The sequence below is a fragment of the Triticum aestivum genome, chromosome 1D, assembly GCF_018294505.1.
Source record: "Triticum aestivum cultivar Chinese Spring chromosome 1D, IWGSC CS RefSeq v2.1, whole genome shotgun sequence".
NCBI classification, from domain to species: domain Eukaryota; kingdom Viridiplantae; phylum Streptophyta; class Magnoliopsida; order Poales; family Poaceae; genus Triticum; species Triticum aestivum.
This window is the reverse complement of record NC_057796.1, coordinates 11,786,087-11,892,943: the sequence shown is the minus strand read 5'-3', so window position 1 is coordinate 11,892,943 and position 106,857 is coordinate 11,786,087. Positions and strand designations below refer to the sequence as shown.

At 45.1% G+C, this 106,857-nt stretch overlaps 2 protein-coding genes, 2 long non-coding RNA genes and 1 pseudogene across 6 annotated transcripts; 1 reads left to right on the top strand and 4 right to left on the bottom strand.

The window, feature by feature from the left end:
• Positions 1–31,929: 31,929 nt before the first annotated feature.
• Positions 31,930–39,853, bottom strand: LOC123179921 (disease resistance protein RGA5). 3 transcript variants are annotated; one of them, XM_044591826.1, is made up of 13 exons: positions 39,600–39,853; positions 39,262–39,488; positions 39,026–39,173; positions 38,727–38,933; positions 38,542–38,613; positions 38,331–38,452; positions 38,097–38,185; positions 37,760–37,918; positions 37,470–37,593; positions 36,517–37,367; positions 33,462–35,464; positions 33,237–33,327; positions 31,930–32,354 (listed from the first exon to the last, which is right to left on the bottom strand). In XM_044591826.1, the coding sequence occupies exons 10-12, from the start codon at positions 37,335–37,337 to the stop codon at positions 33,284–33,286; spliced, it is 2,868 nt and encodes a 955-aa protein (XP_044447761.1). In that variant the 5' UTR covers positions 37,338–37,367; positions 37,470–37,593; positions 37,760–37,918; positions 38,097–38,185; positions 38,331–38,452; positions 38,542–38,613; positions 38,727–38,933; positions 39,026–39,173; positions 39,262–39,488; positions 39,600–39,853; the 3' UTR covers positions 31,930–32,354; positions 33,237–33,283. The 3 variants fall into 3 exon arrangements, with proteins under 3 accessions (XP_044447761.1, XP_044447762.1, XP_044447763.1); XM_044591827.1 differs by having other exon boundaries at positions 36,517–37,369; positions 37,473–37,593; XM_044591828.1 differs by having other exon boundaries at positions 37,470–37,528.
• Positions 39,854–67,842: 27,989 nt separating this feature from the next.
• On the bottom strand, positions 67,843–69,894 carry LOC123179927 (uncharacterized). The gene is made up of 3 exons (XR_006490613.1): positions 69,550–69,894; positions 69,321–69,375; positions 67,843–68,978 (listed from the first exon to the last, which is right to left on the bottom strand). It is a non-coding gene; the product is annotated as an uncharacterized lncRNA (long non-coding RNA).
• A 5,329-nt stretch (positions 69,895–75,223) lies between these two features.
• On the bottom strand, positions 75,224–81,426 carry LOC123179917 (disease resistance protein RGA5-like; annotated as a pseudogene).
• Positions 81,427–88,508: 7,082 nt separating this feature from the next.
• LOC123179918 (disease resistance protein RGA4) lies at positions 88,509–92,175 on the top strand. Its single transcript, XM_044591824.1, has 2 exons — positions 88,509–89,449; positions 89,817–92,175. The coding sequence occupies exons 1-2, from the start codon at positions 88,611–88,613 to the stop codon at positions 91,999–92,001; spliced, it is 3,024 nt and encodes a 1,007-aa protein (XP_044447759.1). The 5' UTR covers positions 88,509–88,610; the 3' UTR covers positions 92,002–92,175.
• On the bottom strand, positions 90,091–93,116 carry LOC123179928 (uncharacterized). The gene is made up of 3 exons (XR_006490614.1): positions 92,679–93,116; positions 92,383–92,566; positions 90,091–90,329 (listed from the first exon to the last, which is right to left on the bottom strand). It is a non-coding gene; the product is annotated as an uncharacterized lncRNA (long non-coding RNA).
• Between the last annotated feature and the right edge of the window lie 13,741 nt (positions 93,117–106,857).

Here is a 106,857-nt window from a genome sequence, read left to right as displayed (position 1 = left end):
TAATTTGGAAAATGTTAAATGTGTATAGAAAAAATGTTGACCATGTTTTTCTTAAAATGATAACATTGTATTTGAAAAATGTTAAATCTGTATAGAAAATGGTGACCATGTATTAAAACAAAGTTATTTTTGTATTTCAAATATTTTAATCAAGCATTTGAAAAAATGTTAAATTTTATTAAAAATGATAAATTTTATTTGAGATGTTAAATGTGTACTAGAAAATGTATTAGATATATACCAAAAATGTACAATATATCCGGAAAAATTAGATATCAGAAAATAAAAATTTCAAAAAATAATCATCATGTATTTAAAAATATTCAAAATTTATATAAAAATGTTCCTAATGTATATCAAAATGTTGAATGTGTACCGATTGGTCACCTGGGCGTCCCCATGCACCTCGACCTGGGCCAGACCCACCCGATTGTCACCTGGGTGTCGCTCTGGGCCTCATACCCATCACTACCTAAGCCCAATTCCGAATCAGCTGTTGCTGGCCCACCTAGGCCCAACAAGTGCTTACCTTGGGAAGAGGACCAATCCAGGGCTTGATCTTCGTCGCAGATGATGCGACTGCCCTTGGCCCGAAGACCTTCCTGTCCCTGGGCCTCTCTCCAAGTGCATCATGCGCCGATGACGTACCGACGGGAAGCGACATCTCCGGCCGTAGCCCTAGCAACACCTCCTTGCATCCAGGCATCGGTTGGTCATCCGCGTCGTCGTCGTCATCACCTTTGGCTAGGACCCAAAACCTGCCCCCAAACCGTGGCTCCGACTTCGAGGGTTCAGGTTCCGACGTGAGATCCACGATCTCGATCTGATCCTCCAAATTACACAAACCCTGCACACAATCAACAACACAAACCTCGAAAACATCAATCGTCAAACGCGTACCTTCGATGATCCGCTCGCCGCCGTCCAGATACCGGCCGACAAGGATGTCCCTCTCTGGGTCTCTCACCGTCGTCCATCTCGATGCAGAATGCGAATAGAGAAATCCCTCTCGCCGTCGTCCGGCTGCCCGAACGTCCTCGAAATGAATTCACCATCTCGCCGGTGAGAGATATTCCGCGATCCGATCCCGATCTCAATCTGTCGCCACGGGAAATCCGCATGGGGTCGCTCGTGATGCCCGCGCCTGCGCCGCCGGCGTGGTCATGAGCCCCTGTGCCGCCGGCAACATCAATAGATGTTGCTAGGGGCTGGTTCGGGCGGTGGCGGCAGGCTCGCCGCCCCTTCGCCCTCTCCTTCATGCCCTCTCATCCAGGTTTCTCTTTAAAAATTACAAGCATATCGGTTTGTGTTCTTTGCTTCATCCTCTCACACCTGCATTTAGAGCTCCTTTCTCTAGTTCTAATCAATGATTTTTTTAATCATACTTTGGGCCGAAGAGTTTAAGGTGTTTCTGCTCTGTTTTACATTTTACACCAAATACATGTTAGTCTAAAATATGTTATTTAGTGTTGATGGGAAATGTTTATATTTTACAGAAAAAACATGTGTTCGTTGACAATCGCCTTCTTCTTGCAGCGACTTGGGAAGGAGGAGCGCGATCGTGTTTGCGGGTTAAAAGGCTGAAGTGACAATCCCACAGGGACAACTCCTCGGTGCATACGACTTCCATGGTGGCACTGGCAGTTCCAATGCCCACTTGAGTTCCTTTTGGTTCATCCATTCATTATAAGCTTGATTGTTTGACACAAATGGATCCTTAAATATGCATGCCATCATGATCAAGTCACAACATTTGTTTTCACTTGGGATCTTGAAACCTTAAAAGTAATTCTCAGGTTTAAGAATGTGGAAACCAATGGCGGAGCCGGAACTATGTTGATTTCGGGGGGGGGGGGGGGGGGGGGGGGGGGGGGGGAGGGGGGCGGCGCCCCCCCTGCCCCCAACTTTGAAATATTTGTGAAGATTCTTTTTTTTGTGAGGAGGCGTAGATTCATAGAAAAATAGTTGTTGGAGATCATCCCATGAGTTATTAGAGATGGGGCTGTAGTTTTGAAATGTATAGGGAAAGGCACTAGCTTGGGACTGGTTACTGCAGTTTTTAGTTAGGCTCTGTATAGTGATTACCGCAACTGATGCAATAACAGCTATAACCTCTTGATGTGTAATTGCACATTGTGTTCTTTGCTATAATTTGTTCTGATTTCCAAGTTTTGGGTTATTCCATCTACTCCCTCCGTTCGGAATTACTTGTCACGGAAATGGATGTATCTAGACATATTTTAGTTCTAGATACATCCATTTCCGAGACAAGTAATTCCGAACGGAGGGAGTATATCTGAATATCCTTGATGTATATTCCATGATTTCTTAGTATCAGGGGCCAAAATATTAAACCTCAAGTATCTCTTCCTCCATACAATATCATTTTACCTCACCTTGCTGCACCATTTTTAGAATTTCTCATAATGGTTCTGTCCTTGCTGGTTGCCACTGATTTTTTTAGTATCAATGCTCATATGATTTATTAATGTTCAAAACTATATATATTTATAAGCACTCTTTGATAGAGTACTGACTAATACACCAGTGTCTCCCACAAAGTAAAAACTGAATTATTTATTATATCTGTGCGTATGCATTGGATGCAAGCATGTATTGTTGTTGTCTCTTTTGAAATACCAAAAGCTGGATCAACGCCTGGGACAGGTACCGCGCGCGCCAAGGCATGAATTGTTTCTTTCTGGCTATGTTGAGCATTAAATTATTTTTGACCTGAGCGCTGGACCATGGGTCTTTCAATCCAACAGCACTGTGTGAACTCAACGAAAGACTATTGAGGAATTAATTTCTCACTAGTTCTTTGAACATATCATCTTTGTCGGATTGATGCAATTCACCATACTACAACTCTTCTAGTTTAATTTAGTAGATAGATGTTTTTTAGCATATCCACTCTTGCTTTGTACTTTCTCATAGATATTAGTTCCTGGTTTTTCTTTCATCGGTTTTTTATGGCGTTGTGTATTTGATGAATATTTTCTACGCGCGCCAAGCCATGATGCGTGCATGTTTGTGGTTTTTTTTCAGCCTTTTTGTCCCGGATCCTTCATGTTTTTGCTTTTTTTCCTTGAAGGCAAAGGCACAAAGGCCATTCATTAATTCGTTCAGAAAAGCATTGAAGAACATGACATATTCAGAGGCATTCGGTATAGTTACAGATAGAACGAAGAGAGAATGTTGAAAGTATAACTATTACATTGCAAGATATCGAGTGTGAGAGCTAGAGAGCTGTTCCATCACAGGTGCTGCCTTAGCTAAAGCATCTGCCATGGCATTTTTGCTTCTCTGACCAGAAGCGATCTTGGCCCGTAGTTCCAAAATATCTTAAATCTCCATAATAATAATAGGTCATGAAAATCACCAGCGAGCTGACATATCCCTGATCATATACCCACCACATGGACTGATGGACATACAACTTGACTAACCAGGTTATGCGTTATTGAGCAGAATGTTGAATTACTCCCTCCCTTCCTAGATGTAAGTATTTTTAGGATTTCAATATAGACTACATACGGAATAAAATGAGTGAATCTACACTCCAAATTACGTCTATATACATCCGTATTAGTTTATATTGAAATCTCTAAAAGGACTTATATTTAGGAACGGAGGGAGTAGATGCGAAGCTAGTCACAGACGTTGTGGTGCTCCCTTGACTCCTAATCAAACTTCAAAGCATTAGTTAACCATGCCCTTGAAATGTCAAAGGTAAGTTGTGACAATGAAATTACATGTGTATATATATACTCAATCGGTGACAGCGTGAGTATTTACATGGGATGTAATAAGCAATATCATACATATTACACACAGATAACATACATGGACAAGCAGACACACATGCAACTTTCACACTCGAAGATAATACATATATAAGGGCATCTTTCAACCGGTTATTGAATTGAGTACTTCGGTAGGGATACTGGTTCGGCAGTTAATTAACGCAGGTGGATTGGCAGTAGCTTAAGCAAGAGTTCATGCATCTCTGGCAGTTGGCGCACTCGAAGGTCGGGGTGGCGCAGGTCCTGCTGCATCTCACGCTGCTGCTGGAGCCGTCACACGAAGAGTTGCAGTCTTGGGTGCACCCGCTGCACTGCATCTGTGCCGCCGCCTGCAACGGGGAAGAAGACAGCACGACCAGCACCAGCATGGCAGCGATAGCAACCACCTTGACGGAGGCCATTGTAGTTAGCTATATGTTGGCTTTGATGGATGGTGTCTTGGATCTGAAGCCTGTGTTTGTGTGGCTGTGCGGTGGGCATATATTTATACAGGTAGAGATTGCACCTATGGCTTGGCCACTACCTTGCATGCACCGTCATGGTACATATTGACTTTCAAAAGGATGATATACATAACTTGTTCCTCACTCCTGTTTGAAGTCAGAGCTTCTGATTGAGTAGAAGCTCAAATATATACGTCGGCAATGACGTTACTGTTGGTCCATATTAGCCACATACAGTATATCATTATTTTGCGGCCAATGCTTACCAGACTGGATAGCAGGATAATGGTTCAATCGTATAAAAATGCCCAGTTGCAAACTATCCCAAGTGATTACAAGAAGCCAACTCCTCTATACTTGATAAACTATTCAGGGCGTATGGGTAGCACATGCAAAACCAATTAAGAGCATCTACAGCCGGACTCCTCAAATCGACTGGGCGGGCGCGGGGACCATTGACAGGACAGGAAAGAGAAGCAAAAAGTGATAAAAATTTAAACCAACCGGACCCCTCATATCATCCCTATACGCCCGGGCTGTCCTCGAACCCTCATATCCATCTAAAATATGGGGAGAATATGAGGGCTCGCGGATGCCCCCGGGCAGTCGGCCACATAGGACGTGTCCCCACCCCGGACCATCTTTTCTCTTTCGTTATTCATTCATTCTTTCTCTCTCTTCATCTATACCAATCGCATGCACGCGTGACTGGACATATGAGAAAGAAAATGAGGAATGTGGCTGTGCGGATGGATAAATAGAGGCTCAAAACAGACACGACCGGGCGCATCCGCGGTCCTTTAAGGGCTCGAATTAGAGGTACGTGGCTTAAGATGCTCTAATAAACCTGCCAGCTATTCCTATGTACCAAATGACAATCCAGAAAGACTAAAGAAGAGTGTATATATATGCCAGGTGCTGGTTGTCGCCCAGTCTTGACTTTTGATTGGTTATTCCCCTCAATCATCGGTTGAATTGTCTTTCATACTCGTTGCTTCAATTCGAAGCATCTTTCAATAGAGAAGACGTCACACGAAACCCAGGTCTTCCTTTCTCTATGTTCGAGGTTCTACAGGTTGGATCTTAGTAATTTACACTCTCTACATGGGCGGCGATTGTTGTTATGGTGTGTTGGTCCCGGTTGCAGAACCGGGACTAAAGGCCCTCTGGAACCGAGACTGATGCCCTGTTTTCTACTAGTGGTAGCAAATAAGAGAACCTGACATGTGCTTGTTCACGTGGGGTGCGTCTAGTTTCCGTATGAAATCCTGATACTTTGAAACCGATTGTCCGTTTTGTACACGAAGTGCATCCAGTTTTTGCCGTAACCCTCTCAACTTTCTTGCACATGCTATGTGGATGAAATGATCATACCATGCCAACTTTCAACCTTTTCAGAGTTCATTTGAAATGCTTTTCAATTTTAGGGTCTTATACCTCAAAATAATTAGTAAATGCATGAAAAATAACAAATGAAGTCAGAAAGGATTGAAAAACAATGATGTGGCTCTGAATGGTGCATTTTGAACACACAAAAAGTCAGGAGTTCAAATAAGTTTTAAAAACAAAATCCCTTTGTAACAGACGAGTTTCCGTATGAGATCGTGATATTTTGAAAGAGATTGTTCGTTTTGTACATGAAGTGCATCCAGTTTTTGCCGGGACCCTCTCAACTTTCTTGCACATGCTATGTGGATGAAATGATGATACCATGCCAACTTTCAACCTTTTCAGAATTCATTTGAAATGCTTTTCAATTTTAGGGTCTTATAGCTCAAAATAATTAGTAAATGCATGAAAAATAAAAAATGAAGTCAGAAAGGATTGAAAAATGATGATGTGGCTTTGAATGGTGCATTTTGAACACAAAATTAGTCAGGAGTTCAAATAAGTTTAAAAAAATGAAATCCCTTTGTAACAGACGAGTTTCCGTATGACATCCCGATACTTTGAAAGAGATTGTCCGTTTTGTACACGAAGTGCATCCAGTTTTTGCCGGGACCCTCTCAACTTTCTTGCACATGCTATGTGGATGAAATGATGATACCATGCCAACTTTCAACCTTTTCAGAGTTTATTTGAAATGCTTTTCAATTTTAGGGTATTATAGCTCAAAATAATTAGTAAATGCATGAAAAATAACAAATGAAGTCAGAAAGGATTGAAAAATGATGATGTGGCTTTGAATGGTGCATTTTGAACACACAAAAAGTTAGGAGTTCAAATAAGTTTAAAAAAATGAAATCCCTTTGTAACAGACGAGTTTCCGCCGTATGAAATCCTGATACTTTGAAAGATATTGTCCGTTTTGTACACGAACTGCATCCAGTTTTTGCCGGGACCCTCTCAACTTTGTTGCACATGCGATGTGGATGAAATGATGATACCATGCCAACTTTCAACCTTTTCAGAGTTCATTTGAAATGCTTTTCGCTTTTAGGGTCTTATAGCTCAAAATAATTAGTAAATGCATGAAAAATAACGAATGAAGTCAGAAAGGATTGAAAAATGATGATGTGGCTTTGAATGGTGCATTTTGAACACACAAAAAGTCTGGAGTTCAAATAAGTTTTAAAAAATGAAATCCCTTTGTAACAGACGAGTTTCCGTATGAAATCCCTTTGTAACAGACGAGTTTCCGTATGAAATCGTGATACTTTGAAAGAGATTGTCCGTTTTGTACACGAAGTGTCCAGTTTTTGCCGTAACCCTCTCAACTTTCTTGCACATGCTATGTGGATGAAATGATAATACCATGCTAACTTTCAACCTTTTCAGAGTTCATTTGAAATGCTTTTCAATTTTAGGGTCTTATAGCTCAAAATAATTAGTAAATGCATGAAAAATGGTGCATGAAAAATAACAAATAAAATAAATAAGTAATTAGAAACAAAATAATATAAACTCTATTAAAATATATAAGTAGAAACAAAATAAAATAAACTTTAATAAAATTTATGAAACTAAAATTAACAAAGTATTTTCTGTTCAAAACATTATAAGAAACCTCTAGTATTATTGAAACTAAAATCATATAAAATTGATGCAACTAAAATTATCGAAGTATTTTCTGTTCAAAATCATTAAAAGCAAAAAGAATTTTCATAAAGAACTTTTTTTGATAGAAACTTTAATAGCAAAAAGAATTATCGTAAAGTAAAATAAATAAGTAATTAGAAACAAAATAAAATAAAATAAATAAGTATTTTGTTGTAAGTAGAAACAAAATAAAATAAATAAAGCAAAAAAACAAAAAAATGGGAAAAAATATTTAAAAAATGCCACCTACTGGGCCACCACGGCCTGAATACGACTAGAAACCCATCCATGGGCCAGGATTCAGGCCCGCAGAAGGCTCAGCAGGCCCACAGGCATAGTAGTGCAAGATTAGGCCCAGAGGCCAGCAGTTCAGAGGAGTTCAATGGAGATGGCGGGGCAGGGCTTATAAACAGGTCCTGCCGCTACTCGGCTAGCGAGGTGGGACTAAACATCCCACCGCACCGCGGCTTTGGCAGGCGCAGGACATTGGTCCCGGTTGGTGCCATGAACCGGGACCAATGCACACCTTTGGTCCCGGTTTGTGGCACCAACCGGAACCAATGCCCCCCTTTAGTCTCGGTTGGTGCCACCAACCGGGACCAGAGGCCACCGCTTCCCGCCCTTTGGGCTGCTGAAAAGAGGTACCAACCGGGACCAAAGAGGGGCATTTGTCCCGGTCCGTCACAAGAACCGGGACTAAAGCTTCATGTATATAAGGCACACTTGTGAAAATTTTGGTTTGCATCTTGCAGTTCGCCCCTGACAACGCGCGCGGAGAGGACGCCGCCAGGCTGCCGGACGCCGTCACCATCGCCCCCGCCTCAGAGCCCACGCCGACGCCGTGGCCGTCCGCCGCCCCCGCCGTCGCCGTCGTCCCCGCCCCGGAGCCCACGCCGACGCCGTCCGCCGCCCACGCCGTCGCCGTCCGCCGCCAACGCCGTCGCCGTCGCCCATGCCCTGCTCCGCGCGCCCGCCCGGATCCTCTGCACGCCTACGCCGTCCGCCGCCCCCACCGTCGCCGTCGCCGCCCCCGCCGTCGCCCTAGCCGGCCGGCCCCGCTGTGAGCCGCCGCCCCGAATCCTTTTTTTTCATTTTTTTTGTATTTGTATTTTTTCCATGTATATATACTAGTAAGTGTTTAATAAAATTAAAAAAAATTAAAAAAATTGTGTTGAACTAGTTAAATATAATAGAACTAGTTAAACAAGTTTATTTTTAGTAAGTGCTTAGTAGTTGAACTAGTTGATTTAATAAAACTACTTTATTTTACTATAGAAGTTTGGGATATGCATGTGGTAGTTTATTTGATTTATATGCAATTTGAGCTCAAATTAACTTCTTAGTTTGCATGTGTAGGTGTGGTTAACTTAGTGCCTTCCTGTCCCCGTCCTAACCACTGTCGATCGCCCTCACCGTCTCGTCGCCGACACCACCTTGGTGGGCCCCTTGTTCTTAAGCTTTTTGTAAATAAAAAATCTTATTTGTATGATTTAGATAGTTACTTGTATAAATTTCTTACCCGTACGTTATTTGTCATATATAGTGCCATGGTTTTGAAATCCATCCCCGTCGGCCCTCGTTCGTCTTATGATTCGGATGTGGTATATTATCTTTTATAACTATTTAATTTGTTTCATTTCGTGTTTATGACAATGAATTATGCCCATCAAGTTGACATAGATATTTTTATCTAGGAGGTATGTGAACGGGAAATTACAACCGACCCTCTCACTACTGGAATCAGCAGATTTGCCGTCTGCCGACTCTTTGCCGTCAGCCAGCGGACGACAAAGGAAGGCTTTGCCATCAGCCACCAGAAAGCGGACGGCAAAGAGGCAGCGGACGGCAAAGATAGGGTTTGCCATCAGCTGTATCTTTGCCGTCTGCTAGCGGACGACAAAGAAGCTTTGCCGTCTGCTAGCTGACGACAAAGAGGGTGGGTGGCGGGCTTACGAGGACAACCTAATGGCCAGTTTCTTTGCCGTCTGCTGGCGGACGGCAAAGAGAAAGCACACCATGCGGATCGATCATACGGATCGATGACATGGCATGATCTGTTCCACACATGCATCTCCACAACGCAAAACTGATGCGGCCCATCCCACGCCCCCACCACCCACTCTCTCTCTCCCTTATCCTCCTGAGAGCCACCCCCACCATGATCTGTCTCCCTTCCCCTCTCGTACGCCTCTGCTCCCCGCCTCTCGTCACCCCAGCCGGCCGCCGTCACCGGATCCCGTCGCCCCCTTCCGGCCACCACCTTGCCCGCCAGCACGGCCCCTTCTCTATTCTCCCCCGACGCTGTCGTGCCCGGCCCCGTCCCCGTTTGTCCCCGCTGGCCCCGGCCCCCATCGCCCCCTTCCAGCCACCACCTCGCCCGCCGGCGCAGGCCCCTTCTCTCTTCGCCCCCGACGCCGTCGTGCCTGGCCCCGTCCCCTTTTGCCCCCGCCGGCCCCGGCCCCCATTGCCCCTTCCGGCCACCACCTCGGCGCCGGCCCCTTCTCTCTTCGCCCTCGACACCGCCGTGCCTGGCCCGGTCCCCGTTTGCCCCTGCCGGCCTGATACCTCGACGCCGCACCACCTCCCACCTCGAGCAGCGGCGGCCTGCGGCAGCTCTGCCCGCAACCAAGGGTGTTGGGTGCTGGCCCTCATCGAAGGGAGGGGTCGCAACCGGATCCAGCGCCCGGATGAGCGTGGTGAGCTCCGGCACAGCCGCGAGTGGATTGGAGCTCCTTGTTAAATCAAATCTCTTGTATTTTGTTCGTGTATATTGTAGTGTTTGTGGGTAATGTATTGTGAAATTCATTCGTCGATTCTTGGAGCAAGTGTTGATGGTACTGTAGTGTTTATCGTCGTCCATTCATTCCTCTCGTCGGTTTGTATTGTTGGAGTACTGCTCGCCGGGCACCGGACACGCCAAACGCAGGACGCCGGACAGGCTACTCACTGAACGTTTTTTTATATTTACGAAGTTCTTTGCCGTCCGTGATTTTACGAGGCTGACGGCAAGGATTGCGTTTGGCAGACGGCAAAGGGAGGGCATCTTTGCCGTCCGCCGCTGATGGCAAAGGCCCCTTTGCCGTCCGCTTCAAAAAGCAGACGGCAAAGAAGCTCTTTGCCGATGCCTACTTTGCCGGAGCCTTTTGCCGTCCGCCATCCTTGCCTTTGCCTTCTGCCGTGGCAGACGGCAAAGTAGCTGATTCCTGTAGTGTCTTGTCGAGAAGTTAAATTTAGTTGAAAAATAAAATGAGTATTTGAATTTTTTTGAAAAGAATTGAAAAAGAGAAGATGACACCGGAGTTCTATGTTGCCGATGTCGTCGATGATCACAAGATCAAGGTGGATGCAATGCGCTTGAAAATTAAAAAATTTAGAAAATATGCCATTGCTAGTGAGGCTTGGTATCACTATGCTGTTGGATCAATTGTTACCTTAGTTGCGATCTTGATCGCATTTGTTGTTGCATTTAAATGCTTTAGCTAGAGTTTTGTATGTTGTTTTATGAGAACAAGTGTGTATGAACTTTATGCATGAACTTGTATTAATTTGGTCTTTTCGGTGTTGTGTAATGAAGATGAACCGGCAATGGATGTACGATGACCGATGCTCTCCCCAGTTCATTACTGGCGTGGGTACTTTTCTGGACGCGGCTAAGGCAAACAAGCGGGCGGATGGTTTTATCTATTGTCCATGTGCTGGCTGTAAGAATGATCGAAATTACTCTAACTCAAGAACCATTCACGTCCACCTATTTGAGTTCGGTTTCATGCCACACTATAATGTTTGGACCAAGCACGGAGAAAGAGGGGTCCTAATGGAAGAGAATGAAGAAGAAGAGGATGAAGACATCTATCCTGGCCATGGGTTCCCCGAATACGATGGTACAACAACAATGGGGGAAGAAGCTGAGCCGGCAATGCGGGAAGAAGCTGAAGAAGAGGCATCAGCTGAGCCCGCTGATGATTTTGGTCGGGCCATTGCTGGTGCAACGAGAAACTGTGCAAGTGAAAAGGAGAAGCAGAAGTTGAAGGGCATGTTTGAGGATCACAATAAATTGCTGTACCCAAATTGCGAAGATGGCAAGAAAAAACTGGGCACCACACTGCAATGGAAGGCAGAGAATGGTATACCTGACAAGGCATTTGAAAAGTTGCTGATAATGTTAAAGAAGATGCTTCCAAAGGACAACGAATTGCCCGACAGTACATACGAAGCAAAGAAGGCTGTGTGCCCTCTAGGATTAGAGGTGCAGAAGATACATGCATGCCCTAATGACTGCATCCTCTACCGCGGTGAGTACGAGGAACGGAATGCATGCCCGGTATGCGGTGCATTGCGCTATAAGATCAGATGCGGTGACCCTGGTGATGTTGAGGGCGAGCGCCCCAGGAAGAAGATTCCTGTCAAGGTGATGTGGTATGCTCCTATAATACCACGGTTGAAACGTTTGTTCCAAAACAAAGAGCATGCCAAGAATATGCGATGGCAGAAAGAAGACCATAAAAAAAGACGGGAAGCTGAGAGGACTCGCCGACGGGTCGCAGTGGAGAAAAATCGAGAGAATTTGGAAGGACTTTGCAGTTGATGCAAGGAACGTATGGTTTGGTCTAAGTGCAGATGGCATTAATCCTTTTGGGGAGCAGAGCAGCAATCATAGCACCTGGCCAGTGACTCTATGTATGTATAACCTTCCTCCTTGGTTGTGCATGAAGCGGAAGTTCATTATGATGCCAGTGCTCATCCAAGGCCCTAAGCAACCCGGCAATGACATTGATGTGTACCTAAGGCCATTAGTTGAAGAACTCTTACAGCTGTGGAATGGAAAAGGTGTACGTGCGTGGGATGAGCACACAGGGGAGGAATTTGACCTACATGCATTGTTGTTTATAACCATCAATGATTGGCCTGCTCTCAGTAACCTTTCTGAACAGACAAACAAGGGATACCAGACATGCACGCACTGTTTAGATGACACCGACAGTATATATTTGGATAACTGCAAGAAGAATGTGTACCTGGGACATCCTTGATTTCTTCCGAGAAGGCATGCCGTAAGAAAGAAAGGCAAGCATTTCAAAGGTGAGGCAGATGACCGGAAGAAGCCTCGCCACCGTACTGGTGATGATATACTTGATATGGTCAAGGATTTAAAAGTAATCTTTGGTAAGGGTCCTGGCGGACAATCTGTTCCGAATGACGCTCACGGACGCGCACCCATGTGGATGAAGAAATCTATATTTTGGGACCTACCCTATTGGAAAGACTTAGAGGTCCGCTCTGCAATCGACGTGATGCACGTAACGAAGAATCTTTGCGTGAACCTGCTAGGCTTCTTGGGAGTGTATGGGAAGACAAAAGATACACCAGAGGCATGGGAGGACCATCAACGTATGCACGGAGAAGACATCATGCATTAGGGTCGTGCCAGCTATGCTCTTACCAAAGAGAGAAGGAAATCTTCTTTGAATGCCTGCTCAGTATGAAGGTCCCGTCTGGCTTCTCGTCGAATATAAAGAGAATAATAAATATGGTAGAGAAAAAGTTCCAGAACCTAAAGTCTCATGACTGCCACGTCATTATGATGCAACTGCTTCCGGTTGCATTGAGGAGGCTTCTACCAAAAATGTTCGATTAGCCATTGTGAAGCTATGTGCATTCCTCAATGCAATCTCTCATAAGGTAATCGATCCATAAAGCCTGCCAAGGTTAGAGAATGATTTGGTGCAATGTCTTGTCAGTTTTGAGTTGGTGTTCCCACCATCCTTCTTCAATATCATGACGCACGTCCTAGTTCACCAGGTCGAAGAGATTGCCATTCTGGGTCCTGTATCTCTACACAATATGTTCCCCTTTGAGAGGTTCATGGGAGTCTTAAAGAAATATGTTCATAACCGTGCTAGGCCAGAAGGAAGCATCTCCAAGGGCCATGAAAATGAGGAGGTCATTGAGTTTTGTGTTGACTTTATTCCCGACCTTAAGCCGATTGGTCTTCCTGAATCGCGGCATGAGGGAAGACTGCGTGGAAAAGGCACGCTAGGGCCGAAAGCAATAATATCTATGGATGGGAGTTCTTGGGCGCAAGCACACTACACAGTTCTACAAAATTCCTCCTTGGTGGCTCCGTATATGGAGGAACACAAGAATATTATACGCTCCAAACACCCGGAGCAGTCTGAAGACTGGATTACACGTGAACAAAAGGGGACTTTCCCCGGTTGGTTGCAGACACGTCTCATGCATGACGACGCTGTTGAAGATGATCTGTACTTGCTGTCCTAGTCACCATCTTCGAATATAATGACTTTCAAAGGGTACGAGATAAATGGGAATACATTTTACACGATCGCCCAAGATAAAAAGAGCACCAACCAAAACAGTGGTGTCTGTTATGATGCAACCAACTTTCAGGACACATATTATGGTTACATAGAGGAGATATGGGAACTTGACTATGGACCTGATGCAAATGGGTCAATATGACTGGAGGCGGGGTACAGGTGGACCCACAGTACGGAATGACAACAGTGGATCTCAACAATCTTGGGTACACAGACGACTCATTCGTCCTAGCCAATGATGTGGCTCAAGTTTTCTATGTGAAGGACATGTCTAGCAAACCTAGAAAAAGAAAAGATAAGGATGCGAATACATCATATGATGAGCCAAAGCGCCACATAGTTCTTTCAGGGAAAAGAAACATCGTGGGAGTGGAGGACAAGACAGACATGTCAGAAGATTATGAAAAGTTCCATGAAATCCCTCGCTTCACAGTGAAGACTGACCCAAGCATCCTGTTAAATTATGAAGATTCTCCATGGTTACGGCACAAAGGGACACACTCGAAGAAAAAGATTTATACCCAAAGATCCCACTCTAGGATGTGACCGGCCTTCACTGTCATCACTTCCTTCTCTAGTGAGAAATTTTGTAGAATTTTGTAGAGATAACCGGTACACAGATTCTTTGGTATCTTCAATTATGCAATACTTTCTGTAATGGATATCTGAACTATTATTTCTATTATGTCCCTGTTTAAGTATGGTTTGTGTGTAAGAATATTTAGTATGATGTGAGCAAGCTTTCTGAAGCATTGTGATGTATGTGATGAAGATTGTCCATGGGCACTAAACATGAAGATCTGATCCCCAAACGGCATGTAGCAGATGTCGCATCGCAATGCCTCCACCTCAATGGTGTAAGCCCCAGCGGATTCTTCTTCTTCCTCAATGGTGTAGGCCGGTAAACGAGCCCTGGGAGGAAGAAGAATAAGGATCCGCTGGGGCTTACACCATTGAGGCGGAGGCATTGCGATGCGACATCTGCTACAGGCCGTTTGGGGATCAGATCTTCATGGTTAGTGCCCATTGGGAGCATCTCCTACGAACATGCAGGTGAGAGGAGCTCGAGTGGTTAGCTGCATCGGGGCTTATAAACCTCTCCGAGCCCCTCTCAACTAGCGAGGTGGGACTAAACTTCCTACGCCCCTCGCCGTGCCAGCGTTTAATCCTGGTTCGTGGCTCAAACCGGGATTAAAGGACCCCCTTTAATCCTGGTTGGAGCCACCAACCGAGACGAAAGGTCTCTGCTTCCCGCCCTGTCGGCTGCTGAAAAAGACCTTTCGTCCCGGTTGGTGGTTACACCGCAATAAGCAAGAATTATAATATTAACTCATCTATTACAAAGGGATTTTATTTTTTTAAACTTATTTCAACTCCAGACTTTTTGTGCGTTCAGTATGCACCATTCAAAGCCAGGTCATCAATTTTCAACCCTTTCTGACTTCATTTGCTATTTTCCATGCATTTACTGATTTGTTTGAGCTAAATGACCCTTAAATTGAAAAGCACTACAAATGAACTCTGAAAAGGTTGAAAGTTGGCATGGTATCATCATTTCACCCACATAGCATGTGCTAAAAAGTTGAGAGGGTCACGGCAAAAACTGGATGCACTTCGTGTACAAAATGGACAATCTCTTTCGAAGTATCAGGGTTTCGGACCAAAACTCATCTATTACAAAGGGATTTCCTTTTTTAAAATTTATTTCAACTCCAGACTTTTTGTGCGTTCAGTATGCACCATTCGAAGCCACGTCATCAATTTTCAACCCTTTCTTACTTCATTTGCTATTTTCCATGCATTTACTGATTTGTTTGAGCTAAATGACCCTTAAATTGAAAAGCACTACAAATGAACTCTGAAAAGGTTGAACGTTGGCATGGTATCATCATTTCACCCACATAGCATGTGCTAAAAAGTTGAGAGGGTTACGGCAAAAACTGGATGCACTTCGTGTACAAAATGGACAATCTCTTTCGAAGTATCAGGGTTTCGGACCAAAACTCATCTATTACAAAGGGATTTCCTTTTTTAAAAACTTATTTCAACTCCAGACTTTTTGTGCGTTCAGTATGCACCATTCGAAGCCACGTCATCAATTTTCAACCCTTTCTTACTTCATTTGCTATTTTCCATGCATTTACTGATTTGTTTGAGCTAAATGACCCTTAAATTGAAAAGCACTACAAATGAACTCTGAAAAGGTTGAAAGTTGGCATGCTATCATCATTTCACCCACATAACATGTGCTAAAAAGTTGAGAGGGTTACGGTAAAAACTGGATGCACTTCGTGTACAAAATGGACAATCTCTTTCGAAGTATCAGGGTTTCGGACCAAAACTCATCTGTTACAAAAGGATTTCATTTTTTAAAATAAACTAAGAACTACCAAATTGAATATAATGATAAAACACACTAATATTAAACAGTAGAAAAAAGAATCACTGAAAAATCTATTTTTAAAGTAAAGTTATTCACAAATTAGTGATTCACACAAATTTCCAATAATTCAAATTTAAACTATTCAAATTTGAAAACTACTGGCACTAACAGAAAGTTTATAATTTATTTTAACTAAAGCAAAAAGATTCACAAAGAAACTCTAAATAAAGCAAAAAACAACTCAGAAACAAAAGAAAATAAATAAAGCAGAAATAAATAAATTAAAAAAATGCCCGCCTATTGGGCCATCATGGCCTGCATACGACTAGAAACCCAACTTCTAGTTGGGCCAGGACGCAGGCCCGCACGGCCCACTTGGCAAGACAGTTTGTTAGGCCCAGACAGGCCTACTATAGAGAGGAGCTCGACAGGGTAGCCGCGCCGGGGCTTATAAACTGCTGCAAGCTCCTCTCAACTAGCGAGGTCGGACTAAACTTTTGGCACGGGAAGCCAGACCTTTAGTCCCGGTTGGTGGCTCCAACTGCGACTAAAGGCCACCAACCGGGACTAAAGGTCTGTGCTTCCCGCCCTTTGGGCTGGTGAAAACAGACCTTTAGTCCCGGTTGGTGGCACCAACCGGGACTAAAGGGGGGCCTTTAGTCCCGGTTGGTGCCACCAACCGGGACTAAAGGGCGTAGTATATAAGCAAGACTTGGAAAAATTTCCTCAATCTTCTTCCTCCCCAGTCTTCTTTCTCTCTCGCTCCTCTGCCCCGACGCCGAACCACCGCACGCCGCCGCGAAGCCCTGGCCCGAGCCGTCCCCGAGCATCGCTGACCGTCACCGGACCTCCTCGCCGTCCTCCCCGAGCATCGCCGCCCCCGAGCCCGCTCCTCGTCGATCGCCGCCCCCGATCAAGCCCTCCTTGTTGTCGCCGCCCCACGGTGAGCACCTCCTCCCCCTCTTCTTCAAATGGATAGATGGATGGATGGATGGATGAATTCATGGCATGCATGAACCCTAGCTATATAGTTCATCACTTTGTTTGAAATTTTGTATATATGGATGAATACATTGTGTGAATATGTGTTGATGAATGTATGGCAGAAATTAATAGAGGTGTGTTGATGAATGTATAGATAGATTGTATGGATATGTTGTAGTTAATCTTTTAAATTTGTATGGATATGTTGGACTTGGTTTTTTCTCAATGTATATTGCAATTAGTGGATGAATGCATATGTATGGATATATATAGAATGCATAATGTTGATTTTCTGTTTTAATGGATGTATAGAAGTATGCTTAATTAATTAGTGTTTCTCTTTTTCTGTTTTTTAATTTAATTTATATAATGTTGTATATCATAGTATAGAAAAAATTGCATATAAAAAAGTTGCATAGGAAAAAGTTGACCATCGTCGGGCGAGTCCCCGATGGTCGCCAGACGAGTCCCAGACAGTCGCCGAGCGAGTCCCCGACGAACGTCGGGCGAGTCGTCAACGATCGTCGGGCGAGTCCCCGACGGTCAACTAAGAGAATCTCTGTTATGATTAAGTGTAGAGACAATGTGACTAAGTGTTATTAAATTTGTTTTCATAATTAAGCATTTGTTCTCGACGCCGACGATGCCTGGCATGCATCCTCGACGTCGACTCGAGCTCGGCGGATCAGGAGGCCTGCTTGGTCGGAGGGTCGGCCATGTCCGGGATTGGGCTCCGCCGGGCTGGTACTGGAAGGTGCTACCTTCCGGGGGGTGCAGCTTAGTGAGGAGCCAGCCCGTCGTCAACCCGGAGCTCCTTTTGTGGCGGTCGCGTGGGCCACTGTCGATGCCGAGGCTTGAGTCCCCCGCGGAGGTAGTACATCAGCGTGTCATTAAGGAGAACGCGCACGTCCGTCGCTATATGGTTGCGTTGGAGGACAAGTTGGACAATACCTGGAAGGTTCTTCAAGGATCTCACATTAGCGATGATCCTATGATGGTTCCTTCTCTTTGGGTGTCCACCACCCGCGCCGAGACCCGTCGTTCGCTAGGGTTCTAGGTGATGATTATTAGCTAGTGTTGGTGGTAATGACTATATGATTATGTATTCGAGACGATGTATTCGGGACGATGTATTCGATATTATATTATTAATCGATAATATTCGAGACGATATTATTAATCAATATTAATTAATTATCTGGATTATCTACTATTGAATACTAAATTGTTTTATCTTTCTTATGGATTAGTAAAATAAAAGCTATGGACAATACCGGCAGAGACGGAGAAGAGACTCTGTTTGACATCATACGCTCATCACCGCGCCCAGATGAGAATGAAGAAGATGACGGCTCGCAATATCTGAACAATACCGGTGACAGTACGATATTTGATGAAAACGAAGAAAGAGATGAAGACGATGATGACGAAGGAAATGTTGATCTTCAAATATCAAAGACCGGTGAGGTATATATTTATATAAGGCATCTGGTGATCATCACATTTTTGAATTGATTTGTATATATATTAACGAATTGATCTTTCTTCTTTTAGCCCTCCGGATCTTCTACAAGCGACAGGCAAGTTTGAGGCCCGGCCAAAAAGTTGCTGTCTGGCGCAAAGTACAACATTGACACCATCGACACAAATGGCAAACCGCTTCAACCTAGGGAGAATGCGCTCAAATTCATTCGTCAATGCGGAGTTCTTGTCAGGGACGCACTCCCGATCTCCGCTCAATTATGGAAAAAGCCAGCAAAGGTTGAACCAGGAGTTACTTGGGTCGACGAAAGAGCAAAAGAGAACCTTTGGGGAGAGCTCATATCACATTTCACCCTACCAGATCATTTCACAGAGCAACAGAGGGAGAAAGTCAAGAAGCATGCTCTACAGAAGATGGCAACAGCATTCAACAACCACAAGAAAAATATATGGGCCGATTACGTCGACAATGACAAGAAGATTCCAGAATTCAAGGGAACACTGGAGAAGCAAAGACCACACTGGGATGATTTCGTGACGTTCAAGGAATCGGAAAAATTTAAGGAACGGTCGAGGAAAAACAAGTTGAATGCTGAGAAGAAGTGGCACCATCGTCTGGGGCCAGGTGGCTACCAGGCGGCATTGCCGAAGTGGGATAAGGCTGAGCAAGAGATGCTTGTTGTAGGGGTGGAACCATGTACATTGAGCTGGCCCGACAGGTGCAGGAGTTTCTTTTTTGTGCACGGGGGGAAGTTGGACCCATCGACAGGGGATGTAATGGAGCGGGCAAGTCTTAAAGATGCCCCCAAGGAGTTACTGGACGCTATAAAGGATGCAATAGAAGAAGCTCGAACGGGGGCGTTCACGCCCAATAGAGAGAACGATGAGCTTACGCGCGCCCCGAAGAATCCTGAACACCCAGGAAGAACACGAGGCAAAGACGTTGTTCCATGGATTGAGGGGTTTGTGGACTGGAACGCCGACTACAGAAGTCGTGCGAGAAAGAAGACGCAGGAGGAGCAGAAGAAGAGGGATGATGCACGCCGCCTGGATGAGTTGGAACACGCTATGAAGCGGGCGCAGGAGCAGATCAACACACTTAGCCAGGAAAGGGCGTCTCAGCAGCGGCAGCAGGAGTAGATCGATCCAGCATTGGATAGCACCGTCCCATCTATGCCGTGAAGCAGCGTGGGTTCCGCCCCGGCCGATGATGCAGTCCACCCTGTGGATGATATCGAAGATAGTACTACTTGTGAGCTGCACATCAAAGTGAAGAACGTATCCATAAAGGTGGCGGACGGCTATGCTTTACCAAATCCCCCTGACGCAACATTCCATTGCAGTTCGATTCCAGCTGGCTATGCTCGTGTAGGGGTTGATGATGTGTTGTCAACATATTACAACCTAGAGCTTGACATTCCTGGAGGTGACGACGAGCGCACACTGGGAGAGGCCAAACATCGTCACATTCTATGGAGAAAGGATTGCATCGTCTTTCCAAGGCCATCGACTCCTGCTCAAATAAGTCAGCCACCATGTCAGCCGACTCCTCCTCCTCCAAGTTCGACACCGTGTCAGCCGACTCCTCCTCCTCCAAGTCTGCCACCGCGTCAGCAGACTCCTCCTCCACCAACTCCGGCACCGCGTGAGCCGACTCCTCTTCCTCCATGTCCGGCACCGCCTCAGCCGACTCGTTCTCCATGCCCGGCACCACGTCAGTGGTCTCCGCCTCGACAACAGTGGAAGAGAGGTGCCACATCTACGGCGGCTAGCGGTACAAAAGGGAAGAAATCCAGAAATGAATTTGGTCCTCCCCTCACGCCTCTTCCGATTTTGCCTTACCACCGCACTGATGCTGAAGGGGACGCCATATCGGATGCCCAAGTGAAGGCCCAGTTTAGACCAAAACCGCCCCCGCCGCCAAAGGAGAAAGTACCCGAGGCTGTCGTAAAACACTTTGTTGATAATGCTCAACCGCCGGCTGTAAAGGAAAGAGACTCAGGCTATGTGCGCAGTATCAAGCAGTCATGCCGTGCACGAAGTGAGAAGTAGCAGTCGAGCTCAAGCTCGAGCCAAGCACTTGGCCAAAAAAAGAGGAAAACTGTTCCCCAGCTGGGAGAACAGGTAGTGCAATCGGTCCCCCCGCTCATTGTACAACAAACACATCCGCGCATCGATGAAAAGCTGATAACCGCCGATCTTATAAGGCAGTCTAAAGAGTCCGGTGTTAGTATCGAAGCACTCCTAGGCTTCGAGGAATTCCTCGTGCTTAAAGAGGAGGAACTACATTGGAAATATGTCCGCGACAAACCTCTAGTCAAGCCAGAGCAGATCCCGCTTCTACCAACGAACATGTACAAGTTGCATGACTGGTACACGAGAGTAACAAAAGAGCACCATCGAGAGTCCCTCATGGTGAACGTCAAGCCAGAGCATTACTTCCATGGAAAAGCTCTGTTTGTTGAATATACGGAATTTTATCATGTCTTCAATAGAGACACACTCGACATAAGTATCCTCAGTTCCTATTGTCTGTAAGTGATTTCTTTCTGTAATTTAAGTCTCTAGCTAGCTATGCTCATTCATTGCCTGCAATTAATTATCCTCACTATATTCTTTTCTGTGGTATTATGCAGAATGAAGATGCTCGAAATGAAAAAAGTTGGATGCTATGGCGTTGGGTTCATTGACCCAAATACCGTTAATGAAGAGATATGGCAACGTCATAGAAAAGAAACAGAGGAAAACTTGCTAAAGTTTTTGGTGGAGCAAAATACCGAACCAGAAATACTGTTTCCTTACATCTACGGGTGAGTGTTACTATATATCTTGTAATACAAATTCTATTTATGCTTACTAGATGTTAATAAGTGTAGTTGATGAGTTATATATGCACATGCCCACTTAATTATACAAACGTGTGCGCCTGCATGCAGTTGCCATTGGATCTTGCTAGTCATTGAACTTGACGAGGGAAAAGTTACAGTACTGCACTCAATGAAGGGTACAGATCCAAAATACTACTTGAACGTTAGGGGGATGCTCGACAGGTAATTTCAATCATTATCGCACTATATGTCAGCCACTTTAGTTCATTTCCTGATATCAGCTAGTTAATAACTTCTTCATTCATTTTCTTTGCCGGCGGGCAGGGCTTTTGGAAAGTTCAAGGAAAAGGTGAAAGGCCCTTGGAAAGAAGAGCTGACATTTGTGCGACCCAGGGTAATAATTAATTATGTACTACTATCTAGCTACGTCTGCACATCTCTCTTTAATTCTACTTTGATCACAATACCATTATCATGCTTGATTAATTATTATCCGATTGAATTCTATTCTCGTAAAGTGCATAAGGCAAGCGGAGGGGACTAATTTATGTGGCTACGTAGTTTGCGAGCACATGCGCATGAAGACGTCCGAAAGGACCCTAACGGACAGAAACCTTTGGGTACGTTTGCCAGAACACAATTCACAAATCTTTTTTTCATGATCTAATATATATACACACAACTAATTCATATATCCATATTGATCTCCTTTTTTAATAAAGTTGCTCCAGATGCGGGATCAGCTCCTAGAAGATGACGCGTGAAAGCAATTCAAGAGGAAATAGCGGAATTTTTTCTCGAGCAGGTCATAGATCCCAATAGAGAATACTATTACCCGCTGTAATGCATGCATTGTAATGGTCTGCAAATTGTAGGAGAATTTTTTTGTACCAAGTTGTATATATATACGTTTGTGTGTATGTGAATGCATGCATGGTCGAATTCGATGATATATATATTTGATCAGTTCTACGAGAAATTCTATATATATATATATATATATATATATATATATATATATATATATATATATATTATGCATAACGTGTGCAGTACGTAGTACCGTCAAATATGTTTGAAATGAAAAATAATTAAATGAAAAACACAAAATTAATTGAAAAATAATTAAACCATAATTCATAAAACAAAAAATTAAATGGAAAACTAATAACCTTTTAGTCTCGGTTGGTGTTACCAACCGGGACTAAAGGGTCCCCAGCCCACGGCGCCGGCTCGTGCCATGTGGCTGGCCTTTAGTGCCGGTTCGTGCTGAACCGGGACTAAAGGGGGGGGGGGGCTTTAGTCGCGACACGTTAGTTCCGGTTTTGGAACCGGCACTAAAGGCCCTTACAAACCGGGACTACAGCCCGATTCTGCACTAGTGCACTGTCGCGCAGCCACCCCCCACCAGTAGACCACCACGATAGGGGGCGGTCATCCTCGGCCAAGGCCGCCCTCGGCCCGCACCGCCAGGTGGTCAGATCAGGACACACTGCCGCCGACTTGCTACAAACGCCGTCCCCAAGCACCACGCATGCACCTCCAGCCCGCCGACTATTGCGCAGCCACCACATGCCAGTCGCATCCCTACGCCAGCACGCAGCCGCGCAGCAACGCCCAGTGCCAAGCGCTGCTCCCAAATCGGTTGCCCTGTCCCGCGCAAAGGTCGCCGCATGTGGCGACGCACCAATCCCCGCCGCCGTCTCCACCAAGGAGGGGGATGAGAGGAAGAGGGGGTCCCGACGGTGACGGCTAGGGTTCCCCCTCGGTCGTACACCAATTTCTCTATTTTTACTGAATTTCGGTCTATGTTTCTAAGATTCCCCTGATATATAACAAGGAAGGAAGAAAATAACTAGGTGTTCTCTAGATGTACTCCAGTTTGGTATACTATTTGTTTTAAGAAATTTTTTTTGCGAGAAATATTTTTTTTAAGAATTTGTATACCCTTTTTGTGGAAAGCCATCTCTTCGATACAACAAGATAGCCGATTCTAATTGTTGTTGTTGTTGTTGTTGTTGTTGTTGTTGTTTTCATGCTACATTGTTGCTACTGTTCCTAAATGTATCCTACGAAAAACAAGTTGATCACCATTGCCTTTTTCCAGGTTAACTTTGATAGCTCGAGACATTTTCTTTGACTTACTATTTGGGAAGCTATTTTAGGAAAGTGTCAATGCTACCTCGGAGGTTTATTTAACATCTGATGGGTATCAACAAAAATTATGACATAACAACGATGTCTAGAACAGGAAGTGTGCTTAGCACTCAATGGTATATTTTATATGTTTGCTGGATTATAGTAGATTCAAACCGTGTTTTAAGAGCTCCAACATTTTAAGATTTGTGAGGGAATTCAACCACACATTCTAAATAGCGCAACCTGGCTGGAATTCCGATATATCTAGATGACAACGTATATTTCCGGTTAGTATTCCAACGAGCGCGGACAGGTATATTTATATATTTCATTATCGTAACATTCAAGATACAAACAATTTGTATGATTATATTCAAGATAATATTAATTTAGATAATTGCAGGGATGTGTCTCGCTATTCTTTTTTACTTCATGCTTTCGCGGAACAGTCAAGAATTTGTTCATCCGGGCGGCACGGTTAGTATTTTCCATTGCATATTTTTGGACCTTTCACGTGAATTTATGCTAACTACATCTATTGCAGATAAAGAATGGTTATGAATTGAGGAAGCAGTTTTTATTATACTTGCTCAGATATCTTGCGAATGAAGCTAAAGAAAACATTCCTGATATTGTGCGAGAATATCTTAAACACATCAAATAGATCTTAACTGGTAAAAAATTATTAGTTGGATTATCGCTCTCTATATACTCCCGTGTTGCTCCCCGCGAGCGGCCCGGTAGCAACCCTGGCCGCTGCTAGCCAGCCACCACCACCTCGATTCCCCTCGCTGCCGCCGGCGCGCGCCGCCAGGCAAAGCTCACGCAGCGTCGGCGGCGGCGGTGTCCTTTCTTCCTCTCGCGAGGCACGGCGGCACAGGGTTGCACAGCTGGGCAGAGGAGCGAGGACCGGCGAGTCGTCTTCGGGTTCGCGGCGATGAGTGGTAGCAAGGTCGCGCTTGAGGCTGGCGGAGGCGCATGGGCTCGGCGCTAGGCTGGTGAGTTGGGTGGTGCACGGATCTGGCGCGGTCACCGCTGACTCGCCGGTTTGCTGCTCGGGCCTTGGTGCAGACTAGGGGCGGCACCTTTGCTCGTGGGCGTGGGCAGCGACTTCCCTGCGGAGGTTGTTGGGGCGTGCTCTGGCCTTGGCGTGCAGGTGCGCCGCAGATTTGGAGGGGGAGTGGGAGATGCGGAGGTGGTCAAGTGGCTAGGTGTGCAACAAGCAGGCGGGCCATGCAGAGGTGAAGTCTCCAAGGGGGTTGACGCGAGGCCGGGCCCAGATGTGGTGGTGCTCGTTGGCCAACATGGGAAGTTCCAGCATCAATGTCTGCCTGCGGTGGCAGTAGCCGTGGGTAGGCTTCTGTGGCTTGTGGCCTCTGCTAAGGGTTGTTGGAGGTGGACCACGCAGTGGCCCGGCGAGAAGGTGGTGAGATCCATCCGGATTTGGCTCTGGCGGATCGATGGAGGACTTGCTGATGCATGCTGCGTGGGGTCGAGAGGCTGACCCGGGTGAAAGCCTGTCTCCGGCATGTTCGGAGCCGGCGATGTCGACACCTTCGAGCGCCGTTTCCATTGGCATCGCCGAGGTACTCTTAGCCCAACATTTGCAGCTTCGGGGGAAACCCTAGATCCGTGTGATCGGATGGTGATGGTGCCTTGGCATCGTATCCCCTCTTGAGGGCTTCGTCTTTGGATCTAGGCATCGGCAAGCGGGACCAATGGAAGATGGCGGTGTTGGCGCCAGGGCTCTTGTGGCAACGATAATGGGAGTACGCAGTGTCGGAGGCGCGGCAATGGTTGCATTAGTCGCCTCTCCTCCGGCGTGTTCGTGGGATTACCTCGGGTCATCTTGTTGCGGTGAAGTCGGAGCTGCGGCGGAGGAGCCTCGGTGCCAATGATGACATACAACCCAAAACGTCATATGTAGGTCGTGTGTGTTTTGGGCGTTGCCGCATGTGGCATCTTAAATTATGCTGAATATGTAAGACAATTTTTAACGGTTGCCATTGTAAATTTGCCTCAACGGCGAGCAGAGCACGCGCAGGGAGAGCGCGCCGCGGCCACCTCAACGGCGAGCAACCACACTTGCATATTACAATTCCGTATGCCATCCGTGTTCAGCGAGGAGAACGCGGGCCCACGTACGCCATCCCGGAACCTTTTCGGGCTTCGAGCCCAAAACAATTCATAAATTTTTGGCTTGTTGCCCGTCACATTCCAGATTACCACGCAACAAGTAATTGCAAATATGTACACACCGATCAAACCTAAACATGTTCCCACTTAGCACTGGGCTATAAAAACTACCTACTCGAAAATTACTGCACATTCCTCTCCTCATCACCAAAAAAGGTCCTTCCTGTCAAGTCGTTCCGCCATGACCGGTAGGAGGAGTTTCATCAGGTCGACATATAACCAGGGAGCAAAGACCAAGGCCGCAGAAGCACTAGAGAGGTCCCGCTGCTACGCGGCAGCCGCAGCAGAGATGTCCTGGCGCGCCGCGGAGCCCTCGAACGAGCTCTCGCGACGAGCTGGCGGTGCTGAAGTCCTTGGCCAGCGACGACGACATTCTCGCTGGCCTAATTAAGCAGCAGGAGCTGGTCGATGGTACGTCCATTTTGCATCATGTTTCCCAACTGTTATGTATACTGTTTTATGCATAATAATGCTTTATGGAGTGATTCTAATGCCTTTTCTCTCATAATATGCAAGGTTTACACAAAGAGGGAGAATACTCAGAGCTGGAATTCTGGACCTGAAAAAGCTACGTCAGAGATACCTATTCTGCACATCTCCAAATGAGCTAAAATTTTACGGAGAATTATTTTGGAATATATAATAAATATTGGAGCAAATAACCACCAGAGGGGGCTGCCTGGTGCCCACAAGACACTAGGGCGCCCCAGGCCCCCCTCGGCGTGCCCTGGTGGGTGGTGGGCAGCCCAGCCCACCTCCGGTACCCATCTTCTGGTATATAAGGTCTTTTGACCCAGAAAAAATAAGGAGAGGACTTTCGGGATGGAACGCCGCCGTCTCGAGGCGGAACTTGGGCAGGAGCACTTTTGCCCTCCAGCGGAGCGATTCCGTGGGGGGGACTTCCCTCCTAGAGGGGGAATCGAAGGCATCGTCATCACCAACAACCCTCACATCTTTGCGAGGCCAATCTTCATGAACATCTTCAACAACACCACCTCCTCTCAAACCCTAGTTCATCTATTGCGTTCAATCTTTGTACCGGAACCTCAGATTGGTACCTGTGGGTGACTAGTAGTGTTGAATACATCTTGTAGTTGATTACTATATGGTTTATTTGGTGGAAGATTATATGTTCAGATCCATTATGCTATTTAGTACTCCTATGATCTTGAGCATGAATATCATTTGTGAGTAATTACCTTTGTTCTTGAGGCCATGGAAGAAATCATGTTGCAAGTAATCATGTGAATTTGATATGTGTTCGATATTTTGATGATATGTATGTTGGATTCCCTTAGTGGTGTCATGTGAACATTGACTACATGACACTTCAGCATCTTTAGGCCTTAGGGAATGCATTGTGGAGTAGTTATTAGATGATGGGCTGCTAGAGTGACAGAAGCTTAAACCCTAGTTTATGCGCTACTTCGTAAGGGACTGATTTGGATCCATATGTTTAATGCTATGGTTAGATTTTATCTTCATACTTTTCTCGTAGTTGCGGATGCTTCTGAGGGGGTTAATTATAAGTGGGAGGTTTGTTCAAGTAAGAACAGCACCCAAGCATCGGTCCACCCACATATCAAATTATCAAAATAGCCAACGCGATTCAAACCAACATGATGAAAGTGGCTAGATGAAATTCCCGTGTGCCCTCGAGAACGCTTTGCTATTTATAAGAGACCGCCTTGGCCTGTCCTTTGCCACAAAAGGATTGGGCTACCTTGCTACACTTTATTTACTGTTACCGTTACTTGCTCGTTACAAAGTACCTTGCTATCAAACTATCTATTATCGATAATTTCAGTGCTTGCAGACATTACCTTGCTGAAAACCGCTTGTCATTTCCTTCTGCTCCTCGTTGGTTCGACACTCTTAGTTATCGAAAGAACTACGATTGATCCCCTATACTTGTGGGTCATCAAGGCTCTTTTCTGGCACCATTGCCGGGGAGTGAAGCGCTCTTGGCAAGTGGAAATCGGTAAGGAAAAACTTATATTACTTGCTGAAATTTATTGTCACTTGTTACTATGGAAAACATTCCTTTAAGGGGTTTGTTTCGGGTATCTTCACCTCGACCGGAAGCACAATTAGTTACCCCTCAACCTACTGCACCTACTGAAAATATTGGTTATGAAATTACTCCGGTTATGATAGAACAACTGCTAGCTAATCCTTATGCAGGAGACAGAACATAACATCCTAATATGCACTTGATACATGTAGATGAAATTTGTGGATTATTTAAGCTTGCAGGTCTACCCGGAGTAAAACGCGCATTAACTCATCATGACGACAGCACGGTACGCCAGCTTGTTACTGGGCCGGTCCATTTCTAGATCCAGCAGGCGGGGCGGAACGAACAACAGTTTGTCTCGAAAAAACAAATGTGCCGCCCGCAACGAGCTTTGGCCCGCGGCTCGCCTGAAGATGTCATATTATTTTTTTATTTTTTGTTCAAATTTTGTTTCCCCTTTCTTCGCTTATCATACACTTTGTCTATATTTAGAAATATTATAAATCAATAAATACAAAATTAATTATATATTTTTCTAAAAATGTTAATCTTGTATTAAGAAATGTTAAACATGCATAGAAAAATGTTTTTATGTAAACAAAAAATTGACAAAATGAATAAAAAAGGAGAAACATATTAATCATGTGTACGAAAAATGATTATACATTGTAAAAAAAAATCGCATAATTAGAAAAATGTATGTTACAATAAACAAATGTTCACCTATTTAAAAAATGTGTTTGGAACATTTTCAAAAAATGTTTATACAATGTAAAAAATGTATGCATAGTTGAGGAAAGATGGTTTTATCATTAAAATAGTGTTCAATTGTATTTAAAAAATGTTTTACAAGTATTTAAAAAATGATCAAACCATGTTTTTTGTAAAAATGTTAAAAATATATTTGACAAATTTCAAAAGATTAAAAAATGTTTATATGTATACGAAAAATGCAAAACATGTATGAAAAAAGTAGACATCAAAACGTATATTAAAAAAATGTTTATTAGACATTTGGAAAGTGTTAAATGTGTGTAAAAAATGTTCCTAATGTGTAAGAATTTTTGAACAATACATGTGAAATTTTTTTAATGTGATGAATAAAAATAAAAAGAAAAACAAACCAAAAAAAGAAAATCCAACAAAGAAACAAAAGAAAAACAAAAAACCGGAGAAAATGAAGAAAAAAACCCCGAAGATAACAAACAAGGTAGAAAAAACAAATGTAATTAATTAAGAAAGGAAAACCAATGAGAAAACAAAGAAAATATGAGTAAAAATGAAGAAATAAAGAAATTGAGGAAACCCAATGAGAAAACAATGAAAAACGAACAAAGAAAGAATAACCGAGAAAAAGTAATGGGAAAACAGAAAAACCAAAGTATAAATTTAAAAATCCATGAAAACATATAAAACAACTGAAAATACAACAAAGAAACAAAAAAAATGTTCGATTGATAGATAGGAGCAGCAACGACTACCACTAAATGGGCCAGCCCGCTCCTGTGTCGCCGGTAGGCAATACCTATTAGGAATCAGTACGGGCGACACATAGCTGTCGCGACGAACTTCCGTTGCACCCATCTATGCCGTCTTCGGGTTGGCTCCTCTTGCAACCCAGCGCCGCCTAGTCCCCCTGCCAATCTCCATCGCGACTGGCTGGCTTCTCTTGCACCCCTGCGCCGCCTAGCCCCCCGCCAATCTCCATCACGGTGGGCTGCCATTTTCGCCCACTATGCCGCCGTTGGGCTGCCTTCTCCTGCATCATGACTAATTTTCAGCAATATATATGTTTTGATGTCTAACTTTTTCATAGGGTTGTGTACATTTCCCTATAAATATGAGACATTTTCTATACATGTTTGATATTTTTAAATAAATTATTTGCATTTTTTCAAATATATGTTTTGATGTCTACTTTCTTTTAGATATTGTACATTACTGTATACACTTGAAACATTTTTGTATACATATTTATGAATTTTCAAATATATGATCGAAAAAATTCAAATATATGTTTTCGAACATTGTTTTACATACATGTTAATTCTTTCCCAAATCCACGTTGATTTTTTTTGATACAAAACAAAATTTTAAAACTATACAAATATTTTATGCATTCTACAAACATTTTTGAAAATGTCGCAATTATTTTTGAAACTCGTGAACATTTTATTAAATATAGTGTACATTAGTTATTGGGATGTAACATTTTTATGAATTATATTAATATTGTTTTACATTGTATAATTTTTTAATGTCATGTACATTCTTTTAAGCGCATGAACATTTAAAAGTCTCATCTACTTTTTCAATGGTACTAACATTTTGTTAAAGTTGAGTGAACAGTTTTTGACACTACATTTACATTTTTTTAATGTGTGTTGAAGACTTGTAAAAATATTACCAAATTTATTTTTCCATAACATATGTATTAGTGCTTTTGAAAATGTAAGAAAAAGTAAAAAGAAAATAACACACGCGTGACAGTAGCATGATGTAGTAGGCCGGCCCATTGTCGTAGGCGCTTCCGGTGAGACCTATTTTGGTCTCGAAATAAGCGACACATAGTCACTACCTGCCCAGCGCCTTTAGCGCCAGTTAGTGTACTTGGCCCTGCTCGGGAGAAAGCATCCGATCAGATCTAGGGACCTTGATGAGTTTCTTAATTTTTCGGCGGTGTTTGTACTACTGGCTTGATTAACAGATGTGAGGCTGTTTTCCAAAAAAAAGGGGTTGTGTAATACTAGGCGACGTCGGTTACGCCGAGCTACTCAATGCGTCCATCACTTGTGAAATCTTCACGTCTCCGTTGGCTCCCGCGTTGCGTCTACCACGAACCCCCTGCTTCTGCTAGATCAGTTATTTAGTCTAAAAGTGACTTAGGTGATGCGCTATGAGTTCATTTACAAATATTTACTCTCTCTTCTCGTAACTAGATGCTAGTTTAGACATAGACACGTGGCAGTTAGTAAACATTGACCATTATCTTTACACAAATAAACTCACAAAAACATGCAAAATTGTGATGTCATGGACAAAATCATTACAAATTTGATAATACTAGGTATGTTTTGATATAATACGAGTCAAATTAGGATATGCCCTTTATACATAAAAGGGGTATTTTCTATGTTATAGATTTTCGATTTGAATTCAGTGCAGTATTTGCAATATGGAACACGTTGAATTGAAAAAAAAAATCAGAAACAACGTTGCTTAGTACTACTATATATGGACATTTTTTGTATCTTTTTTTAGAAGTAACTTTTTTTTGAGAAACAGAAATAAAATTTATTGTATCTATAAACACTGACGGAGCTACAGCAAGGCCAGCCTGTGGGTCGCAGCCTGCCCGGTGTTGGAGCAAGAAATAAATTTACGTTGAGCCCAGCCCACAACTGCTGACCGGCATTGAGCAAGTACAACGCACACCTCAGCCCAGCGAAGCTCACATCAAAGTCGCAGCACTGTGATTATCCAGCACTGTTTCTCAGAGAAAACAACGAAGGCACGTAACGCAACATTGAGAAGCGGAGCAGCCGCGACACAGGCACACAGCAGCCGCCGGCCATCGCGGTGGCCGGCTTCCGGCACACCGGCACAGTTGCACAGATCACCCGCCAAGTGCTCCCACCATGACTCCGCGAGGCGACGTAGCTAGCAGCGGCGAGCCAACCTGATGAGGTCCTTCTCTGAATCTGCATGCACCCCCTGCAAGCTGTATAGGTAAATTTCTCTGAATCTTCCCAATTTTCTTCCCCTAAATTTCACTTACGTCATCATCTATGGACTTTAGCATAAATAATCCACACCGAAATCTTGTTGTTTTATAGTTTGTACCATGGAAAGCCATTGTTCTTTGCATTTTACTGGTTCACAACAAAGGCCACTTTTACGGTTTATACAAGTTCAGAACAAAGGCGTTGTTGCTAGCTCACGGTTTAACAATAGTTTCCAATTTGGTAGCATAATAAATATATAATTCACTCAAGAGTACATATGGTTCAGAATTTGAAGTTTTTGTGCTCTCCATCTTTTCTTTGTAGCTCTGCCACTTTCTGTACAAACATATATGGCCCTTTTCGTTCTAGGCCCTTTCCTCCACTGTCGAATTTAGGCTTCAATTGGCTTTGCGACGACACTTTCAAAAATACGAAAATAATTTGCGACAGTGCGGTACACATGCTTCTTAGTTGGAAGCACGCTTTCCATTTGTCTGTAACAGAGACATGTTGGTAGAACTTGTAAATATTTTTCAAGTAACAAATCCCAACAGTGAACCGCAGTTTTTATTCAAATTAAGGAGCTCAGGTGAGCCCCCCATTTCATTCATCAGGAAACTGATAATACACCCACAGGTTTGTCCGTCTCAGCTTAAAAAACAAAAAACACCAGCATGTCATGGGCTAGCCCTCCCATGTAACAACATGCAAAACAGAGCAGCAACGATGGCCCTCAACTGAAGCAAAGCAAAGCTATCCTTGTCAGGATCAATTCACCCCAACACCCTTACTTATTCGTTACAAAACCAAGGAATATCTCTTTCTGCAAGCTGAGTGCCATTTAAAAGAAGCTCATCACACAACCTCCAGAATGTTTGAAACCTTTGCACGGCGAGCGCCCACCCAAAATGTTTGGGAAACATTCATCTCCGTTGCCACCAGCAGTAACCCCCACCGTCCCAGGCCCCTGCTACCTGCATATCGTGCAATTCTTCTCTGTAAGATAGCCCAATAAAACATCTAATATCGATAGGGAAAATATTTTTCAAGCAATTATGATTCCTCAGTTTCCATATAGACCAAATAATAGCCACTACCCTAGCAGAAACCATATTCCTACCTTTACCCTGAAATTCATCACTCAAGCACAAAGTCCCTCCATGCTAATCTGAAGCGTCGAGGTAGTGTGGTATAAAAAAGACACTTTCCTATACCACACTACCTCGACGCTTCAGATTAACTGTGCTGATACTATTTCTGAAAGCTAACCACAAAAATACTATGATCTTGCTCATTTCTGAATCAACAGTAATAGTGCTGAATGCTGACCACAACATTCTTCTCTAAAAGCCATTTACATTCACCTTTTTTTATGGGATCATCTACATGAATCTTGCTCATTCCACAAGACTAAAACCATCACGATCAGAAAGCAATCAATGTGATAGCTCAGCAGTTTCACCATATAGATCCCCTCTAAATTTTAGAGCAGTGAAATTAGCGTGTAGCACTCTAGCTACAGAGATATGCTTACATAAAGATAAACTGTATAATCTGGAGTACTTGTCACCTAAAACAGCACCCCCTGTCCATAAATCTTCCCAAAATCTAGTTCTATCCCCTAGTCCCCATTACTAACTATCCTTCTACAAATTGGCATACAATAATTCTTATCTTTCACCACCCCTTGCCAGAAAAGAGATCGGGCAAGTTCAGTTTTCTGGTCAGATACTTATGTCTAGCAATTTTTGTAAATACATTAATCTGTTTCTAATTTCCATACAGCCGTTATAGCAGGCAAACATAACAGGCAAATAAAAGATGGAAAACATAACAGGCAAATATCTGTTACATACCCGAGAGCACATCTGATGCAATATTGTGAGTCGCTCTGGATCAGAAATCAGTTCTCCTCCTCGTCCTCACACAAATCGTCATCATGAGCATCTTGGTAAATTCAGAGATCAAAATCAATGCAGAGAGTAATAAGGTCAGTCCATCATTTCGAAAAAAACATATACGTAATCGGGGATGATTGGGATGGGAGTTGAGCCGTGAGTAGTTAGGTGCAGCATGCGTACCTTCTGCTATACTCGGGCGCATAGAAATAGAAATCCTGGGATGGTTGGGATGGGCATCGAGGGCGTGCCTCACCGCAGCCTCCGCTTCTTTTGCCTCCCCAACCCTCGCTCCACCACAACACATCCAAACGCAGACACGCCGCCGAAGGGAGAGCAGGTTCCCCTGCAGGCCCAAGTCGAAACCACGGTTACCATCCTCTTTCGCCATGCGCACGCCCAGGCTGAAGCAAACTTCTTCCGCCCTCGGCAAAGCTCCTGATTCAAACATTATCTGCGTTGCGGATCCACAATACAACTCAAAGTCTACCATACAGCGGAACCCATCTGCACCGATGACTAGCAGCCGCTGTGTTTGGTGGGTGCTCGTTATCCAGAGACGTCGAAGGGACTGCAACCCCCCAATGATTTCCACGTCCTCCTGCTGCACTTCCTTCACTGACGTGAGGATTAACTCGGAGAGGTTCGAGAGATGCGAAGGGTCTCTCTTTATCCACCCTCGCAGTGCAGAGAGTTGGCTGGGCATGTATGACGCAAATTCGCGGAGATGTACAGGAGGCACCCATTGTTCTCCCAAGAGATCCATCAGTTCAAAAGATGTTTCTCCAGAATTGCAACTAACAATTAGGCTTTCGATGTGATGTAGGTTGCACAGAGACTTCACGAAACCTTCATACAAATCCAAACTACCATCCTTGAAGCGAATCTGAAGCTCCCTCAGCCTTGCTAGGTTTCCAAGCTCTTGTGCAATAATGTTCAGAGAGACCAATATCCCCCTCAACACTTCAATGGATGTCAGATTCTGCAACACACCAGGAGTTGGAACCACCTTATAGAACCAAACATTTAGGTAGATTAACCTTCTCAATTTAAAAAGAGTGGACGGCAATTCATCTAGCTCATAATTCCTTACAAGATCCAACACCTCCAAAAATTGCAGGTTTCCTATCTCAGTCGGGAGTTCACTAATTTGAGTACCTGCTAGACCTAGGTACCTTAGGTGAATTAAGTGTCCAACACCCTTGAGGTTAGGCTGCAGGCTGCTACTTTCCCCAAGGTTACAGTCCGACAAATCAAGTGCACGCAAAACTTCAAACCTTGACAGGGCTGGCATGATATTAATAGCAGATGTAAAGATAGTAATTGACCTCACTCGTGATATACCCGTGAAATTTCTGAGAGGTGTGCCTTGATCATCTTTATTTCTATCTTGAAGGGACAAACGACGAACATTGCCATGTAAAGACATGCTATCCCCAGTACCATCCAATAACTTCGCAAACTTTGCTTCATGTGACAAGTTGCAGATAAGGTCCAGAACCATATCATGTACACGGCAAGCATGTACCTGGCCTAGATCATCATATATTGGCTGGATCATACTTCTATTAATGAGCTGGTTGAAGTAGTTTAATCCGACCAAAAACAGGCTGGTCCCTTGATCTCCATGGTGGACAAATCCTTCAGCCACCCACTTCCATATCAGTCTATCTCTATAAATCTCGCTATCTTCTGGATATAGACATAGGTATAGTAGACAAGTTTTCAGATGAGACGGTAGATTATAATAGCTGAAAGATAGTATTCTCCGCATCTCAACCAAACTGTTATCTTTTGTTACTCCGGAGCCAAGGGACTGGAGTAGAATATCCCACTCATGCTTTGGTTTCACTTGCTGGCCACTAGCCAAAGCACTAGCAATAGTAATGATGGCTAGTGGTACCCCACCACATTTCTTCAATATATCTTTAGACACTTGTTCAAATTCCTTTGGGCATCCACTATCCGAGAATATTCTTGTATAGAAGAGCTTGCTGGAGTCATCTATGGAAAGAGGTTCAATTTCATAAACCGGATCATCAGCCGATGAGCAACATGACTCGGAGACACCAAAAATGCGGGTTGTGATGATTAGCCGACTGCCTAGATTGTTCCTGTTGGAGAAAGCAAGGTTGATGTCTTTCCACAAACCTTCATCCCATACATCATCAATTATGACAAGGTACCTACGTCAGTTGAGAGTATTAGTGTAAGGTGTGTTGATATGGCAAAGCTATGGGACATGTGAATATATATGTGGAACTATGCATCTAGATTGTGCATGTTCACAAACAAACTAATAAGTAGCACACGTATGAATCTGGGCAATATGATCTTTTAAGAAGCATGCGTTATGAACTGCCAATTAGATAATGAACAAAATGAATACAAATTTAAGATTCAAAGGGTAAAATACAAATAGAAAATTGGTAGATCGATGGCCATACATAGAAGAAGAATTAATTAGCTATAACGATTAGGTAGATCTATTTGAAAGACGAGTACCAATTTGGAAGACATTTCAAATATTACAATGGTTAGGTGCATCTACTGGAAAGACCCGGGTATAGATCGGCCCACCAATTTACTAAATGGCCGCTAATAAACCTCCTGGAGACTCTTATTGCATTGCATTATCATTCCGTGCACATTATGCAGGTAGTAAGTTTCCAAAGAGGCATAAAGGAAAAGTAGAATTTGACAGTGAAGAGCAAATTAAAATTTTGTTTGGCCATTCAGGAAAATTACTGGCTAGCCTTTGGTGCAAGATAAGCACTTTAAAGTCTTTATTTTAGAACGCGGTGGGTTAAGAGAAAGAAAGAAATTTGAAGTAAAATATTGTAAAGTTTTATTAGGTGCATGTATTGGTGTATTATTTGCTACAATTGACATCATGCTTATCATTTTGTGTCTTTGGTGCATGTATTGTACGATATGTTGAGGTGGATTTCTTAAAAATATGGCAATAAATTTCAGCCACTGTAACGATTGCAGCAAGAAGTAGTTACAATAATCTATTTACATAAAGGAGAGGAGGTTCAGAGACTTGCTTATATAGTCTTAAAATTTAGCACCTACAAATATTAATAGTTTAGTGCAAAACTACGGATGTTAGCAAAGGTGAACTTAATGAAAAAAATGATTCCAGACCGTTTGACGCGAGGTACTAAGGTTACAAGATATTGATACATAGGAAAAACATATGATAAGTGGCATTTTCATTGTAAGTGATGCATACCTCTTGTTCTCGAGAAATTTATGAAGTTTGTTGATAAGCTGCCTTTCATCCAATAATGCAAGATCTGAGTTAGAGTTGCTGAGATCCATGAGGATATCCCTAAAAACCTTCTTCTTGTTAGGGTTCTGCCCGACAGGAACAAATGCGTGACAATCAAAATCACCTTTAATCTTCTCGTATACTGCTTTGGCAAGAGTGGTCTTGCCCAACCCTCCAAATCCAACAATGGAGACCTTCTTCAGTTTCTTGGTAGAGGCATCATCGCCCTCCAAGGAGAGTAAACTCATGAGCTCCTGATCCCTCTTCCCATAGATGCCAACTAGCTCTGCCGCTTCTATGTATAGAGCACGGAGACGAGGATCAATTGCTTCAGTAGGAATAGAAGCAATACCATCGAACTTGTTCCTGTCACGCCTAGCAGCCACCTCCTGGAGTTCCTTCTTGATGTCCTTGATCGTGTGAGCTATTCCATGCTTATCCACGACTTTCTTCAACAACTTGGTGGTCCTCTTCATGAGCCCCTTGAATCCGTTGGTGTTGTCGTCGGGCTCAACGCCATGGACCCGTACGAGGAACTTGTCCACCGCATCCTCAATGACGTAGGAGAGCTCTCTGACCTCATCGGCCCAAAGCTTGTCTTGGCTGTCGAGCTGGTCCGGCGGCACCTCACCAATCTTGATGAGCGCAGCGTTCATGGTCTTGAGCTCTTTTAGGAGGTCCTCGATATTTTTCTTGACGCCCTTGTGCAGCTTGTACTCCCCCACAAGCAGTTCTCCCAGCTTGGGGATCAGCTTGGCAATGGCACCCGTGACAATATCCATGAGAGCTCTCTTGATCAATCGGCTGGAAACCTGCAAATCGATGAATGTAGCGATGTGTAACACAATCCAAGCTCTGGTGGAACTGAGTTGGCAAGCCAAATCGATGAATGTGGGGATCTGGACCAAGCCCACCTTTTGATGCTTCAGAGGAGAGCAGAACACAACGGCGGCGTCTTCGTCGGATGGTCGCGCTGTGCGGACAACGAAGCGGGTCAGTGGATTAAACGCTTTGCTCGATGGGGACAACACGGCGGCCCTGTAATAAAAACTTATAAGAACTTATAGCCGGGTCAGCGCCTTGGATGCATGGTGCTCTGAATAATGACTGGGCAAATCAATAAGACTCGTCAAGCAGGAGAAGCAATGACTTTTTAGACCCAAGCATTGCTAGTTTACTGGAAACAAATCGACAAGAAACATACCCGGAGGTTGGATGAGATTAGCAACAAGGTGGATGGATCTGTTCAAGGCAGCACAATGGAAGCGGGGACAGAGAAAGTCCAACAGCAGTCAAGAGAGTAAATTGCTTGGAATACAGTGGTACTCCGTACTAGATAGATACAGAGCCCCACGACCCCACCCTGGATTCAATCAACACAAATCGGTCAGAATCTCAAGCAGGAGAAGTAATAACTTTTAGATCCAAGCATTGCTACTTTAACTAGAAACAATTCGAGAGGAAATATACCCAAGAACAGTTGGCAGAATAGTGAAACATTTCAGTAGAGCAGAATAGTAAGAAAGATGAGTTAAATTTACCAGGCAGCTAGACGGGTCAGTGAATTTGAGGCATGGTGCTCTGAATGACAGGAAACTCCACGGTTCTTGCTTGCTGTTCCACTGACACCCTGGAATCAGGCAACACAAATCAGACTTTCAAGCATGAGAACTCCCTTTTTATATCCAATAACTGGTAAAAAAACAGCAGCTCCACGGCCACGGGTGTCAAGGTCGGAGCGCCGTCAGTGGAGAAAGAGCAGAGGAAGACCCCACCTTTTGTGCTTCACGGCAGAGCAGAACACAGCGGCGGTGGCCTCGTCGGACAACGAAGCGAAAGCGGCGGCTGGGCACCAGAGGCCAGATCCGTGAGGGGACAAGACGGCGCTTCACTCAATCTGGAAGTATAATCTGGGAAATCAGCAGATGAACAAGGAAGGTGGGGATGTGGAAGATTTCAGTAGCAAGAAAGATGAGACAAAGTTACCAGGTCAGTGGATTCCATGCGTGGTGCTCTGAATAATGATTGGAAACTCCATGATTCTTGCTAGCTGCTCCACTGCCACCCCAAATGATTCAACCAACACAAATCGATCAGACTCCCAAGCAAGCAGTGAAGCAGGAGACGTAAGTTTTTAGATCCAAGCGTACTTCAGCTGGAAAGAAATATACCTCCACTCCACAGGTGTCAGGGGCGAGCTCGGAGGTTGGACGAGCTCACCAAACAAGAAGCCGGATCGACCAGGAGATGAGGACTGAGATGAGAGGAAGGGAGCACTCTGTCGGATCCGTGAGCGTGTGGGCACCAGAGGCCAGATCCGTGAGCGTGTGGAGGTCAGTGGATTCGATGCATGGTGCAAAATAGATGAATATGGGGAGCTGTAATCCAATCAAAACTGTGTGAAGCTTTAATTTCAACGAGCTATAGAACAGAGTTGCCAATCCAAACTGTGATATCCATCCAAACCCACCTTTGATACTTCACGGCAGAGGAGAACACAGCCGCGGCGTCAACACCGGATGGCCGTCACCGTTGATGCTTCACCGGCAGAGGAGGACAGAGCAGAACACAGCGGCGTCGTAGGGGACAAGACGGCGGCGGATGTCGCTTCACTCGATCTGGAAGAATAAGTAAGAACTTACCATCAAGCAAATCAGCAGATTAATAAGAAGAGAATAGCAAGAAAGATGGGAGGGAAATTTTTACCAGGCCACTAGTATGGTGCTCTGAATAGTCACTGGAAACTGCCACCCGAAATCTCCACGGAGGATGGATGAGATCAGCAACAAGGCGGATCGATCTGTTCCAGGCAGCGCAATGGAGGAGACTGAGAGGAAGCGGAGACGAGGAGCAGAGGAAGACCAACAGCACTCAAGAGAGTAAATTGCTTGGAATCTCCATCCTAGATAGATACAGAGCCCCACGATCCCACCCTGAGTTCAATCAACACAAATGGATCAGAATCTGAAGCAGGAGAAGTAATAAGTTTTAGATCCAAGCATTGCTACTTTAAGTGGAAACAAATCGACAGGAAATATATATACCCAAAAAGTCCACGGTCACCAATAGAGCAGTCAGTTGGCAGGGGCGAGGCCAATAGGAGGCGAGATGAGATCAGCAACAAGGGCGGATCTATCTTATTCGAGGGAGGAGGAGAGGACTGAGATGAGAATGAGGAGAGGAAGGGAGTACTCAGTGGAGGGAGACGAGGAGCATCAAGAGAGGATACTACTTTAGCACGCTCCTCGAATACTAGTACGTATTACAGGGAGGGATACCCTCTGCCTTTGGGCTGATATGTTTATTCAGTGGGTACCTATGGTCAGTCCACCAGCCATGCTTCACCAAATATTATCCCTAAATAGCCCTTTTGAAATTTAAGTAAGCACAATCCTTCAAACACTTATCTCTAAATAGCCCTTTTAAAATTTGACATCTTGAAGTTATGCTAAACCGGGGTTATCCTCCTTTTTGAAAGAATTTTTTTACATGTAGTGATGCTAAACCAAACATCAAACGGTTTAGCATCGATACCTAAGGCCAGATTTCGAAATAAGTTTTTGCAGAACCAGTGAAACAAATAAGTTTAGAAAGAGCCATTTAGAGCAAACACCACGTGCTTCACTGCATTAAGGGCAATGCATCTCCAACGCGGCGCACCAAATTGCCCATAGATGTTCAGACGGTACAGTACGAACAATTTTAGTCTCCTAACGTAGACGCCCATTTTGGATGGACCGGTCCGAACAAATGAAATACCCAAGGTGGCCCCAAATAGAGAGGGGCGGGGTTGTCCAGAGGTCCACTACATCGGACTACGTCACACTAGTGCCACCTAAAACCCTGGCTGGCTCATTAACCGTCGCCACATTCACACCAGCTATGCGTCTACCCAAATTGAAGCCTGACCACTCCTCTTACTTCATTTATCATTGTCGGGTAGGCGGCAAGCCGCTTGAGGAGCCTACTCCAGCTAGTAAATGTCGGCCGACGGCCGTCGGCCCCCAAACTTTTGTCTCTCATTTCTCCACCTGTCCACGCCGGCGACGCCCATAGTAGAGCCCCCCCCCTCACACCCACCTCCCCATCGGACGCCGAAGGTTGTCGCTAAGGGCCGCCACAAGATCACTTGGTACAAACAGCTGACATAGAAGCGCCACACCAAAATAACAGCGGAGGTCTATGAGGCGAATGATTGGAGCCATGCGTGCATTTAGGCGGGCCAACCTTCGAGCTCCCCATGGCCGAGATCGGAGGGGGAGGAGGAGGAGGATGGCGACCTCAAGGTGATGGTAGAGGTCTAAGAGGAAGATGTGCTCAGAAGGAGGAGGCGTAGGCAATGACTATTGAGGCTGTGACTCTGGCCGTCGAGATGGATGGGGTCTTGTCCATGGCAGGGGTAGAAAAGCAAGTCTGCCTCATACTCTTGGAGGAGTACGCTGTGGCCGTGGCGCAACTCGTGGCAGAGCACATAGATGACACAGGCGTTGTTGCGCTTCTCAAGGACCCAGAGATCATCCACGACAACCAGGCAGTGCTCAAGAATCATGAGGGCGAGGAGGCGGAGATGCACGACAATGATGCAAAAGTGGCACACGTCGGTGGCTCCGGCGGGTTTAAGAAAGCGACCAATGATGACGAGGTTTGCAGCTCCGGCGTGAAGGGGGGGGGGGGGGAGGAGGGGGTGTGTTCATTAACCTCACCACCAGCATGGAGGACTAGGATATTTAACTTTTACTTTTTGGCAAATTTTAATATACTCCCTCTTGCCCCAACTTTTTACATGTGAGGTAGGAAGGCAAGAGTTAATCAGACCACTAATTAGTGAGAGGAACGGCTCAAATCTATTATATACTCTTACCTGTCATATGAAAAGAGGAGGTAAGAGGGAGCATGTTAAAGCTGCTCCTTTACTTTTTATTATCGGTCTTTTGAGTTGTAAAATGGCTCAGAGTCCACCTTGTTTAAGGCATAGGGTTGTATGGCCAGCGCCTGGCTGACATTTTGGGGGTGTATGTGTGACTAACATCGTTTGAGATGCCCTTACCCCTGCCAGTTGGGTTGGTGAGTCACCTGCCAGACTTACTGCATCTACCCCTCTCTCGTCCATCCAGACATTGGGTAGATGGTAAAGTACTCCTATGCAGTACAAAAGCAATGAATACTCTCTGCCAAATCGAAATATTCAAACTGGACGGAGGGGCTCAATTCATTACCAGTTACAAAGAGGAAAGCCAATTAGTTACTATAGTGTCATTAACTCATAAATGTGATTAAACCTGCATTAGTCCTAAATCTTCACCAATGACCTTTTTCCAGTAGTGAATCATCACAGGTCACTAATATTCTCTTACTAACTATGTTTTGCATTCAAAATATGAAATTACTTTTAACTAGTCCATCTCCTTAAATATATTTTCACATGGACACCGAGATAACTTCATAGAGAAAACTAACAAAAATATACTCATATTCCACTACGCTAAGAGCATCTTGAATAGCAGACCCAAAAAATGAGTCCAATATCGAAAAACTGAAATTTTAGAATTTTTGGCCCCAAAACGACTCCAATAGCAGACCTAAAATTGCATGGAGACTAAATTTTCTTGGTAGTAACCTAATTTTTGCTACGGCCATCATCCATGTGAACACTCCTCTAACTATGCACCTCCCCACACCCATCATCCATGTCAGCATGCCTCGTTTGCCACTTTGTTGGCATGACACTGGACATTATGTTGGATTAGTTGTGTTTTTTTGGGTTCAATTCATTGGGTTTTAAGTTCCAGCAAATTTCCGCTCTACATCCATGGCATAGCTGATGCACGCCATGTGGTGCATCTTGGGACGTACAGTACGTTGTTCAAAAGATGCGCGTTGGATGCCTTCTCAGGCGTCATAAAATAAACTAGTTGTGTTTGCATGCGCGTCGCTAGTCACATAGCCCCGAGGTCAGATGTAAAACCCAGCTAGCAATTGAGTTCCCACGGGCCCTCCCATGCTCCATGTGAACTCGTAGTCTTGGCCTCTCACAACGCTCCATGCATGTCCTGTTGGTTCTTGGGCTGATGCGTAGGTTTAGTTAAAGCGTACATTGTTAGTTGTTGTCATCCAACTTTTAGCGTAGTTGTGTTGTTTGTCGATTCCGCGTTTTTGGTGCAATTTTTGTTTTCCGGTTATCCCGTGACCTCATTTGTAAGAGTGTTTTCTCACTACCTTGATCATTCGGCCGTGTACTGTGGGTTGTGCTTTAGAAATAAAATGGTGTGAAAGCTTATTTCAAGTGCTTGACTTGTTTGTCCAGCTCGTGCCAGGGCACCTCACCAACCGTGACCAGGGCAACGTGCATTGTCTCAAGCTCCGTCCGGAGAAACTCAACATATTTCTTGATGCGCTTTTGCGGGTTGCACTCCTCCATGAGCAGCTCGCCCAGGATGGGGAGCATGTTTCCATGGCACCAGCCACCACTTCCATTGCCATGAGCAGCCAGCTTCCTTGCTTGATCGATGTGTGGAGTTGGTTCCTTGTGGGCAGTGCTCAGATTATTGGGAAGGTGGCGATAACGTGCTTCCATGGCATGACCAGTCCGCGCGCATGTGGTGCATCTTGGGACATACTTGGATGCCGCCTCAGGCGTCATAAACTTAACTCGTTGTGTTTGCATGCGCGTGGCTTGTCAGATCTAAACTCATTTAGCAGTTGAGTGCTCCATGCATGCATTTGTCTGCTGTGCCCTTGGGCTGATGTGGAGGTTTAGTTAAAGCGGAGATTGTCAGCTTTTGTCACCCGGCTCTTAGCGCTTATCTAGCTACCTACTTGATTATGCCATATACCTAGCTAACAACAGCGTAGGCGACACTGCGTGTGCCCTTGGGCTTATGTGGAGGTTTGGTTAAAGCGGAGATTGTCAGTTTTTATCACCCGACTCTTAGTGCTCATCTAGCTACGTACTTGATTATGCCCTATACCTAGCTAACAGCAGCGTAGGCGACACCGCGTGTCTCGAGCCAATGCGAAGTGAATATAGCTAGCGTGCACATTTCCACCGAAATATTCAAACTGGATGTAGGGGCCAGTTGCAAAGAGGAAAGATAATTAGTTACTATAGTGTCATTAACTGATAAATGTGATTAAACATGCATTATTCCTAACTCTTCACCAATCAACTTTTTTCAGCGAATCGTCACCGGTCACTAATATTCTCTTACTACATGAGTTTTGCATTCAAAATATGAAATTACTCTTAACTAGTCCATCTCCTTGAATATATTTTCACATGGACGCCGAGATAACTTCTTAGAGCAAAATAACAGAAAATATACACATATTCCACTGCACTAAGAACATCTTCAGCAACAAGCAAAAAAATTAAAAAAATGAGTCCAATATCTATAAACTGAAATTTTAGATTTTTTGGCCTGAAAAAACGGCTCCAACAGTAACCTAATTTTTGCTACGCCCATCATCCATGTCAAGACTCCTCTAACTACACACCTCCACACACCCATCATCCATGTCAGCATGCCTCGTTTGCCTCTTTGTTGGTATGGACCTGGACTTTTGATTTGATTAATCGTGTTTTGCCGTTTGATTCATTGGGTTTTGAGTTCCAGCAAACTTTCTCACTTTGCATCCATGGCATGGCCGGCTGATGAGTGGTGGGGACTTGCATATAATATAAGCTGTATCAGAAAACTTGCTTAAGCAATACCCCATCTGTCGTTTATGTAAGATTCCTCCTTGATTGGCGCATGAAAGCGCCACCCAGTGCTAGCAGCTGCTTTTCTTCACGCATATTGGTGGAAATGTGTACACTACACTCACTGTTTGCATTGAGTCGAGACACGCAGTGTCGAGTACTAGTCAGTCGACTGACAATATACGCTTTAACTAAAGCGATCCACACCAGCCCAAGGAGCATGGAGCACTGCCAGAGGCCAAGACTAGGAGTTCACAAGGAGCATGTGACATGTGCCGCCCTTGGCACAGCGCAACGCAGGTTAATGGCTTCTTTGCTTGTGCCCAAACAACTCATGGACGACACGACTATGCATCATACATGCATACACTGCGGTAGGAGTACTAACCCTCCGTCTCACAATATTGGGGGACGGAGAGGGTAGTTTGTTGGGGAGAGTACGCGTGCCAAATAAGATACTCGCATAAAATATTCTGTAGATTTTTTAACTTAAAGTCCGTTTATGTCATCTAAAAAGATGTTCGTGTATATCCAATAATGTGTTCGTGCAACTTTGAAAAGTACTTTTGGCACAAAAATATTTGATTCATGAAGTTTTATTTCAAATGTATTCAAGGCAAATAACTTGAGCACTGAACAGCCAACAATCGCCTCCATGTCTTTCTTTCCCCCTTTCGCAAGATGACCATAGGGCAAAGCCTTCCTGCCTCCGATCTCCATCGGTGAGTGTGTGGATACACTTCCCCTCTACTCGTCGGCGAGCTGGTGGAGGGTCTAACAGAGGCGGACCACGAAAAAAATTAAGGTGTGGCGAAGTCTCACTAACATTCTTCTTTATGTGAATCAAAGGAGTCAATACACACTCACAATGCACACTACAAACGAATAACCAAGTACAATAAAATTGTAGACATGTTTCAATAGGAAAACAACCTAAAACATACCGATAATGAAGCATTTATGGCATCTAGAAGACCCAGGCAATGGCAGCGGCCTACCCTCCTTCTGAAAATCTTCCTTAATTTTACCGAGATCAATACTTTTGAAGATCTCTCGCTCAATGTAACACACCATCAAGTCATTATGCCATCTATCAGACATCTTATTGCGCAACTCAGTCTTGATGATTTTCATTGATGAAAAGGCTCTTTCAACTGTTGCCGTCGCTACCGGTAGTAGCAATGCCAACTCAATGAGGCGATAAACAACAGGAAACATGACAAGCCTTTCAAGTTCAACCATCTTTTTAGCTAGACTTGCAATATCATGACAAGATCTAAAGTCTTCAATTCTTCTCATATGGATAATGAATAGCTCTAGGTTATCAACTATATGTTCACGTTCATAATCTGAGAAATCCTCATGATAAATCTCTGCGAGTCTAGCAAGCTTGTTCACATTGAACCTAGAAAAGGAGTTTCTTGGGTCAAGACAAGAGAAGTTCTGGAGCATCTCTGAAGACACCTCATTAAAACGATGATCAAACTCTATGGTGATGGAGTCTATGGCAGCATAGAAGGTGTCCAAGCGGAAAAAATGATCAGCCGTGACATTGTTTCGTCCACCTTTTCTTGATTTTCCCCACTTTGTAAAGATGTCATCCATATTTGGTATCGGAATATCGTTTTTGGTGCAAAAGTCTTTGACATCTTCCAAGAGTGGCTCCCAACCATACTTCAGTTGATCAAACGTGTTCTCACATCCGTAACCACACTACTAGAAAAACAGCTATAGCCAATATGGACACTAATGGCGCATGGCGCACCATGTGTAGGTGCGCCATTAGTAACCAAAACAGTAATGGCGCACCAGGTGAAAAGTGCGCCATTACTAAGTTTGACCAAGGTTTGACCCAGTCATACACATAGTAATGGCGCACTTTGTATAGGTGCGCCATTACTAAGTTGACATAGTAATGGCGCACCTTTACAAAGTGTGTCATAACTATGTGTATGACTGGGTCAAACTTAGTAATGACGCACTTTGCATAGGTGCGCCATTACTATGTCAACTTAGTAATGGCGCACCTATACAAAGTGCGCCATTACTAACTTTGACCAAGGTTTGACTAAGTCATACACATAGTAATGGCGCACTTTGTGAAGGTGCGCCATTACTAAATGCACCCCCGGACCGCCTTTTCAGTTTAAAAAAATAAAAGAAAATGATCGAAATGTCAAAAAAAAAAGAAAATAAGTTTCCCATGTGATATGTGGTCTATTTGTTGGGAAAATTTACAAATATGAATTTCGACTTTATTTGCAAAATCTCTCTGGAATTTAGTAAAATGGGCATAACTTTTGCATACGAACTCGGATTAAAAAGTTTTTATATGAAAAATCATCTACTCGAAAAGTTACATCAGAATTCAACCAGGGGAACCCCGTTGAAGATTTTTAGAATCCCCAAAAACCTAACAGAATAAAAGATACGGGGCTTTTAAGATCTAAGGGGGGAAAATGGAAAAAAAATTCAAACTTAGTAAAATGGCGCACCATTTGCTAGGTGTGCCACTAGTAACAGAAAAAAAGTTGGTTTCGAATTTTTTTTGGAAAAAATGTTCGAAATATGATACGTAATATGACCGGGAAGTTTGAAATATTTTTTCAAAATTTCATCACTCATGAACATGAACAAAGTCCTAGACATCAACAAGGTTTAATAGGATTGATATGATAGATATATCAACAAGTGTCTGTTAAGTGAGCTGGTGCTGGGGTTGGATAGAACTGAGAAGTTAAGCGTGCTTGGGCTGGAGTAGTGTGAGGATGGGTGACCTTTCGGAATGTTTGACCACGGAGTGCGATTTGACTTGAGATTAAGCTATAGTGACCCGAGATTAAGAAAAAACGAAAAAAAAATCTGAAAAAAATTTGAAAAAAAATTTCTTATTTTTTTTTGAAAAAAAATGTTAGTAATGGCGCACTTCTATGTGGTGCGCCATTACTAAGTCAGATAGTAATGGCGCACTATGTGGTGCGCCACTATTATCTGGGATACTAATGGCGCACCAGAGGTGCGCCATTACTATTTGTTACTAGTGGCGTGTTAATAGTGGCGCACCTATAGTGCGCCATTAATAGCAAAAACTGGTGCGCCACTAACAACCTTTTTTCTAGTAGTGCCAATGACATTGCCTGAAATGAGATAATTACAATTTTAGATGCATGCATGTTTACATGAACAAAATATATCGAGCAGACTAGATACATATAGCATGCGAAGAGACAAATCATTTGTCATGCGAAGGATTTTTAGCATCATTTTCAGGATGAACACAAAGCTAAAAGTCTCCATTTGATGAACCAAACCTCCTACCCTACATGGAACACGCACATCATCCTCAACAATGCCCAAAACCTCTATGACTGCATCCCACATTGATTCAATGGGAGATAAGGTTGTGTGATGAGAGCCCCATCTTGTATCTCCAGGTCTGACCAAGGACGTTTCTTGATTTTTCCCTCTTCCCGTCGGCATCTCACCACTCACTAGTAGAAAACAGGGCATTGGTTCGGCCCTCGTAATACCATTAATCCCGGTTTGCTCACGAACCGGGACCAAAGGAGGCAACTGTCCCGGTTCGTGAGCCCAGGGGGCCGGCCGGGCCACGTGGGCCATTGGTCCCGGTTCGTTTGGACCTTTTGGTCCCGGTTCCACGCACGAACCGAGACCAATGTGCCTCGCCCCTGGCCCATGACCATTAGTCCCGGTTTGTGCCACAAACCGGGACTAAAGGGTTGGTCCTCGTTGCGGTCAGAGTTTAGTCCCACCTCGCCAACCGAAGGGCGCTTACACCGGTTTATAAGCCCGTCCCTCTCTGCCTTGCTGAGCTCCTCTCAAAGTGAAAATAGATGCCCTTATATAGGGAATTTGACCTAAATTCAGAGTAAATTTCTTTGAAATTCATAGAAATTTATTATGAATTTAGGTTGAATTCTCTCTATAGGCGCATCTATGCTCATTTTTTTATGTTGGGGTTAGCGATCTTTACAGACTTTTTGTGTGTTGAATATGCACCATTCAAAATCAGTCTCTGCTTTGAATGGTTCATTTTGAACACACAAAAAGTCTGGAGTTCAAATAAGTTCAAGAAAATGAAATCCCTTTGTAACAGATGAATTTTCGTCCGAAACCCTGATACTTCGAAAGAGATTTTCCATTTTGTTCACGAAGTGCATCCAGCTTTTGCTGTAACCCTCTCAACTTTTTAGCACATGCTATGTGGGTGAAATGATGATACCATGCCAACTTTCAACCTTTTCAGATCTCATTTGTATGGCTTTTCAATTTCAGGGTCATTTAGCTCAAAACAATCCGTCACTGCATGAAAAATAACAAATGAATTCAGAAAGGGTTGAAAATTGATGATGTGGCTTTGAATGGTGCATTTTGAACACACAAAAAGTCTGGAGTTCAAATAAGTTCAAGAAAATGAAATCCCTTTGTAACAGATGAGTTTTCCTCCGAAACCCTGATACTTCGAAAGAGATTGTCCATTTTGTTCACGAAGTGCATCCAGCTTTTGCCGTAACCCTCTCAACTTTTTAGCACATGCTATGTGGGTGAAATGATGATACCATGCCAACTTTCAACCTTTTCAGAGCTCATTTGTAGGGCTTTTCAATTTCAGGGTCATTTAGCTCAAAACAATCCGTCCTGCATGAAAAATAACAAATGAAGTCAGAAAGGGTTGAAAATTGATGATGTGGCTTTGAATGGTGCATTTTGAACACACAAAAAGTCTAGAGTTCAAATAAGTTCAAGAAAATGAAATCCTTTGTAACAGATGAGTTTTCCTCCGAAACCCTGATACTTCGAAAGAGATTGTCCATTTTGTTCACGAAGTGCATCCAGCTTTTGCCGGGACCCTCTCAACTTTTTAGCACATGCTATGTGGGTGAAATGATGATACCATGCCAACTTCAACCTTTCAGAGTTCATTTGTAGGGTTTTTCAATTTCAGGTTCATTTGAAATGCTTTTCAATTTTAGGGTCTTATAGCTCAAAATAATTAGTAAATGCATGAAATAACAAATGAATTCAGAAAGGATTGAAAAATGATGATGTGGCTTTGAATGGTGCATTTTGAACACACAAAAAGTCAGGAGTTCAAATAAGTTATAAAAAATGAAATCCCTTTGTAACAGACGAGTCTCCGTATGAAATCCTGATACTTTGAAAGAGATTGTCCGTTTTGTATACGAAGTGCATCCAGTTTTTGCCGTAACCCTCTCAACTTTCTTGCACATGCTATGTGGATGAAATGATGATACCATGCCAACTTTCAACCTTTTCAGAGTTCATTTGAAATGCTTTTCAATTTTAGGATCTTATAGCTCAAAATAATTAGTAAATGCATGAAAAATGGTGCATGAAAAATAACAACTAAAATAAAATAAGTAATTAGAAACAAAATAATATAAACTTTATTAAAATATATAAGTAGAAACAAAATAAAATAAACTTTAAAAAAATTATGAAACTAAAATTAACAAAGTATTTTCTGTTCAAAACATTATAAGAAACCTCTAGTATTATTGAAACTAAAATTATATAAAATTGATGCAACTAAAATTATCGAAGTATTTTCTGTTCAAAATCATTAAAAGCAATTTTCATAAAGAACTTTGTTTGTTAGAAACTTTAATAGCAAAAAGAATTATGATAAAGTAAAATAAATAAGTAATTAGAAACAAAATAAAATAAATGAATAAGTTTTTTGTTGTAAGTAGAAACAAAACAAAAAAGAAAACAAAAGACATGCAAAAAATAAAAAATATGCCACCTACTGGGCCACCACGGCCTGAATACGACTAGAAACCCATCGATGGGCAAGGATTCAGGCCCGCAGAAGGCCCAGTAAGCCCATCAGGCATAGCAGTGACAATTAGGCCCGTAAGCCTGCAATGGAGAGGAGCTCGAGAGGGGTGCGGTAGTGGGGCTTATAAACCACTGCGCGCCCTTCTCAACTAGCGAGGTGGGACTAAACTTTCGACACGGGCGCAGGAGCACAAGGCCTTTGGTCCCGGTTGATGGCACCAACCGAGACTAAAGGTGTGCATTGGTACCGGTTCGTGGCACTAACCGGTACCAATGCCCCCCCTTTAGTCCCGGTTGGTGCCACCAACCGGGACCAAAGGCCGCCGCCTTTGGTCCCGGTTGGTGGCACCAACCGGGACTAAAGGTCGCATTCGCCCCGGTTGCTGTCAGGAACCGGGACCAATGCTTCGTCTATATAACTAGCACTTGTGAAAATTTTCATTCAGTTCGCGTATTCCCCGCCCCGACGACGCCGCCAGGCTGCCCCTCTGCGCCTCGCCGTCGCCGTCATCGCCCCTGCCTCCGACGCCGTCCCGCGCCACCCAGACGCCGTCCCGCGCCGCCCAGACGCCGTCGCCGCCCCGCGCCCCCCTGCCTCCTCGTCGCCCGTCGCCGCGCCCCTCACCTCCGTCCCCTGCCTCCTCGTCACCCGTCGCCGCGCCCCTCATCGTCGCCGTCGCCGCCCCCTGCCTCCTCGTTGCCCATGGCCGCGCCCCTCACCGTCGCCCCCGTGCCCTGCCTCCTCGTCGATCGCCGCCCCCTTAGTGAGCTCATATGAATTTTCCTAATTTAGATGTGTAGTTAATTGAGTTGTTGTAATTTGTTCATAAATGAATATGCAAAAGTTAGAATTTTTTTTCTGTTCATAGATTTTTTTGTGATATTATTGTTGAATATGCAAATGTTTGTGTGTTCATATATATGCAAAGAATATGTCAATTTTTTTTATAGAATTTTTATAATTTTTTTCTGTTGTAATTTTGTTCATAGAATTTTTATCTTGTTCATAGAATTTTTATGATTTTTTTCTGTTGTAATTTTGTTCATAGAATAAGAAGAGAAAGTGTTTAATAGAATTAGTTAGAAAAATAAGAGAACTAGTTAAACTAGTTTATTTTTAGTAAGTACTACTTTATTCTATTTATAGTAAGTGCTTAGTAGTTGAACTAGTTGATTTAATAAAACTAGTTTATTTTACTATAGAAGTAGTTTATTTTTAGCAAGAAAATTAATAGAACTAGTTTATTTTTTTAGTTAAAGCAATTATTCCCGCATCGACGTCGACGATGCCAATCCCGCATCCTCGTCGTCGACTCGGCAGAGGAGGCCGGCTTGATCAGAGGGGCCATGTCCGGGACAGGGCTCCGCCGAGCTGGTTTTGGGAGGTGCTACCTTCCGGGGGGCGTAGGTTGGTGAGGAGCCAGCCCGTCATTGACCGATCCTTGTTTGGTGGCGGTCGCGTGGGCCAGTGATGGTGCCGAGGCTTCCGGACACCGCGGAGGTGGTACGTCACCGTGTCAGCGAGGAGGACGAGCACGTCCGTCGCTACATGGTTGCGTTGGAGTGCAGGTTCGACAATACCTGGCAGGTTCTTCAGGGATCTCACTGGAGCTATGATCCTGTGATGGTTCCTTCTCTTTGGGTATCCACCGCCCGCGCCGATACCCGTTGGGCGCTACGGTTCTAGCTATACTAGCGATGCTATATGTATGATAGTATTCGAGGTGTATTAGTGATAATATTCGACGATGTACGGACGCATGGAGATGATGTAGTTTTGCTTATAATTGAATGCATCCTAATTTGAATACTACTTTATTTTGTGATTTGATTTTGCTTATTGAATGCTCAAATTGGAAAACTACTCCTACTTTGAATGCTAAAATTGGAGAGCACTATGCAAGGCATATGCATATGATTAGTTGATAGCTTATAGGGTTTTTGTTTTCGCAGAAATCTAGGAGCCCCCATCCATCATCCCCGCCGTCGTCCCCGTCACCGACCCCCTCCGACCTCGAGGTGGGACCAGCCACGAACCGGTTTTAAAGATAATTAAACGATATTTCGGGTTGACTTTAAGTCTATTGAGTCTCCACCATATATGAGAGGACGAAGAATCCCGACTGTTGTCGTGGGGGTAGCTTCTCCTTCGTTCCCGTGTGCTATACAATTTGGTGTAATGCACTCGGGAACGAAAGGAAGGAGCTACCATCACCGACGGTCGCAAATGTCTGAGAGGAATCAGTGAGGGAGAGTTCCACCATATATATATGAGAGGACGGAGAATCCCGACTGTTGTTGTGGGGGTCGCTTCTCCTTCGTTCCCGTGTGCTAGACATTTTGGTGTAATGCACTCGGGGACAAATGAGGAGCGACCATCACCAACAGTCGAATGTATACACCACGTGAGCTGAGAGTTTTCAAGAAAAGACTCGACAAACCGATAGTCAACCCGTGATGGATAATAATGATCTAACTTAGGTTTTTTAGTACATATATTTAATTGTAGACGTTTAATATTTGAATTATGAACATAGGAAATGTCGTACTCGGACGACGAAAGTCTCCTGTGGGAGTGCGACTGGTGCCACGACGACCGAGGTCTGTGCGACAGGCCTCACCTGGACGAAGATCGGCGCTTCAGTATTAAGCTGGAGGAGACCTTCGATGTTGAAATGGTACGCAACGACGACAAGTGTTATTTTTTCGTAATTAAGCACGACTTCAACTATTTCAACGTGTACTTTTCATCTTCTACAATTCGACTAGCTTATCCCATGCCATGCAAGACGCTACATCTTGGAGAGGATGGGTTTTGAAGACCATGAAAGTATGGAAACAAAGAAAATTCACCTAAGGACCCATCATGATATAGATTTTGAAGTAAATCTGTATAATTCTGAGAGCGTAACCCATTTTGGTTGCAAAAATTGGGAAGCATTTTGCAAGATGTATGGTTTTGATGAGGGTATGCTTGTCACCATGGATCTTGGTGATCCTGACATCGAGCAAGACAATATGGACATTTGGGTCCTTGTTGATACGCCTCCAATTCTACCGCTATGTGAGTTTCTCAAACATAGTTATTAGCTAATTTATATTGTTCATTTCAAAATAGTTGACAACTTATTTTCATTGACAGCTTATTTTGATTGTTCAAACAATGTGCGGAACATGGTAGACAGAACCTACTACACCGATGGCTCTGAGTTAACTTATAAGGAGAAAACTCATATGGTCGGATTTTGTACTGATCTTGAGAATTACAATATCTATTGTAAAACTCCTCCACATTATGGTCAATACGTGCCACTAGTGCACGTGTTGAACTACGGTAACTACTATGGAGATACCCTGGTAAGATTTCTTACTATTACGACATCCGTGCATCTTTTGCATACTTCTAAAACTAGTACATCATTGCTAACTATGAAGTTATTACTATGTTTTTCAACAGATAATCCCAGAGGATTGTGTGCCTCATTTGATGTATCAGAATGGTAGCCTTGATGTTTTGAACATACAACCAGGTCATCCTACGAATCTCAACTGTCCATACCGGATTTCTAAAAGAAGTGGAGACATGAAAATCAAAGAATGGAAAAAATGTATGGACAGTCGCAAGGAGGTTCTTGGAAGCAAAAGGAAGCGAAGCGCAAAAATTGGAGACAGGATGATCTCCATTCTCCATAATGGAGAGTCGGGGTCTATATTGTTTTATGCTATTTTACCTTAAAGAGGGTATTTAGGTCCTACCTAATACTGATGATCATGTGCTAAGAACAATTAAGTAGGGTTGGTTCGATGACTATGAGGATGATGATCGTATGACTTGTTATTAATAACGAGTAGAAGTTGTATGATGATGATTAGTAGGACTTGTTATTATGATGATGCATGATGCGGGCATGAAGAGTTATTATATATCAGTGGGTGAAATGAACATGGATTGGAATGAAGTGAAGGCAACAAGCATGTGGTGCATGTCGAAAGTAGTACTAATCCAAACTTGATCAAGTTAGGATTAATATTACTTTCGACATGCACCACATGTTGCCTTCACTTTAATCTAAGCCATGTTTAGGCATAGCAGTAGTGTTGGTAAATCAAGCATGGAAATAAGAGAGGACAGTTCTCTCTGTTAGCTAGCTTACACACCCTAAATTACCCCCTAAACCCTCCCCCCTTTCAAAAAAAAACAAAAACCCCAGCCACTGAAATGCTGACGCGTGGATGCCTTTTGGTCCCGGTTGGTGTCACCAACCAGGACCAAAGGCCCTCATGCCTGGGCTGGCCGCAGCGGCCACGTGGAGGCCCATCTGTCCCGGTTCGTGTAAGAACCGGGACTAAAGGGCTAGGGCATTAGTAACGACCCTTTAGTCCCGGTTCAACAACCGGGACAAAAGGCCCTTACCAACCGGGACAGATGACCCTTTTTCTACTAGTGACTCTTAATCTTATCCAAAAGAACCTCTTTTTGCTTGTCAAGTAATTTATCCTTCCTCTTGCAAGATGAAGTACTGAGATTAGCAATCATGGTCACATATTCAAAAAAAAAATTCCTCAACGCCCTTGCAGCATTTCGAAACAGCAACAACTACGAACTGCAGTGCGTGGGCAAATCAATGGATATAGAAAGCATATGGTTTTTCATCTCGAATTAAATTCTGAAGGCCATTGAATTCTCCTCTCATATTAGATGCCCCATCATACCCTTGCCCTCGTAGTCGTGCAACAACTAGACCGTGTTTAGCAAAAACCTCCAACAATGCCTTCTTTAAAGAAGTAGATATTGTGTCTGGAACATGCTTAATACCTAAAAAGCGTTCAATAGTCTCTCCTTGTTTGCTCAAATACCTACAGAAAGTCATATAGTTAGTTGACCACTCTACATAGAACAAAATGATCAAAAAGCACATAGACACTTCAAAAACTTAAACATGTACCTGATTACCACGGCCATTTGTTCTTTCACAGATATACCTTCAACTCCTTGCTTCAAGAGAATCCGTAGTTTGTTCTTCCACTTATTCAGTTTGCACCAAATTTTCATGCTCTACTTCCACCGAACTCACTTGATTTTGATGAGTGGCATGTGCCGAAACATTGACACTTTCACGGGTACTTGGGTTCGATTTTGAGCTGCTGCCACTACCAAGCACTTCAAAATATCTTTTCAAATCTGCAATTCAGAACCAGAGTGTTCACAACATTAATATGTCACTACAATCTGCTTGGATTTGAGGCTTCAAGCTACTGTTAAAATTTGCTACAAAATTTCAGGAAATTTGAGAAATCACCTCCTCCCCTTTCCTTTGGATTTCCTACTTCGGGCAATCTGGCCGTGACTGCGCCGGCCAGACTCATAAGTGGCCGGACGGCCGGACGATCGGACTGCTGTTGCTACTGCTAGGCGCCTAGGCCCCGGCTGGAGACGCCGCTTGCTGCCGCGGTGCCACCGCCCTCTACCCCTACCCCCACCCCACCCCCGACAACCGCCGCCGTTGCCTGCCCTGCCGCTGACTGCCCCACCGTTGCCTGCCCCTCCCACTCCTGGCGACCTGGCCAGCCGCTGCCGCCGCCGGTGCTAGCTTACACTAGTAGAAAAAGGGTCATCTGTCCCGGTTGGTAAGGGCCTTTTGTCCCGGTTTTTGAACCGGGACTAAAGGGTCGTTACCAATGCCCTAGCCCTTTAGTCCCGGTTCTTACACGAACCGGGACAGATGGGCCTCCACGTGGCCAGTGCGGCGAGCCCAGGCAGGAGGGCCTTTGGTCCCGGTTGGTGGCACTAACCGGGACCAATAGGCATCCAGGCGTCAGCATTTCAGGGGCTGGGGTTTTTGTTTTTTTTGAAAGGGGGGGGGTGGGGGTTTTGGAGGGTTAATTTAGGTGTTTCATATATTGTGTTAGCTAGCTAATTAATAGAGAGAAGTGTCCTCTCTTATCTCCGTGCTTGGTCGACGCTACGTACTATATACGTATAGAGAGGACTAGACACACTAGCTAGTAAGAAAATGAAGAAAATAGAAGATCGTCATGAACATATGCATACAGAGAGAAGTGATATCGACCACCTCTCCTTCTCCGAGAGATTTGTCGAACAACAAGTTCTCGTATATCTATCCGACACTACTGGCTACATATATACAATAATTATCTCTTACAATATAATCTCCTAATTATATACGAAGTCAAGGTCCACATGGTATTCTCCGTCTTCAACGATCACGTGGTCAAGGAAGAATGCCGCCAATTCCTTTTGAATTGCTCGCATACGATCTGGTGCTAGGAGTTCATCTCGCATCTGAAAGATCTAATTTGAAGAAGGGGGTCAATACATATATATATGAATAAATGAAACTCAACACAAATGATGGTAATAAAATAAAATTGTGAATATTATTGCTTACGTACTTCATATTGTTCGTCAGAGTAGCCCCGCTCACAGGTCGTGTGGCGGATGGACTCGCAAACGTAGTATCCACAGAAATCATTCCCTTGTTCCTGCCACAACCACTTTACAAGAAATAGAGGTCAATCAAACTGATAAGCAAGCATGCTAAATGGTATTGATGAAACTAGCGCTTGAATCACTAGGAGATGCGCGGAACATGCTACTATAGTACTTACTTTCGGGTGTCTAAATTGCAGCTTCTTCGGCAGTCCCGGAGCTTTTTTGGTTAATTTTCTCCAAACCCTGCCAGACAAAGAAAACAATTACTTGATATCAGGAAATGAACAAAGTTGCTGATATGGTCGATAATGATCGATTTAACTTACTTCTCAAGCATTTGAGTCATGTCCGCATAGTCCTGGGGATCTTTTCGTCTCGAGTCTAAGACGGTTATTACTCCCTGCTCAAGCTTAATCTCTAGGAGAATATAGTGGAAGCTGCGCACGCATGCATAAGTCATCAATTACATTACTATAACCTGGACTAATAAGGGAAACCGAAAATGCACAAGACAGTAACACTCACTTGAAGTTGTAAGGAAAGAGTATTATCTTTGTTTTCATTTATTACCAACGATCGTAGCAAGTTGGCCTCGGTATTTTCGGCATGATATTTAACCTCAGTTGCATCTATGAGATTTGTGTTAATGAATCCAATATCACCGATTTGTCTTTTCTTCAATTCGGCGATCTTCAATCTGCATAATATAGTGAGGATAATTATAAATACATGCAATGAAAGAGCTGACCTATATAGAGAGACTTAATGACAGAAGTAGTACTACTTACAGACAGTAGCAAGTGACCGTTGATTTATCGAGGGCCTTTTGATTGAAAAACTGGAAGAACTCCTCAAATGGAACATTCAACAGTTCAATTCCAACGAGGTCATGCTCCTCTTTAACTCTCAGCATCAAAGTATCTCTCCCCCGAGACTCTGCAGGTTTTCATGTACCAATCATGTAATCTTCACATCATCGTTGTTAGAGATCTTTCATCTTTGACGAGAGGCTTCCCGTAATGGTATTTGTGTTCGTCCACCTCCAAGAAATCATAATGTACATCTTCGGGCAGGTAATCTCCAAGATTGCTATAACCGGCCACCATTTTCGGATCATTAGCGACGATGTCGCTAGACACCTTGAGCGGGGGGCACGATTGGTTCGCTTGTTCGCCGAGCTGGGCAATTTTTTTCCCAGCTCGTCGTTCTTTTAACCTTTGATCACTTACAGTACTTCCTGACCGCTCTGCTTCGGCAAATGTCTTTCCAATAATGCGCTCATAGTTGCCTTTCGGCGAAGACTTTGGCGGTTTTGTCAGGGAAGCCAGAGTGCGCTTCGCTTTCACCGGATCTACCTTCTCCTCTGGAGGTGGATGTTTCTTTGCTTTCACCCCTTCAAAGAAGTTCGTCACTTCGGCTCACACGATCTTCGTGGTTTCCTCCTCAGTCCTCTCGTATGGTAACTTCTCCGGAGTCTTCAGAGAAGGACCGAATCTGTATTACCTCCCGCCTCTGGCTGTACTGCTAGACGCCCGCAGAGCAGACGGAGCGGCTGCGGCTGTCTTCTTTCCTTGCTTACGAAGCGGAGGAGAAGGACTACGATGCGCCAGAGCAGCCGGAGCGGCGGCGGGTCTCTTCCGCCCTTGCTGACGAGGCGGAGAAGGAGGAGGCTGGCTGCTCCGGCGCGCCGGCGCAGGCGGAGAAGGAGGCGGAGTGCCGCCATGCGCCGGAGAAGGAGGCTGAGTGCCCTGATCACTCGCCGGAGGAGGAGGCAGAGGAGGAGGCGGAGTGCCGCCACACGCCGGAGAAGGAGGCTGAGTGCCCTGATCACTCGCCGGAGGAGGAGGCGGAGGAGGAGGCGGAGGAGGAGGCGGAGTGCCCTTACTCGCCGGAGGCGTCCAGTTCGGAAGGTTGATGAGCTCCTTCCGCCATAGGCATGGAGTCTTTAGAGCAGAACCCAGCGGAGTCTCCCCTTCACCGGTAGGGTGGTCAAGCTGGAGGTCCTCAAATCCCTCCGTTATTTCATCCACCGTCACCCTAGCATATCCTTCTGGAATCGGTCGACAGTGAAAAGTTGCGCCGGGTTCAGCAGGTCGAACAGAGCCGACAGCCGCCTTGACTTTGAAGTTCTCCCATCGCGTCATAAGGTGGCAATGTTGAGACTCCGTGATAGCATCCACGGGGTAGCTAGCAGGAGCCGTCAAGACATGCTCCGGCTGAAGCAGCTCGGTGGAAGCCACGCTGCTTCTCCGCTGAGATGGCGGGGTAGCTTCGGGGGTAGTTTCGGCAGGCCGATCGCAGCGAGCTACATCTCGTTCCTCTAGCGCTTGAACCCTTTCGTGCAGCTTCTGAATTTGGGTCTGCTCCACTTTTTTCCTCCTCTCCTGGCATTTGTAACCGCCTGCGTCCGAAAAACCAGCCTTCCACGGAACGGAGCCTGGCGTGCCTCGTGTCTGTCCAGGTTGCTCAGGATTCCCGAGGGCCATTGTGAGCTCGTCGTTCTCTCTGTCTGGAACAAACGTCCCTTGGTGCGCTGCATCGATATAGTGCTGAAGCCTCTTGACTGGTATTCTCATTTGCTCGTCCGTCCAAACGCACTTCCCTGATATAGGGTCCAAGGTTCCGCCAGCCCCGAAGAACCAAGTCCGGCAACGGTCTGGCCAGTTCATTGTCTCTGGTTCGATCCCTTTATGAAGCAGATCATTCTCAGCCTTGGCGCACTTAGGCCGGGCTTTGAGGTAGCCACCTGACCCCGTGCGATGGTGAAGCTTCTTCTTCGCAGCATTTTTCTTGTTTGTCGCTGACAACTTCTTACTCTTTTCCGATGTCTTGTGGGCCACAAATGCGGGCCAGTGATCTCTGATCTTCTCATATTTGCCGATGAATTCTGGTGTCTCTTCTTTGCCGACAAACGTTTTCAGCTCATTCTTCCACCTCCTGAATAGGTCTGCCATCTTCTTAAGAGCATGAGACTTGATTAATTGCTCTTTAACTGGCTTCTCCGGATCCTCCTCTCGCGGTAGGGTGAAATTTGCCTTCAGCTCAGTCCAAAGATCATCTTTCTGCATATCATTGACATAAGACACCTCAGGGTCTTCCTTCTTAGGCTTATACCATTGGTGGATGCTGATCGGGATCTTGTCCCTAACAAGAACCCCGCACTGAGCAGCAAATGCTTCCTTTGTCCGGATGGGTTCAATCGGTTGGCCGTCGCGCGCGATTGCTGTGATCTCAAACATTTCATCTGAGCGCAACTTTCTCTTCAGGCCTCGTCTCTTTATCGAAGTTGTGCTCGATCCGGAGGGCTAGAAAAAAGAAGAAATACGAGAGTTAATTAATATGTGTACATACCAAAACAATGAATGCATCAATTAGCTAGTCAGCACAGGCTTAACTAATATATTTACCTGGCCGGACTCTGTTCGGTCACCGGAGCCGTCACCACGGGCTCCTTCTTGCACCAGCATTGGGTCACCGGAGCCATCATAATCATGTCTTTCCTTCTCCACTCTTCGATCACCGTAGCCTGCTTCTTCACCCTGTTCTTCCAGACCATCGTTGTCGTTAAGATACAACAAGACATCACCTCCGGCTAAGATTATATCCCCCAACACCTCTTCTGCTTCCTCATCTCGTCCGTGCTCCATTGTTTCTGCAAATATTACAACATGGCAATTATTACACAAACATGACAGCAGGTGGATATATTAGTGCAAACGTAGACCTAGCTTATTCCGGGTTTGGGGTGGCCTCGGCAACGCTTCAAGGGTAGGGGCGCGGCGGGAGGGGGTAAGAGACCGACATCTTTTTTTTCTAGGGTCTGGGTGTCCTCGAGAGTTTTGGTCGAGCGAGAGGGCCGGGGGGTGCTCTCGTGGTATAATTTATCACGGTCGAACTTATCCGGGAGGGGGTTATATCGACAACGACGACATACATACATGGGAAAATAATGTTATCGGGGAGGGGGTAGGTCGAACCCCCCCTCGTGTTGAAGTTATCGGGAGACGGGGTATATCGACAACGACATATCCGATAAAAAATAAGAAGACGAAGAAGAAATAAAAAGAGGAGAAGAAGATATTAATAGAGGAGAAGATTAAAGAAAAAAAAGAAGAAGAAAAAAGAGGATTCTATTTTCTCTTCTTCTCCTCTATTCCTTTCTTCTTCTCCTCTTCTTTTTCTTCTTTTTTCTTCTTCTTATTTTCCCTTTTCCTCTCCTTCTTTTTCTTCTTCTTCATTATCTTCCTAGCTAGATATATAATACTTTTCTAAAAATGTAACTTTTGCGTATATAAAACTTTTTCTTCTTCTTCCTTCTTCATTCTCTTTCTTCTTTTCCTAAATATATAAAACTTTTCTAAAAATGAAACTAACCTAAAATGTACCCAAATGTACTAAAAATCTAACTTTTATATGCACAGAGAACATACATACATATATACATTTTTATAAAAATGCAAAAAACAAATCATCATATATATGAAGAAAAAATCTGAAAAAAATATCATATATATGAAAAAAACACAGAGGAAGGCCGGCGGCCGGACCGAACGTGGCGGCGTCGGGACCGGTACCAATGCACCCCCTTTAGTCCCGGTTGGTGCCACCAACCGGGACCAAAGGCCTTGTGCTGCTGCGCCTGCGTCAAAAGTTTAGTCCCACCTCGCTAATTGAGAGGGGCGCGCAGTGGTTTATAAGCCCCACTGCCGCTCCCCTCTCAAGCTCATCTCCATTGCAGGCTTACGGGCCTAATTGTCACTCCTATGCCTGATGGGCCTACTGGGCCTTCTGCGGGCCTGAATCCTGGCTCATCGATGGGTTTCTAGTCGTATTCAGGCCGTGGTGGCCCAGTAGGTGGCATATTTTTTTTCCTGTTTTTTTGTTTTCTTTTTTGGTTTATTTATTTTGTTTTGTTTCTACTTACAACAAAAAACTTATTTATTTTATTTTATTTTGTTTCTAATTACTTATTTATTTTACTCTATGATAACTCTTTTTGCTATTAAAGTTTCTAACAAAAAAAGTCCTTTATGAAAATTCTTTTTGCTTTCAATGAATTTGAACAGAAAATACTTCGATAATTTTATTTGCATCAATTTTATATAATTTTAGTTTCAATAATACTAGAGGTTGCTTATAATGTTTTGAACAGAAAATACATTGATAATTTTAGTTTCATAAATTTTATTTATGTTATTAATGTTTATTTTATTTTGTTTGTACTTATATATTTTATTAAAGTTTATATTATTTTATTTCTAATTACTTATTTATTTTATTTGTTATTTTTCATGCACCATTTTTCATGCATTTACTGATTATTTTGAGCTATAACACCCTAAAATTGAAAAGCATTTCAAATGAACTCTGAAAAGGTTGAAAGTCGGCATGGTATCATTATTTCATCCACATAGCATGTGCAACAAAGTTGAGAGGGTTACGGCAAAAACTGGATGCACTTCGTGTACAAAACGGACAATCTCTTTCGAAGTATCAGGATTTCATACGGAAACTCGTATGTTACAAAGGTATTTTATTTTTTAAAACTTATTTGAACTCCTGACTTTTTGTGTGTTCAAAATGCACCATTCAAAGTCTACCTGTACCCCGCCTCCTGACAGATTGACCCATTTGCACTTAAACAAAGGGACCTTAAAATCATGTCCGTAGTCAAGTTCCCATATGTCCACTATGTAACCATAATATGTGTCCTTTCCCCTCTCGGTTGCTGCATCAAATCGGACACCGCTGTTTTGGTTGGTGCTGTTTTGATCTTGGGCGATCGTGTAAAATGTATTCCCATTTATCTCGTATCCTTTGTATGTCAATACAGTCAAAGATGGTCCCCTGGACAACGAGTACAGCTCATCAAAAACAGTGTTGTCACCTCTGAGACGTGTTTCCAACCAACTGCTGAAAGTCTTGATGTGTTCACATGTAATCCAGTCGTCACACTGCTCCGGGTGTTTGGAGCGCAGACTGTTCTTGTGTTCATCGACATACGGGGTCACCAAGGTAGAGTTCTGTAGAACTGTGTAGTGTGCTTGAGACCAAGAATGCCCGTCCCTGCATATTATTGAGTCCGCTCCTAGCGTGCCTTTTCCAGTCAGTCTCCCCTCATACCGCGATTTAGGGAGACCTATCTTCTTAAGTCCAGGAATGAAGTCAACACAAAACCCAATGACATCCTCTGTTTGATGGCCCATGGAGATGCTTCCTTCTGGCCTAGCGCGGTTACGGACATATTTCTTTAGGACTCCCATGAACCTCTCAAAGGGGAACATATTGTGTAGAAATACGGGCCCCAGAATGACAATCTCGTCGACTAGATGAACTAGGACGCGCGTCATGATATTGAAGAAGGATGGTGGGAACACAAGCTCGAAACTGACAAGACATTGCGCCACATCACTAGCCTTGGTATGATTTCTGGATCGATCACCTTCTGAGAGATTGCATTGAGGAATGCACATAGCTTCGCAATGGCTAATCGGACGTTTTCCGGTAGAAGCCCCCTCAATGCAACCGGAAGCAGTTGCTTCATAATGACGTGGCAGTCATGAGACTTTAGGTTCTGGAACTTTTTCTCTGGCATATTTATTATTCCCTTTATATTCGACGAGAAGCCAGTCGGGACCTTCATACTGAGCAGGCATTCAAAGAAGACTTCTTTCTCTTCTTTCGTAAGAGCATAGCTGGCAGGACCTTCATACTGCTTCGGAGGCATGCCGTCTTTTTCGTGCAAACGTTGCAGGTCCTCCCGTGCCTCAGGTGTATCTTTTGTCTTCCCATACACGCCCAAGAAGCCTAGCAGGTTCACGCAAAGGTTCTTCGTCACGTGCATCACGTCGATTGAAGAGCGGACCTCCAGGTCTTTCCAGTAGGGTAGGTCCAAAATATAGATTTCTTCTTTCACATGGGTGCGTGTCCCTCAGCGTCATTCAGAACAGCTAGTCCGCCAGGACCCTTTCCAAAGATTACGTGTAAATCATTGACCATAGCAAGTACATGATCACCGGTACGCATGGCGGGCTTCCTCCGGTGATCTGCCTCGCCTTTGAAATGCTTGCCTTTCTTTCGACATTGATGGTTGGTCGGAAGAAATCGACGATGGCCCAGGTACACATTCTTCCTGCATTTGTCCAGGTATATACTTTCAGTGTCATCTAAACAGTGCGTGCATGCGTGGTATCTGTTGTTTGTCTGTCCTGAAAGGTTACTGAGAGCGGGCCAATCGTTGATGGTTACAAACAGCAACGCGTGCAGGTTAAATTCCTCCTGTTTGTGCTCATCCCACGTACGTACACCATTTCCATTCCACAGCTGTAAAAGTTCTTCAACTAATGGCCTTAGGTACACATCAATGTCGTTGCCGGGTTGCTTAGGGCCTTGGATGAGAACTGGCATCATAATGAACTTCCGCTTCATGCACATCCAAGGAGGAAGGTTATACATACATAGAGTCACGGGCCAGGTGCTCTGATTGTTGCTCTGCTCCCCGAAAGGATTAATGCCATCCGTGCTTAAACCAAACCATACGTTCCTTGGGTCAGCTGCAAACTTAGCCCAGTACTTTCTCTCAATTTTTCTCCACTACGACCCGTCAGCGGGTGCTCTCAACTTCCCGTCTTTCTTACGGTCCTCACCGTGCCATCGCATCAACTTGGCATGCTCTTCGTTTCTGAACAGACGTTTCAATCGTGGTATTATAGGTGCATACCACATCACCTTCGCAGGAACCCTCTTCCTGGGGGGCTCGCCGTCAACATCACCAGGGTCATCTCGTCTGATCTTATACCGTAATGCACCGCATACGGGGCATGCGTTCAGATCCTTGTACGCACCGCGGTAGAGGATGCAGTCATTAGGGCATGCATGTATCTTCTGCACCTCCAATCCTAGAGGGCATACGACCTTCTTTGCTGCGTATGTACTATCGGGCAATTCATTATCCTTTGGAAGCTTCTTCTTCAATATTTTCAATAGCTTCTCAAATCCTTTGTCAGGCACAGCATTCTCTGCCTTCCACTGCAGCAATTCTAGTACGGTGCCGAGCTTTGTGTTGCCATCTTCGCAAGTGGGGTACAACCCTTTTTTGTGATCCTCTAACATGCGATCGAACTTCAGCTTCTCCTTTTGACTTTCGCATTGCGTCCTTGCATCGACAATGACCCGGCGGAGATCATCATCATCGGGCACTGGTTCCTCTTGATCTTCAGCAGCTTCCCCCGTTGCAGCATCATTGGGCACATCGTCTGGTTCCTCTTGATCTTCAGCAGCTTCCCCCGTTGCAGCATCACCGTATTCAGGGGGCACATAGTTGTCATCGTCCTCTTCTTCTTCGCCGTCTTCCATCATAACCCCTATTTCTCCGTACCTCGTCCAAACATTATAGTGTGGCATGAAAACCTTGTAAAGCAGGTGGGTGTGAAGGATTTTTCGGTCAGAGTAAGACTTCGTATTCCCACATTTAGAGCATGGACAACACATAAAACCATTCTGCTTGTTTGCCTCAGCCAGTTCGAGAAAATCATGCACGCCCTTAATGTACTCGGAGGTGTGTCTGTCACCGTACATCCATTGCCGGTTCATCTGCGTGCATTATATATAATTAAGTGTGTCAAAAACCATTAGAGAACATCATTAATAGATAATTAAGTGACCAAATTAATAGAAGTTCATCATCACATTAAAACCAAAGTACATACATAGTACTCATCTAACAACATATAGCTCTCCAGAGCATCTAATTAATTAAACCATACATTGAAACTATGTAAAACATTTCAATGCGAAAACAAATGCGATCATAATCGCAACCAAGGTAACAATTGATCCAACGACATAATGATACCAAGCCTCGGTATGAATGGCATATTTTCTAATCTTTCTAATCTTCAAGCGCATTGCATCCATCTTGATCTTGTGATCATCGACGACATCCGCAACATGCAACTCCAATATCATCTTCTCCTCCTCAATTTTTTTATTTTTCCTTCAAGAAATTGTTTTCTTCTTCAACTAAATTTAACCTCTCGACAATAGGGTCGGTTGGACTTTCCAGTTCACATACCTCCTAGATAAATAAAATCTATGTCACGTTGGTCGGCATAATTTTCATAAACAATAAATGAACCAATAGTTATAAAGATAATATATACCACATCCGAATCATAGACAGGACGAGGGCCGACGGGGGCGGATACCAAAACCATCGCACTAATAACAAGCAATAAAATAGTAAGAAAATTAGACAAGTATCTATCTAAAGTAAGAATTTTTTTCTTTCAGAAAGAAGATAAGAACAAGAGGCTCACCACGGTGGTGCCGGCGACGAGATCGGCGCGGGCGATCGACGGCGGTGAAGACGGGAATGGGACGTTTCGGGCCGCTAAACCTAGACAAATCTCGAGGAAAATGGAGCTTTGAGGTCGAGCTTCGAGAGGAGAAAGCTTAACTAGTGTGGCTCGGGCATTTCATCAAACACCTCATGTGCATAGGAGGTGAGCTAGAGCACCACAAAGCCCTCCCCTCGCCGGCCAGAGAAAAATAGAGCACTGGAGTGCTACTCGTGGGCGAGGGGTATATATAGGCACCTCATTGGTCCCGGTTCGTGGCATGAACCTGGACTAAAGGGCAGCCTGTGGTCCCGGTTCAAGCCACCAACCGGGACCAATGGTGGTGGGCCTGGACCGAGGCCCATTGGTCCCGGTTCGTCCCACCAACCGGGACCAAACGGGCCAGACGAACCGGGACCAATGCCCCCACGAGGCCCGGCAGGCCCCTGGCCTCACGAACCGGGACCAGTGCCCCCATTGGTCCCGGTTCTGGACTGAACCGGGACTAATGGGCTGACCCGGCCTGAACCAAAGCCCTCTTTTCTACTAGTGTTAGGGATTAGGGTTGGGGAGAGAACAGAGTGGTCGAGTGTGTTGCGTTGCATCTCTGCTCGCTCGCGTGGACGCTCGAACCTGGCTGGCTGCCTCGTGTGGACGATCGAACGTGGCTGGCTGTTGGCCCATCTGGCCACTCGCTGCGTCGGGCCGTCGGCCCATCACATATTAACAGCGACGAGGCAGTGTATTCTGCTAGCGATCGATGCACATTAGTTATAAATTTTTTTTGCTCAAAATTAAGGTATGGCAGGCGCCATACCCTGCCCACCGGGGAGGTCCACTAGTGGCGTCTAAAATTGTCAAGGGACATGTGGAGGTGTGTCTCTGGCAGATCTCGCAGTATTCGGTCAGTGGTTGTATTTGGTTGATCCGCTCGGATCCGGTCTTCGTCCGTCTACGTTAGTGTGTCTTCAGGTTGGATCCTTCCAATCTATGCTCCTCTTCATCGGCATCGGTTGCTACTTTGGTCCGCTTGTCTTATGGGCCTTAGCACATCTACTTCTCAACTATTTGCCACTTCAAGTTTTGCCTGATTCCAGCGAGAGAGGGGTGATGACTGCGGCGCGCCTTCGGCTCACTTCAGTGCTTATAGTCCTGAATGTAATTTTTATTATTTATGGCGTTCGTTGTACTGTCAAGATTGATGATGAATAGATCAGAAGTTTTCTCGTAAAAAAAAAATAGGTAGGTTTGGGATTTTTTCCTCGCAAGGGTGTCACTCAGATAGATGGCTGCACTTCTTCTTCGAGTCAGTCTTCCGGACTCCGATCCTCCCCAAGTTCATCCACCGGGACGGATTAACAGAGCTCCAATGTAGATTCCCACTACCTCCTCGGGGCAGTGATGTTAGGATTTCTGGTTGTGCGTATGCAACGACGAGATTTTTTGTCAGGTCCTTTAGATCGATCCAAGGGTTCAACAAGGATGACTATGGCCCAGGGGCACGGGCACGAAGACTTCTCGGTTGTCATCGACAAGGTCAAGTCGGCCTCGTTATGGAAGCAATGAGAGTGGCGCTTCGGTGGCTCGTTCTAGCGTCGGCAGTGGTTTGCTCGATGGTCCACAAATCTCGACGCATTTTCGATAATGTTTGGGCTGCTTTATACTTCCGATGAACTTTTATAATAGACTAGATGACCTGTCGCGCCATTTGGCACGCGAGACAAATTTGAAGCAAGAACTAAAAGAGATTACTTTGCTTTTTTTGGTAGCAGACGATGTTGATGTATACTCTTTTGCGAAGTGTCGTGGATCTGTATAATTTTTTCTTCTCATTTGTAATGTATGTAACCGATAAAATTGACGCAAAAGCCCAATTGAAACGAAGAACAAAATGCAAATGTTTGAGTTTGCAATTAGAAGATTCAAGTAGCTATATACGCAGGTGGCACAATAAAATGCACTAGACATGATAATATAGAGCATTGTGTCCAGGAGCACTTCTTAGTGATAGTGGCCAATTACATCATATACTCCCTCCGTCCGAGGTGATGAAACCTGCCTCCGCAGGTGATCCAATCCAAATCATGCCAGGCCGATGAACAAAAATGGCATGCAACATCACCTAACACACACATCTGAGCTGAAAATCAATATTTCTTTGGTTCTCAAAAAGGGACAGTACCAGCAACAATGGCTGATGATAGCTGCAAGCAAAGCAGTATGCATCAGCTGGGAGCAAAAACCACGGTTGCACTTTCATATTATTAACAACAACAAGGAATTGGAAACTCGTTAACTTCAAGTATACCTGAAAAGAAAACACGTAGTTCAATCTCATTTCCTCACCTCCCAGAACATTGTAGTCCAAAAAAGGGAAGCACAATAAATAAAATAAATAGGAAAACAACATAGAAAGGCGTTGCCAAGCATCCAAGATCCAACTTTATGCCTACACATAATAAGAGACAATTGGATCTCTATTTACATAAGTAAGCAATGACTACCCGTCCTCTGGTTTAGTAGTAACCCACTCTACTTACTTTGAAAAAACACAAAATTATTGCATATTTGCCTTTTTCCTGAGACCATTTGTATTTGGGAAGCATTTAACCCGACCTAATCGGGAAGGAGCTGCAGTTATTCATTTCTGTACTTGCTAATTCATTCCAACATGCGTAATAGCCAATTAAACCAAATCATCCAAAAGATATGAGATAATTTTCTCCACTGTGGTTGTTCTATAATAAAGAACATGATGTAAATACAAATAAAAGCATTCTGATCTCCTTCAATGCCCTAAATTGCAAAAAATTAATGGGACTACTCAACTTGTTATCTTTGACTGGAACTAAATTATAGAAAAATAAAATCACATGACTTGCATAGATTAATTCTCCCATGTCAGCCTTTTTGGATTTTCATCAAACAACCTGTAGACATAGAGAAACCAAATCTAGAAAAACAAAATGAGAAGCTCTGTGAGTAGGGGACTGGAAGAGAAGGGGAGGAATAAATCAGTAAGAAGAGAAGGGACCTGAAGTCGACCTGCAACCAGGCGAACGCTCGGCTGCTCCTGCTTCTCCTATTGAGTGCTTCTCCTGTTGAGCACCTACAACAAGGAAGTCAATGGCGACACAACCATGTGAATACCACATAGAGTATGTACATGAATAATAGATACAACATAAGAAGATATGACAAGACCATGCTATGTATGCAGTTAAAAATAAGTGTTATGTTATCCGTCATTAAGTCCTAATATAATATCAGTATACTTGTATGTATGATATGCTAAATAAAAGTTACAGAGCTTATTCCATTGAGCTATGTTTCCGGGAATAAGTTAACTCCTTTGGTCCTTTGATATTTATCTACTGACAAATTGTATCGCTTCACATACAGTAAGTGAAAAGAAATGAGTAAGGGGTGTATGTATCACTCGGTGGCTTACCCCTGTGTTAACAAGTTGAGAGCGGATTCCTCATGAACTTGAGGGACTTGCTCTCCTGTCACCGACAGCACACATGCATAAAAAATAAACAAAAAGCGTCCATGAGTGGCAAAGTGCAGGTAACAGCAGTGAATGTAGAGTAGGAGCAAAACCAAACCTCCTTCTCCTAGGAGCAAAACCAAAAGGGTCAGGGAAGAGAGAGAGGGCACGGGGGGGAGAGGGGGAGCACCTGCGTGTGAAGGGGAGGTTGGCCTCGCCGGCTTCCGCCCCTCCCGCTCCAGACCGGGAACCTGGGAGGAGGTCAGGAGAGGTCACCCCAAACAAGATCTAACTCGGTGCTATTGGGAAAATGATCCCAACTGATCACTGAAAAGCTCATAAAATCTCCAGATTAGGAGAACAAAGCAAATGCTCATTTTAATTTACTGAATAACTTTTAAAATTTCCCATGAGAAGATCCAAACAACCACATTATCAAATCAGTGTTAGAAATTTTTAGTGTACAGTCAGTGAATGTGCATACATGATTTATAATTTGCTGAAGCATATAACCTGATAACCATATTCTGATTACGGAAACATACCTACACCACAGGCTTCTTAAAACTGTATTAGTAAGAAACGACAGAGCAACATCTAGTTGTGCAGGGTTCTTAATCTGAAGCGACATAGCAAGGAATACTTCAGATCAACAGCATAAGGAGAAACAAGCACTAAAACAACTGAAAGGGGACGTCAAAGGGCAAATTCAAAATATTTTCTCATCAATGATATGAGGCATAAGAGACACATACACACAACCAAGATATAGATGTTGAAGATGTTCAATTATCTGTCAATCTTAGTAATTGGTTTACTAACCACCAGTACATGAGGTCTGTCAATTATTTATGGAACCTGTCCATTTCAGTCGCAATGGTCAGAGTGGCCAACGTGCGTTAGCCTAAGGCTCCATATCCCAATTCTGGAAATAAATGTATGACGCGCTATAACTATATTATTAAGCCTCTCACCAATTGATTCTTTCCTATGTGGTCATCTAAACACCCGTTAATATATTAGGACAAATAACGACAGAAGTTAGAAGGCTCTTTATGATATTTTAGGACAATCATCCCTGCTGTCCATGGAGACGACCTGAGCCCGATCTGGACCAGGCGCCGTCGATGGAGGAGGGAGGTGGAGGGGCTACGCTGAGGGAGAGGAAGAGGAAGAGAAGGAGGCGGCGGCTGCGGCGGCTAGGAGGCCGTCCACGCTCGGTGAGAGGGAGTAGGCGGCTGGGTGGAGAGCAAGAGGAGGCGGCTGAGGTGCTGCGGGAGAAGGCGGCCAGGGATCTGCGGGCTCGGGAGGAGGAAGCGAGCGAGGGGAAAGGGAGAGGAGAGGATGCTGGACGCGGCGAATAAAAGGAGACGCGGCTGGTGCCGCTAGTTGGGCGCACTAGCTCGTCCTTTATATGTTCAATCTGAGTCCTTTTCGCAAACTAAAGAATAACCAGGGCATTTTGATTAATAACTTCAATGCGAATGTATTGGTGTAATGGATGGGAACTATAAAAAAGGAAAATGAAACAAAAAAAAATGAAAAAGAGAGAAATTCGTGTGTTAACTAGAAAAATAAAAAATTGCTAAAAATACTACTCCCTCGGTCCAAAAAAGCTTGTCCCTCAAATGAATGTATCTAGCACCAAGTTAGTACTAGATACATCCATTTGAGGGACAAGCTTTTTCGAACGGAGGGAGTATATTATTTTGAAAATATTGCGGCAAAAACCATGTTTATACTAAACGGATGCAATTATATATTGTACTCAATGGATGCGATTATGCGATCATTTACAACATGTGCAAAAATTACAAGTTGGTTGTTTAGTAAATTACACAATTTCTTATCATTGTGTGATATTTGAAAACCACTAACACAATTGCCATGCATTGGTACGAAAATATAAAAATATGAGGAGATAAGTCATTTATGTACATTGGTGTCCTGCTGCATTTATGTATTTATTCACGATTAAAAAGGGCAAAAATACAACGAATTATCATGTGACATGAATTGGAGAATCTTAAGCAATCACATTCGAATGTTGAAATGTAAGGTACTAGGCATTAGTAAGTTGACTACACAAGGTTATGGATCAGGAGGATCGGATCTATCATCGCTTTGGAATAAAAGTATTGTTCACTCTCTTGTGCTGTGATAAAGATGTGAAATAACTTGGTTGGAAAGATAAAGTAACACAACAGCATAATTTTGTGCTGGAGTTGCATTTTATAATTATTATTTGTGTCTTTTGTATATGTTGTCCCCGCATGTCGCTAGTAGTGTACTTGTTTATTAGTGTTAGGTATCACATGCTAGTATGATTATTATTTTTATTTACATTTCCCACATGTGGATCCGGTGTTTTTTGCCGGTCGAGATTTCCAGTAACCGACCTGGTACTGGAGTTACCACTAGCGACCGAAAAATGTTTCCACAGTTCAAATGATTTGATTTTTGAAGTTAAAACATTATAACACCTTAAATTAAATATCGTGATATCGCTAAAACCTGATGGTTTTGTCCTAGTTGTTTTGCCTGCCGACCCTCCTCGGTCAAGGTGGCAATATTCCCCGTGGGGGCGGGTACCCGCGGGGACTTATCCATCATGTAGCGGGGATGGGGGACAAATTCACCCCATGGGTATTGTCTTGTGGGTACTCATTAGTCTCACAGGGCGGGGATGGGGATAAAATTTTCCCCGTGGGGACTCCATGGATATCCGAAAAACTATGCCGCGTACTACAAATACACAATATATAAATTAATACCTAGATATTTCACACAATTATTTTTCTCCACCTCTCACAACAACTATGCCCTCTCCAATCTTACATATCCTAGTCAGTTTTGAGATCCCCATGGATACCCGACGGGTACCGGGTACCCGATATTGACGAGGATGGGGGGCGTTTTGTCCCCGCGAAGCTTCACGGGGCTCACGGGTATGGGGATTGGTGGGGATCGGGGCGGGGATGGTGGAGTCATCCCTGGTCATCCCCGTCTCCGTTGCCACCTTGACTCCTCGGAGAGGTTGCGGGTTCAACATGCACTTCCACTGATTTCTTGCACTTTTTACTCTCATTGCATGTGGGTCCATCAAGCTGAAAGAAACTAAGTAGTGCAGTGCAGAGGACTCGAACCAGAGATGTGATGGATGGAGCGAAGCGCAGAGACAATTGTAGCACAAACTATTTTGTCAGTCATTTGGATAGCAATTCCATTTAACTGATGAAAGAAAATCTTTGATTTTTTTGCTCAAATCAATTCTGACGGTAAATAACCGAGATTTCTGAGAATTTATGAAAACCAGTTATTTCGGCCCCTATCAGAATAAAAAACGGAATCGAGAAAGAAAAACTTGATGAGGATAGAGGTTTATTTGTTTATTGGTGATGGTTGTTGGTCCCACATGTAAACTCAGCATCAACTCCAATCCTTATAAGCAAGGTCATACCTTAGAATCCAGGGGCCCGGTGCAATATATAAAATTAGGCCTTTTAAATAGAAATACTAATCCCCTGTAAATATATATAAATTGTCTAAAAAACTAAAAATATATAGAAATACTAATTATGAAATCAATATATTACTACTTATTCGGCATACAACTATTAAACATAATATTCTCTATAATAATGCAAGGGCAATATATGATGAGAAGAAAAACTGATGGATGAGAGCGGAGCATATGAATCCATTGCTACCGTCGAATTTCTTTATTCGTGAAGTAAATTGCTTCAAGGCTAATGGAAACCGGAGAACAGTAGGTTGTACTAGTAGACACAGATGCAAATTTCACACACGAAGATAATACATATATAAGCGCATTTTGCAACCTGTTATTGAAATTTCCGAGTACTTCGGTAGGAATACTAGTTCCGCAGCTAATTAACGCAGGTGGATTGGCAGTAGCTTAAGCAAGAGTTCATGCATCTCTGGCAGTTGGCGCACTCCAAGGTCGGGGTGCCGGCGCAGGTCCTACTGCATCTCACGCTGCTACTGGAGCCATCACACGAAGAGTTGCAGTCTTGGGTGCACCTGCTGCAGCGCATCTGCGCCTCCGCCTGCCATGGGGAAGAAGACAGCACCACCAGCACCAGCACGGCGGCCATGACAACCACCTTGACGGAGGACATTCTAGTTAGCTATATGTTGGTTTTGATGGATCGTGTCCTGGCTCTGACGCCTGTGTTTGTGTGGCTGTGTGGCGGGCATATATTTATACACGTAGAGGTTGCACCTATGGCTTGGCCACTACCTTGCATGCACCGTCATGGTACACATTGACTTTCGAAAGGATGATGTACCTAACTTGTTCCTCACTCCCGTTTGAAGTCAGAGTTTCTGATTTAGTAGAAGCTCAAATATATACGTCGGCGATGACGTTACTGATGGTTCATATTAGCCACATATATCATTATTTTGCCGCCAATGCTTACCAGACTGGATAGCAGGATAAGGATTCCACCGTATAAAAAAGCATAGTATTCCTTGCAAAACTATCCCGAGTGATTGCAAGAAGTCAACTCCACTAGACTTGATGAACTATCCACGGTGTACGCGTAGCACACATGCAAAACGAATTAATAAACCTGGCAGCTATTCCTATGTACCAAAGGACAATCCAGAGAGAATCAAGAAGTGTGTATATATATACCAGGTGCTGGTTGTAGCCCAGTCTTGACTTTTGATCAATAATTTCTGTCAATCATCGGTTGAACTATCTTTCGAACTCGTTGTTTTCCCCGGCTCCCTGTTTCGTGTGGCGTCTTCCCTATTCAAGTCATGAAAGAAATCGACTCAGCAAGTCATAAATGTTGAATAAATGGCCGGGGGTGCATCCTCCTTTTCAATTATTTTTTATTGAATTCATATCATGTAAGGGCGACCCGGCAAAAGCAAACAAAATTGAAGCTCCCTAGTAATGCAGTGCCACAGAGATCAGATTAGAGGGCTTGAGGCTCTTTCTTATTCACGGTCATCACCATGGAATCGATATGGCCGAATGGGATATGGGAGACCCGAGGTTCCCCCATCTTGTGGATCGCCCGCGATTTCATCCGTGCACCATGGCCAGGCCACCACCTCAGCGATACGCCGCCGCCCGATTTGTTGTGAGCACGGCGACGCGATCGAAGCGACCAGCACTAGCCACCCACAAACTAGAAGCACCTGCAGCCGTCGTCCTCCGGTCCGACAGGCGGCCGCAAACGGCGCTCCCTGACGACGACGTCGACCGCCCCGACGAGATGTGTGCCGCCGTCCTCGGCTTCCTCTGTTGCTGCCATCATTTCCTCAGCGGCAGTTGGATTCCGTGCATCGTGGAAGCAGGCATGGCGGAAAGCCCATGGGGACAATCGGAGCAAGCCCTGCAGGCAACGCCGATGTGATATTGGTAGTCGTGGGCATAAGTGGATCCAAGGCACACGCCCCCTCGTCTCGCGACGCACACCCCTGCCTCTCGCTGCAGTGGTCCATCTTGTTCCACTGCTCTCCTCCCGGCGGTGATGTTCCATTATTTTGCACAGAAGGTGTTTGACGAAATGACCGAGTAGGGGTGGCTTTCACAGTCGCGGTGACTTGCAATCTACAATTTTTTATATTTCCCCTCTGACGTTTCAAAATGCGGTGACTGGCAGCGCTGAGTAGGTGTCAACTTCATGGGACGCGGCTGCGGCTGCAGCTGCAGCTACCCATGGCGTTATGGTGTGCGGATTCGTCCCCGACAATGCTAAAGTGTCGCTGGAGGACGACGCCTCAACCTGTTGCAATAAATGGAGGCTGCTTCGTGGACGCCCTCGAGTTATTCACAAAATGCACAGGAGAGAGAACCTGCGACCGACCACAACAACGACATGTCAGTAACAAACAACTTCCTTGCCCTCGCTCTTTTCCTATATTTATGTTTGTAGATTAATATTGTGTGAGCATGCATAGCTTGTAGCATATCTGGGTAACTCTCATAATTTTGACAAATTAAGGAAAATAATCTTGTGAACACAAAAGAAGAAGAAACTATCCCAAGTATGTCTGCAATGTATCAAACGAACGGCTGAAAATAGCCCTAAAACATCACCATTAGCATCTTGCCGAAGGCGCCACCTTTTGCAGTTGTGCTGCATGCCATGAAGGCTACGGGGACTCGGCTCCTTCAGCGAAATTAACCATGAGTCCGGATGTGACGGGAGCTGCAGCATTACGCTCTGGCTCCACCTCCGCAGACACGGTAGAGCTTGTTGGTGGTTCTTCCTCACGTGCACGTTGCAGAGACCTCAGGCACAACTATTTCCCAGGCTGTAACCACCACCATCGTTGATATCATGCATATCCGGCCACTTGGCCCTGCTTTTTTTATATATAGAAAACAACATATCCGGCTGGGAAAACGTATACGAATTGATCAAGCGTTCAATTTTTTCCCTTCAAAGAAATCTGAGATTTGGTTCTCCAGATCCTCAGGCCTGTACTTCACATACTTTGCAAAATTCCTTCCCTTCTCTAGCTGGCCTCGGTACCTTCCAACAAACGAACGGTATGCTGGAAGGACTTTCTCTGAGATGGAGATCTTCAACTCCTCTCTCAGCTGAGGATCCACAACCTTCCATGCTGTCTGTGTCCTGTATAATTCCTCAAAGGCCAAGTTGAAATTCTGGAACCTTTCCTTTGGAGCATCCTTGAGTGCACTTGACGAACCCATTGTATGTGCCAACCCATCGTCCCTCAGACAAGCTAAAACCCTAGTCCATGAAGATCGGAGGTATCCTGTGGCACACGCCCTGATCTGACCGCGGTGCTTACGGATCCAGTTATCCCCAAGCACAGTCTTCAGTTCTGAATCATTCACCTTCTGCACAATGTACAACAGATTGTTCATCAAAAAGATTTTCTGCAGTGCGTCATCATCATACAACTTCGATTTATCCTCAATCTTGTTCAATAGATGTGTGATCAGTGTCAGCACGAGGTGATCCCAAGGAGTCCCATCTACATTTTCCAGCTCAGTCTCGCAGTCATCAAGAAGATGATTCATGCAGCGGCTGTAGTGTACTAGCAGGCATACATAGTTCATGACGTAACGTGTAATTGGGTGGATCTCGCCCCCAAGCAGTGGTCTGCGAGAAGACTCCGCCTGTAGCATGTTGGCAAAGTCAGCAACTGTGCCACGCACTGCATCCCCTAGACTCACAAGAATCCGCTCTGCCTCTTTCTTGATAAAATCTCTTGCCTCACCTGAGAACAAGGCCTCGAGCCCTGACATCAACTCAGCTAGTGCCTCATACATACCAAGAATGCGGAACAGCTTCTCCGGCGATCTCTTCACAATCGCAATGGCATCACCAAATCTGAGCAGTTGCAAGACACACCCTTTGGCCACCTCAGTAAAGCACTCTTCCTCAGTGACAGCATCCGCCGTAAAGATCTGGCTACATATGTGGCGCTCCTCAGCAAGAAGGCCCTGGACGACCACCCTGAGCGCCTGGGTCCACTTCTTCATCTTGCCGTCGAGGAAACCCCATTCCATGTGCTGCACCTCCTCCAGGCTCATCTTGTCGACCCCAAGCATGGTGAAGCACTCCACAAGCTTGTCCTGGCGCACCCTGCAGTAGACCTGTCTAAGCTCTGGCGCATAGCCAGCTTGCAGCATGACGTTGGCAATGTCCTTGAGGGTGTTGACAGTGTGCGGGAAAATGAGGCAAAGCGGGCTATGCATGACATCTGAAAAGTCCTTGAGGGCGCTTCTGGTATCAGGGAAACTGCGGTAAGGCGTGATCTCACCGTCAGAGATGGAACTCTGTGTGCCCCAACCAGAAGACTCGTTACCAGAAAGAGGCAGAGTCTCCCACGTGGAATTGGATGTCGGTACCGTAAGTGAGAGCCCGGGGAGGAGGAAGGCGTGCAGGTCCTCTGCGGTGAGCGAAACCGTCCCGTTGATCAGCAGCTGGCGGAACTCCTCCTCAAGTCGCATCATTGCACCCTGCAGCGCTGCCTCGACGTGTGGCCCATCTGCGACCATGAGGCAGCAAGCTGCGTCGAGGTACTCCTCGGCGTCTTCCGACGACTCAAACACGAGCCTGAACCCCGCCTCCACTGAGTTCCACTGCTCCACCAACCGCAAGGCTTCCTTCACAGCCGTGTTGCTCTCGTCGTCCAGCTCATCATCACTGGGGCTGGGTCCCAACAGCTTGTCCTCTACCTCTGAGACCTTATTGACTAACAAAAACCAGTGGCAGTCAAAACCTTTAGTAATATAAACTGGATTAATTGGATGAAAGGCCAAATCAAAGGGAGAGAGAAGATCACCTATATTCTGTAGATGCGAGGTCTAGTGTAGAAAGCCATGCACTGACATCTCATCAAAATCAGGATCCAAGTCAAATTAGGAATTAAATTTCAAGGCAACTAAAGTGCACAAATAAAAGTTAATGTAGCAGCACCTTATATAGGGGAGTTTGTTGGCATCTCCCTCCAAGTTCTTCTCCTGAACTCCAAGTTGTTTAAATATCTCTTTTGGAACCTCTGTGTACTTGTTGTAATTGCCACAATAATTCCAATCCACCCATTGTACATTGATGATGGGAGTGCTTGGATGCTTGCTAATGGCATCAGCAAACACCAACTCTGCAGACCTTCTGTTGCATTCATTAGTACCGGCGCCCCCAATTTTTGTGGACAGCTTGTTGAGGCCAACCAGGTGCTCAAACCCAGCAGCTACCAAGCTGTATCGCTCCATTCGATTAGCATTAAAACCTAGCTTGAGATTTTCGACTTTGGGCATTGCTCCATCCAAAAAACTCAGGCATGGTGCAAGACACACAAACTTGAAGTACTTGAGCACCAAGAATCCCTCATTGTCAAAGATGATCCTTCTTGTGGGTGCGGTCCAGACGAACAGCGAGAGTGCGGTGAGGGAAGGCAATCCTTTGAGAATAACAACATCTTCACTTGACACCTTCCTAACTGCCATCTTTAAAATGCCAAGCTTCGTAAGATCCTTGGTCCACTCAGGTAAGCTGGACAAGATGAAGCAGCGCCGCGACAACTCTAGTCTCTGAAGAACGGCTGGAGAAGGAGACACTTTAGCGAAGCCAAGCCAAGAAATGGTCATCCTTGAAGAACTGGCATCATCCTGAGTTTTTACATGAGAGGAGACTACAGGTACAAGAGTTACACATTTGAGATTGCTTAGTTTCCGAATTATCAAGCCCAAGCATTCCAAATTCTTTTCCAGGTTATCAGGCTGTAATGTGGAACATGTGAGACGAAGATCCTGGAGATTGGTAAGCTCACCAAGGGACATAATATTTTCGGTTGAGTTCTTGCTGAGATCAATAATGCCCAGAGTGCGAAGAGATGTCATGCGACCAATACCAGTGGGCAGATGAGCCTCGCTAGGAATACTGAGGAAGAACAAGCCCGGCAGATCGACAATATCCGATGGAACTGCAGTTACATCGGCATCAATTTCCCATGCCACCAAATCTTTTAGCCATTTCATCTGGGTTGGAAGGTCCACACTCATATGACATGCATCAAGATGAAAATACCTCAGTCGGAAGAGTTCCGAAATTTCAGTGAGGTTATAGCTCAAGTCACCAGGTTCAGTGAGATTGTCACTTAAGTCATCAGCTTCAGTGATGTTATCAGGATGAGCCCATAATTTAAGGATCAGAACCTGAAGAAACCGGAACTCCACAAGGGAAGGCATGCACTTGAGCAATCCAGAAAAGGCAAGAGATCGAACTTGTGACAGTCTCATACTCGCCGGAATTGGCGGTGTGGCATGTTCAGTATTGCCGAAGTGGAGAGCCAGCCGACGAACTCTGTCAGCAAGCCTTATAGTGGTCTGGGAATGATCTAATGCAATGCTGAAATTCTCTTCTACAGACTTGTATCTAATAAAGTGAAGTACCATGGCGTGCACTCTGAATGAAAGAATTTCATCATTGCAGCTGATATCCATAGGTTGGATCATTCCTCTGTTAACAAGCTCATCAAAATAGCTCCGTGCAACTTCCTTCCCACCGTTCCCATCCATTGCATAGATGAAACCTTCGGCCATCCACTGCTTCAGCAAATCATCCTTCCAGATTACACAATCCTCTTCATACAAACATAGATATAACATGCATGCTTTCAAACTGTGAGGAAGATTGTCATAGCCAAGGTTGAGAACTTGTTTTATCCCTTCCAAACTAGTATTTGTGCTTGGATCGGAACTCAGTGAATTCTTTATGTAATTCCAGTGCTCTATGCTGCTGGCTGGCTGACCTGCCAAGAGACTGGCCAATATAATAATTGCTAGCGGCAGGCCACCACTTCTTTTAATAATTTCATTTGAAACTTCCTTGAGGACCTGAGGACATCCAGCTTCATGGCCAAAAACTGTAACTAAAAATAGTTCTCTTGACTCATCTTCACTAAGCGGTTCCTTCTTGAAGATATACTTGGAGGTATCTGCACAGCATGTCTGAGCAATAGCGTCAACCTCTGTCGTTGTTAATATTCTACTGCAACAATTTCCCTTTGGCAAAGCATGACCGATAATATCCCAGGTTGATGACGCCCACAGATTATCAATTACAATTATGTACCTGCCAGAACAATTTTAGGTTATATTTTCATGGCAGATGGCGCCAAACAATAAGGAGAACCGTCTCTTTGGTATATGATGGTGGAGTTATATCGGCACCGTTCTGGTGAGCGGGAAGGAGGAGAATAATTGCTAGCTGAACATGGGAGGAGAATGAGGTGGAGCTTGGGTAGATAGATTGGAGGAGATTGTGGGGGGCTTGAGCGAAGGATATAATTTAGACAGGGGAGGCAACGCTGCGGCGAAGCTGAACACGGAGCGCGGTGTGTCAGAAACGAAAGTGGCTATGCGGTTATTCAAATTCAGTTTTCTTTATAAGTATGTTACCCGAGCATTCAGGGTTTCAGTTAAACTGAGTTTTAATCTGACTAGACATCTCCACATCACTACATCAAAACATAATAACAGCAATTTATCAATTTCAGTAGCAATTCAACAGGATGTAACAGAAAAATTGGACAGTGTGCCGCGGCAAAACAACAAATTTGTCAAACATAAGACATATATTTCTCGAGCAAACTACCAACTAGAATTGGGTATACCTCCTTTAAAGAAAAAACACTACACATTGTAAGGGCCGATTTCAAAGGGACAACTTACGTCTTATCTTGTAGGTGTTCTTTGATCTCGAACAACAATTTATGCACCTCGAAAGAGTCGGGGAGGTGGTGCCGTCGAACTTGCGAGAGTATGCTGGTGAGGAGCGTCTTCATGTCTTGTTTTCGCGATGTCTGCACAAAAGCCCGGCACTCGAACTGGCCTCCAAGCTTACGGTACACTTCTCTAGCGAGGGTGGTCTTCCCAACCCCACTAGTTCCAACAATGGACGCCACCTTGTGCTCTGGCTGTCCATCGTTAGCCAGCCAGCCGCAGAGCTGTTTGACGGGGCTGTCCATACCAACAAGGCGGATGGCAGCCCGGCCACATGGTGATGGAGCAGAGTGCTGATCGCTGCTGCTGCTAGGCCGCCACCTGCAGCCGCCAAGATAGGCTTTGTGCCGTTGAATTGCTTCCTTGACGCGAGTCCTGAACCCGGAGATCTCATCGGAGATCCACTGTCGCCGTTTCAGCTTGTCCGGGAACCGAGAGATCTTGACGCCGGGGGGCTTCTGGAACTGGGCGGCGCCGATCCTGACACCGCTGCGTGGGTGAGCTCGTAGACGAAGTCGTCGATGTCATAGGACAGGTCGCGCACATCCTTCATCCAGAAGTTGGCCGTCGAGGCAGGGGATTCCACATCGATGGCTCAAATAGGTAGTTGTCGATTAGTCCCTGCAGATCTGCTTGGAGGCCGCGGAGCTGCTTCTTCTCCTCCGCCCGGAGCCCCTGCTTGGGCCCCGATAGCAACGACTCCAGCTTCCTAGGAAGGGACCGCACGGCTCCCTGTGATGCACTGATCGGCGCCTCCATCATCTCCATGTTCCTGAACCAAACCAAACACTATGGATCGATTAGCGCCTCTGCTCTCATAATAAAAAATTGGTACGGACGGAGAAGTCAAGAATTAATTTTGCAACTGTACCTAGGACGGAAGAAGAGATCAACGAATGGAAGAATTGGGAGCTCTCCAGATCAAGGTGGGAAAATGAAGAATGGATCAAGGGTGGACTGGCAATCCAGATTCTTGGTCGTTGGTACCCAGCTCTCAATGAGCCTTCTCTTCGCGTTGAGGGGATATGGACCAGAGACTGGTTTCAACGTGGCCTACCTAGCGGATTAGTATCATCGAGTGGTCCGTGATTTTTGTTTCTTTTCAAGCACAAATGGGGACCACTTGTGTTTTTCTTTTCAATCATCATCCACTTGCGCTTTTCCAAATTAAATTAGCTCAAGTGGGCCAATTCCCTTTTTTATTGATTGTTCATTGTTTTTGAGATAGCTCACCATCTAGGCCAAACGGTGGGCCATTTCCTTTTAAATAAAAATAATAATAAGTAGAGTAAGAGCATCCCAAATTTGTCTAAAAAAAAGAGCATCCCAAATGGACTAATTTAATTTTTTACGTCCGTGCCTGCCCGCTTTGAAATCTTGTTTGTCCAAAGATATACTTGTGTTGATAGGCAACCTTAAAAAAAATATTAGACCCTATATATTTGAATGAAGGGAGTATATTTTTTCTTTCTAAAAACACCCTAAGGACACCTTATGTCTGATATTTATTTAGAAAAATTAATTAGTAGACAATACAAATGAATGATAATTAGACACAAATGAAGGATAATTAAAACATAGTTCTGAATTAAATGAATTATATATGTAAATTGCCTAAAAACGCATAGAATAACATGGTACATTTACTTTTGCTGTTTAACAACTCTAAAATCATGTTTTAGATAGAACAATAGTAAATTCAAAAATTGCATATGGGGATATTTCAGAATTGTTATGTGATGTTTCCGATCTCATTTAAATTGCGCAGATAGGTTGTTTGTTTATGCTTCATCTCTTGCCATGATTAACAACATTTAATCTGGTCATAAACGGGAGCAAACTTAATGTGTAGTATTTGATTGCTGCGTTTCTCCATGACATGCCTCTTTAAATCAGACATGCATCATACTTGATTGTACATCATGCCATGATTTATGTGATGTTTGTTTACCGTGTTGTTTTCTTTTTTTGGTTGTGCTTCTTTTTGATTGTACATCATGCCATGATTTTGTGAAGGATTTTCCGGTCAGAGTAAGACTTCATATTCCCACATGTAGGGCATGGACAACACATAAAACCATTCTGCTTGTTTGCCTCAGCCACTTCGAGAAAATCATGCACGCCCTTAATGTACTCGGAGGTGTGTCTGTCACCGTACATCCATTGTCGGTTCATCTGCGTGCATTCCGCTAAACCTAGACAAATCTCGAGGAAAATGGAGCTTTGAGGTCGAGCTTCGAGAGGAGAAAGCTTAACTACTATGGCTCGGGCATTTCATCGAACACCTCATGTGCATAGGAGGTGAGCTAGAGCACCACAAAGCCCTCCCCTCGCCGGCCAAATAAAAACAAAGCACTGGAGTGCTCTGCTCGCGGGCGAGGGGTATATATAGGCACCTCATTGGTCCCGGTTCGTGGCATGAACCGGGACTAAAGGGCAGTCTATGGTCCCGGTTCAAGCCACCAACCGGGACCAATGGTGGTGGGCCAGGAGCGAGGCCCATTGGTCCCGGTTCGTCCCACCAACCGGGACCAAAGGGGCCAGACGAACCGGGACCAATGCCCCCACGAGGCCCGGCAGGCCCTGGCCTCACGAACCGGGACCAATGCTAACATTAGTCCCGGTTCGTGACTGAAACTGGACTAATGTAAATATTGCCCTGTGACCAAAGCCCTGTTTTCTACTAGTGGGGCCCAGATCTGGGCGGAGCAGAAGCCGGTGGCCAGCCGCACCACCACGCGCCCCATGGCCAATGGCCGCGCCGCCGCATCAGGAACACCTGCGACCCGCGGGAACGCCGCCAAGTCGCACCATCGAAAGCCGAGGAGCATCGCCGCCGGCCACCGACGCCCGAGCAGGGATGGCCGCACGCGGCGACAGGCAGACCCGCCGCCGCCGGCACCAAGCGGGCAAGGCCCGGCGGCGCGCGCTGGCGGCAGCGGGAGGAGGGAGGAGCGGCGGGGGAGCGCTGGGAGGAGCTGGGAAGGGGCCCCCGGTCGCCTCGCTCGGGGAGGCGACGCGGGGGTACGGGGGAGGGGTGTTGGGGAAGGGGAGGGCCTGGGGGCGAGAGGGAGGGCTAGCGGCGGCGGGTGCCGGCCGCGGCGGCGGCTACCCGCAGCGGGGTAGCCGGCGGTGGCGCGGGCGGAACCCTAGGGAGGGGGAGCGCTCCTCGGATTTCTTGAGCCCCTCCCTCCAAGCAACATTCGGCGAGGATGGAAGTCGTGGGTTTCATGCTACATGCTACAAGCGGCCCTGGATTTTGCTACGACCGGTGTCGCATCCAGCTACATCCGCCGTCATGGTTTGCTGCATCGAACAATGCGTTTTTTTTTGCCGGAAGCGAAGCTCGATTTTTTGCTGGAACGGGGGTGAGCGAGAGATTGCAACGGCGAGGAATGTGATCGACGAGCTGCAACTGGACGGGCATGAGCAGCGACAAGCACGCTGGCGAGCTGTGGCCGTCGCCACCGAAGCTACGACCGTCATCATCGAGAGCTGCAACCGCTGGTGCAGCTGTTACATGGGTTGAGGCGGCGACGAGGATGGACGGCAAGGCTGGGGACCGGCGAAGAGAATGGCCGGCGAGGACGGGGACCGGCAACAGGGACGGCCAGCGAGGTAGGGACCGGCGATGCGGACGGCCACCGGAGAGCGCGTGGGGCTGATGAGATGCGGAGGGTCCTTTTTTCACGAGGGTGAGGGAAGAGGATGATCTAAATGAATAAGGATCTAGCGGCTTGGGAGAGGCCGATCGGGCGGCTAGCGTACGACCGGCCAAATAGGTTTGGTCGACGCGCCAGCGCCTAGCGGTCGCCTTTCTAAAAATCTTAAGTTGGCCAATTTGGAAAAGAGTTTTGCTCAACCTACGTGAGCTTTCGTTTAGATGGTTACGTGCTGATTTGGCAGAATTCAATTTGGCTTTAGTGGGGAGCAGGGCCCACCCTGAAATTGATGTTTGATTAAGGTGAAGGAGAGTTTTCGTATCTGTATCTATACCTACTAATAAAGGAAATAGGTATTTTTAATCCGTCATGCTATTTTATAAAAAGAACTCTGATGTTTCTGACATTGAAACGGCAGTACATATCAAATGTTTTTTAAAATACTCATATCTTCTAAAAGTAACTACAAATTTAACATGTTATATATGAAATTTAACATGTTATATATGATGTTATTTTACCCGTTCCCCTTTAAAAAAATACTATCTAGGGTGCAATCTTCATCAATTATGCATTATTTGTCTTTCTTTCATATCGGTACTTATCCGAATTGTGGATGAACATCTCAGCAAAATCAGAATTGGATACGAAACTGAGGGTTTCTTTGCACGTATTAAATCTACGTGCAAGCCGTGTTTAAATAGAAGACATGTGAAATCTTGAACTTGCGCTTTTGTATGTAAAGACCATCTTTACTTGGGCCGTAGCTACAAATACTCGATTATAGACAATTTTTTGTAAATTAAGAGCGTGTGATATTTTTTTTCTCTCGTTGCAACGCACGGTCCTTTTTGCTAGAAAACAGTTGCAAAATATATCAAGACAAAGGCCCGATGTCGCAAAATACGTACCACTGGGATGCATGTGGGCATGCTTGCATAGGTCGAAGTGGATCCAAGATCAAACAAAACTCTAGTTGGGCCTTGTGACGAAGGAATTGACAATTCAAGTACACGAAACAGCTCATCATGATAGAAACAGCTCACCAACCAGGGATCATTGGATCCACTTACTAGTAAAAGATTGCAACTTGCAACGCGGCTCCAGCAATAATACATTCCCTATGGAGTTGCGATGTGTCCAACTCGCAGGCCAGCAACGCGGCCCTATGGAGTTTTGGATCACTGTCGGGGGTCGCCTCCGCGCAAGCCTAAAGGGATGGGGTGCGAACCAGGGGCGTGACGACAAGGTCCTCAGGGCGAGGCTACTTGGTGAAATAACACTGCTCGACAATCAAGCGGACACATGTCCTTTCTCAGAGCAAGAATGGGCGCATCGATACGCCTTGGAAGGGCAAGTCGAAGCTCTGCTGCGATCCGAGGAGTAATATTGGAGGCGTAGGGGAGGCCTCAAGTGGACGCTCAAAGGCGATGCGAACACTCAGTATTTCCACGCGTACGCGAACGGCCGGCGCAGGAAATGCTCAATTCTTAGGTTGCAGATGGAGCAGGGGCTTCTTCTACAGCAATCGGAGATTACCCAACATATCTACGACTTTTACATTAGTCTGATGGGGACCGACGACGAGGCGCAACGCGCGCGTCTGAGAGCGGATGTGTGGCTCCCGTCCCAAAAGGTCCTCCATAGCGAGAACGAAGAGTTGGGGCTCGCGTTTCTCCCTAAGGAGATTGACGACGCTCTCCTAAGCATGAAAGCAGACACGGCTCCGGGGCCGGACGGGTGGCCGGTGGCAATGTTTAAGCACTTTTGGCCATTGCTGCGCGATCCCATATACGAGGTATGTAATGGCTTCATGCGTGGTTTTCGTGGACATTGCTAGGTTAAACTACGGCGTACTCTCGCTTATCCCAAAAGTGTCTGGGGCGGACAACATTCGCCAGTACAGACCCATCGCGCTTATTAACGTACCGTTTAAAATCTGCGCCAAAGGTTGCGCCACTCGGCTCTCGCCGATCGCCCATCGCACCATAAGTCGCTCTCAATCGGCGTTCATACGTGGTAGAAACATTTTGGAGGGGCCGCTAGCTTTGCAAGAGACCCTTCACGAGCTTAAGCGCACGCACGAACCTGCGATCCTCCTCAAATTAGATTTCGAGAAGGCTTACGACCGCGTTAATTGGGACTTCCTCAGGCAGATCCTCACCAGTCGAGGATTCTCGTCGATATGGGTACACCGAGTCATGCAATTGGTCTCGGGGGGCCAAACTGCGGTATCGGTGAATGGAGAAGTAGGGCACTTCTTCAGGAACAAGCGTGGCTTGCGCCAAGGCGATCCCATGTCACCGCTCTTGTTCAATTTTGTCGCCGATGCGTTGGCGGCTATGCTGCGGAAAGAAACGGAGGCAGGACACATAAAAGGGGTGTTGGGACACCTCATCCCAGGGGGGATTTCACACTTGCAATACGCGGACGATACGCTACTGTTGTTCCAACCCGACCTCCATAGTGTGGCTACGGTCAAAGCCTTGCTGATTAGCTTCGAGCTCATGTCAGGGCTTAAAATCAGCTTCCACAAGTATGAAGTGATGCCCATGGGCATGGAGGCGGCTGAAGGTAGGCGTATTGCAGACCTGCTCAATTGCAAACTAGGCAAACTGCCGTTTACCTACCTCGGTCTCCCGTTGGATGCCAAACGCATCACGATCGATGGGTGGGCTCCGCTCTGGACCAAGGTGGGAGAGCGGGTATGTCCGTGGAGGGGGAAGTTCCTATCCTCTGCAGCTAGGCTGGTGCTCACGAACGCGAGCCTCTCCTCGCTGCCGCAATTTGCTATGGGTCTGTTCCTCCTGGCAGAAGGGGTTCGTGTCAAGATGGACACACCGCGGTCCCGTTTCTTTTGGGAAGGATCGGGACCAAAACGCAAGTATCACATGGTTAAATGGGCTACGGTGTGCCGCCCCAAGGACCTGGGAGGTCTAGGGATCACAAATACCAGAATCCAGAACATTGCACTTATGTGCAAATGGATATGGAAGCTCTCGCAGGGAGCGACGGGTCTGTGGGTCGACCTGTTGCGTGCCAAGTACTTCCCGAACGGGAATTTTTTCGAGGGTGTGGCGAGGGGATCTCCTTTCTGGAACGACCTTCAAGCGGTCCGGCCGGCCTTCGCGCTGGGAGCCAAGTTCTCCATTGGTAACGGCCGTTCGGTCCGTTTCTGGCTAGATCACTGGGTGGGATCCCAACCCCTTTGGTCAGATTTCCAGGACCTCTATGCTCTGGCTGTCAACCCGGAGCAAACAGTTGCCACGGCACTTACCTCTTCCCCTCCGGCGATCCATTTCCGTAGAGAGTTAACGGGAGCAGAACAAGCTCACTTAACGGAACTGCTTGATTGCATTGCACCGGTGTCGCTGACGACGACCGAGGACACGGTCACCTGGGCACTCACCCTGTCCGGCAAGTTTTCGGTCAAGTCTCTTTACCGTAAGCTGTGCCAGGGCCCGTCCTTCCAGGTGCCAAAGGGCTTGTGGAGCGCGCGCCTTCCGCTTAAGATTAAGGTGTTTTTTTGGCAACTGTTCCGCAATAGACTGCCCACTTCGGCTAACGTCGCCAAACGCAATGGCCCGTCGACCGGCCTGTGTGCGATATGTAACGTCACGGAGGATGCGAACCACGTATTCTTCCGCTGTCCGCTGGCACGTTTTGCCTGGAGCGCCGTTCGTGCAGCGGCCAACACCTCCTGGGACCCCCGGTCGGCGTCCGACCTCGCAACCATAGTAGACTCGGTTCAATGAGGCAACAAACGTGTGCTCTGGAGTTGCATCGGCGCCTTGACCTGGGCACTCTGGCTCACTAGGAACAAACTAGTGATCGAGGGAATCTTCCCATCACACCCTGCTAACATAATCTACAAATGCAACCTTCTTCTGCAGCAGTGGAGTCCGTTGGCGAGGCGCAAGGATGCTGAGAAACTGAAGCAAGCTCAAGACCGTCTTCGCCAGATCTACGTTTTGGCTAGGGAGCCATCCGCCACTTCTTCGCCGTGAAGTGGCCCTTTTTGTCACGCGAGCGAGCCTGCGTGCTCTATGCTCTGCCTTCGGGCATGTATTTGCTTTGCTGCGTGTTTCTTTTGGCCCATTTTAAACTCTCGTGCCTCTGCGTCGGCGTGGCCTGAGCCTCCATGCTCGTGTTTGAGGTCCAAAACTATGTCTGTTACGCTGTCTAAGTTGTGGGCTTTATTAATTTAAAGCCGGACGCTCCTAACGTCTCCGTTCTAAAAAAATACATTCCCATAATACATACCCACGGGAGTGCAACGACTGCTGGCTCCCCTGATCCCCTCCATCCGATCCACCAAATCCAAGAACAATCAACCGAGGCATGGTGTCGCCGGCGGGGCTGGTGGCGGAGAAAGCGGCGGCGACCGCTTTCGCGAACGTCGTCATGGGAAGGCTCAACAGGGAGCTCGACAAGAAGTACCAGATGTGGAAGAACATCAGGACCGAGATCTCATCTCTCCAGACAGACCTCGGCATCCTGGCAGCGGCCGTCGACGACCACCAGACCATGGCCGCCGCTCCTCGCACGGCCGTCGCGAGGGTGTACGGCGAGGAGATCCGCGAGCTGACCCATGACATCGAGGACTGCGTCGAGCGCTTCCTCCACCGCATCACCTGCAAGCCGGGAGCATCCCGGGCTCGCCGGTCCGCTCACGCCATCAGGACGTTCCGCACCCGTCTCCGGTTCGCCGCCAAGATCAAGGAGTTCAGGAGCCGCGTGGCTGAAGCACGTGAGCGGGCGTTGAAAGTTGCCATGCTTGCTGATGGTGCCCAACAATCAAACATCATCGATACAGTGGGATATGCGCAGGATTGTTGCCATCCTGTAGGCATCGAGTGGGCCACCATGGAGCTCCGTAGGCTGCTCGACATCGAACCAAACCAAGATGAAGCAGAGGGCACCAGTAACAACACCCCGGCTGCAGCTCAGGCTCAGCTACGGGTGGTCGCCATAGTGGGATTTGGTGGCTCGGGGAAGACGACCCTCGCAAAGGCAGTCTACGACAATGTCCACAGGGAGGGATCACTCCGCTGTGCCTGGGTTGATGGGCACTCGCTGGATCATAAGGATGCCAATGGGATCATCCAACATATACAAGAGAAGCTTCATTTGGGGGAAGGGTGTTCTGCAACACTTCCTACAGAACAACACCAGGACAGGTAAGGGTAACTAATCCTGTGCATCAACTGCTTCCAATTTTACTCCTGCCTACTTAATAGCAGTACAAGATAGCATTGAATCATGTATTAGTGGGTATACGATCAGGCTTAAATCAATATTTTCTTATGATGATGTGAATTCTACAGTGGTTGATTTTCATATGTCTATAATTGTACAATAGAATCAACCAACACATAGAATATGGACATGTACATGTGTAAGTTGCTTCAGAACTTTTTAGAATCAAGAATATCATTTGTTTCACTCGGGAGTACATGCTCCTGCCTCCTAGTCCTAGATCCTATTTGAATTACCCGCTACTTTATGTCTATAAACTCTTATTCCATTAATTAATCTGTCTAACAGGTACTTCATCGTTGTTGATGACATGAAGGACAAACACTTGATGCAGTGGAATTCATTGAGGAATGCCTTCAGGGATAATGGCAGAATAATTGTGACAACGGACACTCAGTCCCTAGCTAATAGATGTTGCAACCATCCCCGGGAAGAGGATAAATGTACCTTTGGTTATGTGTACAACATGAAAAGTCTTGGAGAAGAAGATTCTCGAAAAATAGCTCTCCTGGGAAGATGTACACCCGAGCTAGTGCTGGGTGCAGCAAAACTCCTGAAGAAATGTGGTGGTCTTCCGCTTGCTCTTTATAGTGTGGCCTGCCAACTGAGCTGTGAAAATGTACTCACGGGTAAATTCTGCAATAAATTGTGCAACGAGCTGGGTACGTATCTGGAACGCGAAGACGACGAGCCTAACTTTGCAAGGCTTCGAGGTGTGCTCAGAGAAAATTACACCAGTCTGTCTGATTACACTGTCAGAACCTGCTTGCTGTATCTTGGTATATTCCCAGTTGATCGCCCCTTCAAGAAAAATGTCATGATTAGGCGATGGTTGGCCGAAGGATATGCACGCCATCATCAAGGCCGGCACCAAACTGCAGCTAATGAAAACTTCAAGACACTTATCAACAGAAGCATCATCCTGCCTGTTGCTCCAATCAGCAATGCCATAGGAAAGACATGCAAAGCTCATGGTATCATGCACGCATTCACGTTGCACAAGTCCATGTCTAAGAAATTCATCATGCCCTTTGGTGCTCAGCAAAAAAAAGTTCGTCACTTCTTTATCCACGATAGCGATGTCATAAATTCCAGAACCATGCCTGATATTGATTTATCTCGTGTTCGATCTCTGACAGTCATAGGAAATGCATGTGATGCTATTTCCAATTTTAGCCAGTACAAACTTACACGAGTGCTGGACATGGAAGGGTGCATTGATGTGAGAGATTGTCATCTCAAAGATATATGCAAGCTATGGAATCTGAGATATCTAAGCCTTGGGCCCAATATCACCATGATTCCCAAAGAAATTGCACAACTAAAGTTGTTGGAGACACTTGATGCAAGCAAGGCAAGGGTGAATGTCCTGCCAGTGGAAGCTATTGAACTACCCTGTTTGATTCATCTAATTGGAAAATTTAAGCTTCAAGACCCAGTCAAGACAGAGAGACTGCCAAAAGAATGTATGTTGGAGACCGTTGCGGGATTCGTTGCTGACAAGGGTCGGGGATTTTTGCTACTTATGGACCATATGAAAAAGTTGAACAAGGTCAAGATATGGTGTGAGTGTGAGGAAACTGAACAAGATCAGGCCGGCATGAATGGTAACCTTTCTAAGGCCATCCAAAAGTACATTGAAACTCCGATGGGTGAAGACAACGTCCGCTCCCTGTCCCTTTACTTCCAAGGATTGCCCCAAGGTTCCCTTTCTGCTCTAGATCAAATATGTCAACACTACAGTTTGAGAGCAGGACATGTATGCCATCTCAGCTCACTCAAGCTACATGGCAACTCCAACCCAGCTATATTGCCTAAGTTTGTAGCTCTGTTTCGTGATCTCACTAAGCTAAGCATTTCGACCACCGTGTCTGTGACACGATATCTTCTGTCAGTCCTTGGTGAGATGCCTGTCTTGCTTTACCTCAAGTTGGCTGCCAATAGCGTCGACGGTTTGGTCATACAACATGGGAAGTTCAGGAGCCTGCACTGTCTGTGTCTTGAGCTGAAACTTGTGGGGACGTCTGTCCTAACAATTGAAGATGGAGCTCGGTCGGAAATTATCTCGCTCCAACTGATCTGCAAGAATCTAGTTGGTCTTTCCAACATTGAAATCACTCACCTTCGTGAGCTAAAGGAAATTGCTCTACATCCTGATGTGGCTGAAGAAACAAGAAAAGCGTGGGAGGCAGAAGCGAGGAACCATCATAACAGGCCGAATGTTTTGTCCATCGCAGGTGATCATGAGGAGGAACCAGCACATGAATATCACATCCGAGAAGAACACCCTGCTGCCAAAAATGAAACACCAGCGACATGCTCTGCCTTGGCTCTTGAGGTGGATCCGGAGAGCAATGCAACATCTCCCGTCAAACCTGGCCTCGTGGTTGATTTTGCTAAAGGAGCCGAGTCAGCGCCGGCTTCATGGCACGCGGCGCAACTGCAAACGGTGCCCACTTCAGCAACATGCTAGTGAAGCGAGGGAATGTACAGGACCCATGGGACTGATGCAGGCTTAATGGAGAAGAAGAGCCGGATACCTTCCTGAAGTTTGCTGGCTTTTTTTCTGCTTGGACAGCCCATTGTTGTGTTGTAAGGCTGTCTTCGGCCGTTCTTTAAATAATCGTCAGGGGGTGTGCTTGGTTTAGTTTCTTCTTCTTCTTCTTTTGTGTTCACAGCATGTAATCTTTTCCATTTTTTCCCAAAAATGAGAGTTACTGGTAAAATTTATGTCATGGTGGTAACTTTAATGTAGACATGCTACAAACTATGCATGCATGCATCCACAAAACACATTAATCTACAGATAGAAAAATAGGAAGAATGTAAAGGCAAGCAAGTTGTTTTTACCCACATGTCATTGTTGTGGTCGATCGCAGTTTCTCTGTCCTGCACATTTCGTCAAGGAAGTCAAGGGCATCCAGAAAGTAGCCTCCATCTCTTGTAATAGGCTGAGGCATCGTCTTGCAGTGCTACTGTGACAGCATCCGGGGCGAATCGGCACACCGTGGCTCCATGAAGGTCGAGCTGATTCTGCTCTGTCACCGACCACGGAGTAGTACATGACAGAGAGAAAGGAAACCACAAAATAAGTAGGTGTAGAACTGTGAAAGCCACTCTTATATCTTACGTGGTCATTTTGTCAAACACCTTCCGTGCAGCGAGAGACATCGCCATGGAAGTAGACGGCAAAACAGCGAGATAATGAGCCTCGGGTTCACTTGATGCCCACGAATAGCAGATGATCGGTGCTGCCTCGAGGACGCTAAGTGCCCCCGTGGGCTTGCTGCGCCTGGCACCATGATGCACGTACTCTGAACAGCCGCCAAGGAGAAGGAGATGACGGCAGCGGGAAGCCGAGGGCGGCAGCTGCAGTCACCTCTTTGGGGCGGTCCAAGTCGCCCCCTGTGGGAGCTGGAGGCGGCGAGGTCCGCCGATGAGGGCGCGTGTCTCTTCTCTTGGTGGCTGTGCTAGCGTAGCTGACGAGGGAGGCGGAGGTAGGCTCCGCACCGGCGAGCAGGTGCAGCGGGGAGTGCGTCCAGCCGCTGACAAGTCTGGGAGAGGTGGGAGCAGCGGGAGGAAAGAAGTGATTTTTGCAACTTCTGGACCATATGGAAAAGTTGACCAAGGTCAAGAAATGGAAAATGTTAGATTCGCATTAGTGCACTACAGAGAGAAAAGTTTCTGCATGTGGAGCACATGTGGTCTCGTCCATTTTCTCTGAAGTTTCTGAACGGTACAAGTGCCATCCATTCTTCAGAGCAACTTTAGGTGCTTCACTGTTAGTTTACATAACAAATTACAGATTTTCTTTTCACTTTATTAGTTGCGTTTGTGGTGCTACGCCTAATCATTGCGAGCTGCCGCGTTTTGTCCAATCATTGCAATTTGTGGTTGCAGCAGCGAAATAGCAATGGACAGAGATACGGCAACGATCACTTAGTCTGAAGTTACCGGTTTTCTGCAGTTTCTGCACTGCACAAGCACGTTTATGTGAACATAAGTAATACGGACACCGGCGCGCGTGGAGTACCAGCTAGTTATAAGTTACTGTATCAGCTAGGTAAGTTCATGTACGATCTAGTTTAGCTAGTCAAACTCGGTAACCTCGGTACGGGAACCGCCAAAAATCAGTTATGGGTCCGTCGAAGTTAGCCTTGATGCACGGGCACCCAGTTGTTAGTGGAACCGATATCGTTTACGGAGGACGCGAACCGCCTTATCACACACTCGGAACCGACGAGAGAAACCATCTCAGGTGGAACTTACAAGACTAACCATGGAGCCAATGGATTTAGGGGGAGGGGGACCGGTAACCCCGGTACGGGAACCGCCAAAAATCTGTGATGGGTCCGTTGAAGTTAACCTCGATGCACGGGCACCCGTTTGTTTGTGGAACCGATATCGGTTACGGAGGACGCGAACCGCCTTATGACACACTCGGAACCGACGAGACAAAGCATCTCAGGTGGAACTTACGAGACTAACAATGGAGCCGATGGATTTAGGGGGGAGGGGACCGGTAACCCCGGTACGGGAACCACCAAAAATCAATGATGGGTCCGTTGAAGTTAATCTCGATGCACGAGCACCCGTTTGTTTGTGGAGCCGATATCGGTTACGGAGGACGCGAACCACCTTATGACACACTCGGAACCGACGAGACAAAGCATCTCAGGTGGAACCGACGATATCAACCATGGAGCCGATGGATTTAGGGGGGAGGGGGACCGGTACCCTGGTACGGGAACTGCCAAAAATCAGTGATGGGTCCGTCGAAGTTAACCTGGATGCACGGGAACCCGTTTGTTCGTGGAACCATGAAGCCCGAAGGATCCCGTCTCATATTTCCGCACACGCTAACTAGTATGATGGTTGCACCACTCGACGGGGAAGGTTGTGAGAGCATATTATATGAACAAAGTTTACAGATGGCTTTTAATTGCGTCGCCGGACGAGTCAACTGACACTCGACGGGGATTGACTATTCATCATCCTGGGTGAGGAATAGTTATTCTTCACCCACCTCTATTTTAACATCTATGCACCGTAATTTTATGTTTCGTAAATTTTGTCTTATTTCAGAGATAAAAAGAGAACGTAAGAAAACCTATAATCATCGTAATTTCTTTTATGTTACGTAAAATTACAAATGTAAAAACATAGTGTAAAATGTACATAAAATACTATTTTAGACCTATATTTTTTTGTTATTCCAAATTTTATGCTATAAATCAATATGGATGTAACTATTTTTATTTCAAATGTAATTTATTTATGAAATGATCGTAAAAAATTTATTTCAAATAGTTACATTCCTATTGACTCACTACGTAAAATTTGGTATAAGAAAATAAAAATATAGGTCATAAGACAAGAATTTTTTTGGAGTTTATGTATATTTTACACTATGTTTTTACGTTGGTAATTTTACATAATATAAAATATGTTTTACGGTGATTATATATGTTATTACAGTCTCTTTTTACGTCAGAAATAAGACAAAACTTACGGAACGTAAAATTATAGTGCATTGGTGGTAAAATACACTAGTAAAAAAGGGGGCTTTTGTCCCGGTTGGTAAGGGCCTTTAGTCCCGGTTTTTGAACCGGGACTAAAGGGTCGTTACTAATGCCTCCCCCCTTTAGTCCCGGTTCTTACACGGACCGGGACTAAAGGCCGTCCACGTGGACGCAGCCTGGAGCTCCACCTTTAGTCCCGGTTGATGTTACCAACCGGGACTAAAGGAATTTTATGATATTTTTTTTTGAAATTTTTTTTGCGATTTTTTTAATTTTTTTTTTATTTTCAAATTTCTGAATTATTTTAACCTCTAATCTCTAATCACCACCCCTCATCACTACTCAATTTATCCTCTAATCTCTAATCACCCCTCATCATTCCAAATCATCTAACTTCCTGGACGGTCACCCGTCCTCTCACTACTCCAGCCTGAGCACGCTTAACTTCCGGGTTCTATTCTCCCTCGTTTACAAGTCTGCACTTGTTGTTTTCCTGACAATAGTAAGATGTCAATTCTATTAACCCTCGGGAATTTAGCTTGAGCATGAAGTGACACATTTCACTGTTTGAGTTTGAAACTATTGTTTTAGAAAACAATAATTATTTAGTAACACTAATATTTCTGGAATAATTAGTTTGACCATTGTGTTGACCACTGTTTGACAACAGTTTGACCAGATTTGACCAAAATTCAAAAAAACTAAAATAATTATTTAGTAACACTAATATTCTAGAATAATTATTTTGACCATTGTTTGACCACAGTTTGACCACAATTTGAAATTTTTTGAATTTTTTTGCCTCTCCAGATCTTAAAAGCCCCATATCTTTTTTTCTGTTAGGTTTTTGAGGATTTTGAAAATGTTTAACGGGGTTCCCCCGGTTAAATTCGGATGTAACTTTTCGAGTAGATGGTTTTTCATATAAAAAACTTTTTCATCCGAGTTCGTATGCAAAAGTTATGCCCATTTTAAGAAATACCAGAGAGAGATTTTGCAAATAAAGTCGAAATTCATATTTGTTAATTTTCCCAACAACTAGACCACATATCACATGGGAAACTTATTTTATTTTATTTTTTTGACATTTCCATCATTTTCTTTTGTTTTTTCTAAAACTGAAAAGGCAGTCCGGGGGGGGGGGGGGATAGAGTTTGATGGGCCCTTTAGTAGCGGTTCGTGCCATGAACCGGTACTAATGCCTCAAAGCCCATTAGTACCGGTTGGTGGCACCAACCGGGACTAAAGGACTAACCTTTAGTCCCGGTTGGTGCCACCAACCGGTACTAATGGGCATCGCACCATTTAGTCCCGGTTCGTGGCACCAACCGGGACTAAAGGGCCCAGGTGAACCGGGACTAATGTCTTAGCCGCACGAACCGGGACCAACGCTCACATTAGTCCCGGTTCGTGACTGAACCGGGACTAATGTGAATATTGCCCTGTGACGAAAGCCCTGTTTTGTACTAGTGATAGAGGGGGGGTGAAGAATAACTATTCCTCACCCAGGGTGACGAATAGTCAACCCTATTGATGCTATATATATAAACACTATTCTGATCACGGCTTTAGAATAATAATCTGATCACAACCTGAACTGCCTGAGTAACGCGCCTGGACTTCCCTCTATACGAACCCGACCTTCGGGCTATCTTCGCAATCGTGGCTTCCCCCGTGAATTATTCTGTTTAGTCATGTTCTATATGATGTTACTGTAATCTAGAAACGTTTTTTTAGCAACTAAATTCCGGTTTTTAAATAGGAATCTCGCTTGTTGGCGGATTTTGCTCTCGGGTCGTGATGAAATTACGTTTTTTACAATTTTACTGCCTGAGTTGTTCGACCTGAACTTCTCCCAGTGCTAGGTTGAACTTCCACCAACATTGCCCAAATGGGGCTTGCGATATACCGTTGGAAATCTATGGACACCAGTATCATGACCCAAGTTAAATTTTTGGCAAAATGTAAGCGGTTTAAGAGCAATTTTGAAAACCTTTTTTTCTCATACAAAAAACGTGAATCGTATTTTCGATCGCATTTCTAAACCGTTTAACGGAATGAGGCAAATAATATGGCGTTCGAAAGATGCTGCATAACCGCTCCTTCCACATGTTGAAAGTTTTCTCTGATTCCCTATGGATAAAGAGTAATTTGGAAAATCGTAGAATTTCACAAACGGAACACCCGAGTTCATATTTTCGATGCCATTTCTAAACGGCCAATCTAATTGAGGCAAATAATATGGCGTTGGAAAGCTTATGAAAATGCGCTACTTTTTTATGTTAAAAGTTTTTTCTAATTTTGAACGGTTTAAAAGTAATTTAGAAAACGATACAAGTTCCACCAAGTTCGTATTTTCGAGCTAAGTTTTTAACCTTACGTCCGAATGCAGCAAATGATATGGCGTTGGAAAAGCTTGAACAAATGCGAAACGTTTTTGTATATATTGTTTCTCCCAATTCCTTACAGTTTTAAGTCAATTTTGAAAATAGCTAAAAACGTATTTTCCCCGTAATTTCTACAAACTTTATCGGAATGAGGCAAATAATACACCGCCGAAAAGCTACGGAAAATGCGAAACTTTTCCACGTTGATGGTTTTCTCTGATTCCAAGACGTTTTCATATAATTTCGAAAACGGCGAGATCATTCATTCTGCCTTTATCGTGAAACAGATTCTTCGAAAATGCACCGCGTGAAGAACCTGAACTTCTCGGCGCGTGTACCTGAACTTCTCTCTGTTTTTCACGTGATTTTTTGCTCGTAGCTCTCCATCCACTCACCGGAATTGAGAAAGTGATATACCGGTGGAAAGCTGCTGTAAGCACACAACTTTCCCGTGTTGATCGTTTTTTCATACTCGCGACGATTTTGAAAGTTTCTCGTCCGAAATTCATTCAGTGTAGTTGTTGAACTTCCTGTTGTTTTCACGTTGAACTTCTGCGATGTGTTTTTGTTTGCATTTTTCTCATCCATTCGATAGTGTTACACAAATCATATTCCTTTTATACAAGCCTCTCTCATAATATTTTTTTTAACTTTCTCCGACCGAGGACTTGAACTTATAACAACAACAAAATTGGACCTTTCCTTTTAATTCATTTTTCTCATATTAAACACACACCATGAAGTACATGAACTATTTCCATTTTTGTAATTTGAATTTTTTATTTACTTTTTGAAATCAAATTGCTCCCAAACAATAATTGAACTTATTTGTGGATTGAGAGAATTATTTTAAAACGCAGATTTTTTTTCTTTTTTGTGTTTTTGAACGTGGAAATACAAGGCGAGCCTCTCTCGCAAGAATTTTTGAACTTCCCCAGAAAGAGCACTTGAACTTCTTTCAACAAACCTTTTAATTTTTTTATTTCTATTCTTATATTCTTATCTGAAACACATTCCGTGTAGTAGTTGAACTTCCCGCTGTTTTCACCTTGAACTTCTATCATGTATTTTTGTTCAACCTCTCTCACAAGAATTTTATGAACTTTCTCGGGCCGAGCACTTGAACTTCTAGCAACAAAACTTACAGCCTTTACTTTTTCATTCTTTTTTTTCATACAAATGCACACCGAGTATTACGTGAACTTCCTGTCGTGGAATCGTCATGGCAGATGTCCTCGTGAACAGACTTAGTCGTGGAGCCATCGCAACTAGGAAGCTTAAAGGGGTTAAAGCGGGACAAAGGACACGAGGGTTATACTGGTTCGGCCCCTTACGGTGAAGGTAAAAGCCTAGTCCAGTTGAGGTGGAATTGCTAGGGTTTTGATGACCAGGGAGCGAATCCACTATGCCCGGCTATCGATTTGATGTTTCTTACCTTAAGCCGCCGACGGTCGTCCCCTTATATACACGGGTTGACGCTCCGCGGCCGACAGAGTCCCGGCCGGCTCATAAACAGTGTCTGGCTCGGTGACTAGTTAATCTTGCCTTACAACACAAGTCATGCCATTAAAGCGGTTTATCACTACGGGCCTTAAGTCGCCTACGGGCTTTAGGCCCTTTATTGAACCGCCATCTTCAAGCTTGATATTGGGCTTCATATGATGAATCGCCATAACGTAACCCGGCCCCTCCTGGCGGGTTACACCAGTAGTTATATCCCCAACATTAGGCCCCAGATTGATTTGAACTAGTTCATGTCAATCTTCAATACCTTCAGAAAAAACCTTCTGGCTTCTGTCTGTGCAAAAGTTATAACCCGCCATGACGTCATCTTCCATTAAATTCATTTTTTATTCTGTCATATCCCAACGGATCCTTATCTTAATGACCATCCCGAAAATCGAGGCGTCGGAGTAGCTGGGTAACCACGTCTGGCCTCCACGTTTCTCGCACCCTCTCTGTCAGTCTTTTCCTTATAAATAAGCACGACCCTTAGGTCTTTCGTCATCTTCTTCCTCTCGCTACTCCACTGCCGCTCGAGCTCCGCTGCCGCCGCCACCGCAGAGCATCTTGTCTCCGTCGATCTTGGCCGCTGCATCAACCTGAATCGATCAGAGAACGGCGGCGACCCTCCGCAATAGATCTGCAGCTGTAAGTCCTTGCCGTCCCGCACCCCAGATCCATTGTCACCGATAACACCTTAAACGATTTTGTGAAGACTGGTTATCTGCCGAAGAAGGAGGTCATGTCCTATCATGCTCCTGATCCAACAGAAGAAAAACCTCAACCCAAAGACGGGGAAGTTGTCATTTTTACTGATCACATGAACCAGGGCTTTGCTCCACCCGGCTCAAAAAATTTCAGAGACGTCTTGCACTTTTTTGACCTGCGACCTCAAGACATCGGACCCAATTCTGTGTCAAATATCTGCAATTTCCAAGTGTTCTGTGAGGTGTACCTTGGAGAAGAATCCAGCTTACTACTATTTAGAGAGTTATTTTATCTGAACCGTCAAAACGAACATGCCAATGGGCCCAGCTTGGAGCTTGGCGGAATCTTAATCCAGCGACGGAGAGACTGTCTCTTCTCGTATGCCGAACCGCCAAGTCACCCTAAAGATTGGAACCAGACATGGTTCTATTGTCAAGACACTTCTCCGGCTAATGAGAACCCTCTGCCCGGCTTTCGCGCCCTGCGCCTGGAGTCAACTCACCCCTTACCAGATAAACTGTCTCCGGCTGAACGTCAAACACTTGCCCCCACCATGAAAAAGGTCAAAGCTCTTCTAGGGAATGGCCTAAACGGCATTGACCTGGTCCGGGTTTGGATTGCCTGGCGGGTTATTCCTTTGAGCCGCCGCCCCGGCTTGATGTGCGATTACACAGGCCAGAAAAATGATCCTCTACGGCACAGTCCTGATGACTTACCTGAAGATGTTGTTGATGATATGACCAAGTCTCTTCTGAACGAGAGCCTGGCAGATTGCGGGAAAGTGGGCTTAAGTCCTTTCTGCAAGGCTAACCCGACTCCAGCGGTAAACCATTGACTTGAGCATTTTACCTTCCACTTTGACAATTTCGTCTTTACTCAAAAACCTTTGTTGTAATTTATAGGCTGATGATAAATTTTGGAAGGTCAAGTATGACCATGAGGCTGCAAAGGAAGCCAGAAAAGCTAAGAAAGCCGCTGGCCGTAAGAAGGGGAACAAACCTAGCGCCTCGGATATGCTTCATCTGGAGGATACCTCTGAGTCAGAGGTAGCTCTTGACTCTTTAGGCTCCTTTTTTAACCATCTTATTGACACTGATTATTAGCAGGAGGATACAGGAGCGAGTCATGTAGCGATTGAAGAGGTAACTATAATTTCCTCCGACTCCGAGCCTTTGCCGAGACAGAAAGTTCGTAGAGTAACCCGGAAAGTAAGATTTTCACATCCTTTAGCTTATCAAGATCCTCAATTTCTTTTGAAGCGACAGATTCATGAGAGTCGGAGGCAGACCCGGACCAGTAAAGATGCAGACCTCTCCTCCGGCTTACCCGATGTAACAAGAAAACACCGGCCTGAGGTTACCTTCGATTTATATTCTTTGTATCCTTTGGCGGGTTTCACTCGTCAACCACTCAATTCTTCTGACTCAAACTATCAGGGAACTTCACCTTCCTCCAGCGAATCAATGCAGCCTGACTTGCCGGCTTTCAAAACCGCTCCAGGGTAATGATAATCTGTTTATCTTGTGCTTATCTTACTCATGTTTTTGTACTAACCCTTTGACTTTCACACAGTGTACAAGTAAAGCCCAGCAAGAGGGCGAAGAAGAATAAGCCGGCCGAAGAGCCGATCTTGACTGAACCGGAGCTCAGAACGGCTGCTCCTGATACCTCCGCTCATGAGCCGCCGCCTGAACCAGCCCATGATATTCCAACGCCTACCACTGATCCGCCTGTCGAACAAGCCCTTGAAGGTTCCGAGAACCCGGAGATCCCTAGCCCGGCCAAGGCGGATGACCCGGACGTCGAAATCATTCAGACTGACTTTGTTGAACCGGGGAGACCCACCGTGCTGGCCAAGTGCTCCACCAAGGAAGAACTTCTGGAACGCCGCAAAGCCAAGCTAGATGTCACTGATTATACTCATCTGAGTATTGGAGAAATCGTCTCTGGTTATGTAAATCAAGTGCACAACAGCCGTGACCTGGAAATTGACATGGTGAAACAGATACACCAAAAATCTGAGGTATAACTCTCGTTGTTATTCCTTATTTATCCGTACTATACCAGCCCCCAAGTCTATTGCTTATGATGAAATATGTTGTAGACTTAACACCAGCTTAGTAATACATGCAAGAAACCCGGCTTATCCTGTCGCGCCCAAGGGCCGGCTTAGACAGCATGTTTGAATCGGTCCTCACCGTGTTTTAATCAAGTACTTGAACATCAATATGCATTAGCCCCAAAGTGCCAAGTACCTTTGCCTGCAAAGTGCTTGGGACTTATTTCCATGAACCGCCACTGTAAATAGAGTTCTTTAGTATACATTAGCCCCCAAGTGCCAAGTATCTTTGCTTGCAAAGTTCTTGGGACTTAATGTTGCATTATGATGATCATGACTTTAACCCGACATTTATACAGGCCGCCATTAATCAATTTGAATCGGAGATCTCTGACTTGAAGAATCGCCTGAAAACTCAAGAGAGTGAGACCCAAAAGGCCAATTCCAAGTTTGAATTCAGTGTATCCGAACAAGAGAAACTGAAAAAGAAGTTTGAAGCAGAGAAAAAGGCCTAGGCTGATGAAAAGATCGTTTTGCTCAACCGGGCTGAACAAGCGGAGGCTACTCTTGCAGAAACAACCACCGAGTTATCCAGTTTAAAACGCCATGTATCTCAGATGGTCTCAGCAATCTTTGGTAAGTTACTCTGCAAGTGTTAGCTAGTTTAAATCTTTTTCAACAAGTATCTCAATTGTCATCAGCTCACCTGACTTTGTAATGCAGGCCCCACGAGTTCCAATCTTAACCAAAACATGCTGACAAAGCTGAAAGTTGATCCGGCCGGGTTAATTGATGATGAAGCTGAATTTGAAGCTTTGAGTGGCATTGACTGGAAATTATCAACCTTCCAGGACAGGGAAACAGACGGAGGAGCGGAAAGGGATGAACCGGAAGCTTCAGGCCAACAACACCTTTAATCCCTCAGGCGGCCCATATTTATGCCTTGATGAAAAACAGTGCTTCATTATTTGGACTCGGGGAGTCATGTAATAGAGTAGAAAAACACTTAATTTTGTCGTGCCATCGCGCACTTGTGTGGCGGTCAACACTGTTTAAGCCGCCATCTTATATTCCCCCGTATTATGCTGATCCTCTGCTTTCCTTACGTTTAAAGAGCTGCTTTAATTGTCCTGCATGGAGAACAAATCACAAGTCCCTTGGCGGCTTACCGCATGGAGGGTCATATATTTTACATATAACCCGGAGTATGAATCAAGAAATCATAAAAAACCGGTTCTCAATTATATCTTGGAGACATAATCAGAACAGCATACCTGTGATCCTTCGATTACCCTGCCGGTTTATGTGATCCGACAATGAGGGTGAGAACCCAACTCTGTAAAAACCGGCACATATGATGTTTATTATGTGCTATCAACTTTATTGATCAAAGTTAAGCCAGTGGAATAGAAACCCCCCTTGAACACCTTAGATATGATCAAAAGAACTTCAAGTAAAATCCAAAAAATTGTATGCAAAGAGAGACTTCAAAATTTTTGAGGCTTCTGATTCGAATACGACCAGAAAACCGTCCCAAAGGGGTTAAGCTAAGATTCAAATACGATCATATAGCCCCCAGTGGCTTTGGCGTTGCCGATCAAGAGGGTACCGACAGCTATGTTCTCTTTGGTTCGAATACGACCTATGTTTGAACAGGAAGCCCCCAAATGACCTTGAGAGTTGTTTAACGACGCTGATTCGAATACGATCCACGTCGGTTCCCAAAGGGGGTTGAGCTATGATTCGAATACGATCAAGAAGCCCCCAAGTGAGCTCGGCAGTGTGCCGATCAAGAGGGTACCGACATCTATGTTCTCTTTGGTTCGAATACGACCTATGTTTGAACAGGAAGCCCCCAAGTGATCATAATATTTAACGGCTAGATTCGAATACGATCATAAGCCGGATCAGCCCCCAAGTGATCATGTGAGATTAGAATGAAAATAAAAATGACACATTTACCTTTGAGGGGGGAAAAGGACAGAGGTCCTGCTTTATTATTTATCATAATATATACATTGTCAAAGAAATATGTACATTATGAGAGCCGGTGGCTCAAGTGTAATAAGGCCGAAGATGAGTGATATTCCACGGCCGGCGGGTCTCCTGCTCCGACTTACGTGAGGCTTTGTGCTCTCGAACATCGATAAGATAGTATGACCCGTTGTGCAAGTTCTTGCTGACCACAAAGGGCCCTTCCCAAGGTGGAGATAACTTTTGTGCATCTGTTTGATCCTGGATGAGACGGAGCACCAAATCACCTTCCTGAAAGGTTCTGGACTTAACCCGATGGCTGTGATAGCGGCGCATGTCTTGTTGATAAATCGCCGAGCGAGCTGCTGCTACGTCACGCTGTTCGTCCAACAAGTCAAGAGCATCCTGACGCGCTTGTTCATTGTCCGCCTCAACATAAGCCGCCACGCGGGGCGAGTCATGACGGATATCACTAGGGAGAACCGCCTCGGCTCCGTAAACCATGAAGAAAGGCGTATAACCTGTAGACCTATTAGGAGTAGTATTGATGCTCCATATCACAGAGGTTAATTCCTCCACCCAACAACCCGGTGTTCGCTGCAAAGGAACCAAAAGCCGGGGCTTGATGCCTTTCAAGATTTCCTGATTGGCTCTCTCAGCTTAACCATTGGATTGGGGGTGAGCCACTGATGAAACATCAAGCCGAATATGCTCTCGTTGACAAAATTCTTCCATGGCGCCTTTAGACAGATTAGTACCATTGTCAGTTATAATGCTGTGTGGAAAACCAAAGCGAAATATCACCTTTTTCATGAATTGAACCGCCGTGGCTGCATCACACTTACTAACTGGCTCTGCCTCAGCCCACTTTGTGAATTTGTCAACCGCCACCAATAGGTGGGTCTTCTTATCTTTGGACCTTTTGAAAGGCCCAACCATAGCGATCCCCCAGACTGCAAACGACCAAGTAATCGGAATCATCCTCAACTCTTGATCCGGCACGTGAGCACGTCTTGAGAACTTCTGACAACCGTCACATTTACTGACTAAGTCCTCTGCATCAGCATGAGCCGTCAGCCAATAAAAACCATGACGAAAAGCTTTGGCCACAAGGGATTTTGAGCCGGCATGATGGCCACAATCCCCCTCGTGAATCTCACGTAAGATGTCTTGACCTTCCTTAGAAGAAACACAACGCTGAAAAGCCCCAGTGACACTGCGATGATGCAACTCGCCATTGACAATTATCATTGACTTAGACCGTCGGGTTATTTGTCTGGCCAAAGTTTCATCCTCAGGCAATTCTCCTCGGGTCATGTAAGCCAAGTATGGCACTCTCCAATCTGGGATAACGTGAAGAGCCGCCACCAACTGTGCTTCTGGGTCTGGAACAGCCAAGTCTTCCTCTGTAGGTAACTTGACAGAAGGGCTATGCAGAATATCCAAGAAAATATTAGGTGGCACCGGCTTTCGCTGAGAGCCCAGCCGGCTTAAGGCATCAGCCGCCTCGTTCTTTCTGCGGTCAATGTGCTCCACTTGGTAACCCTGAAAATGTCCGGCAATGGCATCAACTTCACGGCGATAAGCCGCCATGAGGGGGTCTTGGAATCCCAGTTGCCTGGTACCTGTTGAGCCACCAAATCTGAGTCGCCAAAGCACCTTACCCGGCTTAAGCTCATCTCCTTAGCCATCCGAAGACCATGGAGCAAGGCCTCGTACTCAGCTGCATTGTTAGTACAGGGAAACATCAACCATAGCACATAACAAAATTTGTCACCTCGAGGGGAAGCTAACACGACTCCAGCCCCCGAGCCCTCCAATTGCCTGGACCCATCGAAGTGAATAGTCCAGTATGTGTTATCCGGTTTCTCTTCAGGCATCTACAGCTCTGTCCAATCGTTGATGAAATCTACCAATGCTTGAGATTTGATAGCAGTGCGTGGCAAATACTTTAGACAATGAGGACCAAGTTCAATGGCCCACTTAGCGACTCTTCCTGTGGCTTCTCTGTTTTGGATGATATCTCCTAAAGGAGCAGAACTAACCACAGTGATAGGGTGGCCCTGGAAATATTGCTTAAGCTTCCGGCTGGCCATGAACACCCCATAAACGAGCTTCTGCCAATGTGGATACCGTTGCTTGGACTCAATAAGTACTTCGCTGACATAGTAAACCGGCCGCTGAACCGGATGTTCCTTACCCGCCTCCTTGCGTTCCACCACGATGGCCACGCTGACAGCTCGTGTGTTAGCGGCCACATACAATAATAAGGGCTCCTTATCAACAGGAGCAGCAAGAACCGGCGGCTCAGCTAACTGTCTCTTCAAATCTTCAAAAGCGGCATTGGCAGCATCACTCCAGACGAAGTTATCAGTTTTCTTCATCATCTGATAAAGTGGTATGGCCTTTTCGCCCAACCGGCTTATACACCGGCTTATAGCAGCGATATGACCCGCCAGACGCTGGACGTCATTTATGCACGCCGGTTTAGCCAGAGAGGTGATTGCCTTGATCTTCTCCGGGTTAGCTTCAATGCCTCTGTTAGAAACCAGAAAACCCAAGAGCTTGCCTGCAGGAATGCCAAAAACACACTTGGCCAGGTTAAGCATCATCTTGTAGACCCGGAGATTACCAAAGGTCTCCCTCAGATTGTCTATCAAGGTCTCCTTCTCTCTAGATTTCACCACAATATCATCCACATAGGCATGAATGTTGCGCCCAATCTGATCATGAAGACAATTCTGCATGCACCGCTGGTAGGTCGCCTGGGCACTCTTGAGCCCAAAAGGCATAGACACATAATAGAAGGCTCCAAATGGAGTAATGAACGCCGTCTTATCTTGGTCCTTAACTGCCATTTTGATCTGATGATAACCAGAATAAGCATCCAAAAAACTCAAACGCTCACAACCCACCGTAGCATCAATAATTTGGTCAATACGAGGGAGAGCGAAGGGATCAGCCGGACAAGCTTTGTTTAAATCCGTATAATCCACGCACATACGCCAGGTGCCGTTCTTCTTGAGCACGAGCACCGGGTTAGCCAACCACTCTGGATGAAAGACTTCAACGATGAACCCGGCCGCTAGGAGCCGGGCTACTTCCTCACCAATGGCTTTACGCCTCTCCTCATTAAACCGTCGAAGAAACTGCTTGACTGGCTTAAATTTTGTATC

Excerpts from the sequence above, each read along its gene's own strand:
- LOC123179921 (XM_044591826.1), bottom strand. The coding sequence starts at position 37,337 with ATGGATATTGTCACGGGTGCCATTGCCAAGCTGATCCCCAAGCTGGGA. Across the intron at positions 35,465-36,516 it reads AAATTTCTCGAGAACAAGAG|GTACCTTGTCATAATTGATG; the intron begins GTATGCATCACT and ends CAACTGACGTAG. Across the intron at positions 33,328-33,461 it reads GCGCCCGAGTATAGCAGAAG|ATGCTCATGATGACGATTTG; the intron begins GTACGCATGCTG and ends GAATTTACCAAG.
- LOC123179918 (XM_044591824.1), top strand. The coding sequence starts at position 88,611 with ATGGTGTCGCCGGCGGGGCTGGTGGCGGAGAAAGCGGCGGCGACCGCT. Across the intron at positions 89,450-89,816 it reads ACAGAACAACACCAGGACAG|GTACTTCATCGTTGTTGATG; the intron begins GTAAGGGTAACT and ends TCTGTCTAACAG.